Genomic DNA, 144,179 nt, shown 5'->3' with positions numbered 1-144,179 from the left:
GTGAAGCTTTCAGATGGCGCAGTTTTATACTGAACCAAAATAAGAGACACATTAACAAATGTAAAACTTGCTTAAATGTTTTATTGCCTTAAACATTTCCTTTTGTCATAAAAACGAAACAAAAAGAGTTTCACTCTCTCAACAGATTTTATCTTTTAATAAATATGATATACTTTCCAAAGGCTGTGATGCAAAATTCTCCAGCGATGCTATTTTAGGTAAAAAAATGGAGAAAATAAGAATAGAAAGTCGTCGATAAATGTTTCACAAAATCTATCTTTACTTGCATCAATAAGACTTGTATATGACTTCTTGAATCCAGATGGTGTTGTTTTCCAACTTTGATTTTGTCTGCCTTTAAAATATGTTTGTTTAGGAGGTGTTTCACTACTACAGTGCAAAAGACAAAAAGTGACATATCATTGTTTGTTTTGAATTTCGCGCAAAGATACACGAGGACTAACTGCGCTAGTCGTCCCTAATTTAGCAGTGTAAGACTAGAAGGAAGGCAGCTAGTCACCACCACCCACCGCCAACTCTTGGGCTACTCATTTACCAATGTATAGTGGGATTGACCGTCACATTATAACGCCCCCACAGCTGAAAGGGCGAGCATGTTTGGTGTTACGGAAATTCGAGCTCGCGACACTCAGATTACGAGTCGAGTGCTTTAACCACCTGGCCATGCCGGACCTAAAATAACGTTATTGAGGGTTCTGTCCATAGCGGGGAATCGAACCCCCAATATTAACGTTCTGAGTCCGTAAACTTACCGGTTATTCACTTAGAGACCATTCTTAATGTGAAATAAGTTAAAATTTTAAAAATTGGGAAATCAATCTAATACTGCATTCCAAAGATAATTATTGTTTGATGTTAATCGCCAGTGAAAATGTCTAATGATGCATTCAAAAGGTAATTGTTGCTTATTCGCCAGTGAAAATGTCTAATGATGCATTCAAAAGGTAATTGTTGCTTATTCGCCGGTGAAAATGTCTAATGATGCATTCAAAGGTAATTGTTGCTTATTCGCCGGTGAAAATGTCTAATGATGTATTCAAAACGGTAATTGTTGCTTATTCGCCAGTGAAAATGTCTAATGATGCATTCAAAAGGTAATTGTTGCTTATTCGCCAGTGAAAATACACACAAAATGATGGAATTTTAGTATTTTTTTTATCCTGCTTTTTTAAACAGTAGACACAGGATGAGTACAAGAAAAGTACCGATGGAATATTGCAGTGAAAACAGAATTGTGTGTATGTTGAAACAGACAGTAATTTTAATTACGTCTGTAAGAAAATCATTAAAATTGATTATCTTAAAAATTAATTGCTTTGGAAGAATTAAATTTCATCATAAGAACTTTAAGAATTTAAAAGTTTATTCAAGAAAACTTGTACATAATAACTGATGTTTTGAAAACTGTCACGTGCCACACAGACGTTATTTTATTGGTTTTCTCAGAAATATCAAAAATGATCTTACATGAGATTACGGCAGCGTCACCTATCGTGGGGAGTGTTTATTCGTCGTCAGAATATCTCCATATTTTATTTAAATCTCCTATCACTGAAGGAGAGAAAAAGAAAAAGCGATTTGGATATGTAATATAATATCATGCACATGCAGCTTTTCCTAAGTAACATATACGCTGATCAGTGTCTCTAGTTATTCTTCTACAAAGACAGGCAATTTTTAACGTAAATAGTTTTCAATGACACTTGTACGAAAATTCTGAAGAATGCAGAAAACGTATATGCTATTTTAACACGATAGATGGCAGCATTATAAGTTATACATTTCGACTGATCGATTTTTTGAAGTGAAAATAATACTATCTCTAAAATAAAATATACACTTGGGAATATATTTGTAAAAATTAAAAAGAAAATACACAAAACGGAAACAGATGGATGAAAGATTTATATTAAAAACTGTTTATGTTTATTTTTGTTTATTAAGTTTAAATCTGAAAGATTTTAAATGGCTGGACATCGTAGCAGCAAATAGAGCACAAACAAGTATTAAACACATACTTATGACCCTTTTCACAAGGAATGCTTCCTTTATGCAAAGTGCTTGTGTTTTTCTTATAGCAAAGCCAGATCCAGTTACCTGCTATGTTCACCAAGGGGAATCAAATCCCTGATTTTAGTGTCGTAAATCAGAAGACTTACAGCTGTAACACCAGGAGACTATGCCAAATAAGTTTGTGTCTAAAGAAATACCTAAAGGTTCTAAGTTAACCATCTATTCTATGGTGTTATACAAAACGATGCTTTTATTTTAATAAATATTCGTGTTTCAATATTTTTTTTACATTTTATATTCCCTTTTTATTCTTCTGAAGAAAGTTTTCATAATTTTGTATCAAGACTTATCATTAAACCTCCGTGTTTTTCTAACATTATGAATCATTTACATTATAAATTATTTAATAGTACAAGTGTGGAATTGCTGAAAGAAAAACAATTTTGCACGTCGTCATCTCAGAAGCAATGACAATAAAAATATATATTTTTTAATTTTCGTTTCGAAGAACACAATCGATCGATTTAAGTAGTGACATCGTTATAAAAATTAATTGGACTTAAAAACGAACTCTCTTAAATTTGTGTTAATATAATATCTTTAAGAGAACAATGCATAAAGGCATTAATAAATATTTATATATTGTTTTTGGATATTCACACAAAACTACTTAAGGATTACACAGGCTGCAGCGGTCTTATTGTCTTAAAATGTTTACATGTTCTACGGTAATTTCTGTACACTGAATCCGAAAATGATATCCATTTTTCTCCATAACATACAGAGTTTCCACAAAATGTCCTCTGTAGTTTTACATAGGTGAATCATTTTCATTGAAATCTGGTCACATTTTGTTATGTTTAAAATGTTGATAACCACTGACTATAGATTTCTCTAGACCATTCGCAACGTGAAAATATTATCAATCACTCCAGGACCCAGGACACCGCTAGTATATAAATAGCTGACAGGTCGCATGATGTGTCATTTTTGGATAGTATTTGTTCGTGCGTGCACTTTGACATTTTTTCTTTTAGTATTATTCATTCGTCGCTATGGCAACAAGAGATTGTGTTAATGACACAGTTATATTATGCAATATTTGTGGTAAATTTATTCTAAAGAAACAAAAGCAAAACATTACAGAATTAATCAAAAAAGTGTATTACGCGTATTTTGGAATAAAACTTAGGGACCAAGACAAATCAATGGCTCTGCACAAAGTCTGCACCATTTGTGTCGAAGAGTTGAGACAATAGACTAAAGATAACAAAAAGTATTTGCCTTTTGGAATTCCAGAGTAGCGTATCGCTAGGGACGAACATAGAAAAACATTGAACGTGAAAGTTTGGTTGACACAAAGTCCTATTACTTCCATCTCACATAAAATTAGGCTTCATTAAACAGTTTGTAAAGTCATCAGACAAAGATAGCGACTGCTTCAAGTTTTTATGTGGACAATTTCAAGCTCTATCAAAAGTAAAACTTAAAGAAAGAAATTTTGTTGGGCCTCAGATTAGGAAACTGACTTCGGACGAACAGTTCAAAAAGACAGTAAGGAAATTTGAAAAAAAAAAAGCATGGATTGTTTCAGGGAAGTTCCTTACACTCACATATTTACCAATTCTCTGAAAATTTTTGTGCCCTCAGCAAAATCAAGGGGGAAAGGTTTCATCAACACATCAGGGAAGGTACAACACCAGTAGAATGGCTGATTTCTGTTGGTCATTGAAACGAGATGCTTCAGACTCAACACACAAAGGAAAGGCTACAACATGTAGTTTTGATGGTCATTGAAACGAGATGTTCCAGACTCAACACATAAAGGAAAGGCTACAACATGTAGTTTTAAGACAAACAGAAGTAGATTTCATACACAAACAAAACCAGCATACACATTCGTTTGACATCAGTGTTCTTCACTTTTCTTTTTTTGTTTGTATTTTTGTTAAAAAATATAAAAATAATAAATGTTCATTACGGTAAACGAAATAATAATTTTATCTAAGCAAGTTTTTCTTCCCCATTTATAAAAAAAAAAAAATGTTTACATTCTACCATAACACAAAAAATATTATTTTCGAAATCTGCACAGCTGAATTATGAACAATCCGTTATTAAAACCCGAAACAACTTTTATGAAGTTTAAATTTACAGGTCTGTGTTTCACATAAAATCTTTCACTACTGTAAGATGACAGTCATGTGACAAAAGCCCTCCACCACTATAAGGATGACACATCTCCATTTGCAATAACTTCTATGAACTTACACTCTTAGTAACTTCATTTTTTGAAAAAGCAAGGAAAACGTAAACAAAAAAGAACTAGAAGGGGACAGGACTGTTGAAGAGGTATCTGTTCGAAATACGTTTTTAAGTAAGGAAAATCTTACCTTCCAAGACGGTAACTCGCCCCCTCACACATTTTAGCTAGAACCTCACATTGAAGTTGGGAGGGAGGGGCAAAGCAAATGTTACTTACATGAGCTCCATTCATGAAATTCCCAAAGTGTGACACCTGATGACACAGCAAACTCGTGAGAAACCTATTCCACATGGAATATACTTTTTGCCTGTAAAGGAAGAGAGCAAGAGATAAATTCAGCCCCATGTGGAATGGGAACATGACCAGTTGAGTACATTGAAAAATAGTCACATAGCCACTATGTGTACTGACAAGCTATTAATAAACAGTCAAGTAAAAGACAGAGAGGTGGTTCACAGTATCGCAGTCAAGAGGGAAGAGTGATGGAAGGACCAACGACAAAACCTGGCACAATCATCGATAGTAGAATGGCATAAAGAAAGTGACAAAAATGTCACTTAATCAGAAAATACATCCTGAATGGTGACAAATCTCGCAACATTTTGTATGGGGAAAATGGAGAGGAAATATTCTTTGATGCAAAAGGAATGCATGAGAAGAAAGGAATGGTGACCAAATGTCAAGATAACCAAGATTGAACTGGTCAAAACTGTGGCGAGAACTACGGTTCAAGTGGGACAGTAGTGTATTAAGTCAAGGTCACAAGGTAGAAAACAAATAAAAGTATGGGCATATAGAAACAAGCGAGACAAGGCCTGACCGAGAAAAAGCGAGACAAGGCCTGATGAAGAACAAGTGAGACAAAGCCTGACTGAGAAAATTGGCAGCCTGAGCTAAAGGGTGAGAAAGAGGTAACAACAAGAGAAGAAGCCCAGAGTATCAAATGTAACAAAGAGTGGTATGTTCAATCCAGAGGAAACTTCCAAAACATGGGGTTGTAGATAACACTCCAGAGGTAGAATGCAGACTGGCCAAAAAAAAAAGCAATTAGTAACCAAGTATTAAGCCCCCAGCAAATGACAGGTAAGAAAATTAGCCTGATATGAATGGGCCAAACAGAAGAACAAACAGATTAATTTGAAGCAAATACTTATCCAGCATACAAACATCATAAAGTCCTGCCCTTAGCAGAAATGCATCTCAATTACAGAAAGATGCATCTATGATGAGAGGGATTTGTTTTGAGCAGTAGTATGGAATACAGGTAGTAGTACAACCACAATTTATTCACCATGACAGTCCCTCAAGGAGAGGCTCACAAAAGATGGCAGTGGACCCCAAGAAAGAAAACTGTAAATGCACAACATCCAAAAGAGGAAATACACTTGTGTGTGCTCTAATGGAGTGAAAAATGTAAAGTGAGGTGGCAAGATCTGCCAACGTGTGCAGATAAAAGGGAAAAGAGAAGACAACAGATGCCTGAAAATATTAAACAAGAAATACATATGAGAAGCAACTTACATCCTAGGATAAGAACCCCCCCCTCAACTGAGTAGCAACATGAAGTGAAAGGATTCAGTCAAGAACATTCAATAATGGGCAAACAGAAAACTTAGTTTATATAAATGAACTTCAGTCCTGGGCTGTGAATATGGCAGACAAAGGCCCTAGCAATACCAAAAAATACAAAAGGAGCCAATCCTATTCAAAAGGAAAAGTGAGAAAATGATGGTGAAATATAGAAAACAAATGAAGAGTGAGTCAAGAGTAATGCATAGGAAAATGTTTGGTACATCAACACCATGGCCAACCAAAGACTGAGAGAAAAGGGCTATAAACAAGATCAGAAGGACGAGAAAGGAAACAAAGAGAATAGAAGAGAAGCAAAGAAATATATCAAGGGGAACAAAATGAAAAATAATTGATGGCAAAAACTGACTGACTGCAGGAGAAGAGATGGGTACCCACAGAAGCATGAGAGTGTGAAAGGCACTGACAAGAAGAATTACAAACTAGACATCTGCAGGTAGGAAACAGAGGAAGGCTTGAAATCCAGAGTAAAAAAGTAAGGAATAGACAAGTCAATACAAAGAGTAAGAGTATTGGATAAGGTCAAAATAGGAATAAAAACATGTGGATCTAATGAGAACAGGAGCTATATGACAACAGTACAGGATACTTAGGAGAAAGGAACACCACAGAAGACATCCATGCAGAGATAGGGAGGTAGACAAAAGACGAGTACAAGAAGAAGTAAGAGGTACATAAAAAAATGCATCAAGTCCCAACAGCAAAGTAACAGAAGAAATGAAACAGACCAAATAAAGGATGGAATTCACATCTTTAGAAGCCCATAAACATAAAGAAATGTCAAATAAAACTTGAAGGGTGAAACATGGGGTTACAGAGAAAAAGACAAATATAGGAAAATAAAAAAGAAATGTAGAAGTTAAGGGATCCAATCCCAAGCTGGCCAAACAGATAACACTGAAAGAGAATTTGTAAAGGAAGAAAGTCTACAAATCATGAAAGAAGAAGTTAAAAACATAAAGGAAATGATGCACCTGAAAATGATGAAGGAACTATTAAGGGAGGAAAACAGTATAAATACTAAAACATAAATAAATATCACAGGCATAAGATAACCTGAGTATCAAATCTAGAAATAGAATGAAAAGCTATAGAATTTTCACAAATATTAAGGTACTACCCAAAGCTAATCAGACAAAGGTCATAGTTCATTCAATAAATCACCCCTGACTGCGAAGAAAGAAATAAGGCGAAAGGAAGTAGTAGGCTCATTAAACGTGGTAATCCACAACATGTTAAACAATAACTCAGCAGCCCTGACAGTTTGCATGTGTCTAAAAGCCATATTAAAAATAAGGCCTAAGTGAAAATATCACCACCCACTTTGGACCAAGTAGAATATGACAATTATTTGTAAATTCATGACAAATAAAGTTTTTAAAACAAATGCCAAAGAAAATAAAAATGAGAGTTTCATTACTGATGTAAACCTCGATAAACCAAACTCAGGAGAGATATTTAAACATTTCTTTTCAACACAAGCCACGGAAAAGAATGAAGTTTCCAAAAGTCCAAGCATACAAGGTAAATTATTGTGCATGGTGATGTGTTGCCCTCCTGTTGGTGGAGAGCTTTGTTATTAAATCATGTGAATTAGGTGAGAATTACCTTAAGGCTAGTTGCATGCTATTTTCTTTGGCAGATGCACAAAGAAGATATCTAAACTGCACAACAGGTGAGTTATCATTGTGGAAGTTCCATTAGGTTGTAGACCCTTTATCTGGGTTCCAAATACAAACAATCATTTTATCAGTCCAATTCTAGAGTACTGCAAACAGTAAAAAGCAGGAAAATCTTTATTTGGGCTCCAAATACAAACAGTTATTTCATTAGTTAAATTCTAGACTACTAGAAGTAAAAGCTGGGTACTGTCTACTGGGACTCAAAGTAAAACTATTTAATTAGTTCAATTCTAGATGAGTGCAAATAGTCAGAAGCTAGAAATCCTTTATTTAGGCTTAATGTACAAATAGATACTTAACTAATTCAAGGACACTTTCCTTTACACTCCTTCAAACAAGAACTCAAATAATTTCTGTATAAACATCTTAAAATAGTACCAGCCTTTAACTTAGACATACTTATCAGGCCACAATAAAGAAAAAACATATACTTTGTCAGAATTTACATAATAATTAACAACACTAGACCTGCGAAGTAAGAACAGAGGGTGATGTGAGGTCTGGCACAACCAATATTTCTTGAGGTGCCAATATGTGTTTTGACCTCCAAGAATTTCAAAACATATTTAATTTAAGAGAGAGACAGAAAAAGGCTGATCATATGGCACCTTTGGAGTAACATAAAAACTATAATTTCAGTGCCACATCTGACCAGTGTTGACCCACTCAATATAAAACATTTTCCTATTCCACTGCAAACGCTATATGAATCTGCAATAAATCCAGTAAACAAAACTGTATGAAACCCTTGAATAAACTATAGATCCAGTAAATGTAATAAAACTATGTTGCATTAGTTTATGAAGACAAAGACTGAATCAGTCTCACTTGTTGATCAGGCTCGTAAAATAAATCAGAAACACATTTAACTACTGTGATAATACAAAAATAAATAAATGCAGTTACAACTTCATAAGAATCTAAATATGCAAAGAAGTCAAATCTCAGTACAGGAAAAAGGTGTATGGTTAAAGGTTTGGCTAAATCATTCCTTTCAATCTTTACAAGGATACCATGATACAATGCTTTCGTATGTAAATTACAATTCTAACAGTTAGTGAAAGTTGGTTCAGTTTACTATGCGAGCAATTGTTTTCAGATGATTTATCATTATAAGCAATACTGACCACAAGAAATTCTGTGGTTACTAAACACACTTCCTGAACAACCTGAAATAGTAACATGGAATTGTGTGTTGAATTTTAAAGTCTGTACTTACACTGATTTTTCAAAATTAATGATAATTATGAAGATTCATCACATATTCACTAGAATTTTCTGTTCTAAGGAATACAAAAAAAGACAATGAAATTCAGTCTTTAAAAAAAACAACAACTTGTATTAATTTAGAAATGTGATCTCAATATGCAATTTATTAAGCGTATCATAAGAATTATTATGCCATTGAAACCTTCATGTATTACGTATTATTCTATCAAAGACACTAAAATTACAAAACAGAAATAGCAAAGAATATATTAATAGCCTGGCTTACAGAAACAGGTTACTCAAAAGCACACCTGCAACTCGGTGAAAAAAATGTTTATTCAAACTGAGATTATTTTGTATCTTAAAGAATATACTAAACCAGAGGAGTTTTATTATAGAAAAACATTTCCACTAATGAGACAAAAAGAAAAGAGTAGACTGCAGGTTAGAAAGATGGAAGAACTGAGAGCTTACCTCATACCAAAACTAAGTACATATTTGTGTAGTTCCCTCAGTTGTTAGTTAAGCAGGTATTCTAATACAGCAACAATTCTCAGGTTAATCATACTGCAAGAAAACACTATTTAAATGTCAACCAAATAAAGAATGCTGTCATCAGAAGGTTTACATAACTTATATTCAGTACAAGAAGAATGTTTAGTAAGGCTTAACATGTTAAGTTCACGACACATGAATTCTTTTTAAACATAGTTTTACAAGTACAACATTATCTTTTGAAGAAAAAAGGTATCTTCAGTGAAAGAAACATATAAATACAGTGAAGTTTAAGAAAGGAAAAGCATGTTTCTTGCACAACAGTATGAGACATTGTTTGTTGTTAAGCCTAAATCTATAAAATGGATGATCCATGCCCTACCCACTATGGTTATCAAAAGCTGATTTTTAACATTATAAATATTCAGGCTTACTACTGGAAAGGCTGCAATAATGGATTATTTAAGAAATACATAACTGCCTGTCAGCCTTGTACATTCATCCTTCTTAAATATGTTTCTCTGGACTGTCCTCAACCTTTTACAACAAAAAAAAATTACAACATCTAAGGTATGTTCAATAGTTTACTTTTCAGAAACACAGAGGCAGTGACTATAAATATCAACTTGGAATATTAATGGTAATAAGCATTTGGATACAAAATTACACCCTACTTCCACAGATAATACAATCAGTGTGTCGTGTGTTCAATAAATCAGCACAAAAGCAAAAGTCCTTCAAAACAATGATATGCCATGAAGTAATATGTCAAGTAGAAAATAGCACTCACCAGAAAATATGAAATCAATGCTTTTTAAGAGGACAGTAAGTGTGCTAGCCAGTATAAAAATGTTAGCACGTCTCCCATGAAACCTTAACAAAACACTTTTGCAAATGCAAGAACAATCTACAAGTCAATTTAATTTAGAAAGAAACAACATCAACGAAATGTTTACACACAATAAGTGAAACGTATAATAAAAATAATTTATGTCAAACACTTCCATCAATGTTCTTAAACACATCAGTTAGGCTACAAAGAAGTTCAAAATATGCTCAACAGATGAATTTATACAGAGAACTGAGTAGGTTTATTACAGGGACTTTAAATATGCTACATAATAAATCACGTGTCAATCACAGCCAATATAAGATCATATCGAAACAACATGTATCATGACGACATTTTGACATTACTTTTCAATTTGTAGGTAGTGCGACACCACTGAAAAATGATTGCATTTAGAAAGGGTATGTAATGGAGCTTTCAGACACACAGTATTCACGTGCTGAGATCAAACATGCTATATCGACGATCCAGAATCTCCAAAACAAAGGATATCTTGTACTTAATGACAATGGAAAACAAAGAAATACGACTCAAATTGAAACATCACGTCCACCATGAAAGACACAGGCTACAAACTGTACTACATTAAAGTTAGGCAAAGTGCCCCATATCATAACAGGAGAAAATTGCCAAATACAAAGACAAGTGACAAAAGTTTATCTATGGGCCCCACATGAAAGTAACATAACCAAAAGGTATCTCTATCGTGAGAAGTAACAGAAGTTAACAGTTAACCGTGGGTGCCAGAAGTTCTGCAGCTAGACACGTTGGGTGCCAGAAGTTCTGCAGCTAGACACGTTGGGTGCCAGAAGTTCTGCAGCTAGACACGTTGGGTGCCAGAAGTTCTGCAGCTAGACACGTTGGGTGCCAGAAGTTCTGCAGCTAGACACGTTGGGTGCCAGAAGTTCTGCAGCTAGACACGTTGGGTGCCAGAAGTTCTGCAGCTAGACACGTTGGGTGCCAGAAGTTCTGCAGCTAGACACGTTGGGTGCCAGAAGTTCTGCAGCTAGACACGTTGGGTGCCAGAAGTTCTGCAGCTAGACACGTTGGGTGCCAGAAGTTCTGCAGCTAGACACGTTGGGTGCCAGAAGTTCTGCAGCTAAACACGTTGGGTGCTAGAAGTTCTGCAGCTAGACACCATGGGTGCTAGTTTTGTAGCTTGATGCCATGGGTACCAGTCATTCTGTATCTCAACATCAGGAGTGACAGAAGTTCTGTAGCTAGTCTTTTAGTTTAGTTTGCTAAGTTGTTTTCATGTTTTACTCATTAGGAAAAGTGCTAAGCTACTGAAAATTCATACACTTTAACAATAAACAAAACTAAAATCAATTACTCAGTGAACATTATCATGACATTAATTAACTTGTGTATCCTTGTAATATTAAACCTGTTTCTTAATATTTCACAACTTGTACAAAGCTATAAACTGGTATGAATACGGTTTTGTGTGCAATAGCCAAGGAATTACTAAAGATACCAAAAGACTCAACCAAAGCTGTATTTATTAATTATATCTAGTAATGCCCAATTGGAAATCTGTTCAAACAATTTTTATCATTCTCACCTTAAATACTAAACAATTATCAGTATAATATTTACTAGCATTATTATAGTAACAACAATTTCACTGGCACTGTTATTGCCATATCACTGTTATTTTAAATTTATGGAAGCTTTCACACAGCTCTCAGTTTCAAAACAGAGAATGGTTTATACTGATTGGATGCAAGGTCCACTGTATATTTTTATACATGGTTAGTTTAACATTAATAAATCATAATTAAAAAGAAGCAATCACAAAATCTCATAAGCCGTCAATCTACAATGAAAACATATGATCATTGAATATTTGCTTTATTTAAAATGACCAAAAAGAAAGAAAAATTGAAATAGACAAGAGCCACTTCTGCAAGGATACCATTCAAAGTAACAAATCACGAGTAAGTAATTTCCCATATTTTGATGTTACTGTCCTGTCCCGTTGACACCAAAGTGTTGTTGTCCAAGAAGGCAACCCTTGTTATTTGACTCTGCGGATGTGCTTCTGCCAAGAAAAAAAACAAAAAAAAAAACATTTGTACACCAGCGACAATCAAATAAAACAGGGAAAAGTTATTATGAAAGTGTAAGCAGAAACAAAGTTAACAAATATAAAAAAAAGATAAAAATTTTTATTGTAATATAGTAAGTGTTTACAGATAAGCACTGACATTCCAAAATATTTTACAAGGCACCATTCTATGTGTCTATGAAACACATACTAAATTAGAAAAGATTAATTTCTGTGCTGAATACTATAAATAGTACTGAGCAATAAAATACTTACATTTTCAGCACGATGAACAAAACAGGTAAGGTATATTTAAAAAAAGAAATTCCTTTCAGTGTCTAACAAAGGTGTTGCACCATTTATGCACAATGCACATGTGAACAGGGTTTCTTTTTCCCAATAAAAGTTTTAAGCTTTACTTCAGACAACAACAAATACAAAAACATAACAGGTTAAGAAATAAACAACTTTTTTTCATAATCTTGGTGTTTAGTTGAAGGGAAATTTATCCTCAAACCTCCCATCTGAGAACATAACTAGTAAACTTGCATGAGATAATCTATCTTCTGACAATTTCTTCCATTTACACACTTATAAAAATAAATACCTACAATAAGAAATAAACCTCTTATAAATAGTGATGAATCAGTCTTATGTACTGCAAATCTGCTCAAAATGTTATGTTCAACCCCATTACTAAAATAACACTGCTAAGTAGCTGACCCTCCCCCCCCCAAAAAAAAGCCAAAAAAGTTTTATAAAAAACTTTAGTTATTCCCTTTGGATAAATGTATATCACAGCATATTCTCTACAGTAATAATCAAATATTCAACTTATCAAAGAAGGTTTTTATTTTTAAAAGTTACGGGATTTTGTTCGTGGAACCTTTGGCAGACTTGATGAAACTGACAAGAATAACAACCTTAAAACATACTAGTAAAACATAACACCTGCTTTAGTCACATTAAGAAATGCTATTAAAAAAAACATTCCTAATAATACCACCATATATCAGGAAATGTCATTAAAAACAGTAAGAAATATCATTGTAAGTCCCATAGTTAACTGAAAACTTTACAGTGTACAGTTAAAGACAAAAGTATTAGCATACTGCTCCTATTATATCATAAAGTGAAGGTAACAGAATAAGGATAAGTATTGCATAAACTTAATCGCACTTAATAAAACAAAAATACAAAATATACACTTAAAAATTGTCTCTATCAATAAACAAAAATTTTATTTCATTTAAAGTGTACTGTACAAAATAAAAGTAATGGTACTCTTACTTCAGAAATTCATGTGCCCTCTTCTTTTATTACAACTTTCAGATCTAAACAACAATTCTCAATTGATGGGATAAACTGAGCTGAGAAAAATCTCAACTTTCTATCTTCCACAGATGTGAGACAGCATCATTACCTCTTTTCATACTACTGACTTTCTAATGCAGTATAATTACCATGAAGTCATCTTCAATCAATGAATAACTTTTGTTACATTTTACAATGATATTTGCAGTTTTTTAATTTAAAATGCCAATACCTTTGTCATTAACAAATATTTGAAGTTAGTTTTTAAAAAAGATTGTTTGGTTAAAATACCAGAAACTGTGTATTCACTTGTTGTGACATCAATTATGGGCTAATGTTCACTCACTACTTGTATTTCAGATGTTTTTCTTTTAAGTAATTTCGACTGAGTGTAAGGTACCAATATTTTTGTCTGCAACTACATTTCTATGTCACGTAGAGCAAACAGTTAACTCTCAGATTATATCTCCTTAACACTAAAGAAAACAAAACTATCAGTTGAAACAGTAATAACAATGAGAAACACTACTAACAAGTAGCAAGACAGAATTAACAACATAATAATAATAATAATACAAAATTAATAATAATAACAACAAACACCACCAATAATAATAAATCAATAAGAGAGAAAACATACAACTTTTTTTGTATTTCTGTTTTAACAGTCATATTACTTACTTTTAATGTTTATATGCTTGTTTGGTTGTTCAACACTCCAAATGATGATACCAGTATCAAGACTTCCAGTGGCTAAGTGTTGAGAGTCCGGAGTCCAGGATATGCAGTTGACTCGAGCAGTATGAAAACACCAATCCAAATTGTGGGCAAGCTGTGACACACAATTACATACAGCACTCATTAACAACTAAACATGGAAAATATAAAACACTACACACACACACACACACACACACACACACACACACACACTGTAAATGAATAAGAAAATCTTAAATAATTATCTTATATACAAAGCATATTGTTAAATATGAATGTAAGAAAACAGATTTCTGTTGTATCAAATATTTTGATAAGTTGTGTCTTATGTTTATGGAGTGTGGTCTATACATTTGTAGTTTATCTGACATTATATCACAGTAAGAATGGTTATAATTCTTCTAAAATTGTTAGTATTACTCTTTAACTAGGTCTATATTACAGGTTTCTTGATGTACGTGTTATGTGCTGGCACGCCATTGTGAACCAGGCCTTTCTGTCAACAACAGAGTTCAACATTTCCAACACAAATATTTCTCTCCTTGATATTGATACATTAGTAGACTTACTTGTAACTATAGTAAATTACATAAACATGAACAGTCCTTAAACTATCACTTCCCACTCGTTTCACCACGTAACCTAAGAATCCTATTCCACACAAAGAATACTTGATGCTAAAATACAATGTTTGAAAGTCTAAACTTTATAAAGTGCAGTGCCATTCAACATTACACACAAGAGTGGACAATGTCGAACACTATCTATACATTACTTCTGAGGAGATAAGAAATAGTGCACAAACAAACATGTTATTAGAAAAGTTGAAATTTTACTATTTTATCTTTGCGATAGATAAATATACACTGTTCACTCACTACCTTCTATAGAGGTCTAACCTTGACATTACCGAGATGTTTTCTTATTAATATCACAAAACTTCACAACACAATTTACACTCATGACCACTAGTTGTTATTAAACCCCCAAAATATACAAATGAACAAGTATCTGTGACAATAGTGGAGCAAAGAAAAGATTACACCCTTCTGACATATTCACGATTAGTTTACTGCAACTACAAATAAAATTTTAAAAAGCTCTTGTTACACTACAATAAGACAACAGCTCTCACAAAACTATTGCAACATCATACAAACACTGTAGGAATATGGAATATTCACTACTCATGCCCATACAACAATACCAGCAATACACAATACTCTGTCCCATTCACACAAAGAAAATACATATAAACATGTCAGAATCCATTATTTACTGCTGTAGATACAGCCAACTGTGTATGTAAAACTGAACAAATTGGCCATATGCTTTATCCTGTAAACATCCAAGACACCACTGATGTTTGCCAAGTTCTAAACTACATTATAATGTTTAAGTCAAACAGATGTTAAATGAAATATAAACTAGACAATCAATCAGTGTTTAGTCATCTCAACAAAACAGATAAAATAACAGGCTAAAATAAGTTATGTAACTGGAAGGTATAAAAAGTGCAAACTAGACTAGAACCTTTAAGTCAGACTGATAATAAAGGAATTATCAACTTAAATATAATTTAACAGTTACACTAGTCACACCAAAAATTTCACTTAGACTAGAAAAGTTAGGCTGGTAATAAGATAGACTACAACTTAATATAGTAGAAAAAATATTTAAAACATGAAACAAGTAACAATATTTCAACCACCATAGGTCATCATCAAGCAAGGAAATCAAAACATCATTTGATTTGTATATCAAGTAAAAGTCACCTAAATATCTAAAGACTACAATCTAGTAAACAAACATGTCACCCCAGAACTTTAAGCTAGATTATAACCTACTGATTGAACTAGTAACAAGAGGTGTGTGTACTGGACCATAATGTAGAGGTCAGAGTGATTTCAAACATATAGGAACTATTAACTGAGCAAGAATCTAATGGTTATACTGACTAGACTCAACACAGAAAGGTGAACCCTAATCTATTATACACTGATGTGTTCAGGATCAATTATATATATATAACCACTTTCTTTTTTGTTGCTTTTTACACATGGTAAACATTGTCTTTCAACTACAAGTTTAATTTTTTTTATGAATGATTCGCTTTCACAGCTCATGAAGTTATGCTCACCTCGTAAGTTAAGGCACGGTACAGAATGACCTTTCGGTTACCATCACACGCTGCCAGATAAGAACCATCTGGAGAGTAGGCCACATCTGTGATGGCTCCACGATGCTCATCGAGTGTGGTTTTATGACTCAGTGTGTATCCATTAAGCAGGTAAATATGGACTTTGTGATCCTGCATCAAAGGAGAAATAAATTATGCTGCTTGAAATCTCCTTCTCGATTGTTATTTAGAAATTATCACAAGGTGAAGAAACATTGTATAAATGGAATCTTTTCACAAGTCTCATGCATTTCTTAAAATTTCTTTTGAAGATAAATTATTAACAGTGATAACTAACAAAATCTAGTGAAGTAGAAACATCTTTATCATGTGAGGATATCTCCCTATTAGTATTTTACCAAGATATCCTTTTATAACAATATATTATTAATGTAAAGCTTAACAAATCAGACATTACAAGTACTGCACTCTGACACATGTAGTGTGTCTGTTTTAGGACCTAAACAGTTAAGACTATACTGTAAATTTGCAGTTATTAAATAATATTAAAACGTGTTTGAAAACAATCTTTAATTTTTATAATTTAAGCTGAATATTGTGACACTGGTAAGCACACAGACTACGAGAACTGTATGATTATATTGAGCATTGTAAAAGCTAGAAAAGTACAGAAACACAGCATGCTATCTTGCTGACTTCCACAACCACAGAAAGATACAAATTATTTTCAAAACATTCTCAGAGTGTTGCTTTTGAAAATTTCTTATAGAAGCCCCTAAGGATCTATCAGCTTCCACACTACTTCTAACAACAACATGAACGCTGCTCTCCTGTCAAGTGTGACAAGTTTTGTTTTAAGATTTTCATTTAATCAGTTAAATGTACATTTTTTCCACATTGTATGTATATTTCTAACTTGCACTACAAAATAATCAGTTAGCCATCTCATATACAAACTTATTTCTCAATGATTGTGTCTTGTTCTCACAGTGGTATATCAACCTTCCACAAAAATTACACCTTATACCATTGGTAAACAAACTCATCAAGAATTAAAATGAGTTTATCCATTTGCTTATTCTAGGTTCAACTCCTGTGAACCAAGTGCTATATAACTGTGTCTACTTCAAAAAACGTTTCACTTAAAAAAAGCTGTTAACAATATAAAATCAGTGAGGACACCAAACTGGTGATTGAGTAAACAACCTTAATCATTAAAATTTTAGTTTATTGTGTGTTGATTTGTTCCACTGATTTACAAGTTACCTTGTACTTGTTATTTACACAGTTAGGTTTCTTTTCATCAGAAGTTTCTAAGATAACAGATAGGAATATATCCCGTTTAACTAGAGGGCTCTGATAACAAAAGACATCCCTCTTGTTTTAATTGTTAGGGCAATTATTTGTAATATAACTTTTCAACTGTTTTTTTCAAACCTGGTCTATATTGTTGGGATTGTCCAATGAAGAAGAACTGAAATAGGTGTTGCAAAAAAAACTAATATAAAAGTTGAAAATGAAACAACATTTAAAACAATTACATCAACCAAAAGGTTGTAGGTAGCAGCATCAGTTGCAGATGGCTGCTGTTTAAGGGTTAAAGTCAAAAGCTCTTTTTGGACCATTGTTGGACATCAAAGATTGAGAAAAGACAAACTTGTTTCACAATTATTAAGGGGAAAAGCAAAACAGAAAAGAAACCAATACCAATTAAAAAACAGAATAAAAGTCATAGGAGAACACAGTACTTTATATCCTCCCACAGCCACATCAGTTTCCACAGGATGAACACTAACACAGCTTGGTTCATACTCCACTGGTAAACAGGACTTCTTCTGGCCATGGTCCATTATGGTGATCTGTAAAAAGAAAAATACTGTTGGGATAAACATGTTAAATATTTTTCAAACACACATCCTTTTTCTTAATAATCACTAAACCCACACTTGTTGCAAGTACAAAATATCCATAAAAATATACAGAGTTACAAGTTACATAAATATTTGTCATTATTTTCTTTTTGGTTACAAAATAAAATCGTCTTTAGCACGGGAGAAACATCACTTTAATACACTGTAGGTGACATAAAAATCAGTACTTTCTACGGTCTTCTCTGCTTATCCAATACAAAATAAAACAAGTTCCTACATAAACTACAAAAATTTTGAATGTTTTTCCAGATTTTATTCATTCAATTAACCGACTTTCCTGGTTTGTGAAAATAAACATTAATCTCATGGGTTTAGCCATGCATAATAACAAATAGCATTAGATACTTAATACTCTCCATCTGAAATAATGAATTTTGATAAGTGATTATTTTAATGGTTTAATCATACATTATTAGGTCAGTTGTGGTGCTTTACATGTAGAACATGTATAGTGAAGAGTTTTAATCTCAAATATTTAACAACACATGAAGAATCATAGCATAAAAATCAATTTTAATACTCTTCACTTGAGACATCATGTGGTGATGATACTGTTTGATGTCTGAGTTTATGACATTTGCATGCAGCAGTAAAGGAACTCAATGCTGTTAGCAGTAAAGTACTGACACTCCAAAAGTTACATGATATTAATCACATATATTAAACTTAGCGAATTTCACTATTATTGTTTTATGAGAAAAATAAATTTTTACCTGTTATAATCCTTGAAGCATAAGCTGAACACATTGAAACAATATGAAAATATTATTCTGTAATTGTGGTACAACATAACCCACAACCTTTGTGTTGTTACACACTTTGCTGTAACAAGCTAAGCCACTTTGGGCCATCTGCTGTGTCCACCATGGGGAACCATACCTTGGATTTTAATAGTGTAAATATGTAAACTTAGTGCTGTTCCATTGAAGGACCTTGAACAATTGACCCCATATGATGTTATAATAGAATGATGTCATTTTTTGTAAGACAAATGTGGGAAGAAACCCCACCACCATAGCACTGTGAGCAAAAGTGAAAAAAAAAAAAAAGGGGGAGACTAGTATTACAAATTTAGTAAGCTAGTCAGTGATCAGTACCTTTTAGTACCTTGAAATTTTGAGACAATCATGTGGCAGTAGTAATGCCATTAAATATTTTAAGGGATCCTGTTCAACATTGTAAATAAATCTACTTTTCAATAACAACTTCCCAGTAGAGTCACTGCATAAATAAAGGTTTTTAGAGGTTTCTCTTTTCTACAAAATATAAAAAGAATTAAAGTTTCAGAAACAAAAATCAGAAATGAATATTCATAAACAATGTGTACTAAAATAATATTAAATACATATGTGTACTTAACTAATATTGAACATATGTAAACAATGTTTACTTATTAATGAATATACACACAAAAAAAACAATGTGTAATTTACTAATACTGAACATATGTAAACAATGTATACTAACAAAACTTATAAACAATGTGTACTGACTAATAAAAACATAAACAATATGTACTAAAACTATTAATAATAATCAATAATGAACATATATAAAGAATGAATAAATTATATAAATTATTCTCTTGCATCATAAATACTTGAAAATTATTATATTTTCATGCCTCTGTATTAAGTGTTTTTTACTACAGGATCAAAAAGTTTGTGGCAATGTTTTGGTTTTAAATATATAGGCTTCTACCAAATTTGTGTTCTTTATACATTTCAAGATGTTATTTTGCAAGTAAAGGGTATAAGGGTCTCATTGAAAGGCTTGTGATAAGTTTCAACAATAATGTGTAAATTGCAAGTGTATATGAACAAATTTCTCTTTTTAATACCTACATATAAAACTGAGCATCCAACTAGTGCTTAGACATATCTTTCATTATTAAAATGCAACTTGATCTGAAATTTGTTTTTAGAAAACTCTACCCTACAATGACCTGCAAGAAAACCCTTAACAGATATACAGACAATCAGTGCAAAAGGTGTGCTCAATTTTTTGAGAAATAGCAAAAAATTTCCTTCAGAAACAAATGATTAAAAAACAATTTTTGAAAACTAAATAAATGATAAACATTGAAAATAGCACTACCCAAGACAAAAAACAATCACATTTAAAACTATACACAAAATATCATTAGTAATACACAATCACTTGATGTAAAAAGAATGGTTCCTTAGCCTTACCATTAACATGGTAGTACTTAACAGTAAGGATCATGAAGAAACAAAATGGTTCATTTAAAACTACCATAAAAACATCTGAATATTAACAATGACTACTGCACAGAACTGGCTGAGCAAAAGTTAAGCTTGTTGTACTTAAAAAGCCACCTAAATCACTATGTGTGTATTTATGAAGTGAAACACAATTTATTATTTCAATGTATATTCATCTAAGTAAGTAACTGACGTTTACAGACAAGCATACAGAAAAATTGATACTCAATTCTTTCAAAGGGTTCTTCCATCTGTGGTTACAACGACTTCTTTCTTGTACTGAATAGGATACTAATGTGTATATATGTGCATGCGTGTGAAATAGGTGATGTGTTACCTTTGCGTACATAATTAGATTTAAGGATTGGTTGGTAGAGATCCTGATGAGTAATAAAATTAAATTAGGTATCCAAGCATCTCACACTTGGGGTTGTTGGCACCTAAAAATATAACTAATAAAAACATGTATAATAACAAGTTTTTAAACTTTATAAAAACAAGTAAAGATTAAGAAGTTCATAACCTAGTTAACCACAGCAGTATAGCAAGTTTTGATGCTACAAAAAGCATAGAAACAAGAAAGACAAAACTACAAAAACTACATCATTTTCTTAGTACTAAGTTTTATTAAAAAGTGGGTCTAGTTTGTTAATTCCAGATGCCCTCAAACAATGTTTGCTGGTGTTTAGTAGTGTTAAGATGTTGTTTTTGTCATTTTTACCTCTGTGAATAATAGAGAAATAAACACAAACTGCACAGCTTGCATAATTCAAAACCTTTGAAGATGATAAAATATCACTGAAGCTTTCTTAATACACGCACCTAAACTTTTGTTCACTGTAAACTTTTCTTTTCTTTGTTGGAGTCATTGGATATGAAACAGAACCACATGAATGTTTAAATAAAAAACTCAATATCCAATCTATTCAGCTTGTTACTGGATGTTCAAATAAAAAAATTGATATCTAGTCTTTTTAATATTATTAAAGAATGTTTAAATCATGTTTTCCTCTGGAAAAATAATCACCATCTCAGGAAAAGGTCATCTCAGATTAGACTTGAAGAGTCAACTTAAAGACAATTCCAATTCAGAAATGGAAAAGGAGAATTTCAGTCCAAACCCAATGAAGAATTCCCCTTGTCTAAGGTCAAAGTCATTATTTAATTTCTGTTGTGCATATTGGTATATACAAGACACGGTAATACTAGAAATAGACAACCTTCTAACTTCCATACACCCCAACATCCAGTTCTCCCTGAATCATTCAGATAACAAGAGGGACATAAGATTTTCTTGACATTACATTAACAATTGATAAGGACATAATATACAATCTAGCTTGTTTTACAAGCTAGTAACAAAACCTGTCTTCTTTAACTTCAACACCATTCATCCCAAACCTTCCAAGTGCACAATTATTGGAAAATTAAACACAATGAACTAAACAATAATTTAGATAAGCAACCATTAGAACTGACCTTCAGAAAAACATACTTCCAACAAACAATAAACTAGCCCCAATAAACAGGACAGCTCACTCAGTTTAAGCAGAAAAAAATTGGCATGCTACTTCTTTCAGAAATTACAGTACCTCCCAAGACTTTGTCCAGAAGAATAATTCATTCCAGCAATAACCTAAAGGATGACATATCCCAGCTTTGGTTTTTATAAACACTCTTACCTAGACAATGCAGTAGCTTTTGGAAAAATATAATTGTAGTTACTGGCTGATATTAAACCAACACTTCTGTAATTATTCATTCTCAGTCAAAGAATAAGTTAACTCAGTCTCGTCTACTCTACAAATACAATGATCTAATTAAAATCAACTTACATCATTGTATTCTGCAACAATTAGAACATCACCATCAGTAGCAGCAATTCCTTTAGGCTGAGAATCAGTCTTTACTTCCAGTGTACTAAAATGTAAAAAAGTTAAATCTAATTCATCAAATGGAAAGGCTGTTCACTGTCTGCATCGTCTATAATTAATATCGAAAGATAAACTTTACTTTTCAGAAAAGCAACATACAAGTCACAACCAAATTGTGACTTCTGAATTATTTTAAAATAAAACATGTAAGTACATGCAAAATTTTAAAATTCCAACATAATAATAGCGAGAATAATTAGCTTTATGCACAAAAAAAAAACGTGGCAGTGTACGTGTCCTCTACTATGGACATAAACCTTCTCAGAGTTGTGAGTACACTATTAAGACATCAATTTCTTACAGTAGCATCAATGAGAATCCATAATGGTAAAATTGGTAGAAATATTTTTTTTTCATTATTATCTTGTAGGTAAAGGTAGGTTTTCCTCTAGCTTTATTGCTAGAATAATTTTAGATTTCCATGTACCTCCATTAAGAATAATACTCTTCACTCAAGCTAGCACACACAGAAACAGTGGCAATAAAACTGATACCAATTAAGTAACAACATGGTGATTATTTTATTGCTACACTTTAAACAGGATACACTCTTGTGATAATGATACTTACTTATATCGGTTCGTTATGGCGTCAATAGCACGAACTGTATCATCAAGTCCACAAGTGTAAGTAACATCAGTTCCTACTGTCATATCCTGAACCTGGTTAGCGTGCCCTGGACCTTCCACTCGATCGTGATCTCCAGTTGAAACATCCCAGAATGGTGCAATGTGAGTCAAAGAACCATCTCGTGAAACTTAACAACCATATACAAGCTCATGCAAAAAGTTAATTACAAACACCTGTAATTCAAAGTTTGTTTTCTTTTGTCACAACAACATAATAAACACACACTTCACTACACAGCAATTAAGCGTAATTTCCTTTAATTTATGCATAAACCATATAATAAGTTGCAAATTCATAAATAGAAAAAAACAACAGTAATATCTCTAACAGACATTCTTTCATATTTCTTTTTCGATGTTGTCTACGTTTGACATCTGCAAATTATGTTCCATTTGGTGGTTACACAGTCCACCAACTTCACAGTAAACTACAGCTGTTTTATTATGTACCGAAGAAACATTTATCACACATCAATTCTAACTTATTCAGAGGTAGTGTTTGACAAGAACAAAAATCTTTGCTACCAGCTTTCAATCTTTATCTGTTCTGTAAAGGTACACTTTAGTACTTCTGATAGCAGCTTGGTGTGTTTTTGAGCCTTAGTACTTCTAATAGCAGCTTGGCGTGTTTTTGAGCCATAGTACTTCTAATAGCAGCTTGGCGTGTTTTTGAGCCATAGTACTTCTAATAGCAGCTTGGCGTGTTTTTGAGCCTTAGTACTTCTAATAGCAGAAAGTTTCTGAAATTTATACGTTCTCTTTCATGTTAGTAAGATATTAATAAAAATGATCATATTATACATAGAAATCAGGATTCTTGGAAGTTCACATATCTTTAAATCCTGCTGCTATGGAAGATCTACAAAACAAATGAAATTCCAATAAAATACATAAAAGTTGTGACTGTCTTGTGTTTATTGCTCCTTCCACAAAAAGTATAAATAAAATAATCTAATTGACTAAAGCTTCAAATACTCAGAACTACTATATTACCAGTCACTTGGTTAAGCATAGAAAACTTAAAATACAAACTGCTCTTTTATATACATAACTTCATTTGATTCAGGTAATGGTATCAATACCATTATACATGTGAGAAAAATAATTAAATGTTCATCATTTATCTTGACTTTGAAAACTGAGATTATCTTTAATACCTCACTAGTATAATGGTCCTCTTCAAGCTACCACAGAAAATAATATATCCATGTCAATTTAATCCTTCAATTACAAACAGTCCTACCCTGTCAGATTTTTCCAAACTATTTATGCACCTAATTGCTTAAGGGTCTACATCTCTGCTTAATGTAGAGTTAATGACAACATTTGAATTTGCACCAAAAACGTGGACAAAATTACTATAAATACTGAAATTAAATGCTAATTACTGATGAGATATACTACGTATCTTACGAGGAAAATACGTCTCTTCAGACAAACTTTGTAATGAGATCTTTACAAAGTGTGTTCTTAACACGAAAAAGCAAACAAATATTCTACATGACAACAGTGGTGTAAAGTAAAAAATCAAAATGGTCATTTAGTGAATAATAAAACATATTGACACAAATTAATTAGAACATGTATGTAAATCATATTTAATTATTATGAATTTTTGTGGAAAACAGTAATCAATAATGACTATACCATTGCTCCATTTCAGTCTCCCAGATCATATCCAAAGAATTAAATGAAAGTATAACCTCCTTAGTATCCAAACTGTACACAAGAAATCACATGACAGCACCTCCACCACCCCCATTTCAATCTCCAAGGTAATACACAAGAAACAGTAGTACCACCACTCCATTTCAAGCTCCAAGGTAATACACAAGAAACAGTAGTACCACCACTCCATTTCAAGCTCCAAGGTAATACACAAGAAACAGTAGTACCACCACCTTATTTCAAGCTCCAAGGTAATACACAAGAAATAGTAGTACCACCACCTTATTTCAAGCTCCAAGGTAATACACAAGAAATAGTAGTACCACCACCACCCAATTTTAGTTTATAATATTATACACAAGAAAATAAACAAAAGTACCACCACCATTCCATTTATATCTCTAAGATCATAAACTAAAACTTAAATGATAGTACCACCACCCCATTTCAATTTCCAATCTTATACCCAAGAAACTAAATGACAGTACCATCATCATCCTATTTCAGTTTCCAAAATAATATACAAGAAAATTAAATAATAGTTCTATATCCACTAATATTAGGTTCCAAGATCATACAAGAAATTATACATACAAATGTAAATAAATAATAAGCTAATTTATATAATCCATATTAAGTTACTCTTAAAGGATATTAACACAGCCATCGTGACTGCCAGTGTACAACGTGCGTTTATCCAAAGAGAGCCCAATAGATGTGATAGACTTTTTATGACCCTAGAAAGAAAAACATCTTGTGTTTAATGATAATTCAGATATGTCAACTTAAAACACATTCTATATATAACTTCCAAAACACAAGTTAAGATACATTTTCTAAATATAACTTTAAAAGCACAACTTTAGATAGATATTCACTTCTCAAACATAACTTTAGATACATAATGTGAATGCCACATCAAAAACAGATTTTTGTTTTTCAATATTAATATATTGTGCTGACTGATGCTGTAATCTCATTTCTAAACAGCATGCACACACAAACCTTTTTTGCATAAACAAATCTTGTATTACTCTACAAAATTTACTTATGATTCAATACAATGCCTAGCAGCTTCATCAGGGACACCACCCAGCATCTCAGTTGAGTTTCCACATATAAATTATTTTTAATCTGTTTATTAACAAAACACATATTTTTACCACCGTAATTATTTGTGGAAACTTTTCACCTCTAAATTATTAAAATACACTTAATATTTTATACAATTTCATATTGTTAAAAGTCAGTATTTTATCTCTAAGACAACAATATAACTAAGTAGCACCATTGAGCTTAAAGCAATCTTAAAAAGAAAACAAAAACAAAAAAATCCCAAAATATAAGAATGATAATAAAAACCATTCTACCTAAATCCATTTTAGTAAACAAAAACTGAAGAGAGAGCCAAAATAAAAAAATCAAGAAAATCGTGCATATTTAAATGACCAACTTTATTACATCGCAAACCACGAATTTATTAAACAGCTAACATAAACTTCTATTGAAGTTAACTTTTGCTAAGCTGAATGGCTCAGTTTTAATTAGAAACACCACACAAGTTACAGATTCCACAATAGCTACTTCTTAACAATTCAGTAACAGCAAGTTATTTTCTGTTATATTCACTGACCTTGATAATACGAAGAGGCTTGCAAGGGTTGTTAATATCCAAGTAGTTGATAAAACCAGATAGAGACACAGATAAAAGGTAATTTCCTTGCCAAAGACAGCTGACTTGTTGATCCAATATATCCTTTCCAAAAGTAAATTCTCTATACAACAATAAAAATGTCATATCTTACACACTCCATCTCAGCAGTATCTACCACCCTAGCTGACCTACGTACAGTCGTTTTAACTGTTTTAATTAGTAAAACAGTTATTCCAAATAGTGAGGAATATTACTGATTTATTGGTACGTTCTAATGTTGCTTAGAAATGACACATATCCTGATCAATACTACATTAGCTTATCAGTATATTTAAAAACCCATATTTTTATTAAAATGACACCAAATACAGGCTTATTTTCTAAAAACATCTATGCAAAGTATGAATTTCCATGTTGGCTTGTTTTGTTGCTAAACAATAATTATGCATATGTTGGTGGGGGTTAGCAAAGTATGTTATCCAGAATTTTTTACACAAAAACATTAAACACACAAATTAGTTAAGATTCCTACCTACAATATATCATGAGACAGTCCTCATATATTACAATATACTTCAATACAAAAAACAATTTAATAATTTATAGATCTAGTTATTTCATTAAACAAGCAGAAAATGTTTAGATAATCATATTAAGATATTTTTGGTAGCTGATAAAAGTCATTGTTGAAGGGCAACAATTCTGTTTACTGAATAGCATATCCACTTCTCTTCTTAAAATCCAAGGTTTGAATCCAATAAACCATCTTTCTCAGAATTATACATCTTATTTCAGTGTTTTCAAATTAGTCAAAAAGTTTGGTTAATGAGAATTAAAAACAATAATTAACTAAAAAAACAAGACATTTATAAGCCAATAACTAGTGGTATTCAAATTAACTTAATAAAAATAAACATACTTCAAGAGTACAAGTATTAAAAACTTCTATCATCGTAAAGTGCATAAGGCATCTTACAATATGAAATAATTAAAACCTAATGATCATTCCTACATCCCACAGCCAGCGTGAATAATGCACTAATGAAACAATGGACATCGTTCCTACGTCACACATTATTAGATATGACTGATACACTCCAGAAACATGGGACATCGTTCCTAAATCCCACAGTCAGTGTGAATAGTGCACTAGTGAAACATCACACAGTCAGCGTGAATAATGTGCTAGTGAAACAATGGACATCGTTCCTGCATCACACAGTCAATGAATAATGCACAAGCTAAACAATGGACATCTTTCCTACATCACACAGTTGATGAATAATGTACTTATGAAATTAAAGACATTGTTCTTACATCTGGCAATATGCATAAATAATGTACTTACGAAACAAGAGACATTGTTCCTGCATCCCATAATCTACATGTTTTATCTCCAGATGCTGTCAGTAATCTTCTGTTATCAGGGCTCCAAGCCACCTATTTACAACACATTTTTTTAAATGCTTTAAAACAAAGTTTTATCCAAAGAAGAAACCTCTTTGGAGTACAGTTTCATGTATTTCATACATCTCTTAGCACCTGTTTATAACACACAATGAAAAACCAAAAATGTTAGGATATTGACTGACCTATACAGCTCTCATATTTTAACATTTTTGTACATACAGTAATAATTTGTCACAAGCTAAAACACAAGAAATTCATTTGAACTTGGAGATAGAAAAATTTTAAAAGTTTCTTTAACAATCACCTGCACAATAAAATGACTAGTAACAGTTATTATTGTTAACCAATGTAGTTAGTTCAAAAATGAAATGAACAAACAGAAACTTACACCATATATTCCTCCACTGTGGGCAGGATTACCAACCTCTCCAACTTGAGTGTATTCCTTTGCATTATATAAAAATAGCTACAAAAAAAACCAAAAACTGTGACAATCACATGAAATAAAAAATGTGAAATTCTTTATTTTGCAAACTACATTTTAAATCTTAAATTATAACAAGTATTCCACAATGGAAACGTACTCAGAGTCATTCAGGATTTATGTGAGGAGAATATATCCAAAAGAAAAAATAGATATTTCCCTATAACAGAGAGTTTCAAAAACCTTTACAGTGTCCATAATGATAACTAAATAATTTAGTTCACAACGTATCTCTCAAATTTTCTCCACTCATTTTCTTGCATGATCTTATAAGACTTTTCACGATGGCTACCAAATTCTCCTTCATAAAATAGGCCCTTTATCCACATGTTCTAAGATGATCTGTAAGATTCCAACTACCATCTTTCACACTAAGATGTACAGAGATATAAATCTCAGTTTACTTTCATTCTCAAACCATTAATTTATTAACGTACCCATGTACGGGGAATGTTAATATCCCTTAGATTAGAAAAAAGGCATAATTGTGGGGAAAACAAATTCTCTCTTGACACAAAATTAAAGACAAATGATACCTGTAACCTCAGCTTAGAAAATGACCAATAGATTTGTCCATTACAATACATCTATGTATATTATAATTATAAAATTGAGGGAAGTAAGGTCTAACAGCATTGTTCTTAAACAGATAAAGCACCAACATGACGTACAGGACTAGACTAGATAGACACCAGAGGTCAGTAAATGACATAGAAAAGATGGAAAATAATTGAAAGCAATCATACAGAAGAAAGGACTTTGAAAAAAGGTACTGACTGCACTTCACTCTGACATGGCTTTAAAAATCTGACAAAATGTGGATAAAACTGTGAAAGTCATATACGAGAGTAAATAATGAGGTAGAAGGAGCAAACAAAAGTTAGAGGATGCCTAAATAATTGGAACTAAGGATGAGTACAAGTAATGCTACAAACATAAAATATATGTTCCTTTTAGCAGTCATTCTTAGCTATAAGATGGTAAGTGTACATGGGTGAGTGTTAGTAGCAACACATGGCATCAGCACCAGGTCAACTGACACAAATAAACAAAAAATAAATAAAAACTGACCAGGTAATGATCATCTTGGTGAAATTCACCACATTAAAGACACTAAACCTATAATCCATGTATGAAAAGCACATTAGGAATTGAACACAGACAGAACTTTGGGTAACAACTCAAACAAAAATCAAATCAACAAGAACTCCACTGACATAAAATGAAGTTGTGATGAGTTACTTGAACAAATCCTTCCACATGATACAAGTTGGGGAAAAAGACCTAACCAATTAGACTTATTAAGTGACAGTACAATAATTTTAAGATTTAAAAATGAGGTATCACATTGATATAAAATGACATGTGATCTTAACAAGGTTCTTACTCTTTGCTTACTCCTGACCTCAAATGATGTTTAACCTGAAAAACACACAACCTTTAAGCACTACTCTCCACCTATTAATTTATATAATTTTGAGAAAGATCAAACAAACTGCTTAAAATGAGAAGCAGTTTAAATGTTTCCAGGATTTAATCTCCAGTGACACTAGAAATCAAACTGATTTCAGGCATGTCTATCCACTTACTGATTAGTCAAACTTTGATAAATATCAGATTTACACATAAGGAGAACAAATGATTTATAAGATTTCTAGCCTTTGCTTCCTCCTGTCCATAAATAACCTTTGACATAAAAACTGTATGCAATTTTCATGCATTTCTATCCATTTTTTAAACTTATCTAACTTTGAGAATGATCAGACAATATCCCTGGGAGGAGACATTTAACACTCCTATGAAAAGACGTTTCTAGTCCTGATTTCTCCAAGCCCGTTCCCCTGGCTGTGGTTTTGCTAGATAGTAGATAGGGACAGTAAGAATCTCGTTAATCCATTCATTAATGGATTTAAATGGCAATTTCATTTAAATACAAAATTATTAGCCTAATATTAATAACCTTTCAAGTTGCTCTGGGGCCTATTAAGCCCCACTTTTCGTAGGAGTGTTAAAAGACCTCATTCCTGTCAACAAAAGTCAACACCAGCATGTCTGACAGCTTGACCAAGACTGATGAAAATCAGTTACAGAGTCTCCAAAGAACAGCCCTTTGAAAATCTTGACAGAAAGACAGACACAATGCAATGACTTAAGGTTGACGTTCTACTTCCAAACATTACTACTAATAATAATTTCTTGCATATCTAATATAAACTACTGTTCATAAACAGTGCAGCACATGGTCATGACCTATAAATCACACGTCTTCACACAATGCATCGTGGAACTTGCTACACTGATAATTCGGTAATATTAAACATTGATAGCTAATGTAGCAGGCCTAAGCCTTTGGTGGGTTTGCACATAACATTTATTGAACCAGATTACTGACATATCCTATTTTCTTTCATTTTCTAAAAATTCAGTATGTAATCTACATGTTTACCAACGAAACTTCACTTTCACCAGCATATGTAAGTGCTGACTTTGACCGTCACATACTGCTGTCACTGTGAATATTTGTATAAGCTCTGCAGGTTTGTTGTTTGAATACCAATTTGAATTGCTTGCTACCACTAAGAGCCTCTAGTATGGTACGAGTCAACAAACTGTGCAAATGTTTCACAGCCTAAACAAAAAAAAACACTCCTTCCACTACATGCATTCTATGTGATGTATTAATTATTACAAGATTGTTTATGTAGGCTGTACCATCCAGTGTCTTTCCCTTTACTGTAGTATATGATACAAATTTAGATCACAAGGGCACAACAACCAAAGGGATACTGAAAGGTGACTATCATGCTCAAATATTTTGGTAATTTTTTGAGGGCTAACCAGCCATTTTGAAAAATACCATGGCAATTGCCACTGTGAATTTCCTGTCCAAAAAACAGTGTCTAATGAGCAGAATACAAGTTGCAGCCTCACTTTTAGCTTATTTAAAACCTTACCACAATATCTCTAAGTTATACATGGGTACAACAACATTGAAATACATGTGATACAATAAGTAAACATACATAATGTCACAAAAATATTAAACTATTTCTTCTCCATGACAATACATTTTATCAAACTTCATCTTGTTAATACAGATATTAAACTTCACACAAAACTGACCTTTTTCACCTTGCTTGTGATATTGCATTCTATCATAGAATAAAAAAAAACTATTCTCTAGTTTGTTTTTGTTGAATTCTGCAAAAGCCTGATCAAGGACTATCTGCCATAATTTGGACTTGTTTGTTTAGTTGTTCAAAGCTAAACAACAAGCTGCCTATGCTATGACTGCCACAGATATCAAAAAATAGTTTTTAACATACGTTTTCAGACTTACTGTTGAGCCTTTGGGGGTCTTTAATTCTGATGTGATAAACTAGAGAAAAAGCAACTAGTCAAAACTACTAACTATCAGTTCTCTTTACCAATAGGCAGCAAGACTGTCTGTCACATTATAATGATCCCATTGCTGAAAAAGCAATATGTTCAGTGTATGGGTTCAATCCTGTGACCCACATATTGGGAGTTGAGCACCCTAACCTCCAGGCTATACCAGTCTATGTTGTTTTAAAACTTTTACTACAATACTATACATAGATAAAAAAGTACTATGTGTTGTATATACACATAAGTACTTTGTAGGGTGTAGACAAATCTTTATCAAGTTTGTATGGAGCATCATTGGATCCATGAAGAGATAAATTCAAATTTTCAGTTTTGAATTTTACAGTTTTTATGTTCATTTTTGCACCTTTTACTACTACTATGCCTCCTGTTGATCAACCTTCATCAAATGTGACATGAATGTATGTTGGGTTCATACAAGAATACCTGTAAATTCACAGTTTACCATTTAGTGCTTTTCAATTTTTATAGATGTTTTTACATTTTTTACAATTAAACATAAAAGAAGCAACTTTTTACGTTCTAAAATAACCTATCATTTATCATGAATTTACATAATTTCCATCCCCAGGAGGGGTATTCCAGCTAGTAATAAATAAAATAAGATTTGAAAATATTATTTTGGAAACATTTTCAGTTGTTACTGAATCAATAAGGTATCATTACTCTATCCACATGCTATTTACTAATTTGCCTAACTTTTCCTTTGGTAAGTGCTTTTGCAAGGCAGCAATCACTAATTGCAAATTACAGAAAACTGTAACAAAACTATCAATATTTTACCATATTACACCATTAATTTGTCTGCAAGAATATCTTATCAGTTTCAAAAATATTTTAAAAGTAAAATGCATTTGGTGACATTATGCTTTAAAATTTAAAGCAATTCCACTCATATTATCCTCTGTTTTTTATAAGTTAGGGACAAACTTACCTTTCCATCAAACCCTGCAGTGGCAAACAGCTCTCCATTTGGAGAATACCTAACACTCTGAACGAACCGAGTGTGGTCCTACACATAAACAAACACAAATGAACATTTCAACTGTGAACTAGCATAAAATTAAAAGCACGATAACATGAATGATATTGTGTACTGTAATTATCTGTTACATGACAACTAGTGCTCAACAATAGAGAACAAACTCTTCCTCTGATATATAAATAATAACTGTAAACCAGATTAACAGCACTCAATTAACTGGCAGGAGGTTGGCACTACCCCTGAGCCATAGCTCTATGAAACAAAAGTTTATATTGCACGTCTGAAAGAATTATATGTAATTCTAAACCAAATATAATTTACAAGGATTATAAACATTAACATTGCACACAGTTCTTTGTTTTCAACATATACTGAGCTATATTAAAAAAAAAGATTTTAATTCTGATAAAGAAACAAAGTAATAACATTGTAAAAAGTAACATATCTATTGAAATTGTCTTTTTATAAAAAGCTGGACTAAAAATGTAATAAAAAACCACAAAATAAATTGCATATACATCCCTTTCCCACTCATCTACACAAGAAAAGTACTAGTTGATAGAAACATTGACATGTGTTGTCTATCTATAGTTTAAATTTTAAAAAAAAATTAATTTACACTACAAATAAATTTCAGTGTTAAAATGGTCACAGCATTTAATTTTAAATTGTTGAAGTTATCAACAAAATAAAAATGAACTAATTAGCAAAGACAAGGTAAGAACACAGCTCATTCATTGTCACACCCAAAAATACAGGACAATGTTTCAACAAAAAAGATTGAAGACTTAGGTCTTCATGCAAAGTATAAATGCTTATATCATACACTATAACAAAGATTCTGAAATACCTAGGCATACATTTTTTACGTCACCCTAGTAGTTACATGAGGTCCTATTTTGGCTCTATTGCTTTGTAATTTATAGCAAAATGTCAAAATGAGTACATTACCCTACATAATAACACAGTCTGCTACTGACTGTATATTCTATAGAATTATTTCATATCCACATACTTCTTTACCCCAACAGAAAAAAATTATTTAACAAAGGTTTTCACAAAAAAGTTCTTAAATAACATTTTTATATCAAAAGGTCTTAACAACTTTTCTCAGTATATTAATTATTCTCATAATGGATCTATGTCAGGTAGATTCATTTATAAAATACTTATATGTCAGTTGTTCAAAGCCTAAATAAAATAAGCACTGCTCTAAAATAGTTAAGACAACACTATTTTGTTTTGTTTTATCTAAATTTATAGAAGTACTCAACTATAACAAATGCTTCTGTTTTTTCAAACTCTTAAGTATCATATAGGTGATAGGACGTACACATAAGCAAACTTCATACTGCTAGTTTCCTTAGTGTAACTCAAGTAACTAATTTTCTTTCACCCCAGATTTTATGTGATTGAAACAAGTTTCCAGCTTCTGAGAACTGTCTATGGTTATAAATATTCACCTGTTTCTCATACAAGTAAGCTTTCCACAATTGTTTAAAAAAGATTTAAAGCCTACAAAATATAATATGCTTTGAACAATGCATTTCATTTTTTTTTGCTTTATGAACTTCAATGTTTTTTTTTTTAATAAGGTATGGAAGAAATGAGATAAGACTGTACTCAGTGTTATTTAAGCTTTCGATTTGTGATTTTATTGTTGACTCTGCGTTATTAATTAATTATTAAAACAATGAATATCTTCTACTTTATAGCAACAATGTTGTTATGAAGTTTTAATGCTGTTTTAAACAGACTAACCATGCTGTGTCCATCACATTAATCAATCCATAAATTTCAGAATTATAAGCTTAACACCAAACAACCAGGATACCATGAAGCTTACAGCTACTGAAATAACACAATGTGAGTAATGGAGGAAACTAAAATTGCTTTAGAATAAGTTGAGCTAAGAAAGAGTAAAACAACTATGAAAAGTTAATGATATTTAATATTAATGTTTAGTTTTTATCTGTGTTTTGCTTAAAACTAAGTTCATAGTTATAGCATCCACTCAAATGACAACTCTATGCTTACAGTAAGTGTGTGTTTAAATTTAAAAGGTGGACCCTCATAGATCTGCACTGAATTGTCTTCACTTCCTGTAATGATTCTAAATGGACGGCATGGACGAAAGTCACATGAATTTATCATTTTACTGTGTCCAGCAATTTCACCAACGGATGTCCCAGTTTCTGCCATGATCACATGGCCAAACCTAAAAGAAATGGTGAAAGATATCCACACTTAACAAGGTGTGATGATCAGGTAACTGTCTTGATAACAGGTGTTATTGACAAAAACTTATTGTACCATCAGATTACACACTGCTCTTTTTAATTAGTAAACAAGTTCACTACTTTCAGAATTGCCTATGATAACAAAATGGTTAATCATGAGTTAAATACAAAAACCAAAAATTAAAATTTAATTGAAAATTATTTAAAAGACCTATGTATTAAAGTATATGAAATTTTTTACGTGCGAGTCTTTAATGGCTAATCAGAAATACACCTTTCTTTGCCTTCTCCAACAACAATGATCCTTTGATTATCTGGTGACCATGCCAAGTCTTTGACCTCACCAACAAATGGTTGGAACTCATTTTTCAGGATATGTTCTTTCTGAGTAGTGTCCCAAATTCTAAGTTTGCCAGAAATATCTGTTCAAATAAATACAAGGAAAATGGTACTAATTAATGGCAGAATGTAATCATTAATTTATATTTATCACATATCAGAGATGCAAACATACAACCTTCATTTGATCAACCAGCTCATTCTGTATGGCCTGTGGCATGAAATTACAATATACAAAGTTGAAAGTTGTTTCTTTAATTTGATGGAATCATTTTTGTCTGTTACTAAATTTAAGAGTTTATGCACAGAAATGTTGTTAGTCTTTAGAGTTAGTAGAAAATGTAAAGTGCTCATAGGAACAAATATTATAGTTCCAAGAAGCTCCATCACATTCCAAATTTGCCCCAGTGAAAAACTGAGTAGTGCACCCCTGTTAAAACTCATACTGTATGATATAGCTCTTCCCTGCACCATGGCAATCCATCATTCTTCTGGTGCCAAACTACACAAAAAAACATACTTATAAATTAAGGAAAGGCTAAGAGCAGGTTCATTTAAAATGAAACAGTCTGGTTAATACATAATAGAAAACCAGAACCATGTTAATGAAAGAACAACATGCTTTAGTTTGTAAGAGACAAGAAGCAGGCCTATTTAAGACGAAACAAAGTGGTACATAACAGGAGACCCAGAAGCAGGCCCATAGAAAGAATACCATGATTTATAAGTAAGAGACCAGGAGCAGACCTATTTAAGATGAAACATATTGACATAGAACAAGAAACCAGAAGCAGGCCTGTTTAAGGTGAAACAAACTACTACATAAAAGAGACCAAAAGCAGGCCTATTCAAAATAAAACAAATTGGCACGCAATAGAAGTCCAGATGCAAGCCTATGAAAAAATATCACTTGAATTAAAAAAATCTATTTCATCATTTGAACAATCAAACAGTTAACTATCCTAGATCTGCCTCAGATATATGTCACATTTCATTTGTTGAAATTTAGCAAGGACTGAAATTATCAAATTGTGTTTCAAACCTGAAATAATTAACCATTCAGCAAGGTACCAACAGTTATGATAGGCCTATGGTACATTTCTTTTTATCAAACATATTTATGATAATAAATGTTACTATTATTATAATATTAGAGTAGTAACAGACAGCAAATATTGTTTTTTCTTACTGTTCAATGTATCAACAGAAAACAAGTTTTTTGCTTTAAAATATTAGACATGAAACAATCTATAATATAGGATTTATGCAACAAGATAAACAGGAACCAGCCAGATGATGGTATTTAACAGCTTGCTTACTATTAATTCAATATAATTATAAAACAAAAATAATCTGTGAAAGAAGTCAAACTGTGCTATTTCCATGTTAATACATTAAATTAGCATAATTCACTATCTGTCTGCAGGAACAATTTCCCTCCAATTTTCATATTTCACATGCTAAAATTTTCCTTTTTCAACAACTAAAATAACGGCTTCTTTCCTAAAACCTCTAGGTTCATCATTCTTAAGAATATCTTGGATCAATGCATGAAAACAAACAGTAGGTTCATTTAAGATGACACAGATTAACACATAAGACAACACATGGAACAGACCTGTGAAATTGTACCACAAGTCAGTACACAAGTGACCAAGAGTAGGTCCATTTAAGAGCATAACAGTTAATACACAACAAAAGACCTTAAACAGCTCCAGGAAGAAAACCATGAGCTTGTACATTGTTTACAGGAAATGTGGAATAGGTTCTTTCATAAAGCATCAATTTGTGACAAAAGATCACAAGTAGGTCAATGAAAGAAAACCATCAGTTAGTATATGATGAATATCAGAAACAGATCCATGAAAGATCACAAGCTGGTACATGACAGGAAACCTAGAATAGTTTGTGAAACAAAACTATGCAATAGCTTACAATAAAAGACTAGGAACAGGTCAAAGAAAGAAAACTCTGAGTCAACAAATAGTGAAGACCTGAAGCAAATCCATAAAAAATGATCAAAAGTTGGTAAGTGACAGATAGCCTGAAATAGGTTCATGAAATAAGATTTCAAAAGGGAAACAAGGAAGCCACAAATGAATAAGATGTACACATTCTCTCTTTTTAAAGCAACTTATAATTGATTGAGAATGACAATACTAACTGTCAATGGAAAGGAAGCAGAAAAAAAAAGCATTTCCTTACAACTTTATCTTTTCTAAAGAGAGCTGATTTACAGAGTATGAACATGCAAGCTGATATCAGTTGATTGATTTATTATTTAAAATTAAGCACAATGCTACACAATGGGCTACCTGTGCTCTGCTCACCACAGGTATTGAAACCTGGTTTCTAGCAGTGTGAGTCGGCACACATTCCGCTGCGCCAGTGGGGGGAGGGGTGTCTGATATCAGTAAACAAGAAGCAAAACCACTGCAAAAAAATTAACTAAAAATAAGACCTGTTATTTGCCACAGTAAGTTTTTCTAACCATTTAAATATGGAAAGTCATATTTTACCAGATTCATTAATTCTTTGTGAGTGAACACTTTAAACATGAGAAATTCTAAATCTCTCAACCTCTTTTTATTCCACTAACAGGATATTTAACCCATTTGCTGCCACATGACACACTTGGGGGAGCACTTATTATAAATGGCTTCAATTAGCTAATGAAACATAGTATAGTTATCCATATAAATATTAGACACCTGGGTTAAGAAAAAGAAACATGTGGTTGGCACTAGGGTAAGAATTGTTAATACTACTGGTGGAAGTGAACACTTTTTTTTTTGTTAGACCATTAGGACATAATTTTACTCTCAAAATGCTTTGGTCTTAAACAAAAGCAAAAAAATGACTTCTTCTTTGAAGGGTTGCTAACCCCTGTCTTAATGGCACATAAATATGAGTGAGTTTAATGTGTAAACTACCCTTAAGTCCTGATGACACATTAATCCCATTGCCTCATGACACGAGTGGGTTTAATAGGTATTGTGACTTAGGCTAATAAAATAAGAAAACTATCTATGTATAGAATGTTTAACTGCTTAAGTTTGTTAACATGTACCTACAAGTTCATTCACACAAATCATAAGTGTGGAAAGAAGGTGCTTCACTTGCAGTTCAAACACACAAGTTTTAAGTATAATTCACTTTGTAAAAATAACTAAATAAATCTTATTTTAAGGCTATCACCACATAATATGACCCAACTTTCAAGTTTATTTTTGAGCTCTACTTTTCAGGCAAGGGTAATTTTTAACTTGCATACAAAGTATTCTACAGGCTAGGTATATCTGTGTGTGTGTACATTTAAAAAGAAAACAAGGTATAGCTGATACTATCAGATGCTGTTGTTTCTTAATGCACAAGTGCAAAAAGGGCTATATTACACTCTACCCAACATGAGGAATCAGACCCGAGATCTTAGGGTTATAAGTCTGTAAACATATCTCTGACTCACTGGGAGACTACCATGAAGTGTCTTCAAAGAGAATTTCAACAGAAAATTCACTTATTGTCACAAGATCTTTTTAAAGTGAGTGATAAAACCCTGAGTAGTGAAACTTACTCTTTTAAAGCTTTTTTTTTTTTTTTAATGGCACTAGACACACACAGCTATATAGAAATGACATTTTTGGGTATAAGATTTTATAGTATATAAAAATAAGCTAAGCAAATTAGTTGATAAATGTTCTATTTGTAAGTAGATTCTAGAATGTTTATACCCTATATATTCTTACCAGCAGAAGCTATATAAAAACCACTTGGAGAATATTTGGCCACAGTGGTTTGAGTAGAATGTTCAGTGTAGATATCAGCAATAGCTGGATTCTGCAAAGGAAAAAAATAAAAGTTTCATACATATATTCATACTACAATAAGTAAATTACCTACATTAAACCTGGTTTTTCCTAAGTATATTTTATGATATATCTTTCAGTTTGTGCTTTACTACATCACATCAAGCAAATTACCTTTATGAAAGAGAAAAATTGAGGGGAGTAGTCTATATTTTGGGTTCAAAATAGGTCTGTATTCTTATCTGATCAAACAGCAGTGTCAGTTAGAATATGTCGAATATCTCTTAATTATTATTTTTTTTACTATTTCTAATTCTATTTGCAATGTTTATTATTCTATTATAATGATTACTCAACATTGTACTGTTGTTACTTTTATTAACTTTTACTGTAAACATTATTTCACAATGTTATTTTCTCACAAACTTAAGACTAACCTATATCTACTAAGCTGAATGAGCCATGAGTAACTGTTACTACAGTTTGTTAGTTCTAACTTAGACACCAGCCTAATCATGTGGTAATTTTACCATAGTACTGGCACAGTATTTTTCACAATATTTCATCTACTTTTATATATCATGTGAGATATTATGGAGTTGATGAATGAAAATACTATAAAAGGCAAGAGTATCTAACTGACAGAACAATACATTATAATCACCATAAGTAATACAGTTTGAACAAGATATTTAATTAACATTGCTCATTACTAGATACATACCTTAATTCTAATCTATATAGGTAGTTTTTTTTTTACCAGGATTTAATATTAATCATAAGTTACAAAAAGATAATTGTACAAAATTCAGTTTAATATTTTCCAAAGGATAATGACAAATAGGTAAAGTTGTAAGAAGCCCACTACACAGTCATTGAACAATATTGTTTAAACAGAGTTAAACTGAAAAATTACTTCCACATTACAATTAATTCATCATACATTTTTTCTCAGTGAAACTATAAATGATGAAAATTACCAAATTTCTTTTGACCAATAAACCACCAAAATGTTTTCTGAAATTAAAAACAAAATTTAGTAAACAAATGAGAGAAATAAAACACAATCTATTACTCTATAAAAACATGATTGGATTTATTTAAACAAATGTTTCACCATTAAAACTTCATCATGGTAAACAAGACACTTGCAAACTGATTTAGCCTTATAAAAATATTTTAAAAAATTAAATTGGTTTTATTTAAGCCAATCATTCACTACTAGGACTTAATTGGGGTAAGCAAAACACTTGCTTACTGATTTAGACTTAAACAGCTGATTTAAAAAAATATGTATCCACACAGTAAGAAGAGATATTATACTACTGAGGTAACTGGTATTAAAACTTTAACTATGGTTGGATTTTTCAATAAAACAAAAATAATTTAAAATTAATGTTTCAAAAAACTATAATAAACCTACAAAAATAAAATAATGAATCATTAGTTTCTGATACTTTTTTAATGAAAAAGTGCCAAAAACCTGATAACTAGAAACTTCTTTCTGAAGTTACAACATTTATTTGATAAAGCCATTTTGAATTAGTTTCATGTTTGTTTTTTTTATTTTAAATCTTTCCTTAGCAATTACTGAAAAGTCTACAAGTGTTGTCCTTTAAGTCTGAAAATTACACAGTAGTTAGACTTCTACTGTCTTTTTACAACAGTACATTTGCAATTTCTAGAAAGGTTGGTAGAAAATCAAACCTTTTCCTCACATAAGATCATTGAAAACAGAATGTGTCAAAGTGACAATAACAATTGCAGTTCTATCACATCACCTCACAGTTCTACAGGTACCCACAAATATATTACATCAAAAATCATAATATGCACTACCTCAATATTCCTAATGATGATGCTGTTTCCATTGGCATAGAGGATATTTTTGCCCTTGGGGTCGCCACCCAAAACCATGGGCATACCCCTCTGAGTGCGAGGTAAAGTGGCAAATATGTTTCCTAAAAAACAAATGATCATGTTCAAATATATATATAGTTTTACCAAAACTAAGCAACGAAAGTAAAAGACAAGATGTCAGTGAATAGTGTTTATTTCCATCAATTAAAAAATATTTCTTTTCATCGAAACAAAAATATTAAATTTCTTCACTACAAACAGAAAATCAACACAATGACAACTTAGATAACAACATCTCATATCTTAATTCACACAAAATGAATTAGATCTAAGTATGTCAGAAACAGCTCTCTACTTCAATCAATACAGTAGGTTTAGTGTAAAGGTAGTTTGGTTTAGTTCTGGTTTCAAATGTCCAATCTAAAGAGTGATTTAATTTTCTATTGAACAAAATATGTTGAAGTCTGTATTATTAGCTGTTTCATTACATATTCTGTCACAAAGGTACATTTTAAACCAATTTCCTTCACTCAGTTTAAAATATTCTTTAAATTCTACCAACAAGTGACACATTATGGAACAAGGAGAAACCATTATCAGTATCATGGTACTGGAAACTTTTTCACATTTCTATTTCAACTTCAGTAGCTTATTTCACTATACTATCAAAAATAATTTGATGTTGGCGTTGGTTCACAGGTCTTTAAAATATAAGCACTGACCTAGTGTTCAGTTTAATACTTTGTAACATCAATATCTTCCTTAAGAAGAAGCATTACTCTGAAAAAACTAGTTAGCAAGATCATGAAGAATTACTTGTTGAAGATAAACTCCTTAGCACAGTTATTCGATATATCTAAACATCCTTTAGTTATCACATTACTCTTTGAGTCCTCACACTTTTAAAATAAAAAACACATTTTTGATATTTTAAAAACATTATACCCACAAATATCACAGAAGGTGATATTTAAGTCTCAAGTACACAAAAGGATTTCTTCAAGGTAAAAGATAAAATTTAAAAGTTATGGGGATCATGCATCATTTACAAATTCATATGTAGTTGTTGTAAGCAATTCTATATAAGTTCCACAAGATGTCACGTAGTGGCACAAATTAAAGAATCTCTTAAACTGAATGAAAAAAAAATCAGTCCAGCATTTATCCAAATTACAACGTGTGCAACAGGACAGCTAATGATGTAAACTAAATGTAATTATTGTCAATTGGCATACTCTTTCAGCAATCACAGTTTATAAGCTATTTAAATTACAAATAACTGCACAAAGTCTACAACAGTGATATGCTTTGCTACCTATTTTTTAAAGTTTATGTAAAAGTGAAATAATTTACAATGGTAAACAAATGATACTGACATAAACAATACATAAAAAATTCAGTTCTTTATTAAATGCTTTAATAATTTTAGAATTTATCATCAAATCTTCCTTGAATAAGGCTTCAATTCACATTAATCTTATAAACACAAGCCACACAGAGCTTTCAAAATACAGATTCCAGATGATTGAAAGTTGGCTAATATTACATCTCTTTTTAAAGGAGGTGATAAAAATTAAACAGGGAATTATAAGCCTAGTTGTCTCACATCAATGGTGGGGAAAACTTATTGAAAGTCTGATAAAACCTGCTTTAAAAGTTCATTTAACAAAATTTCAAATTTTGCTGAATATTCCATGAGGTCTCACAAGTAGAAAATCTTTTCAAACTAATCTTCTTGGAATCTTTGAAGAGGTTACCATTATGTAGATTTGATGTATATCAATCAAAAACAATTTTACGAAGTCCTATACAAAAAAAAACTTGTTAAAAAATATTTCTATTGGTTTGAGAGATAAGCAAGCTTATTGGATCAAAAGTGGTTGGAATAAGAAAGCAAAAGATTTTAATAAATAAGGTTCGGTTAAATACAATTAATGTCACAACTGAAGTACCTCAGTACTCAAAGAGCCTCTGCCCTTTTTGATTTACATCAATGATATGGATGAAGGAATGGTCAATAAACTGCTTAAATTTGCTGAAAATATTAAGGTCAGGTGTTGTTGGCTATAATGAGGATATTGATGCTTTACAAAAGGGTTCATATCATTTAATGAGTTGAGCAAATAAATGGCAGATGAGCTTTAATTACAATAAAGAACACCTTGTGGTTTTTTAGTTGACAAGTCTCTTAAATCATTGCTGTTGTTGTTAATGGCAAGGTAAATAAAATTTGGATTACATTTAGAGAAATATTGAATATAATTCTAATGAGGTTATACTTTTATTGTGAAAGGTCACTTGTTAGGCCACATTTTGAGGATTATGCCCAGCCTTGGGCTCCTCACCTTAACAAACAAATACTGAATTGTTATAAATAATTCAAAGTAGAAGTATATATTAGAGGGAAAGGGTATAATATAAGGACAAGTTCATATATCAAAAATTTTCTCTTGGAAGGAAAAAGAAATAGAGAAGACTTGAATAAAGTTTAAGATTATTTAGGGAACTAATACATGCTCAATACTATGAGTGGTAAAACAAGGAGGCACAAATAAAAATTGGCAGAGTAGGAGTCATATTTGCCTAAGACAACTTTATCTTTTTAACTTTGTGGTTGCCCTTTGAAATAGATTGCTTTCAAATGTGATAAATGAAGTAAATTGAAGGGTGTTTAACAGAAAGCTTGACAAATATTTAAATGATGAAGGCTGGCTTTGAAAATGTTTATTATTTAAGGTCATTTTAGTGAATGTGACAGACTATATAAGGTACATAATCCCTTATTGTCCTTGAATGTTATCTTACACTAATACTCTACCTACACAGAAACTAACATTCAAGTCAAGAAAACAACTCCAATCCTGATCATCAAAACATGAATTCCCATTTTTGATAAACAGTTCCAATACATAACAGTAAAGGTGAGCCCCGTAATAAGAAATGTGATAACAGACTAAACTATTGAATCCATTGTGAGAGGTAAAGCTGATGGCATTCGACTTCTCTGCACGGAGACACAGAGGATAAATTACAAGGTGAAGTCACCAACAGAACTAAAGTAATTGGTACATGACTGGAAATAATGAATGACTTATATATCCAAGTTCAAAAGTTAATATAAATAAAGATACTGATTAGAAAGATACACAAGTTTAGATTCCAGTCAGTTAAGCTTGATTTTCAAGGATTTACCAGTATGGGTAAAAATATAATAATAAAGAATTTACAGATGAAAAGTGTTAAACTTTTGATATTATGCTCCTATCCATGAGTATCATGATGGAAAAGTAAAACATGCAAGCACTGACCCCTGAAACCCTCCAACAAGGGTCAAGTTTCACTAGATGCCACTATTAACAGCTTGCATTCTTTCATGCAACCACTTTACAATCTAATTGACTAGTATTTCACCATCTCTAAGCAAGATTATTATTATTGGTGTATATTCTGTGTGGTTCCTTATCAAAACTTGAAAATGTTTATTAATTAAGGTCATTTTAGTGAATGTGACAGACTATATAAGGTACATAATCCCTTATTGTCCTTGAATGTTATCTTACACTAATACTCTTACACTAATTTTTATATTTTATAAAGACTACTACCAACAGAAATTCAGCATGAATACATTATCATCAAAACAAGAATTAATAAATAAATCATACAGATGTGTGTTATTTGTATATACTAGAGAAATACTATGGTTATTTGTTTTTTTATAAAATAACAAGCATACAATAGTTTAATGAGGATCGTATCACTTGCAGACAGTATGAAGTTTGGCATAGATATAAATATACACATTAAGCTATATTCAATGTTTTAATTCAGAATTAAGCTAAAAAGTGCATCACATTAGGATAATGAAAATACCATATTTAGAATATTCTAGAGGACATCACAAAAACCTAATAAATATAGGTAGTATTAAAAACATAAGAATTCTTGAAGCATTCAGTCAGTTTTTGTTAGCATTGAATCAGTCAGAGTCAAGCAAAATATTTGGATCAATGTTCAGTCATTTTATCTGTAGGCCATAAAACTCTGCCTGAAAATTCATTTTTACATTAGTTATACTATTAGAAAGGGGCTTCCATTTAAAATGCAATTTGTAAAAAAAAAAAAAAAAAAGGTCTACTAATTACAACTACACACAAGTTAAGGCAGCTTGAATAAACATTAAAGAAATAAAGTAATTTATTATCCTTACATAAACTGGACATGGCCTTGTATTTATCTAATAATTTAAAGAACCAACCCAGTAAAAGAAAAATGTTACATTAATAACATGTAAATTTTGGTTCAGCACACAAAAAAGTGTATACAAATTATAATATGGTTAATGGGCAGTATAATTTGAACTTTTTATTTTGTTTTATCACCTATGAACAAAATTTGTACTCAGTGTTTAAAGTTTTACTTTTAAGTCTAAGAGTAACTAGTTAAAAATTAACTATTATGAGCAAAGACCAGTGAGCATCACGTAGGCCTATAGCTGGTTTATTATTTATTAGGCCTGCGTGTAATTACTGAAACATAGACTGATAATTTCGCAAATGATCGTTTCTACCTCAAAACACATTTTAATTTTTTATTTTTAGTAAAGTGTATTTTGTCACATGAAAAATACACAATATTTTATTGTCAAACATCCAACGTCAAATCTCCATATCTAGCAGGTTAAAAATGCATTTCAAGTTGAAATTTAAATGCAATTGCAACTTCAACTTAATGATTAACATTCTTTAAAATTAACTGTTAGTGTTAAGATAAGAATGAAATTACAATGTACAGATAGTAAGTTACAACTCATGTTTTAAAGTGGGTGTTAACACTATTTGTAGTTTTCCGCTACCAGTATAATGTTACTATTACCAGTCGAAACACTACAGTAATGATAAATAACATAAATATGGCTGAAACGGGAAAGTAAACAAAACTATATTTACTTAATGTATATAGAAATATGCATATATAGTTGTAATTTATATTACTCACGGTTTTTAAATGACATATTCTAATTCTGACGCACACCTAGCGGTCGAAACTGGAAGAACGCGGGTGCAAGACGGAAAAGGCTTTATAAATAGTGCTGCTACCTACTTAGCTGAAATTTAACCCTCTTTTTCGTCATCTTTTTATTTTTCGTTTATTTTTATTGTAAAGTTTTTCGTGCTATTTTCTTACTTTTTATTAACTAAGTTTGCAAACGATAGCTTCAATGCAAATTAAGAATTTAAAACAACTTTTATCTGAATACAGTAAACCAGAATTTTACAATTCTGCTAATTATCGTGTATATCAACGATTTTTATATTTTTTCTAAACCATTTATATGTGTTACTAACCTTCTTAAAAGTCGTTTTAAGCCTTGTCATAGCGTTGGTTATGCAACAGACAGTTTACTTAGTGTTCTAGTATGGATGTAGACAACAGCAATCATTTGTCATTATTAAACAAAGAAGAGAGAAAAATTAAATGCTGTATTTAGAAAAAAATGAAGCTATGTTTTGAATAAGTTAAAACTGTCTGAATCATTACGTAGTGAACTGGAAAGTAACACAGGCGAAAGAATAATATAGTCAATAGTGGCATAGAGTTAGCTATGTCAAAAAAGAATAGCAGAATGACAGTAAGACGTCAACATTGCATTTTGGAATATTTCCAAAACAGAGATTTTAATGGAATTTCACAGCTTATGCGATAGTCATACAATAGCATCACACAGCGGGGGAAACTAATTATAATATAACTTCACCATGGGATAATATACACTACTCTCGGTTTAGACTTGTCTATCACTAATATATTATACTTAGGCAATACCTAGGACTAATCTCGCAATGGGCTTAAGCAGGATTTAGGATTCTAAACTAGAACTCCAGTAAAATTTTAGAACCCTATACTGTATTAAAAATAATAAAATATGCAAACTACAGTAAACTGATTACGTTACATTAAAACGATTTTTAAAGTCATTTGACAACCACAGCCGATATAAAGAGTGATAGAAAAGATTGTATCAGAAGTACATTTTGACTTTTTTTAAAACTTCATACGTAGTGTGATGCTACCCAAAATCAATCGCTTTAAGGAAGAGTATGTAACAGACCTTTCCGAACAAAAATATCCTTACACTAAGATTATAAAGACTGTTTCGAGGGGATTTAGAATCTCTAAGACAGGGTTATCCCTTGTACATGATGTATAACAGAATAATATTGGTGACTTCGAGTGCTAAAAGAGAGGGTTGCAACTAGTAGTGCTCTAGCACTAGGAAAAAAGTGCAGTGTTTTGTAACAGGCGAAAATCCACGATCACAAAGATCAATAGCAAAAGCTGTTCACGTGCTAGAAACAACATTATACAACATAATCCAAAAGGTTTTCACTCTAGAAAAAATGGCACAAGTCACGTGTACACCAGTTGCTTCATCAACATATCAGTTTAACTGTTCCATACATCGAGAAACTTGACAGAAAACGGGTATTAATGCTTATGAAGACATATGCCAGTTTAGTCTCTAGATACAATGCCTATAGATTTATTTGTGATTAGATTGTTGAAACGGACATCGGAAAACCGCCATCCTCGTATATTAAATAGATTATGAAGAACCACATGTAAGATGGGTATATTTTGAATATGATAATCATGTAACAAAACCTTCTGCAGAAAAACTACGATGTAGGATTATTGTCAAGATTTACGGTCGTCAGATAGAAGTATGACCGGATGTAGCGGTATGGATTGTAACGACGCCGCAAGACATCAAAAACAGTTTTCATATGACGTACTCAAACCATGTGTAAAATAAAATGACAACTGTTTACCACAGTTCCTAAATTAACAGTCATAAATTTAACGGTTCGAATATAGTTTCTAATATTTATATTAATATTTACCACTCGTTTTCAGAACAACTTATAAAAATCAAATCAGAGTGATCTAAGCCGCTATACATTTTGATGTAGATCTTTTGTTTTTGTTTGTTTGTTTGTTTTTGAATTTCGCACAAAGCTACTCGAGGGCTATTTGTGCTAGCCGTCCCTAATTTTGCAGTGTAAGACTAGAGGGAAGGCAGCTAGTCATCACCACCCACCGCCAACTCTTGGGCTACTCTTTTACCAACGAATAGTGGGATTGATAGTCACATTATAACGCCCCCACGGCTGAAAGGGCGAGCATGTTTGGCGCGACGGGGATGCGAACCCGCGACCCTCAAATTACGAGTCGCACGCCTTAACGCGCTTGGCCATGCCGGGCCGATGTAGATCTAAACAAGTGCTCGGGTTTCACCAATCAAGCTACATGGTCTCTGATTTATTACGATATAAGAAAACTCAACCAAAGCACCTAGTGCAATAACTCATAAAATGAAAAATTAAATAAAAGTTTAAAATACAAAATAACAATTTGATTTGGTCAAGAGTCAAAATTAAAGACTACACGTTTCGGTAGCTTTGCGCGAAATTCAAAAACAAACAAACAAATATCCTTAACAACGGAACTGCATCACCACTCATCGCCCCTTCTTGAGCTACTCTTTTACCAACGAATAGTGGAAATGACAGTGACATTATAACGTCCCACCGGCTGAAAGAGCGAGCATGTTTGGTGCGACGGAGAGTAGAGCCCGTAACGCTCAGATTAGGAGTCAAGCAACCAACCCACTTGGCCATGCCGGGCCTTATGACTTGTTAATTGGTAAGCTTTAGTTAAAGAATGTGAATCAAAAGAATATTCGACGAAATTAAAAAATATAACATTTTAACAAATTTTAGCAAAATAATATTACTTTTTTTTCTGTAGGCTTTAAAGGATGCATAGAATTTATGACATAATATTTCTAGAACAGAAATCAAATATATGAAGTCAGTTAATTTTTTTTTTACATTATTATGATATGTAAAAAAAAAAGTATTCACGAAATTTCTGAAAACTTAAAAGGGTCAGAAAAATTATTGATATCTAATTGACTGGGTGAATAAAAGTAACTTAATTATATTGAAAACTGGGCCTAAGTTGTGTTCGTATAAATTAATTACAGTTGAGTATATTTTTATAGCAACTTTTAAACGTCTTGTTTTTCATTAGTTCATACAATTTCGGTGAATAAATTGTGTAATCTGTTCAGATATTTAACTTCCTGCCATAAAACTGCGTTCATAATTTCACTAAGAAAGTATGCCAAAAGAAAAAGAAAAAAAAAAACACTCAGAGTTGGTATGCAGTACACATCAAATTGCCTCCCGATCTAGGGGTTGCTGTCCTCGTTCTTCGGAGAGGCCATTTATATATACGACAGCCAAATGTGGCGGTTACGGATGTGTTAAATGTCAAAACCAAACTAAAAATATATCTGATTACTATGTGACAATAAAATACTTGTAAAAAGTAAATTTAAAAGAGTTTAGGGGTAAGACAAAACACTATTTACTGAAGAAACTGATCGATTGTTTTGGTTTGTTTTGAATTTCACGCAAAACTACACGAGAGCTATCTGAAATAGTCGACCCTTATTTAATAGTGTAAAACTAGAGGAAAAACATCTAGTCACCGTTACCCACCGCCAACTCTTGGACTACTCTTCTACCAACGAATCGTGGGATTGACAGTAAAATTATAACGTTAACATTGCTGAAAGGGCGAGCATAATTTGGTGATAATTACGGGAAATCGAACCTGTGACCCTCAGATTACGAGTTGAGTGCCCTAACCACCTGTCCATACCGGGCCTACCTGCAGATCACGTGTTCAAATCCCGTGTCCCCCGTGGCAGATCTTCGGATATATAGTGATAAAATCAGGGGATCGATTCCCTTTGGTGGACATAATAGATAGCCCGATGTTGTCTTGCTATAAAAAAATATACACAAACTCACACTCGTTACTGAAAATACTGGACCTTACAGCCGTAGGGCATTATAAAGTGATGGTCAATCGCACTATTTGTTGTTATAAATAAGTGTAGTCAAGAGTTGGCGGTGAGTGGTGTTGACTAGTTGCTTTCCATCTACTCTACTATTAGGATTAGCTAGCGTAGATATCTCTAGAGTAGCTTTGTGTGAAATTAAAAAAAAAAAAAAGCACCCACATATAAACTTCATCAAAACATACAAACGTCCAATAATTATATATACGTATGTCCGACATGGATAGATGTAATACAAAACCACAACAGCCTGGCATGGCCAGGCGGTTCAGGAGCTTGACTCATAATCCAAGGGTTGTGGATTCGAATCCCCGACACACTAAACATGCTCGCCGTGGAGGCATTAAATGTTACGATCAATCACACTATTCGTTTGGTAAAATTAGGGACGGCTAGCACAGATAGCCCTCGTGTAGTTTTGCGCGAAATTCAAAAACAAACAAAACCACAACAGTTAACTACAAACAGTACAAAATTCATTAATATTTACAGCGTACAAAGTATCCAGGTCCACTTCATCAAACTTTATGCACAATTACGCAAATATAAAAACTGTCTCCAATGGACTTCGACATAATTCGCAAAATTATTTCGTGGAAATTGGCACAGAAATGGCCTACTGTGTGACTGAAGATAGTCCCATGTACCTCTCACTGGCCTCCCCCCCCCAAGTAGCACAGTTGTATATGTCTACGGATTTATAACGCTAGCAATCGGGTTTCGATACCAGCAGTGAGCAGAGCACAGATAACCCCTTCTGTAGCTTTGTGCTTAACTTTAAACAAACAAATCTCTCACCAATATGTATATTAAAATATAAGGTCACGTAAGAAATTCACATTAGTTTTAAGCTGATACAACCGCTCTGATAGGATATTGGTTTATATTATTTGCAGTTAAGTTCAAAGCTTCACATGTCTCTCTGTGCGCTGCCCACTACGAGTATCGAAAACCCGGTTTCTAGCAGTGTAAGTCTGCAGACGTATCTCTGTGCCACTTGGGAACGTTTGGTTATATGCCTTCAATGAGTGTTAAAACCAATGTAATGTGATATATATGTGCAAAACTGTTCGCCATTGCTGTACTTTGCAACATCGAATAAGGGGTAAATGTATTTATTCATAAAAGGTTTAAGTGTAAATACCTAATGGACATTGACCTGAAAGGGGTAAAGGAAATTCTGATCTTCAAATTAATATTCTTCTGAAGCAGCTACCATTTGCGAGAGTGGAAGGAAAGGTCACGTGCAACTGACCCTCCTAGGTCTTTTTGTTTGTTTGTTTGCTAAATTTCGCGCAAAGTTACACGTTGACTACCTGCGTTAGCCGTCTCTAATTTAGCAGTATGAGACTAGAGGGAAGACGGCTAGTCATCACCACCCACTGTCTATTTTATGGCTTACATTGACGTTATATGACGTAACATTATAACGCCCCCACGGATGAAAGGGCAAGCATATTTTGGTGTTACAGGAATTCGAATCCGTGACCCTCAGATTACAAGTCGAGTTCCTTAATCATTTGGCCGAGCCGGACCTACTTAGATCTATAAGACCTAAACACCAATGGTGAGATATGTGAAATTCGTATATGTATGAAATATATAAAGTACAATTAATGTAAGTTTTTATAATTTCTTCTGTTGATGTCTGTTTGTACAAATGTGTATTAACGCACGTCCGCGCATATGAAATAAACTTATAAACCCAAGTAAGTTACGTCATTGTGAAGAAATTTAAAAAAATGTTTAATGAGTAGAGGTTGAGACAAGAGATATCAATGTGACGAGAAACCCACTTAAAATAAAAATATATTACAATATTACTAGTATTGGTATTAAAACTTTAATTACAATAAATTTCTATCTTTTGAATTTAATGCTAATAACCTCAGACAGAAGTGGAAAGAACACACGACCAGGTGGTTAAGGCGCTCGACTCGTAATCCGAAGGTCGATCGTTCGAATCCCCGTCCCACCAAACATACTCGCCCTTTCAGCCATGGGAACGTTATAATGTTACAATAAATCCCACTATTCATTGGTAAAAGAGTAGCCCAAGATTTGGCGGTGGTTGGTGATGACTAGCTGCCTTCCTTCTTGTCTTACAGTGCTAAATTAGAGACTGTTAGCGCAAATGGCCCTCGAGTAACTTGAGCGAAATTCAAAGCAAACCAAACCAAATAATGAATAAAATGTATGATAAAACTGATATGCGTAACAGTATTATAACAGTTGTCTCGTTGAAAGAAAGGTTTTAGTTGTAAGAGTTTGTTTGTTTTGGAATTTCGCACAAAGCTACTCGAGGGCTATCTGTGCTAGCCGTCCCTAATTTAGCAGTGTAAGACTAGAGGGAAGGCAGCTAGTCACCACCACCCACCGCCAACTCTTGGGCTACTCTTTTTACCAACGAAAAGTGGGATTGACCGTCACATTATAACGCCCCCACGGCTGGGAGGGCGAGCATGTTTGGCGCGACTCGGGCGCGAACCCGCGACCCTCAGATTACGAAGCGCACGCCTTAACGCGCTAGGCCATGCCAGGCCCTGTAAGAGTGAAAAAGCTGTCTGTACACTATCCATCTAAAACAACACTACGGTTAGTAAGACCTTGTAACAATGACATGCCCTCTCGCAGAAACACAGCCTTTGTAAAACCCACATATAGGTGAAACCTATAGAGTTAGTGCCAACATGTGTAAAATAAAATATTTTGTCAAGAACGTACTATGTGTTATATACAATTTAATCCAAAAAAGCCGAACCAGTGAAAGATGCTAAATTGTTGTAGATATTTGAACATTTTAGTACAAACATCTGTTCTAGACAAATAGGGTAAAATTTTAATCGATCAATCAATGATAATATAAACCATATTAACATTGTCCTCAGTAGTACTATCTACCTATAGTAACACTATTTGCCTACAGAACCTTGGTAACATCACTCATTTTTTTTAATACAAATAAATTCATAAATGAATTGTTATGTAAAAAACACTTTTATTGTTATGTTAAACCAATAAAATATAGAAAGAATATATTTATGTATTTAATATATATAATTGAACCTAGACATTGATGACGTAATTTATTTTTGTTTGTTTTGAATTTCGCGCAAAGCTACATGATGGATAACTGCGCTAGCCGTCCTTAATTTAGCAGTGTAATATTAGAAAGAAGGCAACTAATTATCACAGCCAACCATCAACTCTTGGGCTACTCTTTTACCAACGAATATTTTCGATGTATCTCAAAACGACTAGTATGGGTATTAACACTTTTACTAATAAAGCAAAGGAAAAACTTTTGACCTTCCTAGGTCATCTTCAGATAATCTCTTTGCTAACCTGAAAATAATCTAGGAAGGTCGAAACATTGTTCTATGCTTTATTAGTAAAAGTGTTAATATCCATACCAGCCGTTCTGAGATACGTTTTTATTTCAAGTGGGTTTCTCTTCAGCACGAATAATGGGATTGATCGTCACATTCTAATGTCCCCACGGCCTAAAGGGCAAGAATGTTTGGCGTGACGGGGATTCGAACCCGCAAACCTCATATTATGATTCCAACGCCCTATCCGCCCGGCAATGCCGGGCCTGATGATGTAATCACAAATTGAAACAACTTAGAAAGAGCTCATCATCCTATTCAACTATCTGCCTATACAAACACTAATCTTAATAAAAACTATCTGCCTTTGTAAAACATACATGATGTATGAGAGGAAACTACAAAGTTGATAAGATTAGAACAGAAAAGTGTAAACACAATATTATGCAAATTAGATTAAAGTATTGCTTTTAAGATTTTGATTGCTACTATAAAGTTAATGTTATATTTACCTATCTACGCACTCATCATAACAACACACACTCTTGTGTTACCTCGTGCCCATAGCAACGTGCTCTCGCAACAATAATTCTACCAGCAGACAACTTTTTTTGTTATGTGTCTTGGCAGCAAAACAACTTCCACCTGTAATGTCTACCTTGCAACATGCTTCTAGCAACGGACCCTGTGATCCACTTTGTGGAACATCCTCGTCTCACCAAGCATGGTCGCCCTGTCAGGCATGAAAGCATTGTAACGTAAAGGTCAATCCCACTATTTGTCGGTAGAAAGTAGTCCAAGAGTTGGCGATGGGTAATCATGACTAACTGCCTTCCTTATAGTCGTTGACTGCTAAATTAGGGACGGCTAGCGTAGTTTTGTGTGAAATTCAGTCCAAAATCAATAAACTTGGTGGAACTATGACGTCATCATCTCTACCACCTTACTTAATCTGAAGCATCCAATCAGCACGAAGTGTCTGAAGTGTGGTAGTAAATACTGACAAAGGTGAACAATCGTTAAAATCCGTATTGGTAAAATAATCAAATGCAAACAGTCTTAGAAGAAAATTCTGTCGTATATATATATATATTGTTGAAAGGGTGTTATTTTGTTGAGTAGCTCTTTTAGATTGATTGGTAAAAACGAAGAAAGCCTAGTTCACTTAATGATAACAAATTAGCTTGTCTTTTCTTAACCTATAGGCTATTAGTACTCTGAGTCTGGCATGGCTTGGTGATTAAAATACTCGACTTACAGTTCGATTTCAGTCACTGAACATGGCGTTATAAAGTAACGGTCAAAACTACTTTCTGTTGACAAAAATGCATCCTAAGATTTCGCAGTTAATGTTATTGACTAGCTACCTTTTTTGTAATTTATCACTCCTGAATTAAGAACGGCTGAAGGAGATAGCCCTCGAGTAGCTATGCTCGAAATTCAAAACCAAACAAACACTTCTGCACAATTGTACTTCTTGGTTCTCAAAGAACGTTTTCACTTTGAAATTTAGAGACTTACGCACTAACAATATTAAGACTAACAAATAAATATACTTGAAATGTTTTAAGGCTAATCGTTTCAGTAACTGAATATGTATGATAATTAACACTGATCCAAATATTTGCCTTAATGACTGGCACTCAACCAAATAAAAAACTGATTTACTGTTTGGCTAGTTTTCGTATTTATAATAGAGTCTTGTTTCTAGACACTCTATAAGTGGTTGATCAGTTGTTAGTGCCTGTCTCGCATATCAAGCATATGTATTGAGGTAGAAGTGGTGTGAACCTCTTTTTTTTTTTTTAAAGAGACTATTCGGATGGTTTTACTTACATGTTGCTAAGAGAATTAAGGCATTTCACTCATTATCTGAGGGTTGCGGGCTCAAATCCCCGTCGCACCAAACATGCTCACCCTTTCAGCCGTGGGGGCGTTATAATGTGATGGTAAATCCCACTATTCGTTGGTAAAAGAGTAACTCAAGAGTCTTACATTGCTAAATTAGGAACGGCTAGCGCAGATAGCCCTCGTGTAACTTTGCACGAAATTAAGAAATAAGCAAAAACAGACAAACTTACATGTCATTATGGAAAATTTGAATGGAAGTGAGGATTAAATAAGCAATATTAGTTCTTACTTGAATATAGCGTTGATGGTGGTTTCGTGAAGCTGCTTTTTATGTTATTCGGTAGCCTTTTAATCAACCTTGAATTAGTGTGTACATTTTTTGTTGTTGTTTTTCTTTTGCTGATTCTTTGAGTTGGAAATTATTTCCATTTAATGTGCTACTTGGACTATTGTATAACGTATGTAACCTATGGATTATAAGATTCTGCAATTGGACCCTATGTTTGACTCGAGAGTGCAGTATAATGTAGTTTTTTCTTTCCTTATAATGTGAGAAATTATTATCAAATGCTTCTACAGTATTAGGGTCGAAATAATCACATCATAAATTAAGAGACTGAGCAGCTTAGTAAATGGCCCGGCATGGTCAGGTGGGCTAAGGCGTTCGACTCCCCGTCGCGCCAAACATGCTCGCCCTTCCAAATGTGGTAGCGTTATAATGTGACGGTCAATATCACTATTCATTGGAAAAAGAGTAGCCTAAGAGTTGGCGGTGGGTGGTGATGACTAGCTGACTTCCCTCTAGTCTTATGCTGCTAAAATAGGGACGGCGAGCGCAGATAGCCCTCATGTAGCTTTGCGCGAAATTCAAAAACAAACGAACAAGCTTGGTAAATTATAATCATCAAACCTTGGTGTGAATAAATATTCTGTTTATTTACTTTCTTTTGTTTGTTTGTATTTGTTTTGCTGTGTTCGATTTATTTTACACATAAAGTTTTTGAAATATGTATTTCGCCTGTGTTTGTTAAAATTTACTCAAAACTACTCGAGAGCTATTTGTGTTACACGTCCCTGATTTGGAAGTAATATATTAGAAAAAATGCAGCTAGCCAACACCACTTATCACCATATTTTGATATACCTTTTGTTACGAATAATGGGATTGAGCGAACATTATATTGCCCTCTTCTTCCTTCCACAAAATTATGTATCAAAGAATGAAATGTGTATCTCAAAACGACTGGTATGGGTGTTATAACTTTTATTTAAAATATCTTGAGATACATTTTTATTTCAAGTGGGTTTCTCGTCATCACGAGAGAATAAAATAATTTGAAAACTTCAATAGCAAACATATTGCTACTAATTTATATAAATTTTCCATGAAATATAAGAATATATCATAGTTTATATGTGATCGTATATTATTCATTAACTTTCAAAATAGAGAAATCACGTTTGTTTTTTCTTACTAATCTTAAAGTGTCAATATTTGGAGCTAGATGTCGTTAAGATTGCTACTTAACTTTTGGAAATCGTATGTTACTACTATGTTCGCCATTTTATATTTCAAAGTAGATAAAGCACACAAAAATTAGGTAAGCAACGATATTTTTCAAAATACGATTAAATACTGTATGAAAATGAAATGTTATAAATTGTAAAGTAAATTATACTTTATGAAAGAGTTAAACTACACAGACGTAACTTATAGTATCTTAAATTATGCTATACCCTAGGTTTATGCTGTTACATTAGATTAGTTTGGTACTAATATCGTGATAGTATCAATGATACTCATTATGTCGATAACTGTCAGTATGTGAGTGTGTATCACTATCAGTGAGATAGTAACTTAATTACGTCAACGATGCTGTTTCACACCCATTATTGAAATTTTAATGTTATTATTGCTTTCACAGGTTGACATTAAAGGGCAAGGGACGATATAACCCGTGTTGGTTGTCCTATACACAAAATTACACTTAAAAAATAAAATTTAAAGCCCACTTTTGTAAGCTATAATTTAAATATTTCTTAAATTAACTACAGCTACCATACCTGAAGGTAACCTTTTTATATAGTCTACACTTTCTGTTCAAAAATGAGTGTTAGCTGGAGACTACTCCTACTAATGAGTATCTCCGTACCAAAATTTATATTTGTGTCCTCCGGCCTTACCATTCTCACAGTAAGTGTGAAGAAAATGATGCATCAATGCTATAATTTCTCTTAACAATCTTAAACACCTCAGATCTCTTCTTTTTTCAATTTCCATGACAAACATTAAGAAATCTTAACATTTTTGTATGACAATCTTTCCATCTTAGCTGTTACGTTAATAACCCTCTTCTGAATTCTTTCCAAAAAAGGCTATTTATGCTTATAATTCAAATTATGATGCACAAATGCATTACTTTGCATTTATTATAACTAGAAGCCATCTTCCATTTATTTCCCAAATAATCTAAATCATTTTATAATGCAGAAGTATCCTCCATGTATAACAACCTTCTGTTCTCTTCTATCTAGCCAGTTTTCTTTTCAGTGAGTCAACTGATTCCCCACAGTTACAAATTTAACTTTTTGTAACAATCCATTTATATGGTACTTAGTTCAAAATATTAGACAAGATTTTCTCCTAGTGAAAAATAACTAATATCCATATTATAAGACTTTCTAAAACTTTTCCTACCACTGACATAAGACTAATAGACTATAATTAACCATCTTCACATAGGTCAAAGGCCATATTATCTCATTTGTTTATTTCCATTCAAAATTTTATTCAAGTACTCTTATTAATTCATCCCAGTAAGTTTGGTATCAAACTTTAGAGTATAATTGAAATTTTAGTATTATACTTTCTTTAATTTCTGAACTTAAAAGTAAATATTTAAAAAACAAACATTTAACATTGATTTTTGTTGTGTGTCACATGGTATGTTGAATGGAGCACTGTTTCAAATTATATGTTTGTTATGTCAAAGTACAAAGTTTATAGTTTTACATGAATTAGGGACTCAAATTACTAATACTGACAAGCTAGAGTATAAAGTAAGAACCTCGTGCCTTCTATCTGTTGAGATATCACTGATGTACTGAATAAAATACACTAGCCACACTAATCTCTTTCTGTTTTTAGAAATGCTCCCTTAGATACACTTATTTCTATCTGTGATGTGAATAACCAGTTGGAAACTCAATGTCCCCAGAGTGGTATTCTCAGATATTTTCAAGTGTTATGATGTCATATTATTCTTTTAGTACAAATCTTCAAACTCTCAAGTATTTGCTCTGCTCAAAATTTTATATTTTTAGACCCAAATACAATTTTAGTACTAACTAAATGAACTATAGATATAGTGATTTATGATTTCTTGGTTATTTAAAATGTATACGTAAAACAAAATTATATATACAAAATTTTATCAGGCTTAGCATCTCTGACAAGCAGCAAACAAGTACAGAGGTCATAACTAGAAGAGATAATTGTTTGCCTTGCTTCATTATTTACTGTTCTATGTTTTAAGAAAAATAAATTTAAGAACTTATAAGAACACAGCCAAGATGGGTCACTTTGTAAAGACTGAACATCAGTTTTATATTATTGGATATGGTACCATGAGTGAACATGTACCACATCATTGTAACATCTGTATTGTTAATCAGACATGGCTTAAAGGTCAATATAATAAATAAATATGTATACGAATGCATAATATTATGAAATTTTAAGCTATTTAGTTCAAACACTATATTTTCGTGTTTTGACATGTAGTCATTCTAGAACAAAAAAGGCATACTTTTTTCATGGGGGTTACAAGATTGATAAAATTTATTGACCCCATACAGAGATCCATTAATGAAAAGAGTAGATAAAATACAAATTTTTCTTAAAATGTTTTATAACTATTTGGGCATTGTAATAATATTTCATTTAGAAGTTAAGTTTTCTGATACATAAAAGTATTTTTAATCTTAAAATGAAAATACTTCATGTTGGACAGACAACACCCAAAAAGAAAAATATTCCTTAACAAACGATGAGACTTGATTAAAAAAAAATCATATTTTGAGTATGAAGGAGTTGTAATGTTTATTGATAACCTGTCAGATTTTATGAACATGTATTAACTAATTAATAGTTATAGCTTTAAAACTATAACAACCATAAAATATATGAGGTTATTCCTAGGAACCGAGTTTGTGTTAATAGTTAATTAATGGATAATGTTTATTACCTCCTTTGAAAAGAGGAATAATAATGACAAACTTCCAGTCTTCTGGCACTTGACCACTATTCAGGAACTTAAAAAATAGTAGCAAGTTGCTCACATGTTGAACCTTTAATCTTTCAAAACCTTTGGGTAAATATTACATTGGTCAGAAGTTTTATTGTTCTTTTCACTTACCCCCCTTTTTTTTTTTTTCCAACAAGCTGATAATTAATGTAGTTATCTTGTTCAATCATGTTTCCACCTATCAACTGTTTAGGATGAAGAATATTGATTAAGTCTTTATTTGTAAAAACTGAAGAAAAGATAGAATGTAATAATCTAGCCATTTTATAATTATCAGATATTAGCCATCCTGTATCATCACTTAAAGGCACTACTCTCATCCTAATGTTTTGCTTACCCTTAATGTATTTAAAGAAGTCACAGCTATTAATTTATACATTTTACACTGAATACTGGACTTGTACAGTTTCTGTATGGGTGTAGTTCATTAACTGTTATATTAATCACAGTTTTATAACAGTGTAAGAACTTTTATATATCAGTATATTTTGTGAAATTTAAAACTTTTTAAATTTTTTGTTTTGGAGTGCATCTCATCAAATATTTAACTGAGAAGCAGCATGATTCATTTTTTAAAGGATTTGAATTGGATTATGTATAGAAAATACTTAAACTTAAGTTAGAAGTAATTTTCAGTTTGTAAGCAAACTTGTGAAAGGTATGGTGTATATTTTTGGTAATATAAATGACATATTTTACAAATTTCTTTAAGGATATTTTAGATTGTATTGATACAATGTTGAAACTTATTACTATTCATATCTACTAAGTGTTAAGAACTATAAAACAAAAAGTTTATATTTTGCCTTTGTGAAATAAATTGTTTTTAAATGTAGGTTATTTTAAATATTTAGTGAACTATAAGGTTTTTAAGTGACAGAAAACCACAAAAGATTGAGTAGTAGGTTTTATGCTAAACTTTGTTTTTCAGAAGTTTTGAAATAACTTGTGGTGTGAAGTGTACATATGCATTTGCACATTAACGTGCTAGTTTGTGCTTCAGAAAAAGTTCACATAGTTATAATTCAATGATTTACTTTGCTTTTCTAGACATCCTTTATCAAGATTAGATAACAATGACTAACGATGGGTTCTTAGGGGGGGTTTCACTAAAGTGGGACCCTAAAAATTTAGAAATATGTACCCGTTCAGTTGAAAAAACTTTGGAGCCTCTTGTAGTCCAGGTAAGTGCTATGTTTACAGACTGTGTGACTAATGAAATACAAATTTTATCATATTTTACAAAAGTTTGTGAAAAGAGGAATATTAAAGTACTTCTGTAAATACAAGAAAGTTCTAAATCAGTAAGATGTGGACAATAAAGGAAGGTCATTTTAATTCTTCAAGGCTGTCTCTGGACACTTATGCTCGAGAAAAGTGACAACATCAATCCACTGTTTATTTTTCAGGAAATGTTACTGAATTCTTAGCCAGTTTGAAGAATTGACTTCTACCACTATTTGCTTGTTAATCAACTTTCAAAAACCAGTTGTTTTGTTAAAAGTTAAAGCTGTTTTAACTTGAGCTTACCCTGGCTTTTTCAAATATTAAGTTTTGTCTTCTTGTTATGTCTTCAGAATATAGCATGAAGAAATCAGTTGTTTATTCTGTCCACCCTGTGGATGACCTTGTAAACTTTAATAACTTCTCTTAATCTTCTTTTACAAGAGAAAATAAAATATATTAACCTGTCACAGAGTCTAACATTTTATTTCTCAGAACCATCGTGGTAATTCTTCTTTTAACTCTTTCCATGTTTGATATTATTTTGAACAGATTTAATGAAAGCAAACCAATGTGACCAACTTATGACAGCAGTGTTGTTTTTTAAGTTTCAGTTTCTTGCTTAAAATAAATCAAGGTCTGGACAAACTCATTTCACCTGGCAGCATCATAAAACAAACATGCAAATAGGTGTAAAAACTTTAACTGTTAACATTGGTGCTGCTTACTCGAGAAAGAGATTACAGCTTTGTTTTTGTTTTTAGTGTGGTGTAATATAAAGTGTACTGTGCATGTATGTACTAAAACATTGTGTATTGTACTTTTCTTTGTTTCCACTTATTTATATTTAAGCATCCATCTTAGTTCATTTTTATCTGGAACATGTTACAACAATCCATAGTTAGTCTGCCCATTGATTGTCCATAAGTTTTGGGAGCCATCTGTACCTGGGGCTGAACTTAGAATATATTAGTAAAGTAGACACTCGCATACACAAAGGACTGCATAAGGAGGGAACTTGAAAACATAGTTTTAAACCATGTATAGTTGTATCTTAGAACATTTTAAAAAATCTGATACTGAATTTGAAAACATTTTAAATAAGCTTTTGACATATGAGTATTTTTTTCCTTGAGATAAACCGCAGTGCTGAAAATTTGCACATTTTTGGGTTTTGGTAACTGTTGAACATCCAACACTTGACATTATTTTGTTGTGGCTGCTAAGTACTTGTTTTTCTTATTGTTGTAAATATGTCCTATTAAGAACCACCTCTAGCATTTACTATGTAAATTCAGTATAGTAAGCTTTTTGTTGATGTCCAATAAAATTCAGCTGGTATAATTTTCAGTTCAGCAGTAACTCTAAACAACATGTAATCACTCTAACCCATAAATCAGTTTATAGTGAGAATGATATCTCACAATTTGTATTTATTTTATTATCAGAATATATTTTTCCGTATGAACTGGCAAACATACTTGAAAATGATATATGTGTCAGTGAATACTTTGTATTTGGTATACTAAATTTCTATATATAGTACATTTTTTATATGATACAAACTTATTAAATAGGGAAACAGAAATTTAAAGTTTATCATTTTTTATTTTTAATTGAAACAGAACTCCAAGTGATTCATAAATATTTTAAGGTTATCAGCCTTTTATTTCAACTATTTTGTCCATAATTTGTGCATATTAGGTTACAACATTAGTCAATACTAAAGGACCCTCCAAAAAGAAGAAAGGGCGTTCTAAACGGGCTCATGTTCTTGTAGCTGCAGTAGAGAAAGCAACTGAAAATTTCATCCAGCAAGGACAGGATATTGCTACTGAAAATCCTGACATCCAACATGAAATGATGTCAGCTGTTGAAGAAGTACAGAAAACAGGTAATAATCAGTATTTACAGTTACAAGTTGTAACATGAACTACAGATTTCTGGGCAACCAATTACTGATAGATGGGTCAGGTTTCAACAGCATATCTTGGATGTTATCAGGATTTTGAAACTGTTGGAAAGTTTGTTAACGAATAAACACCATCACTTGTTTCAATTAGATTTTGTAATTCTCTATAGGTTAATCCTGCAAAATGAAAAATAACTCTATTACAACTGCTCATGTAATTAAAAAAATTTGCAGGAAGATATAATGTTATGAATGTATTTCTAGAAGTATTTACAAATTTTGTGTTTTTTGTACATAAATTTTTAATGCTTTTAAGTGATCAGAAGTATTCCTGGATCATTAACTTTTTTTTTCTGTTAATTTAATATTATTAGCATAAATAATAGCTATGTTAATTTTAGCCCAAACATGGTTAACAAACTTGAAGTGAGACAGAACCACCAATGTTTTGTAAAATGAATTTTGGCTTTCAAAATGATTATGAAAAATTAATCCAAATTCAGTGATTCAGGAAGTTCATTTTGACTCGTATATGTGTGTGTGTGTGTGTGTGTGTGTATATATATAAATAAACAAGTTTCTGTATTTTATTTTGTGTTTCAAAACATCAATGTTCAGTATTAGTTACTATATTAGCCACTTGTTTTATTTCTATTTGGTATCCAGTCGCATAAAAATGCAACTTCAGGTGTGAGTTACAAGGACTTAATCCATTTACTGTTTTGAAAGTAATAAAAGTAACACACAAAATATTGGGTTGAGGAATAATTCGTGAGCGTTTTTTCAAGTTAAAAAAATATATTCATAAATGAAACGCTTTTGCAAAATATTTCATGTCATTTGGGAGATAATTTTTTGCTCTAATAGATGGTGTGTTTGATTTTCATATGTCTTTAATTTTTGCTTTCATTTTCAGCTCATTAAATGGAATGTCAAGTGGACAAAATAGAGCATTTTCGACACCATCTGCTTTTCGCATTTAATTTCTTGCAATTTCATTTAAAACAATGCATACTATATACCTAGGTATTACATGAAATAAAGTATCATAATAAATGTTTTGGGTGTAATGTGTTCATGCATTGAAGTATTGTATAGTCTTGCATGTAATGCTAGAATGAAATTATTTAAAAATGCTCACGAATTATTCCTCAACCTAAATACTTTACAGCCTAGAATGGTGAACAAAACTAAAAACTGTGTATGCATATCCACATGTAAATGGCTAGCAACTGAACCAGTTGTTATCAAACTATCATTATCTGTAGTGCTTCTCATGGCATGCTGTTGGTATTCAGTTCTGAATCAGCTGAATGACACCACATCTTTCCTGGGTATTGTATAGGTAGCCTAATTAGTTACCTAGAAATTACATGAAATAACTAAAGAACATGTGAATATTCTGTAAAACAAACCTGTAAGAACCTTAAAAAATGCTTTTATTTCCTAGAAATAGCCATGAAAAACTAAAAGGTAAAATATATTTGTAAGAAAGTTGTGGTAATTAATATGTATTACTTAGAAATTGTTTGAAGTAACTAAAATTTACTTGTGGACACTTTGTTGAAAAAAAGTGTAAAACCTCTATTAAACAAAACAATGTTCATACATCAGACTGTATTATTATTGTACATTTTGCTGGAAAGACAATTTAAATTAACCTAACACCAAATGCGGGTACCTCACACACACCTGAAACAAGTGTAGAAAGTAACTTTCAGGTATACATATACTTTACTATATACAGTTTTTCTAACTACCCATTAAGATAAAATTGGTGCATATGTTATGATTGTGTATGGAAATACTACCATTAGCAATGGAAAACAGAGTTGATAATTGTACTACTTCTATTATGTAGGAGAAGTTATGAGCAGATCTGCAAAAGATTTTGCAGAAGACCCGTATTCCTCTGTAAAAAGAGGTAACATGGTCCGAGCTGCAAGGAGCCTCCTTTCAGCTGTCACCCGACTTCTGGTTTTAGCTGATATGGTGGATGTTCACAGGCTTTTAAAATCTTTACAAACAGTAAGTAGATGTACAGCAACTTGTGCAGTGTACAACTTTGAATGTCATTATATTTTTATTGTTGTTGGTGTTAAAGTAAATCAGGATTTAGTAACAAAGCAGTGTTGAGAGGCATGTTTTGCTGACCTAGAAACACACAGTAATTCAGCAGTATTTTATGATTTGGCTATTATACACAATATAATTATTTTATGAGTAATACAAACTAATGGTTTTGGTGTTTGAAAGATGTAACTTGCATAGTCAGAGAGCAGAACTTATATTTTTTTCTTTATTACAGAGATGAATGATAAAAACTCGTAATTGCATAATTTTAATTGTTACATGTATGAATAATTAAACTAGTTTATTATCATGGTGTACAAATAAACTTGGAATCAAAATGTAGTTAATAAATTAAATTTTAATATTAAACATGTTTACATTCTTAGTTTTATTAAAAAATGTAAAGTCTCACCTAGTATGATAATTGTGATACTTACTTTCTGAATCTTTCATTTTCTCTAATTTATTTACCACATTTCCAAGAAGTGCAAACTTTAAGGTAAATTATTCATTATAATGTAGCTATTACTTAGGCAAACCATAATTGTTATAGCCTTCAATCTTGTCTGTTTACATAGGCATAGTCTAGAAAATCGGGTTCTTTTGCCACACCCACCTTCGTTTCTGAATTACTGATAGTTCTCTAACATTTATTACTGTATTAGTTTGTAGCCAATATTTCTATTGGCCAGAAGTTTGACCTCTCAAGTGATGTTTTATATTACACTGTTTTAAGTACAGAAAATTCTCTATAATGCTTGCAGTTTAATATTTACTCTTATGAAAAACACACCAACCAGCTTAGGTAAACTTTGTAATGGCTCTTATTGTGTAGTTAGAAAGTTGTAGGACATTTTTACGTATTATTATTGTATTCTCAGGTGCATTATTTAATTAAATAATAATATGTAGTAATACCATTGGTATAAAAAAAAAGTAGGTTTAAGTTTTCTTAACAGTTAACAGAACAGAAAGAAGACCCAGGTAACTATAGTATATATATTTTATTATGAAAGTAAGTAAAATGTTAAAATTAGAAATTTGTTACATAAAGTTAGTGTTAGATAAATGTGACTGTTTATTTTAAGTTTAATATGTGAGTGTTATTTAAGTGAGTATTGTTACATCTTAGCATCTTACAGTTTGTAGAAAGTTGTAAGCTGCAGTTGGGCAATGTGTGTTTGTATACATATGTAGAGGCATACATCAAGATATCTAGCAAGAGGATCATACTTCTATGTAAAAACAAACATTTAATTAACAAAAATGTTTTTTATGAGTGATGCATAAACATCATTGTTCTACTGTTAATTGTTTGACCAAACGTTTTTAGAAGTTTTTGGGGTGTTGGTTAATTTTGTTCTATTATGTACGAACATACAAACATAACATACTTGAAACAAAATATATTGGAACCTTATATAGTAACCATCCCAACAGAAAAAAACTACTCTTGAACTTGAAGAAAAACAAATTTAACAAACTATCCAGCAAACAAAGGTAGTACCATTGTAATGATTGAAAAAGATCTAAATCATAGTTATAACTGAACACTAGATGTAGATGATGTTCTAAGACAGAGAAACAACCACTTCTTGAAACAACTAATGGTACCACAAAGCACCCCTCTACACTCCTGTGATGTACCTAAAATTCATAATCAAGTTTACTATGTGTTTCATCTGCAGTTTCACCATGTCACTCTTTAGGTAGATATCTTGATTATTAGGTAAAACATCTTGACACCTTAAGAACTTGATTTACTTTGTAGAGATGATTAAAGAACCATGGTAATGTAATCTAACAAAATAAATGATCAGTTTTGATGTGTTCAACCTATTCACTAATATATACTCCTAAAACACAAAACATGCTCTACTAACTGCTTAGAAAAGACCTATAAAGAGATGCACCCAGTAATAGAGCTGACACCAGGAAAACCTTGTTGAAACATAAATGTATAAAACTATTGAAAACAAGAAGGCCTGACCTATCACCAGTACTCAGTGACCTCTATATGGAATATTATGAAGAGAACACCTTCAGAGTAGCCACTCTTGAGTCACAGAATTTGATTCAGGTATAAATGATAGGTTACAGAAAAGATTCAAGAATTCATGAATCCCCTGAATGTACAACAACCAGCTATGTGATTTGCTGTGGAAATAAAAGTCAAAAGATCTAGCTGATACACCACAGGAACTTACATGACAGTACAGGTATTGGAAAGTACAAATAAAGCAGTCCCAGCTGTATTATAAAAATGTATTATACACTTTAATTTGATTCCAGAATGAACAAGATTTGTGACACAGAGGATGTTAAAAAGAAGATAAAAAAAACCAAAATTGATCACTCAACCATCCGTGATGATTTTAATCTATAACCCAACATAAAGTAATAAGGAAAATTAAGTCAGTATACAACTTTACTAGCTTTAAGTGATAAATTACATACCCAATTTTACCAATGGTGCCTGCCAGTTCTGGTGAAAGTCTTAAAAAAAAATCTCAGTCTGTAATGGGCTTTCTCTTTGAAGCTTTTTGAATACACTTTAAAAGTTTTACAGATTACTTTAAGGAGACTGCACTCCTTTGCCCTTTTTTCTTCTGAAAATTTAGAAGACACATAAATTTGCTAAAAGTAAGAAAAGTGTATCTAAGACTTTTCAGTAATTTTCACTTTCCAAGAAAACTGAGTATAAAATGTTTGTTTGTCAATTGATAGTTCGTGTTTGTGTTTATGTGCATAAAAAGACAAAGAGAAATAGTTCAAAATTTATTCTCTTAAGTTCCTCTATTTGGTGGAACAAACAAGTGTGAGAGAGAGAAAGAATAAATATCTTGTATCTTGTGTGCCAAATATCTTTTACAAATGTAATCTATCATGAATTTAAGTCTCATTTCAAATGAAAAAATTGTAAAACTGTATATATATAATGTTACACATTTGTCTTGTAATACTTGTTTGTTTTTTGTGTTCTTATTGATGTTTCAAATATTTTCACAGTTTATTACATAAGTTTTTATACTTTTATCTATTCAGGTGGAAAGTGACCTCGACAAAGTCAAGAATGCATCGAGCCAGTCAGAACTGATGGAATTATTCCAGAGATTTGGGAAAAACACAAATGACCTAATTCAACAAGCTGCCAAACGACAAGCAGTAAGTTATAGCTGTCTCTATTGAGTATCAGTAGACATATGTAGAGATCTTTATTAACAGTGGCAGCTGTTGGCACACAAAATTGCCATGTGTTTGAATAATAATGTTAGACTGTGTTGTATAAAATTTTTTGCAAGAAATTTCAAGAATCATCTTGGATAATGTGTGTGATAATTTATCCATCCTGAAACACAGGTAAAGAGTTTTGATGTGGCTACCTCATTCACAATGTATTATATTTAATCCTAAATACAGTAGTAACTTGAAATCTGTTTAGTAATCTATTTCCTCTTACATTAGAGCTTGTCTTTCAACACAAGTTATTTCAACACTAACTTTTCTGTTTTATGGTGCGTGTTTTTACCAGGAACTTAAGAACCCCCAACTACAGGACGATCTTGCTGCAGCTCGAGCTGTGCTGAAGAAAAACAGTATGATGCTGCTAACTGCATCTAAGGTAAATTGTTTGTTTTTATGGGCACTATTATAATTAGGGTAATTTAATCTTAAGGTATATTGTTTGTTGTTATTTTAATCCATCTATGTTCATTAGTGTAAATAAAGTGGTTTTAGTAGTAATTTGTGGTTTGTTGACCTACTGGCTACCCAAACCTCCAAAAGGAGGGTAGTCAAAGAATTCTAATAGTTTTTTTCCTTTTATGAAAATGTTTTAGTGTTAAATTATATATTTTTTTTATAGTTACAGAAATGTTCTTCTATCATAGACAACAGTTAGAGTATAATAATAGTATACTACCTGGATGTCTTTTTTATTATTATTATTATTGAAGTTATTATGTTTATCATATGCAGACAACACACACAAACACAATAATTTATTTATTTGAAAAATTATATTTTAAGTATAAATTGTCTTTGAAGAACGTAACAGTGACCTAATTTTGAAAGGTGTCCAAAGTCACTTGTTATGTCTTGAGTCACTGTAAAATATTGTTGGTTTTGTAATCTTTGTTATGACTTATAGCTGGAATTAGTGACTAGTGTAATCAGCAAAACAACATATGAAAAGAAATGTATTAGTGTATAGTAATATAACATGATTTATTCTGTAAGTTGAAATTAGATACATTTTAGAAAATTTGTATTTACATATTATGCAGTTTAATTGGTTAAATATTTCAACTGTTAGGAGAAAAACTCATAGTTTATAAATGGAATACTTTTGGTTTATAGGATGTAACACTGTGTACACAGGTGGAAGACAAAGTGTATACACCATGATCTTTTGGGCCTGGCATGACCAGGTGGTTAAGGCACTTGACCTGTAATCTGAGGGTCGTGGATTCAAATCCCCATTGCACCAAACATGCTCACCCTTTCAGCCATGGGGGCATTATAATGTGGCAGGCATTCCACTATTCCTTGGTAAGAGAGTAGTGCAAGAGTTAACACTGACTAGCTGCCTTCCCTCTAGTCTTACACTGCTGAATTAGGGACGGCTATCCCAAATAGCCCTCGTGTAGTTTTGCGCAAAATTCACAAACCATGACCTTTTACAGAATATTATTTAATAGGATATTATGCATTTGATGTCAAGAGTTACTTTTGCACTACATTGCTGATTTAGCAATAATACATGGTAGATGAAAGAGAATACCAGATACTGAAAAAACTGTATATATATATTACTGAGATTCTAGAGGTTATACAAACTGTAGAATAGACAAAAGTATTTTTATCTTTCATAGGGAAATCATCTTGAACTTTAGCTTGTCCAAGTCCTGCAGATGTCATCAATTCTTAGGCATATCTTTAATTCAAATACTGATTGTTTTTTGTACAACAGTTGTATATTTTACTGAAAGCTCGACACTTTTCACTTAGGTACAATTAGTAAATTATAGTCAATGCTCTTTCTCCAATAAGAAATCAGTCTTATGGACCACCTTCATACACTAAGTAAACTAGAACTGGTTACATTTTTCAAAATTAATGTGTATTACATTTTTAATCTCAAATTTTATCAGCTTTGCCATGTTGACAGTTGAGATAATGTGAAATTGTACTTCAGGTTAGTATGTTTGTATACTAACAGGTTTATGTGAGACATCCAGAGCTCTCTGCTGCCAGAGAGAATCGAGATTTTATACACAAGCAGGTTTGTGAAGCTGTCAATACAATTAGTGATGTTGCCCAAGGAAAATCTACCTATAATACACTTAATGAACCTCCATACAAAGGTGCTGGAGAGCTTGCAGCTGCTCTGGATGATTTTGATGTAAGTAAATTGTAACATGATTTGTTTATGATTTGTTAAACCATTTGTTTATGCTTGAGTTTAGTTTTTGGTGTGATTTAGATGTTAGAACAGTGCCCTTTTTGTAACGTCATATTTTTTAGTCTAAGATTTATATGATATTGTAATTTTTATTTTTGAAGCTAAAATGTTTAATAATGATGTTGTAGAAGATGTTTAGAGATTTGATACAAAGTAATAAGCCAAAACTAATACAGAGAAAGCAACATAAGAACAGGCTGAAAACTGAAAGAAGCAACAGTAAATAAGATATTTAACTTTCTAGAAGTGTTTGTATATGCATTTGAAAAAATATTGTGAGGTAAGAAATGTAAATTCTATTTTAATTTTTATATTACACTGTAGAATTGAAATACTCAGCTCTCAAAAGGTTCTTTGATTTAGTATATGTTGAACTGGCATATCATAAATATGTTTTGATTTGCTATTTTGGTTGTTATTAATTAATAACCTTATAATATTTTTCTTTATGTCATGCAAAAATTTGCATTTTTACTTTTGCCATTATGAAAGATAAATGGAGGTGTTCTGCTAGATGTAACAATAATATTTTCCTAATTTTTCTTTGTTTTTTTCTTCTTAATGTTACAGTATTAAAATGCAAGTACTTTATTCTTCAGGAACGTGTTATATTAGACCCCTTGACGTATAGTGAGATTCGAACACGCCCAGCGTTGGAGGAACACCTGGAGAGTATTATCAGTGGGGCTGCTCTTATGGCTGATTCGTCGTGCACCCGTGATGATCGTCGTGAGAGAATTGTTGCAGAATGTAATGCTGTACGACAAGCGTTACAAGACCTACTCTCAGAATACATAGCTAACGTAAGATTAGGCAGTTCTGGTATATTTAAATCACTTGTGACTTGGTTTTATAGTGATGGCTCTTTGTTATTTTCTTAACCTTGTAACAGTCAGAAACTTTCACATGTGAAGTGCAAACCTGCTCGTCATATTTGAAATTTAAGTAGAAAAGAATATTTCTGGATTTTTTCAACATTTTTTAAACTTGGATGCTGGATTATGTATTGTGTTGTGTTTCATTATAGCAAAGCCACATAGGGCTATCTGCTGAGCCCACCGAATGTATTTAACACAGCCTTGTATTATTGGTTAAAAACAAACCAAGAAGGTATACATGCTATAACTCTAAAGGCATGGAATGTATCTCTACAAGAGTTGGCAAGCTTTTAGCAAATGTTATAAGACTTGTTTCACAAAAAATTGCCTTTTTTAATTAGGTATTTTTTTTACTAAAGATTTGTCTGTGAACATAATGCAGTTCATGTTCACTAGTCCAAGTTAATTTTCATGTTAAAGTCAAAGGCACTTATATTCCTCTTACAGTTTTCAAATTACATTTACCTAACCCCTAAAACCTCCTAAAGAAATACCTATCTTTTTTCATTTCAACAAAACTGTAATTTATCTTAACTTTTCTCACCCCTTACTGTACCCCAAGAGTTGGCAGTGGGTAATGATGACTAGCTGCCTTCTCTCTACTCTTACACTGCTAAATTAGGGATTGCTGATGCAAATAGCCCTTTTGTAGCTCTGTTTGAAATTCAAAACAAACTAAATAAGCACCCTTCATTGTCATCCTTTTATGAGGTGCAAAAGAAAAAAATAGAAATGCATATATTTCAACAGTGTGCCTCACATTAAATCTAAATTCTGTTTGTGGTGGGGCAGTTGGAAAACCTGTACATTCCCCTTCATAAAATAGCCTTAGGACACACTTAATCTGCTGAAATGGTGTAGCACATCTCTTGTAAGTTTCTTAAATCTCTTCCTATGCCACCATTATCTCTCCAGTCAGCATCATGTTTTCCCTCTCACTTTGTGTACATAATAGGAGATAAAGTTGTATCTACTCAGTATGTGAAGGACATATCACTTGCACCCTCTCTATACCACAATGCACTATTGCCTACCACCTTCCACCTCACTTAAATATTATTTCTGCATATGCAAAATTCCCCTGTTCTCTAAACAGCTTTGGCCATCACCTCATCGTGTACCTTTTGTTTCATACCCTAACAAACACTATAGTGAATCATACTTACCACAGAGTAGAAGGACACCACCCTCATTCTTTTATAACTTAAATAAGTCAACAGACAGGGGTAACATGTAATATTTACTTCTAAACAAAATCTTCCTTTTGGTTTGCAACATAGGTTTGTTCTACCAGGTATCCTCTTCCTGAAAATTCTTATCTTACTACTGTGTCTTTTTCTACTATGGGACTGACTGGGATTCTCAACTTTGCTTACTATTCAGAGCAGTGGACAGTAGGCTTGGAGATATACTCCCATAGCATGTGGTATGAACAATTATTAATGAAGGCTAGCTTTGAAAGTAGTTACAGCCAACAATAAATAACATTGAATAGAACATTGTATAAACTGTTTACATAAATATAGAGGAAACAAAGTAGCTAGGTTCATAATGTGTTTCTCGAGTTGGGTGCATGGAGTTTCTTTAAGGTTGAACAAAGGATTCTAATGGGAAGTTTAGAACACTTTGAAAAAAACATATACTAAGCAAGTCTTTATAGTTTCTGTAGATGTTTTTTGTTGTTGAATATTTCTCATTTCAGTTGTGTCCAAAAGCTATGGACATTTTCTTCTTTGACAATATGCCAGGTAATCTTAGTATATTAGATGATGAAAAATAGTCAAACAATGAACGTGAATAAAAATCTTTTATGTTTTCTAAAAGTAAGCAGAGGTAAGGTGATGCTATTTTGGAAGGTAAAATTCTTGGTTGAAAACAAATATTTCTCTGTTTTTGACATGGCTTTTGTGACTTAGAGTTGACAGTGGTGACTACTGCAATTGCCAAAATCAAATTTAAAAAACAAATATTTAATATCAATCAAATTAAAACAGATTGGATGTATAAAATGAAACTTAAAATAAATTCTAAGATAAAGGAAGTGGTCTTAATAGTTTTTCAGAATAATGTATCACAACAAAATTGTTTTAAATTTCCCAACATAATAAATGAAAAAAAATGCTAAACCACATAATATTAACTCTTTATTATTTGTGCTTTATTTTGGTAAAAATTTTAATTCCCATACCAGCTGTTTTGAGATATATTTTACTTCAAATGGGTTTCTCGTCATCACGAAATACTAAGGTACTTGGTTAACTATTTGCACAGTGAGAAGTAAAACATTGGGGAATATCTCTGATACCCCTGCAGTGTTGCAAGGATTAAAATGAAATATTTAAAAACGTTTTTAGCACAGAAGTATCATAGTCTGAATATTATCTTTCAAATTATTATTCTCATTAAATTTCATATATTGTTTATTGAATGTTAAATATGGAACTTCATTATATTTCGTAAATGAAAATTTGATGCCATTTTATTGGTGTGTGTGTGTGTGTGTGTGTGTGTGTGTAGGTAGAAAGTAATGTTGGTTTTAGATGTCTAGGTGGTAACGCTTTCTTTTAACAATAAAACTTTTGTTAAATGATGCATGATCAGAAGTTAAGTTCACAGTATTGTGTAAAATCAGACTTTAGGAGTAAATATAACTGATATAGGTAAACTTCCAAATTCCTTTACAGAACAAGTCAGAAAAGAGTAGCTGGCTGAGCATAATGAGTATTTTGATGTTTTAAAGGAAATGGGTAATCTGGAAGATTTATATAAAATCATAAAAGTAAAGTATGAAATAATACTGTACGAGCACAGACCCACAAAACATTTGCAGTCATATTAGTATCTTTATTACAACTGTACTTTAAATACAGGATTTCTAGAATAATACAAAAAAAAATAATCATAGACACTAAAATCTATAAGTCCACATGTCTTAAACCTAACAGTAGTTAAGCCTTTTTTAAGCACAGCCAATATTTGATAAAAAGATGAATTAACACTAGCTTGTGTGTGTTCTTTGTTTTACTTTAGTTTGGGCTAAACTTTATATTACTTAATATTATCAATAAATAAAGTTGCACTGCTATTCCAGAACCTAATGCTAGACCTTTCTAAAAATTTTGATAAGCTTTTAATATATTATTGAACAAATATCTATTAAAGTATGTTTACATATGTTGAAATGAAATCGATGCACATGCATTTAGATAATAAGGTACATGCACATTTTTAGTACAGATAAAGACTGAGATTATTATAATAAATAATTTCTCAGTCATGTAAATGACATAGAATTACAATTTTCATTTCTTGTTTTCTGCTGTTGCTGTATATAGGTTGGAAAAAAGGAACCCTCAGAAGATCTAGGCAAAGCTTTGGAGTATGTGAATAGAAAGACCAGGGATCTTCGTCGACAGCTACGTAAGGCTGTGGTCGACCACGTGTCTGACTCTTTCCTAGAAACAAATGTTCCCCTACTTGTGTTGATTGAGGCAGCAAAAGTAGGCAACGAACGTGAAGTGGTAGAGTACTCACAGGTGTTTACTGAACATGCTAATAAACTGGTGGAGGTGAGTCTCATAGTTTCCTGTTTATTAATTTTGAAACTTTGATTTTTTTGTGTTTCTACATAAAAATGTTCAGGAGAAATTGTGTATCTATAAAAATGTGTGATATTTTCTAATATGATTTTGTATTTAAAGAAATGTAGAGTTTCTCATCTAAAGCCAAGTATTAAAAAAAAGTATTTGATTCATTTGTCTGTACAGTGAATTTCTCAAAAACCAAGGATCTATTTTGTTTTGTTTTTTTAACGTGGAGAATGGAAGTATAATTCACTTGTAATTACGTATTGTACAGAATGATAAAGCTTATAGTTTTGGTTTCTGTTTGTTTTTTTTCCAAAAAAGGTGGCCAAACTGGCTTGTTCTATGTCTAGTAATGAAGATGGTGTCAAGATGGTCTGGTATGCTGCATCTCAGATACAGAGTTTATGTTCTCAGGTATTTATTTTAAAGACTGTTTAATGTTTCTTTTGAATTAATATTAGAAGAGTTAAATCTTACCTTGCATATGAACACTCCAGTATGCCACATAAAGTACAGTTGGTGAATCTATAAGCATCTAGGTGAAAATTTTCCTTCCTCTGTACTGGCAGAAATAGTGAAAGCTATTTCACTAACTAGTATAATGATAAATGAAAATAATCTTTATAAAAGGTTGTTGAAACAGTTCTTAAGCCTATTTTTCTTAAAATACAGAAGAGTAAATAATGAATTAAAGCAGAAAGTTGTCTCATCTAGTTATGACCTTTGTACTCATTTGCTGCTTGCCATAGGTTGCTAAGTGTGATAAAATTTTCCATGTGGAGGATGTGAAATGAAATAATTTTTATATATACATAGTTGCATAACCAAAAAAAAATCATAAATTACTATATCAATACCACAGAATTCCACTATGATTTATCAAGCTTAGTAAGTGAAATGTATTTCAGTCTAAAAAAATATGAAATCTGAGCAAACTAAAGTCATAAGCTGCCTCTTTGAAACCTTGGTTCAAACGAATGAGGTAATATCCTAGCACTTTAAAATGGCTGAGAAAGCCACTAGAAGAACATTCTGAAATTTTGTTTGGTCATTCACAGGTCATATATTGAAGTAAGTGTATATAAGGTACTGTTTCCAAAAATAGAAACAGGTGAGTGAGGCCACTGTTTTGATTCAGTACATAAGCAATACCTCAGCGTATAGGAAAGATATGATATTTTATATTTTAGCTTGTCAGTGTCAGTAATACAAGATCCTAATTTGTATGAAACAAAAGACTGTATTTTTACATTTCACTTTTTTTGTAATTGTTATATTTAAAATAAGGAAATTGAATAATGTATAAAACTAAAGTTTGAATTATACAGTTTGATACCAAACTTATTGATATAAGTAAAATTTTGAAAGCAAGTCAGCGAATGCAATGACATGGCTTTTGACTCCTGATCTGTCTTAAAATGGTTAAATAATAACTAATTCCACACTTAACCACACACCCAATGAGGAAAAAACAGTTTTTTTTTCAGTTGAACTTCCTCCCTGTTTCCTCTCCAATACAGCAAAAGTAAGCTAAAGTAGTTTTCTTTGATAATGAATTTTACTCTTGTATTCAAAGACTGAAATTAATTATAGCCTGCTACTGAATCATTGTAAATCATTGGAAGTGGTAAAGTTTGATAAAACAACTATAAAAATGTGTTGGAAATTTTTGGAGCTCATATCATTTTCATTGTTGTAAATCTTTAAAAACAGTTCTCCCTCTATTTATTTTTCCTTTTTTTTAATGCACACATGCTGCTGTTTTATATCACATTATTGTTGTTGTTTTTATATGCCTTCTTCCTATAGGTAATCAATGCAGCTCAAATTCTAGCTGCCCGTCCACGTCCCAAGGTTGCTCAAGAAAACATGGATGTCTTTAAGGATACTTGGGAAAATCACGTTCGCATCTTGACAGAAGCCGTTGATGATATTACTACCATTGATGACTTCCTGGCTGTCTCAGGTATGAAAGGATGAGAATCAAAATGGTAATTCAATACAGTGATTAAATATTTAGGTGTCTGAAAAGCATGAAACTGATGTTTATATGGGCTATATTAAGTCATATGTTCATTATATGGCTCTGAGTTTATACTTCCAGTGTCAAAAAGTCTTAATCTTTTGTCCTGATGAATATTTAAAGTGATATTGTCACATCAACCCTAAGCTTTGTTGTTTCACTTGAAATAGGTTTCCTGGTGGGGCAACAGAAAGTTTATGGATTTATAAAGTTAAAATGCAATGCTCAGTTCTTCATGATAGAAGCAGTAGATAGCTCGATGTGGCTTTACTCGTAAACAACAGTATCATCAACAAAAACACTTGAAATAAAGTATAGGGAACGTATCTTTTAGTGCACTTAAATGTGTGTTTCTTGGTGCCTCATACCTTTCATTTCGGTGATATTCGAAATTTTCTTGTGTTCTATTTAAGGTGCCAAACATGGCTTTTACATTTTGAATTTTAAATAAATTTAGTTTGATTTAGTTTATTCTGTCTGTGGTTGTGTTGTTCATGTGCCATAGGATTATATGTGTTATTCACTAAATGCTTTATGAAACATATAATACACAATATTTTATACATCGGGAAACAGTAGTGTTCTTTTTTTTCTTCTTGTCCAATCTGAAAAAAACTTCTCAAAATGATACATAATTTTAAAAAGGTTACTTCTACAGCCTCATGTAAGTATTAAATTAAAATCTGGGGGAATAGTGCTGTATGTGTAAGTAACAATGAAAACTAAAAAAAAACATTAGTTGTTTCTGTTGAAGTGTGAACGTTCGTAATTAATATTTTTGTGAGCTAAACCTTGAAATGTTTTCTTTCTTTTTACCAACAACCCAGATAATCACATATTGGAAGATGTCAACAAATGTGTTTTAGCCTTACAAGAAGGAGATCCTGACACTTTAGATCGCACGGCTGGTGCTATTAGAGGACGATCGGCTCGTGTCTGTAATGTTGTAACTGCAGAAATGGATAATTATGAGCCTGGAATTTACACTGAACGTGTTTTGGAAGCTGTGGCTGTGTTAAAAGACCAGGGTAATTAATTTTTAAAGAGTTTTCAGCTGTCATCACTTAATAAGGAGGGAAAAAGAGCATAGAAATTAAATATTCAAACATTTTTAAGTACAGATCTTAAAGTGGGATAAAAACTATTCCATTATTATATTTTCTGATAAAAATTTTGTTCACATGTTGTTTCTTTGAGAAAAAGAAAATGATACTCTTGACTTATTGCCTTTCAGTGGTTTAGTAGTAAGTCTTGAGAGCAAATAACATTTGAAAGCAGATTTCAATAACCCACAGTGGGCAGAACAGAAATATCGTGTTCTGTAACCTTGCTCTTAACAACAAAGAAACAGTCAATTCACCTTAATCAGTCTTTATTAAAGTTTGTGTTAGTCGCAGAATATTTTTTTTAATTTGAAATTCTAGAACACAAATCTTTTTGAAAGATAAAACTATCATTTTACATGTGGTAATAGAAAAAAAAAATGTGCATATTAAGTGATATGTTAATTAAACTTTACTAAACAGTTTATGGTAATTTACCTTGACATAAAAAAATTAGCATTTTCTGTTTTGGAGTTTGAACTCAAATAACTATATCAACAGTAGATGCATTGTGCTTAAATTGTTTAATTAAATATTTTTCCTAGTTATGCCTAACTTTGCTCAGAGAGTTGAGATAGCAGTTGAAGCACTCAGTTCAAGTTCACAAAAGGATGTAGATGAAAATGAATTTATTGATGCGTCACGTCTCGTATATGATGGAGTGAGAGAAATAAGAAGAGCTGTGTTGATGAACAGGGTAAGAACAATTCCATCAGTGGCTCCAATAGAGTAAGATAAAAGAACAAAAGGTTTGTTGGTTAATAGGACATGATTGTGTAAGAAAAGATAACAACAGCCATGATGATTAATGTATGTCTGTTTTTTTACTTAAAATCATGGCTAATGTAACAAAATTCTTGAAGAACTTAAGAAACTTAAGATTTAAAGTGATGCAATGTCATTGGTGCAGTTTTATCTGAATGACCACAATTTTGTAAATTATTGTTACAGACTGCAGAGGAGTTGGACTCTGAGACAGAAATAGAGTATGATGAAAATACATATGACACTAGGAGCAAATGTAAGTATATCTTTGTAGTCTGAATGTAACACCATGTATGTGGGGGTAAATAAAAGGGAATCAGAATGTTTATCTGACTGTATATATCAACTTGTGTACATGTAGCAGGTGCATCTCATGTTTGTGATTCTGTTTTAAAAAAACTAATATACCTTCAGTACGTAATGTCTGAAAGCAGTGGACATTTTCACAGTGATTGTACACTATAATATTTGTTACTGTATTTGAATTGTACTAATATATTGCAGACATTGTAGAGTCAAACTTAGAAGCATATATTTTTATTAAAAAGTACATGTGTTAATACCTCTGCAACGATTTAAATGGAGCTTTAGTATGTAAATTTATATGATCTTTTTTTACTTCACAAACCAGAGAAACTGTTAGAATTTATAGTGCAATTGAATGAATGTGAATATAATATGTTCTGTTTACTTTCTTCCATATTTAGCAAGTGCCCATACTGACTTTGATGAGTATCCAGAAATCAGTGGCATTAGCAACACCAGAGTAAGCATTTTTTTTGTTATATTGTCATTGTTACAACCATGTTAAAGGTATTATACTAATAGTCACATGGATTATTTAACATTCACAGGATTAGCATTGTGTTATATTAAAATGTTATTGCTACCAATATGCTAAAAATAAGTAATAGAAATCAGGTCACTGTTAGTAGAAGTGTATTTATGTTAATGTTCTTCAAAGTGACTGGTGGAATTTAGTAGCACTGTTGTCATTAGAGTTAATGAAGTGTAGACCTGTGAATTGTGAATAATCATTTTCATAAACAAGGTACTATATGATGGGTTTACAAGAAACTGATTGCTACAAAGTATAGTGCACATCAGTGTCTGTGTAACCAAGATAACACATGATGACTGTAATAAAAACACTGCTACAAAGCATAGTGCCTAGTAAGTCTACAGATTTACAATGCTTAAATCAGGGGTTTAACTCCCTTTGATGGACTCAGCAGATAACCCGATGTGGCTTTGTTATAAGAAAAACACACATACACATGCTACAAAGCATAACACACAGTAATGTCTGTGTACTCTTATAAAGGTTCATGAACCTCCGCGATATATTGATTGATTCTGTCCACCAACTTGACAGTTTGCCACATCTGTGGATGACAAGAACAAAACCTGTCGCAAAGAGTAATATATATATTCAGTAACTGTTTTATTTTCTAAATGCTGTATGGTTAATCTATCCTTATGTGGTTCAGGAGTACATTTATGGACTTTTTTTTTCCAATTTCTACGACATATTATATCCAATCCTCTGTATTTTTTTACCAGCTGACTTTCTGTCAGTAATATCCAATTCTCATCCTTGTTAAAAGTGAATTGCACAATTCATAACCAGTAAGAACAAACTGAACCACCATAAAAATACAAGAAATTGCTAAAATTTATACACCCTTGTGCAAACTAATTGAAACAAATGGTCATTTTACAATATTTTCAGCATGGCCGTCGGTGTAGACTCCCTGGACCTGCTGATTTTCTTTAATAGTTATTTTTTCACACAGGCAGCATCATTAGCTGTGTTTTGCAGTACGGTCGATCTATTTTTGGGGTATATGATGAAATTTTGAGGAATATTACATCATTCAAAATTGTATTAGAAGAGCAAGGAGACAAGTCAAAAAACTTTTACCAACTCAGTGAAGAAAAAAACGGTATCAATTGGGTCTGAAATACAAGAACTGGATGCAAGAACAATGGAGGAAGGTGTTATTCAGTGACGAGACTCATTTCTTTGTACAGGGTCAAAGAAGTCTGCATGTTTGCAGATCTCCAGGTGAGAAACTTCGAGAATCTTACATCAATCAGTTTGTAAAACATCCCTTGAAGAAGATGTTTTGGGGCTTTTTCAGCTACTATGGCATCAGAGGCTTACATATCATAGAAGGTATGATGTGAGGACCACAGCACATCAAAGTTTTGCAGAGAAAAGTTGTTCCAGAATTGAAAAAGAGATTTCTAGATGGATCTGGCATTTTTCAGCAAGATCTGGCTCCATGCCACACATCGAAACTTGTGAAGAATTTTATGACTACAATGAGAATAAAGGTGCTGAACTGGCCTGGAAACTCTCTGGATGTAAATCCTATTGAAAATCTTTGGGTGATTTGTAAAGAAAAACTTCGGGAAAAAGACTGTACTACAAAAATAAGCTAATTGAGGCCATAATTGAGGTGTGGTACTGCAATCCAAAAATTAGTAAAGATTGCAGTCAACTCATGGACTTGATGCCAAAGTGGATTAATGATCTTCTGAAAAATAAAGGTGGTCATATCATGTATTAATTTGTGAGTAATTTTTGGATTCTCAGAAATAAAATGCAAAAAATTGAAAAAAATTAATTTTCCATCTTGTTTCAATTAATTTGCACAAGGGTATAGTTAAATTCCCCATGGTGGACAAGTATAGATAGCCTGTTGTTTAGTTTAGATCAGGACTTAAACAGTCTTAAATTTTGCTTCACTTTCTTTGATGCATGGCCCATAGTTTTAAATTGGCTGGAACTGTATGTGAATTTTGTTCTTTTAATGTTTCCATTATCATTACATGTGTATGTTTTAAAAATAACATAACTTAGTCATTCTTCCATTATTAACAATAGCAAAATTAGTATTGCATTTTGATGTCAACTATTTTGTAATAAACAGTTTTTAAATTGATTGGCAGAAATGTTTACTAAACATGTATTGACATAAAATCTAAATTTTTGTTGTTTTTTGTGAAAAACCTTAGTTTTAAGAGCAGTAACTGTTTTTGCACAAGAAATATACACCTGATATTAAAATTGTTTTGAGTGTATTCTCAATATAAAAATAAAAGTTTTTTTTTAAGGTTTTAAGAAATTAATAAAAATATAACATGTTTATGGTAAACTTTTATATTTTGTTGTTCAGGATGCATATCGTTTTGTGTCTGAGGAAGAGAAGCAGAAAATAGCTGCTCAGGTTGAAACATTCCGTACAGAGAAAAGCAAGTTTGATCGAGAGGTAGCAAAGTGGGATGATACTGGGAACGATGTCATTGTTCTAGCCAAAGAGATGTGTGTGATTATGATGGAGATGACTGACTTCACAAGGTAAGAAATACAGAAACTGTGTTATGGCAACAAAACAACAGTAAGGAATAGATGAACTGTATTACAGAAACAAAACAGCAGTAAGGAGTACAGACACTATATTACAGCAACAAAACAACAGTAAGAAGTACAGAAACTGTATTACAGAAACAAAACAGCAGTAAGGAGTACAGACACTATATTACAGCAACAAAACAGCTGTAAGGAATACAGAAACTGTATTACAGCAACAAAACAACAGTAAGGAATACAGAAACTGTATTACAGCAACAAAACAACAGTAAGGAGTACAGAAACTGTATTACAGCAACAAAACAACAGTAAGGAGTACAGAAACTGTATTACAGCAACAAAACAACAGTAAGGAATACAGAAACTGTATTACAGCAACAAAACAGCTGTAAGGAATACAGAAACTGTATTACAGCAACAAAACAGCAGTAAGGAATACAGAAACTGTATTACAGCAACAAAACAGCTGTAAGGAATACAGAAACTGTATTACAGCAACAAAACAGCTGTAAGGAATACAGAAACTGTATTACAGCAACAAAAAAGCAGTAAGGAATACAGAAACTGTATTACAGCAACAAAAAAGCTGTAAGGAATACAGAAACTGTATTACAGCAACAAAAAAGCTGTAAGGAATACAGAAACTGTATTACAGCAACAAAACAGCTGTAAGGAATACAGAAACTGTATTACAGCAACAAAACAGCTGTAAGGAATACAGAAACTGCATTACAGAAACAAAACAATAGTAAGGAGTACAGAAACTGTATTACAGATACAAAACATGAGTAACCTGACGATGACCAAAGAAGGTCTAAACGTTGTTCATTCCTCCACATAGAGCTTTCTCTACCCATACCTGCCATTTTTACATATATGATAGAGTTGTTAAGTTTCAAAACGTTCAAAAGCTATATAGCAAATTGACTTAGCTTTTAGCTGTAGAAAGATACGTAAACTTCTTGGATGTATGTTGGTGTAGTTTTGTCACCAGGTGACAGTTAAATATTAAATACTTGTTAGTCTCCACTAGCGAGTTTCATCAGTTACACCTGATGGAGAAAAAAGAATATTTTTATGTTGTATTGTGGATGAAAGTGTTGTGATTGTTATGGTTTTATACAACAGGGGCAAAGGGCCACTGAAAACTACCATGGATGTTATAAATGCAGCTAAAAGAATCTCAGAATTTGGAACGAAAATGGACAAACTTGCTAAGACAATAGCAGACCAGGTGGGGAGCATTATCCAAATGTGTTGTACAAAGATGAGGTTGGTGATGTTAGAATTTGATTTTTATACTCATTTTGGTTGCAGGAGGAAGATTGCAGGAAACGTATAGTAAAAACCTTTGTTATAATATTATTAGTAAATGAAAAAATAGTAAACATTGATGATATAACTTAAATACAATTGTTTATTTGTTAGATCTTGCAAAAAGCAAGATTAGGGATACCTTTGCTAGCTATTCCTCATTTTGAAGTGACAGATTATGGGGAAAGCAGCAAGTCAACATCACATAACACTAACTTTCTGATGTACACTTGTCATATCAGATAGTTAAATTTGACCATTACTCTTATAACACATTCATTGTCCTGTAATATGAAGCATGATATTTTGTAGTTGCATTAATGGAACATGGACATGAAACCTTTTTCACTGTGCTGTGCTCGGCCAGGTTTATATGCCTCAAAATGAAAATTAGTGAAGCTTGGTGTCTTAAAAGCCAGTTGTCTTAGCTGTAGAGTCCCACCAATTTTCATATTTACAAAACTGAATAGGTGAAAACTGAGATAAACAGCTTAATTGAGTAGAGCCTTCTTGTCAGCATTCCTTTATGATAAACACAGTCACAAATACAAATCTTTCTTAATTTAGTTTCTGCTTCTAAAATAATAAATTCTATCAAATGGTTAATGCATTTCCAAATTATTGACTGGAGTTTAGTGAATTTCTATTCATTTGTGTTTAAGCATGTGACTAGAAGCTGCTTCAGATTCTTGTTGCTGTTGTAAAATAAACGATTATTATGTTTAACTAATTCTACTTCATATTCAGTACTGACACGTAGCTTTTCATGTGCAATTATTTGTTTGTATTTTAGTGTCCTGAGTCCAACACGAAGAAGGATCTGTTGGCCTATCTTCAACGGATTGCTCTGTATTGCCATCAACTGAATATCACAAGTAAGGTGAAAGCTGATGTACAGAATATATCTGGAAACCTTATTGTGTCTGGGGTATGTAACTGTGTTCTGTGTTTGTGCTAAAGTAAGCCAGGTATAGATAAAAGACATTTCAGTTTTTCTTGACAATTTGTTCTGTCAATGTAAATCTTCGTATGAAGATTCTAATATTGCAAACTTAGTTACATACTTTTATCCTAGAAAACTTCTTACTGTATTGCAGTTTTATTGAGTAAAAGTTTTGAATTATACTTGACAATTTATAATTCAAAATTATTTTTCAAGTGTGATGGTAATGGATACAGTTTAAATTATGGACTATTCTCCAGAATTTTCTATCTTATTAAAGTTAAAATTCTTTAATTCTGTGTGCATCTAAAGTTATAAGATAATAGTTTGCTCTTTAGCACAAAGTAAATTTTTGAAGTTATGTTGGTTTAACCATATTACATGCACTTCAAGAATAATTGAGCTTGTTTTACTTAAAAATAAGTTTGCTTATAAAATAAACTTGTGAAGTTTAACAGAAAAGTTTTATTTTAACCATAGTCCAAGTAATACAAGAAAAAGATTGGTAGTTTGAGTAGAAGACATGCAGATTTTTAATAATTGTTTGGTAGAATCTTTATCATATGTATTTAAAATGTATTATTTTAATTACAATAAAATAGACAGCATGGTTCAATAACTGGCTGAAAATTTTAACTTCAGTTTTTATTGTTCTAGCTTAACAATAGATCAGTGTTTAATATTCTAGCTTGACAGTGTAACATCAGTTTTTCATATTCTAGCTTGACTGTGTAATTATCAGTTTTTAATATTCTAGCATGAATGTGTAACACCAGTTTTTTAATATTCTAGCATGACTGTGTAACACCAGTTTTTAATATTCTAGCTTTACAGTACATTATCAGTTTTTAATATTCTAGCTTGACAGTACATTATCAGTTTTTTAATATTCTAGCATGACTGTGTAACATCAGTTTTTTACTATTCTAGCATGACTGTGTAACATCAGTTTTTTACTATTCTAGCATGACTGTGTAACACCAGTTTTTTAATATTCTAGCATGACTGTGTAACATCAGTTTTTTAATATTCTAGAATGACTGTGTAACACCAGTTTTTTAATATTCTAGCTTGACCATGTAACATCAGTTTTTAATATTCTAGCATGACTGTGTAACACCAGTTTTTTAATATTCTAGCTTGACCATGTGACATCAGTTTCTAATAATCTAGCTTGACCATGTGACATCAGTTTCTAATAATCTAGCTTGACCATGTGACATCAGTTTCTAATAATCTAGCTCGACAGTGTAACATCAGTTTTTTTAATATTCTAGCTCGACAGTGTAACATCAGTTTTTTAATATTCTAGCATGACTGTGTAACACCAGTTTTTTAATATTTTAGCTTGACAGTGTAACACCAGTTTTTTAATATTCTAGCTTGACAGTACATCATGTTTTAATAATCTAATTTAAAAATACAATATTGGCTTTTAATATTCAAGTTTGGCAGTGTAACATCAGTTTTTAATATTCAAGTTTGGCAGTGTAACATCAGTTTCTGATAAGCTAGCTTGACAGTGTAACATCAGTTTCTGATAATCTAGCTTGACAGTGTAACATCAGTTTCTGATAATCTAGCTTGACAGTGTAACATCAGTTTTTAATAATCTAGCTTGACAGTGTGACATCAGTTTTTAATAATCTAGCTTGACAGTGTGACATCAGTTTTTAATAATCTAGCTTGACAGTGTGACATCAGTTTTTAATAATCTAGCTTGACAGTGTGACATCAGTTTTTAATAATCTAGCTTGACAGTGTGTATCAGTTTTTAATAATCTAGCTCGACAGTGTACATCAGTTTTTAATAATCTAGCTCGACAGTATGTATCAGTTTTTAATAATCTAGCTCGACAGTGTATGTCAGTTTTTAATAATCTAGCTCGACAATGTAACATCAATTTTTAATTTTCTAGCTTGACAGTGCAACATCACTAATTCAAGCTGCAAAGAATCTCATGAATGCTGTAGTACTTACAGTGAAGGCTTCTTATGTTGCATCAACTAAGGTATGTCTGTATGTAAACAGTGTTTCACAGGAAGTACTCTAGTGAACAAAACATTGCTTAAAGCTAAAAAAGTCCATTTATTAGTTACTTTATGACTTTATGTGATGTAAAACATTTTATATTTCTATTATAAATTTTTATAGTAGAATAATTCTGAAATAATGATCTATCTAGAGCACTTATTTGAAAAACAACATCTTGAAAAATGCTATCCAAAATTCATAAAGCATTCACAAAGAGTTAATCTATAACAACTCTTAGTACAAGTTAATGGCACAGTAATTTCTTTTTAAGAGTATAATTTACAGGCTAAGTTTGTAGCAGGATGTGGTGGTGTGAATAGTTGATTTCCTTTTGTTTGCCTTCATTTTATAATTCTTATCTCTATGCTGATGATAATATCTAATTAAAATTTCCTTTACATTGGATTAATATTTTTGACCTGAAATGTACTAATAACAAAAGTAATAATACACTTGTTTCTCATAATCACCTCTAAGCATTCTATTTGTTGGATACTATGTTTAGAAAATGTTGACGTAGCCAGTCTTATTCTTGATCTAAGGATATAAATTGTTAAAAGATCAATAATGAAATTTGAATAATTTTTCCAAAGATTATAAAGGAGTAAATATATTTGTTTTAGTGTAAAATTGTTATAAGTAGTATTAGAATTTGTATTTCATAAACACCTTTTTAAAAATTCTTTCAGTATTCTTATATTAATTAATCAAACTATATTGGGTTATACATTTTTATGAGAATGGGGTGGGGACCAGCCTTCAAATGTTTCATTGTTTAACCATAGTTTTGAAACATTTCCTTTGAGATGTTGAATACAATGACATTCTAATATTTTCTTTTTTTCCCACCCCTTCAGTATCCCCGAAGTGGAAGAGTCAGTGTAAGTGCTATTTGTTTTTATCAAATTATAAAGTTTTTGTAAAAATAATTTTGTTGTATTTGTTTGCTGTTAATTAACACTGAGATCATTATTTATAATGCTTACAAAACTTTTATATTTTTTTTTACATCAGAATTTGGGAAGTAATCTGGTTGTAATATGTAACGTTTTGCAAACTGTAGACAATTGGTTTACTCATTATGAGCTAGTCATCTTCTATTGGATGAGTTGTTAATACTTAAAACTTACTTCATCATGGAAAATAATTTCATAGAAGAGTTTATCCCTATGTTATGAATCTGCTAAATATCTTTTTTCAGAAATATTATAGAATCAAACTAGGGACAACTTTGAGTGACTGTTTAAAAATTAATGGATCCATATTTAATTAGATGTAACTCTCCTGTAAGTTAGCTTACTAAAATGTGGATAGGACATTGTGATCATTGTAAAAATGTGTTTTCATTAAAACAAAGATAAAACAAGGTTATTCTGTGTGACTAAGACTGGACTAGTGTTGAATAGACTCTTATGAGTAATTGTTTCATACTATAATTGAATTTTCCATTTCATTACCACAGATTTCACAGATGTAATTAAAATTTCTAACTGATAATTTAAGTTTGTTTATAATTTGGGGAATAACGTTTTACTTACTAGGAAATTGTGTAGTGGTCTTTTGTTTTGAAAAAAGTGTATTTTGTAATTCAAACTTGAATTACTTAAAGCCGTTAGCAATTAGCTGAAATTGATTCTGAATTATTGTTTTTTCCCTTTAATCTTTGTAAAATGGTACAAACAACAAGATTGACGTGCTAAAAGTTACTTATTTTTATTGCAAAATTATTTTTAAAATGCATTAAACAGTGTAAAATAATTTTTTAACAATGAAATCGGTTTTTAGAGGATATTTTAGGACTTTATGGTACTAAGTCAGGAACTGAAATGTTTTTTCTACTAACTTTTGTGATACCAAATATTTGAGATGTTGTATCTATTGAACAAGGTTGTGAAGGGTCAAGAGCACCCCAACAGTTCCTGCTCATGTGATGGGTACTTTTCAGATTTTTTTACCTAAAACTTTCTCAATCTTTTGTAGTCTACTTGACCTTTGCAGTGATGAAAACTAGTTTAGGAACAAATCTGTTAATCTCGGTGATTCATTATATTCTGTCTAAAAGAGTTACAAGTGTGATTGGAATGTACGTTGGTAGATATCTTTGTTAGGAGCTGTTGTTGTACAGTGCTGCCACTTATCAGTAAACTTGGTACTATTCACTGATTATTGATTATAGAAGCTTTATTTATAGGTTTATCTTGGGACTATTAAAAAGCTAGCAAGATATGTAAAGTGTTGTTTCCAAAGATAGTTGAGGCCTCTGATCAAAATATCCTTTAATTATCAAAGCATGGTTGAAAAGTTATCATGTTTGTTGAAATTATTATTGTAAACTTGGGGAGTGAGTGTATAAGAAGTCCTGATTTATCTATTTCAGTCTCCTATTGTTGTGTGGAAGATGAAAGCTCCTGAGAAAAAGCCACTCGTTCGACGAGAGAAACCAGAAGAGGTTCGGGCAAAGGTGCGGAAAGGGTCCCAGAAGAAGAATATTGCTCCTATTAAAGCCTTGAGTGAATTTCATAGTACAGCTGATTCTGTGTGAAGCTAAAATTGCATTTCTGAAGATAAAAAACAACAAGTTTGAATTTTAGCAACAACTGAAAAGGTTGTGAGGTTTCTTTAATGGAACATAAAGTGTGGATGTTGACTCAGTTTTTGTAAAGTATTTTATGGTATGGAAAGAGAAGAAAAAAAGTTTTTTAGTTTTCATAAGATGATAATTTCATTTATATTTGTTGTTACTCAAGTAAGTATGGATGACTTTATTCATTTGTAGTTTCAAAATACATTTCAACTTGTAGTTGGTAAGATGCTTTTATTAATCAATACTTTGTAACTTTATTTTTAATAGTATCTTTTTTGTATATTTTAGTATATATTTTATACATGTATTACATAGTTGCATTTAAAGTTTCAATTGATTCTTAAGGTCTACGTGAAATAGAAAGGCCACCCCTTAAAGTATATATTGGAGATTGCAGTCTTAGTACGTTTTTTTTAGAATTGAAATGTTGGTGAACTAGGTATGCCAAGAATAACAAAGTTAACTGACTTGGACTATGTGAGTGCCTGATTCTAAGTAGCTGGATAACAAGATATGCAAAAAGAAAGAAAATGTAGAACACAAAGGTACCTTAAGCTTTTGAAAAGTAATTGTGAACTCTCAGTATGTTGACATTATTTTCATGTTATTGTGAAACACTGTATCCTGATGATACACTGTATTTGATGATAGGACCTATGAGTTTGTACTTCATAACTTCTCAATATCAGCAAGTTGTACATGTTAGACAGCAACTGTTTACAAAAGGTGTAACATGGTAAAATTAATGTTTTTTATTTTAAGTATGTTTTTCATCAACAAATTATCAATAATCTTCAAACCTGAATGATTTAAAGTTTTCAATTCTCAAACTATCAGCAAATTTCATGAAGAGGTTTTTCTTTTGTTGTGAGCCTCTTGAATTTTTTTCTTTTTAAGCCAAGAAATGGATTGTATTTTATAATTTATTATGCAGAAGTTGCTCTGGTTTGTAAAGTCCAAAGATAATCTTCAGAGGATTTCATTTGTGATTTTTGTGGCAAAGATTATTAATAAACTAAAATAAAAAGTATAATTCATGCAAAGTTTCAGAGTTTTCAAATAAGTATTGTATATAAAAGGTAACATTATTGATTATAGATGTTTTATTGTGTGACTTTTCTAAGCATAGTTTTTTCTACTTAAGTCTAGTTTCAAAAAGAAAAGTATTTAGTCATTCCATAAGATTGAAGAGGTATATTATGTGTATTACACTATTCACATTATAAAGGTTACTGTACATGACTATAGGCAGGTACTAGTGAAATTTCTGTGCTCTATCACTGCTTTCAGATTGTGGATTAAAAACATTAATTTTAGTTGCAGGTTACCAAGTTGCACATATTTAGTTATGTTTTAATTTGTAGTTAAAACCAGACTTACTGATGGAAGCAGTTTGTAATTGTAGTTTTTGAAGAAGCATTGTTTAGAAAACTAGCAGTTTGTGCAAAGTTTTTAGTAATTGCTGTTTTCTACATATTTTTTATTTTATAAGTAATGAGGCAGGTTCCTCTTTTTTTGCTTTTCCAGTGGTCACGTGTTTAGAGATGTAGTATGTATGTGGATAACGTTTGTGTGTGAAAAAGTAAAGTGATATATTGTCTTCCCGCTGTGTACGAGCGTGGATAACGTTTGTGTGTGAAAAAGTGAAGTGATATATTGTCTTCCCGCTTTGTACGAGCTTCTTAGTTTGTCCATACAACTTATAGAGTGGGGAGTTTCATATGTCTGTTGTTCCATCTATACCTACTCTGTGTGCTGTGAACATAAGATATGGTGAAAGTATACTTAAGAAGACCAGCAATTTTTTTTTGTGCTGTAAAAATATATTACATTATAAATTGTTGTGGAACTTGTATTAATTAGGTGTTTTCTTTTAATACATCAGGGTCCACTTCTAGCTGCAGTTTGATCTAAAATGCATTTATGTTCCTAGAATATCTTGTTAAGTACATCATTTTTTATGTTACTGATGTTTCAGACTTCTTTGTCAACTTTGGAGGATTTACAAAACTGTTTTCGTTTAAAATTAGTGTTACTCTTGTTATTTTTGAAACTGAACTTAATTAATGTAGAATTCTTGATTTGGAGAAAAACTTACCATCATATTTTCAATTTTTTTGAAAGTTTAACCTGATATCTGTTGGACTTTAGTTTTGTATATGCTACTTCAAAAATTGAGAATTTTTTATTTAGAATGGGTAAAATATTTTAGTGTGTAGAAAATTTGGCAAGCAAGCAGTTTTTTTTGTAGATTTATTACACATAGCTGCTTTAATCTAATTCATGGAAAAAGATTACTACAATCAACAGAAGTTGTTTAAAAAAACATAAATGAAAATTTAAAACTTTGTTTTTCCTGCTAAACAAAAAACAAACATTCTGAGTTAACATATAGATCTGAAATACTAATTAACTTATCAGATTGGCAGATGATTTATATTTCCAGGTAATTATGTACATCTGATCAAAATGTGTTATTATGAAAGAAACACATTGTGTTTACCTTGTTGATAAGAACTTAGGAGTTCTTATTTACATAACAGGCCTTAGAATGCTGGTCTTATGTTAGTCAATAGTATGTGTATCAACTCTTTCAAACACTAGAAGAAAATACTCCTACATTTGTACCTTGGGGTTTTTTTCCCAGTACAGGAATTGTTGTCATTTCATTTGTTTCTGTTTAGATAATTTCACTGTTGAAATCAAAATGAACATAAATATTGTACTTGTTTTAAAAGAAAGGTTTTTGAAGATTCAAAAATCCCTGCCTTTAGACCAATGTCATAGTAAATAATGTTAAGTAACTAACATACAGGTTTAAGTGCCATTAACTACCAAATACAATGGTGAACCAAATCCTGTATTTGATTAACATAACTGTATAAACCTCTGGGATAAAAATGAAGTATTGTTAATATAAGTACAATAACATAAGAAGTGAGATGCAGGTTAAACTTTGTGTTTTAACATACCACAGCCAAGTTACTATGTAAAAACAGTGTTTAAGGGAACTAATTAGTGATTTTCATAAGTAATTATTTTCAAAGTGGACATTTTTAATGCTAAAAAATTTCATAATTTTTTTTTCTCATAACTTTAATTCTGTAGAGATACACACACATACAGCTGTCCCTTTTTTAAATGTTCAAACTTTATGGGTTTTAAATTATTCAGATATTAGGGTTTACCAACAATAATCTTAAGTTGTGAGAACAAGATATTTTTTCTTAAGGCATTATGAATAAAGTTATACACAAAGGTATAACCTTCTGCTAGTTCCAAACTGTATTTGACTGCAAGAGTTGAGTCTTAAGTTGTAAAAAAAATATTCCTTGTCAAAAATGATGATTTTAACATTCTAAAACTTTGTTAACAAAAAGGAGAAGAAGAAAAACCATCTCCCAGTGATTCTTAATATTCAGAAATTTTTTGAGATTAGAGGTTAATATCATTTATCTGCTACAGAAATTACTTAACTGGGAAAAAAATACTTTTAATTAGTTTATTATTATTACAGCTGTTACTGCTCATATAACAATTATATTTTCACAGTGTAAAGCTTCATAAAATATCTTAAGCAAACAAAGTTTGGGATTTAATAATCTTTGAAAATAAATAATTTTGTCAAATAAATATTCAGTTAAACATAAGAAAGCTATTACCAAGTGATGTTTTATTTAATGTATTCTGCTTGTTTCTTTTTTAAGAGTTTGTCAGGGAACGTATTGTATTATTAAAAAATTAGTTTTTTGTATAAAAGTAGGTTTAAAAGTACATCTTATTACTGATTGTTTCTTACATTGGATGGTTCAGTGAACTTTATTTATTGTGGCAGGCTTTCTGTTTTTGACAAATTTTAGCTCAGAATTTTTTTTGTTTCTACTGTATGTGGTAAGCAAATTGAACTAATCAGGATGTTGTGACTGTTAAAGTAAGACTTGAACTTATGAAGTGTATCTAGTCACAGCAGTGAAAATAAAACTGATACAATTTTTAACTACAGTAATTTCAGGTATCACTGGTAAGGTTTTTGTAAAAGTTTTGGATGCAGCTGACATGTGCATGTAAATGTGGTTATTATTGTGTGTTTTCAACATTACCATATAAAATCTTGTCTATTTTTATAAAATCATTTATGGTTCACTTTCTCATTGGTCATCTTGCTGTAAGTGCCTCATATTAATGGCTTTTATTCCAAGTATGTATTTTAAGTTCAATAGCACAATCACAATAAATGTAACAACCCAGTGTTCTCTGTGTGTATTGTTCAAAGATAACCAACACAAGTGATCTGTGAACAGTTTACTCAAGCATGTTCAATTGGGAAGTTAGCTCGTGCAGTTAACTCCTATCCTGTTAGTGGTTACATTTCTACATACAGCTTCTATCTTTTATCAGATTAATGTTTCTTCACTTATCAGTAAAGGCTGACCTGTTGTGTGAATCCTTGTAATATCACTTGATACAAAATAAAAGTTGTCATGCTTTTTAGTTTTAGTATGTTCCACTTCATTTCAGTGTAAAACAAACAAATCTAACCAAATGTAAGGAGATTTAATGGTATAAGACCAATTTTCATTCGCTAATGCAGCGAAGTACCATTGCTCATGTACGCTGCGGCCTGGCATGGCCAAGCGCGTAAGGCGTGCGACTCGTAATCCGAGGGTCGCGGGTTCGCGCCCGCGTCGCGCTAAATATGCTCGTCCTCTCAGCCGTGGGGGTGTATAATGTGACGGTCAATCCCACTATTCGTTGGTAAAAGAGTAGCCCAAGAGTTGGCGGTGGGTGGTGATGACTAGCTGCCTTCCCTCTAGTCTTACACTGCTAAATTAGGGACGGCTAGCACAGATAGCCCTTGAGTAGCTTTGTGCGAAATTCCAAAACAAACAATGTACGCTGCAGCACCATCGTAAATTAAAAATTCCAAAACAAACAATGTACGCTGCAGCACCATCGTAAATTAAAAAATACTGCAGCGCAATATTTGGGGATACATGTATGTAAGTCCACATCTTTGAAGTTTCAAAATTATAAAAAAAAAAGACTTGGAAATAATCCATATTGGAAAGTCCAAAATATGCCTCTGGTTACACACACATTTTTAGTTTTGGGTGTGTGATAAAAGTTAGACAACCATCTTGTTTAGTTAATTAAGAGTAGATAACAGATGCTACTCACTAGTCAGTATTTCTGAGTTGGGTGTGAACATACGTAAACCATGAAGTATCTGTTATGTGTACCATTCGGGTTTAAAATGCTGTTCTTTGTTTATTTTTTCTCAAACTAGAAAATTAATGGTGTTTTAAATTAAAATAGGTGCAACATGAATAAAATTAATTAATATTGTGTCTAGAACTCCCACATGTTTTATGGCAACGAATTATACTGAATATATTTTAATTTTTAAAAAGTATAAAGGGATAAATGAATAATGCTTAACATGACAGTATCTCCACTATTCTATGTATGAAAGTTTACACTAAATAAATATTAATTTTCAAAATAATGGACGAGTGGGTGTGGAAAAAGGTGTTAAATATGAACGTTTACCACAAGATATAGTTGAGTTTCAGTTAAAACATCCCCGTCACACCAAACATGGGGACGTTATAATGTATAGTCAATCCCACTATTCGTTGGTAAAAGAGTAGCCCAAGAATTTAGCGGTGGGTGGTGATGACTAGCTGTTTCACTCTAGTCTGACACCGCTAAATTAGAGACGGCTAGCGTAGATAGCCCTCGTGTAGCTTTGCACGAAATTCCAACCAAACATGCTCACCCTTTCAACCGTGAGTGCGTTGTAATGTAAAAGTCAATCTCACTGTTGGTAAAGGAGTAGTCAAAGAGTTGGTGGTGGGTGGTGATGACTAGTCGCCTTCCCTCTAATCTCACACTGCAAAATTAGGGACGTCTAGCGCAGATAGCCATCGTGTAGCTTTGCGCGAAAATTCAAAGTAAACCAAACCCAACAATCAATAAAAACGCTTTATAGGGTATTTATTTTCTAGGTATGACGGAAAAGCCCGAGCGATGATTTGATTGATAATATACTGTATTTGTTAAATCTGGGTTTATCACGAATGATATATCCTAATGCATTTTTTTCTTATTAATTTCGCATTATCACAAGTTTTAATATTTAATGCAAACGAAATATTTTGGTAAAAATGTATTACTGTTCCAGAATGCATAATTAATAATAATAAATTCACATGAAAATATTTCAGATATAATAATTATTGATATCAACGAGAGTGTTTCATTAATGATATAAATAATAAATAAACAATTTAATACCATAACAATCAATGTTAATTATTTGTCAGTATAATTAATTAAATACAAACTAGTAAATGCTAGGTAAGTATAATTAGAATTTAATAATTTTAAAGTCACGAGCACAGGCTCTTTCACGATCCCCTCTGTCTTATAGTCTGTGCTTATCTGTGTGTCAGGCAGTGAAACCCCAAAATCATTTAAAAGCTGCGAGGGATAGTTTCAAAATACATTCCATAATACCTCAGTTGAAAAACACCTTTCCCGGCCTTGCGTCATGGCTTTACGTACAAATTTTAATTACTAATTTAACCTATATAAAAACAAGTGTGTGTCACGTCACGCTTGATTTTTCGAAATAGGAAAAGTCAAACTACATTTATCCAAATAAAATAGTTCGATTATTGTACATTATAAATTATAAATTTAGAGTCGGTGCGTTTGTATGTCATGAAACCTTATAAGTGTAGTGAGTTTTAGTATAGTTAAAGTAAAGACACAGTGCGGGATCACACAGCCTAGAGCCAAGTGGATAAAATTTATCATGAAAGAGAAAATATTGTTTCTGGATTAAGCTGTTATCTGTTGTATCACCAACGTTTTAAATAAAAACAAACCTCAGTAATCAACGGAAACTCTAACAAATATGTTTCTAGTTTTGTTGTCTAAACGTTTCATTTTATACTTTCACTACATAGACTAACAAAAATATGAAGTTATATATTTGTTGCTAGGCAACATGACATAAAAGCCATTTTTGAAAAGTAGTGTCACTAAAACTCACTGGCTTTTCTATTTATTAGAAGTTGCTAATCTAATTTTGTTTACCAATAGTCATTCTGTGAGTACGCCACGAATTCATTTCGTGAATGATCTTAATTGTTATTGGTACACAAAGAAATTTACCAACGTCTGACTGCTGCGAGTTCACTTTTTTACCTCTTTGTTGGTCAAGCGTAATTTCGCAAAATGTATTTATTTCAGTGGGCTATAAAATGTGAGATTAGAGGTGAGGGTGGTAGTACTTTCCCCGTCATACTATAAATGCTAATGTTACTCAACGGTAAAATGTTTCGTATCTCACCGTTAATGAAGTATCAAGTTTTCTCTAAGTTAATGATTTTTCCTCCTGCTCTATTCAAAAAGGCCCGACATGGCCAGGTAGTCAAGGCACTTAACTCATAATCTGAGGTTCACGGGTTTGAATCCCCGTCCTACTAAACATGCTCGCCCTTTCAGCCGTGGGGCGTTATAATGTAACGGTCAATCCCACTATTCGTTGGTAAAAGAGTAGCCCAAGCGTTGGCGGATGGTGGTGATGACAAGCTGCCTTCCCTCTGGTCTTACATAATAAGGACGGCTAGCGCAGATAGCCCTCGAGTAGCTTTGCGTGAAATTTAAAACAAACCAAACTATTCAAAGTGAATTACTAAAATAATAATAATATATATATATATATAAAATGAAACTCAGTGCCAGCTTCCAAAAACAGTCAAACGAACAAACAAAAAGGCGCAGTACTTATGAATTACTTTGGATTACAAATAAAGAACTAATAATACTGCTGATTTCAGAAGAGTTTCACCTCTGATATTACTTGTTTTTTTCAAGATCAAAGCTACACAGTGAGCTGTCTGCACTCTATCCATGGAGGAGGGAAGAGAAATCGAACCATGAATTTTAGTGTTTTAATTCCTTACACTTACTGGTGGCCATTATAAGGACATTACTATTGCCACAATGCTAATCCTAGCTTACCGATTTTGAAACTGAATATAAAAGAAATTGCTTGTACTTTAACTTATTTCATTTCAACACTTTAATTAAAAGTAAGTTAATCATATGTATAGTGCTTGCTTGACATTTCAAGAAATACAAGCACATATTAAAGATATACTTTCAAAATTAATTATTTTGTATTAAATACTGGTAATTGCACAAATATCCTATGAGAATATTTATTACATTATGCAGAATTCAATTAAGGTAGTAATTTACATTACTCAAAAACATTTATTTTCCTTTTAGTTCAAGAAAAGGGTGTTTTTTTCTAAAACTTTACCCTTTATGCACTATTTTCATATCTGTTAATTAAATCATAGGTGTAAATGAAGCCTTAAATTTTTGCTGTGTGTCGAGCTCAAAAGTGCCTTGAGACTATATCTTCCCCACTTTTGTTAACGAGATGACAGTGACAGATACATTCCAAGTGCTTTGACTCTCTTCCAAGAAGTACATAATGTTGGATTCTCTTAGTCTTGAGATAAAAAGGCTTCTTTCTGATTTTAATTTGTCTTTCATGAGTAAATTTCCCTTTTAAACTTTTCTTTTCACTGTTATCCTTTGGTCTTCTGATTTTCTGTTTCCTTCTTGTTTTTTTTCTTTTTTTGTCCTGTCCTTCTTTTAACTATTCCACCATTGCTAACAACTGTTAGGTTTCACTTTGTAATAGGGTTGTCATATTGAAATTTAGTCAAAAATCTGTTTTAAGATTTAAAAATAATGCAATTTTGACACCAGTGAAACTCGTCCTGTTATTAAGTGAGTTGTATCACTGGTGAAAAATTATATGAAGTACAGTTCACGTGACAATAACAAATTAGTTTATTTATTTTTATTTTTCTACGACGTTTTAGAACCATGTTCATTTGTTAGTCGTAGTCTTAACTGTGCTGAAAACGTTTAAACATTAAATCCATAATTAAGTGAGGACCTAACCTTAAATACATTTAAGTATGTCAGATGTTGATGGTTGAGTTTACCAATTGTCAATTTTAAAGGGTTTTTTTCTTGTACTTTGTTGTTGTGATAATTCTTATGCAGTAGATGTCTGTGCCTTGTTGGTGATAAATTCAAAGATGGCCAGGTGGTTAAGGCACTCGACTCGTCATCCGAGGGTCGCGGGTTTGAATCCCCGTCCTACCAAACATGCTCGCACTTTCAGCCGTGGGGGCGATATAATGTGACGGTCAATCCCACTATTCGTTGGTAAAAGAGTAGACCAAGAGTTGGTAGTGGGTGGTGATGACTAGATGCTTTCCCTCTAGTCTTACACTGCTAAATTAAGGATGGCTTGCGCAGATAGCCTTGTGTAGCTTTGTGCGAGATTCAAAAACAAAACAAATTCAAAGATAAATGAACATAACACGCTCCACTTGTATTTAAAATAAATTAATAATATAGATATTTGAACTAGTTAAAAATATGTACAGAAATTCTTTCCACGATAGCAGTGGTGCTTAGCCTGGGTTCAATCGAACCCCAGGGGTTCAGTGAGTCAGTCTCAGGGGTTCGGCAGAGGTCGACTCACACACAGTGTGTGTGTTCATTCCGTTAACCCCACTCGTATGGTTCATGACGTTATGTTCCACTTGGCCATCATTGGCTGCGACTGATCATGTCACATCACTTGGCCTTAATATCTGTACTGCAGGGAACTTCGTGCACTTAGCAGTCGACTTGTGACTGTAGTAATCGCGCATCATTTGTGATTTTTTCCTAATCTTTCAATCCCTTTATACTAACTATGTCGACCAAAAACAGAAAGTGGTCGGACGAATACGAAAACATTCGCTTTGGCATGGTTGATATAAGCGTTTGCAGAAGGCTGGTTGGAATATTGTTCTAAGTGGTGAAGATGGCTTCATGAAAATCGTGCACTGTTTGGAATTGACGTCCATTTCTATAGACTTTCCTTGCCATCCACCGCCAAAATTTTCAATGGGGTTCAGTTCGAGCGAATACGCTGGATGGTCCAAAAGACCAACGTTATTCGCCATAAAAAATTCTTTTGTCTTGTGGGCATTGTGGTTGCAGCATTGCCCTGCTGAAAGATCCAGTCATTTCCACACAAGCGATGGTCTTTAGTCAATAAGGATACTCTCTTCAACATGCCAATGTAGCCAACTGCTCTTTGATGCCCCTGTATAACTTGAGAAGCTCCATTGTTCCATGGAAGGAGAAAGCACCCTAGATCATGATGGAACCTCCTCCACTGTGTCGTGTAGAAAATGTCTCCGGTGGGATATCCTTATCGTGCCAGTAACGTTGGAAGCCATCTAGACCATCCAGATTAATTTTTCTCATCAAAGAACAAAACCTTCTTTCACTTTTCTACATCCCATGTCTGGTGCTTCTCAGCAAAGTTTAACCGAGCTGTTTCGTGGTGTGGAAGGAGGCGTGATTTTTGAAGACGTTTACGGCTTTTAAAGCCTTTCTCTCGTAGATGCCGTCTTATTGTTCTTGAGCTGCATTCTGCGTCCGTAATGGCCTTAATATGGTTCGACAATCGACTGGTGTCTTGCCTGACAACCCGTCGAATCCTTCTGCTCAACGCCGGCAAAATTTTCTTGGGCCGACCACTTGAAATTCTCGTTCCGTATCCCTCAGGGTCTTTTAAGAAATTTGCAACAGCAGTTTCATTACGCACAATCTCACCAGCGATGGCACGTTGAGAGAGACCTTGCTTTTGCAGCTCGACAATTCTGCCACGTTCAAACTCTGTCAATTTTTTCGCCTTTGCCATGTTTTTACCCAATGTAACACAATAGATGTCAGTGGGAGATGTTGACAACGCTAATGCTTGAACACAAATGACTAAATTTCGTTACGTGTTTACCGATTAAAGCTTCGTTTCAGTATGGTCTTAAACTTTTGACCAGATAGTATTTAAGCTAATTTCACAGTGTTCACATTTTCCCTATTATACGCTGAAAAAGTTTATTATTTTTATTTTCCCTTTTCTTATTTTCATTTTTCGAAGTTCTACTCAAATAAGTGGTTGAGTTTAACAACGCAAAATGCATATTTTTTCTTTATGTTTATTGGCCTTAAGATTTTGGCCAGCAGTGTATGAACATAACTTACAGCGATATGTTTGGGGATGTATATCATAACAGGAAATTATTTTATATTATGTGTGTATGTGTTTTTTTACTATTTTAAGACAAAATTAACCAAATAATTTGATATTAGACTGATTTTTTATCCTTAAGTTTGAAAATTGAATCAAATGAAGAAAATCCAATTTGTAGAAACTTTTAATGTGTTAAGATGTATCATAATTCAGCTGAAAACCAAATTTAGTTTTCAAATGTCTGAGCAAAAAGGAGTTTTATAGGACATCACACTGTGTAATATAACACACAAATATTAACACTATAATGTACTACAATAACACTGAATTCGTTATTATAATCAGTATGTGAGGATGTACATCCTCAAATTTCTTTAACTTCACTATCAGTAACAAAACAATGCCTGGATGGCTTGAGTGACTTATTTACCACTAATTCAAGTATGAAACAGATGCAAATGTTTGGCAAATTTTATAATTTAAATCCTAATTTATTATATTCTCGAAAAAAAAAGTGCAACTTCATAAATATTTAACTACTTAAAATATATTAATGACATATTTGAACTGGTTGAAATTTTACAGGATAACAAACAGAGTATAATATAAAATGATTCAAAAGACAATTGAGAGAGAAGTTTCTTTCCTCCACATACATGCGGAAGACCGAGACACTTTGATCCAATTAAAACGTGTTGTCATACATTATTTATTTAAACCACAAAACTACTGCACTAGAAATTTAGTGGTCAAATTTCAATGTAATCTAGTAATGTTTTGGTATAAAATTAGGGAAAGAAGAGACAGGCATCTGAGTTGATTGGACACTGTACTATTCTGATGAAATACTGATCCTATCAGATATTGATCTTGCCATGAATTGTGTAATTATGTAGTATTTCGATCAATGGATTATTTCATAATATTATACAAGCGTGATACTGTTTGCACGTGCCTCACACGTAATATATATTGCGTCATCTAGCCAACTGGTGCTTTCCAGCATAATAGATTTTCCTTTTGTGCTTACAGACTGTTGTGTGTTTATTTACTACTAATTTAAATAAACATCCGTCCACCCATTGTGTTATTACTGCTAGCTAAAGATCGTTAAAATAGCGACAATAACAAAAACAGCAAACGAAATCTAAACGACAGTCAGTGGCGAATCGAGTGAGTAAACCACTGCTGTTCTCTGCCACGTGCCGAGTTCCCTTAAAGGGCCAGCAGTTGACGATCATTCATGTGAAATTGTATTTCCCTGTATTCATCTTTAATAAGTTTTCAACAACAAAACAAAATAAATGAAGAAATAATTATACTGTAATAAAGTGATAGTCCACGCATGAGACACATTTTCAACATTTATAATCACATCTACTATCCGATCCAAAGATGTACAATTTCCGATCGCATATCAGGATCCGGATATCAGAACAAAACTATTACACATTCCAAGATTAAATATGGCTGATGGATATGCCAGACACTGGCTTTGATCTATCCTACAAGTTTACTCAGTTGAAATTGCATGATCATAAATATTAATTTATTTCAATATTAAAAACAAATATCATTTATCGTAAAGGGAATTAATTTAATGTAAAGTTATAATAAAATAAATTTAGTGTTTTAATTTATGGCATAAAGGATACGTAATTGTTTAAATCATTTTTCTGCCGTTCACATGACGTTTTTCTTAATCTCGTTTACAGCTTCTTGCTTTCGAGTTTTTGAACTCACTACCCTGAGAAAGGTTATTCTTCACACCATACGCGCGTTTGTTATGCTATCTATTTGCAGAAATGTGTAGTTCTTTTCAAACCCTGGTATATGAAAAGAAAGAGGCGACGCAAGACATTTTTCGATTCTCTTCAGAATCACTTCTTGTCTGGTGACGTTTGACGTCAGTGGTTTCCGCGTATATCATCGATGACTGAGGTAGTTTTATGGGATAGCCTAAATATTTCGAGATTCCATTTTCATGTTGTGTCGTGACTTTATTGTGTGGATTAAAGTGCAAAACTGACTTTTCGAAACATGGAAACTAGTACAATATTAGACGAAAAATCAGTGGTTGGTCAGGTATGTTCTCTATATTGTTTAAAATAATTAATTTAGGAATTTTTAAGGTAGGCTAAAGTTAAGCCTTAACAACTTAAAAAGTTTAGCATTAAATGATTAATATAGTTTTGATTCAACTTGGCTCTCAGGGAATTGCATTATTACACTAACATTAGTAACAGTATTATTATTGTTGCAAGTATTGAATTAACTTGTGGAAACGAAGGTTTACAATAATACACAGTTTAGAATCGGAGAAAGAAATAATGTAATGTTAATAAAAGTTACTCGCAGACTCAAGTAATTGTGATTTATACTTGTAATTGAAAGTACTATAGTATTAATAATAAAGTAGAACTAATAGTACTAATATTTATTTTGTATGTTCCTGGAACATAGATATTAACAAGCTAGTAGTCACGATAGTATTTAATGAAAGTCAAATTAAACCACAGTAATACAAAACAAATCTTAACTAGCCAGTGAATGTTAGGCCTAGCAGTATGCTGTTTGTGTACATCGGTATGAATTCAATTTCATGTAACTTAAGCACATTACAAGAAAAGCAGAATTAATAAAAAGCAATTGAGGTCAATAATTTTAATACAACGAATAAAAAATCCCTCTGGCGAACACACACACACACACAATATTTGAAATGTGGCTTAGAACATCAACATAATTATCACATTTTACTTTAATGTCAATCAGAATTTATTATAAATTCAATTTTAGCTGCACATAGCTAGCTATCAGACAAACTATTAATAATGCATTAGTTGGAAAAATGTGAAAGTTTGATGAAAGGTTCCTAGCAGCTATTCAACAAATCTAACTCATTTGAATAGCAGTAAAAAAAAAAAAAAAGGAAGTAGATCAAATTACCAGCTGGTATTGATTTTGGTACATGACTGAATGTACGCCTACATTAGTGCATAAAGTACAATATCAAAATTTCCCCATGATATAGTATATAAGCTATATATATATACTGTTTTTCCATTTTTGTATCTGACAATAACCACCATTTAAGTGGTTTGTCAGTAGTCACCAAATCTTGAATGACATTTAGAAAAGTATTCATGTGTTCATGCAACAAAACTATTTATAAACCACAGTAACCTGTTTTATCTATTTAAAAAACTTATAATAACAAGCATGTGAATAGAGAACTAATGTAATAACCTCTTTAGACATAATTTGGAACAGTTAATACCGTTGCAAAAACGGCTCGTTTGGGTTGAGAAAATATTTTTCATAGAAGAGCGAACAATGTTTCGACCTTCTTCAGTCATCATCAGGTTCACAAAGAAAGAGGTAACTAACCGGAAGCTGACCACATGTTTGAAACGTGTTGTGTAACTGAGTCTTGGAATGTAGAGGGCGGTGTTAGATGTTTGAATATATCGTCAGGTTCACAAAGAAAGAGGTAACTGACCGGAAGCTGACCACATGTTTGAAAGGGGTTGTGTAACTGAGTGTCGGAATGTAGAGGGCGGTGTTAGATGTTTGAATATATCGTCAGGTTCACAAAGAAAGAGGTAACTGACTGGAAGCTGACCACATGTTTGAAAGGGGTTGTGTAACTGAGTGTCGGAATGTAGAGGGCGGTGTTAGATGTTTGAATATAACATCTAACAAACATCTAACACCGCCCTCTACATTCCGACACTCAGTTACACAACCCCTTTCAAACATGTGGTCAGCTTCCAGTCAGTTACCTCTTTCTTTGTGAACATGACGATGACCGAAGAAGGTTGAAATGTTGTTTGCTCTTCTAGTTAATACCATTCATTTTTATGAACTTAAATGGAACTTTTTAACATATACATGAATAGTGTAATATTAATATAAATACTACTTGCTTATCACAGTACATAGTTATTTCTTAGCTGTGATATATTAAAAACATTTTGTGCACTAGATTAAAGGTAATTTTCTTCATTACTCATTAAAAAGATGAACAGCTGTTATTTTCATGGATGTGGTTGATATAAACTTATAAAGTTGCTAATTAGTAACTTTATTCTAGTTTCACTTGTAATTACGAAACTTGAAGTGTTTATTTTTGTGGATTGTTTCTGTGAATTCAAAACTATTGTGAATAATGATTTAAAATTTATTGGTCATAGTAACTTAGAAGTGATACGAAAGTAGAGTTAGTGAAACAGTTATAATTTCAAAAGTCTCCTCTTGCTAGCTTATATTTGTGTAAGTTTTATTTTTTTTAAAATCAGAATATAATTCGTTTTAACTGGACATTTCTCTGTGAGTTTTGAAAGATAAATGTTAGTATAATTAATCATAGCCTTGTATTTTAAATATTAAGGTTTTTTAAAAAATTTTCTCGCATCAGGTACCAATGACAGTCCTATATGAAAATTCCATGCGTGAGGAACCTTCCCCAGAATACCTACAAGAAAAAGAAATGTGTTGTAGATATTTTGAAAAGTGGAATGAAAATAATCAAGTGGAATTTGTTGAACTATTACTCTCAAAAATGTCACATTATCAGCACAGTCATGTTAGCTGTTATCTTCGGCCCATGTTGCAGAGGGACTTTATCTCACTCTTACCAAGTAAGTATGCATAAGAAACTATTCTTTAAATAAGAACAGAAGAAGAAAAATTTCTTGGAAGGTTACCTATTTTTTTTGTAATATTGTTTTTCTTACACAAAATGTAAGCTTTTTCAAATTTTTATACCATTAGTGTATAATTTTATTGTTAATAGTACAGTTTTTTATTTTTTTGGTATATTCTGATTTATGCTCTAAAACTGCCAAGATTATTTTTTGATAGTTGAGGCCTTTTTGCTAAAGTTAACTCTTATCCAACAAATATTTGGTAACATCAGTGAATTTAGAAACATTATTTAAGGCACTGATATAAATAATGAACAGTAAAGGGTGTAAAAAAGAACCTAGTTTCTTGATGGAAATAATCCACTAATTTGAGCTTCTAATTCTCAGTACAATTTCTGGTAAGGCTTTTCAAAAGTTTTCAAGGGTGGTGATTTGTTATGTCAAGAACACTTTTTTTTTTTAAAGCCATGCTCAGAATTGTAAGTTGAGTGTAAACATTCCAATTACTTAATTTTAATGTACTTTTAAAACTCTTTAAACCCATAATTCTCTGTATGTTCTGTCAGAATTATTTTTATGATTTCTTAATAATTATCACCATATCTTATAAAACTTCAGTTGTTTTTTTTTATTTTTGTTTTTCCCTTCAGCATCAGGGGTACCCACAGAAAACATTGTTGGGTAAATAGCCCCAAACCTCTTCCCATTGAATATTTGGTGTCACTTTCTGATGGATAAATCATGATTTTTCACTGAATGGTAGCAGTGTTTGCTTGGGTTTAGTTGTTAATAGTCCTTAAAAATACATTATTACAGTAAAATATTGTTGTCAGTTATTGTTGGGATTAATAATAAGCTTTCATAGTTGGAGTTGTTACTGTTTCTTAAACTGCTCTTTTACTCTGGATTTCTCTGTACACTGTTTGAGAGTCAGGTTCTTCCTACTTTAATTTCTGGATTTTGAACTCTGAGAAGTGCGGTGATTTTGTGTCTCAGTGGACAGGTCTTTTTATTTTTCAGATGGTTCTGTATATGTACTTCATCATGAAAATGTTTTGTAATAAGAGCAGTGTGGTAATTACAATTCTAGTATGTGTTGGCTTTCAGCTAATGAGTGCAGAACATTTAATACAACTTTAAAGGGGCAAAAAGGAGCATAGTAACCCCCCAGCTTCCAACTATAACTACCTCTTACTGTCTAAACTGGAGATGATTCCAATGCCACCAAAATTGGAATTTCTCATCCTTCCCTCTATTGTTTTCACTGTTAAACACAAAGTTGATAGATCTATATTATTATTACTGTTAATAATCTGAAACCCCTAAATCCTCTCTGACACTTCTCCTCTCCAGAGGAAACAAGTTTAGATATTTTAGTCTCTCCTCACAGGACAAGCCCACCATTTAGGTACCATCCTGATTGGTCTTCTGTGGACATTGTCCAATAATTCAGTGTCCTTGTCGAGCCCCAAACTGTACACAGTACTGTACATGAGACTTTACAAGTGATTTTGTAAAGTGAAACAATAATATCCCTTGTCATGTATATTCAGTATTTCTGTAGATGTTATGCAGTATCCCATGAACCCTATTGCTAGCTACTGTACACTGTTTGAATGACTTAGTTAATTTTTCAGTTACAACACCAAGATCTTTTTCTTCAACCATATTTAATGTGTTTCCATTTAAATTGTAATAGTGATTTGAATTGTGAAAAACCTACATGCATCACCTTACATCTCGGATGGTTAAACATCATTTGCCACATATTGGCCTAACAGATCAAGTAATCTAAATCACCCTGTAAATCTGCAGCGTCTTTGATACAGTTAGCCACTCCCAAAAATCTTAATGTCATATGCAAACTTCAAAATTTTGTTAGTCATTCTAGAGTTAATATAAATTGCAAACAGCAGAGGACCCAGTACAGAGCCCTGAGGCATCCTGCTTGTAACTGTAACCCAGTTAATCTAAATTTATTATTACCACTGTTTTTTACTCTTTATCTAACTTTCTATCCAGTTTAATAACATTTCTCCAACATGTAAAGATATTTGTTACAAGTCTTTCCAGAGACGCCTTATCAAACGCTTTGTGAAAATTGAGGTAAAACCAAATCCACAATACATTCTTCATCAACTGTTGTAGTAATATTTTTAAAAAAATGTCAAAATATTTGTTAAACAAGACTTTCCCATAGTGACACCATGCTGGATTTTTGCTATATCATGGCAATGTAAGTGATTAAAGATGCATTATAGTGTCACTTCCAACTACTGATGTAAGAATAACTGGCTTTTAATTACCTGAACAATATTTATCACCTCCTTTAAATATTGGACTTACATTAGCCAACTTCCAATCTTATACTTTTCCACTACTGAATAACTTATGGAAAGTATTTGCTAGCAGTTCACAAATATATAATCTTTAAAACTATAGGATAAATATTGTCTGGATCAGGGTGTTTATTAACTTTTAGGTTTCCCAGCTTTTCTCTTAATGTTTCAGAACATAAAATATCTTTTACATCAATATTTTATCCACACATAAGTGCTGTGATTGAGGCATGATACTAGTACCTTCCTTCACAAAAACTAAGAGAACATGTAATTTAATAAGTTTACCATCACACAACATTCCAAGATCAGCTCCTCTATCATTTTTAAGAGACCCAATCCTAATTTTTAATTTTAACAATTTTTTTTTATCCATCATATACCTAAAGGATTCCTTATTGCTTCATTTAACTGTCTCATCCAACCCTCTTTCATATATAGCTTTTGTTCTTTTAACTTCCAGTTTATCTTGATTTTGTATAGTCCTTCAAGTCTTTAATATTACCACTAAGTTTACATTTAACCCTATTATGACTTTAAACATTTACTAAACTGTAGTGGCTTATTCTGCTCCATTACTCTGTTTCCTCATAGGGAATATATATGTTCTGTATGCATATAAATTTTTCCCTAATAGCTTCCTAAGTTTGTTCATGATCTCCTTCCAACCCTTTATTCCAAACTACAGAAGTTAGATAATGTATCGTTCCATCAGAATTGACTTTCCTGAAATTTAGAACCAATTCTACATGTAGTTAAAAACCAAATGTAATAGAGCAATGGTTACTTAAACTCTCACCAAACATACCTCTATCGTATTTACATCGGAAAATAATATCAAGTCTAATATAGCTTCCTTTGTAGGTTTCATTACTCTAAACAATTTCTAAAAATACCTATCCCCTTTACTGTCAGACTTGGTTTTCTCAATCAATATCCCTGAAATTAAAATCTCCTGTAATAGCATCTCTTTCAGCTACCTGGCCCGGCATGGTCAAGCGCGTAAGGCGCGCGACTCGTAATCTGAGGGTCGCGGGTTCACGCCCGCGTCGCGTTAAACATGCTCGCCCTCCCAGCCGTGGGGGCATTATAATGTGACGGTCAATCCCACTATTCGTTGGTAAAAGAGTAGCCCAAGAGTTGGCGGTGGGTGGTGATGACTAGCTGCCTTCCCTCTAGTCTTACACTGCTAAATTAGGGACGGCTAGCACAGATAACCCTCGAGTAGCTTTGTGCGAAATTCAAACAAACAAACAAACTTTCAGCTACCATTCTGATCTCGTTGTAGAGTTGTTTTTTTTATTATTTCTACATTATGACCTGGTTGTCTATAACAAATTCCAGTTAAAAATTGATGCATGATTTTGACTTGAAATACTAGGGGTAATGCCTGAATTTCTTCAACACATCAAGTATGGCCAAAAATACAGAGAACAGTAGTATGAAAATCAAACAATATATTTGTTGTGTTTAACAGTGGAAGGAAGAAGGTATTTAACTTGGCTGTTTAATCCCACCTGGATTGAGCAGGTTTCAAGTTTTTTTAGATGTTCCTGATTCTAAGTTTTGTTTGCTGAAGTTACATTTATTTTAAAAGCTATGAACATTTTGCTGGTATTAAAATATATCAGGTACACCTAATTTGGTTTAGGTAGTAATGTAGTTGATAGCAAAATATTAGTGACTCAAACATGTTTTTTTATTGCATACTATTGTTAAATTATTTATATTTAAGTAATGTAGGTAAGTACAATAACTAACTTATAATGTATTGAAAATAGACTATATTAGGTATAAATTTATTTTACCAAGAATATTGTTAGTAACAAATTATTTCCTAAAGATATATAAAGTGAATAAACCTAGGCCTAATTTCACATTGCTTGTAAGTTTGCATCAGGATCTAAAAATGGCTTATGTTTTACATTCTGTGAAAAACCATTATCTCATACAAAGATTATAAGAATTCTGCCAGTAAATGCTTGTGAGCATGTATTTACAAAATTGTTCAAATGTAGAAATGTGCTCATCTTGTTTAGGCTGAGACCATAATTCAAAAGGGAACTAATGAATAGTTGATAAAAATTATTATTTGAAAGTTTGAGTTTAGAACTCAGGTTAAAGAATTTGATGTGGTTGTTGGAATGCTTGATGAGAACATAAAACGTACATCAAAATGATGTATGTCTTGTCATTTAGAGTGGGCATTTTATTATCTTGCTGAAACTAAACCATGTAGAGGTGTTTGACCCATCTGTGTTGGTTAATATAAGCATGTTTGTTTTATTATGCTCACATGCTGTGTTTAAGCTTAGTATTAGCTTTTAGGACACATTCATGTATCATTTAAGTTTCAACTTTTTTTGTAAATTATAGCTGATAAAATTCATGTAAAACTTGTGAAATAATATTTCTGGCAAAATAAAATGACTTTTGTAGAATGGCCAGAGATAAAGTTGAACCTGTTAGAATATTAGACCTCAGAATCCCAAAACTGACTGAACTAAGTGGCAGTAAATAATATTAAAGATAGTAATACCAAAAGGAGTATTATTTGTATGAGAATGGGTGAGCATCACTCATGTCAAACCTAAATTACTCCAACACATTTGTTTGGAAACAAAAAACTGAATATTTTAGAGTACTTTATGAATTGTGTCAGTTATGAATAAAGTTATAAGTGAACTGTTGTTTGAATGTTGTGTAGAGTGTAGTACAGTGTGAAAAAACGTTTTGTTTCATGTACTAACAGGTATTTCAGGTCTTAGCTCTGTCATAGTAGTATGGATTGTTATAAGAATGTATTCTAGGAATTTGCAGTTGTGAAGTTCATAGAAACCTTTCTTAAGCATGTATCAAACTGGAGTCAAATTAGTAGGGCTACAATACTGTTGACACTCCCCCTCCCCCCTTATTTTTCTTAAATTTGATAAATTCCTGGTTGTTATCAACTTCAACATTACCAAGAGCTTCGAAAATGCTGAAAATAAATTTCATCAGACTTGAAGCTTTCAAGGACTTTTCAGAGCTTTTCTGAATAATTTTCTTTTTTTTCCTATCTTTAATAGCTTTAAGAAAAACTTTCCCACCTTTCAGATGATTGACACAGGATTTCTTTTTTTATGAGTAAAGTAACTGATTATTTTACATTTTTTTCTTTCTTTGATTTTAAATTACTAGTATTATTTTAGCTATTTTTTATCATATCCTTAATTGTGTTAGAAATACCTTTTGACTCTGATCTAGGATCTTTATTGTATGAATTCACTTATAACTTCTTATAAATTAAAATTGAAGAAAGGTCCTGAGTGATTTGGTGTTATTTCTCTGCTTTTTGATTAGTTAGGAGACAGCTCAAATCCATTTTGACTCTCAAAAATAAGTATTATAATGATGTGAATGTTTTGGTACCATAACTAAAGTAACAACAAAACAAGTGGTTGCATGTGTGAATCTGTTGTTAACCCAATTTTGCTACTGTTGTGTTAAATCTGTGTAATGCAACATTTAAGGGTAACTGGCTTATTGGTTCATCAAGGCTATCACACCTACCAAACGTAGCTGAAAAAAACCAACTGAAAGCTAGTATTTAAATATTTATCAAGCTTTTTCTTAAATTCCAATAAGTTTATTGTAGTGTTTGAAGAGTAAAATTAAAGAATAACCCTATGATTCATTTGTCATGCTTCTAATTTTACACTTTTTTATTTTTTAGTAAATTTGAGTATATGTTTTACCTGCGTATTACTCTACTATATTATAAAGCTAGCAGCATCAGCTCTTAAGGAGTAATGTAATATTTATCAGGAGAAAAAACAAACAAATTTGATAAAGTTTAAAACTTTCATATTTAGTATATTTAAACAGTTTAACTTACTAGTTAAAGAAATGAGATGTGCATAGTAAAGCTTTTTTATGGCTTTTAATCACAACTTCTGCAACTTTTGAAAGTGTAATACCATACAGGGACCTTTCTGTACATCAATTCAAGTTTGATTTTAGTTTTGCTGCAAAAATTTATTTGAACAGTGTAGTGAATTATATGCATTGTAGGAAGCTAATAGTCAATGTTTACACACATTATTTTGAAACAAGCTGTGTAAACAGAGTAGATGCTAAATGAAAAAGATGGTATATGATTTTAGTTGAACTTTGAGAAAGCTTTTATTTTCAGAATAGCCTTCCAAGATAAACTTTGAACACTGAAAATGTATATTAATATCCAATTAGTTTAAGTCTTTGCTAACCTTTAAACATATCTAAACTTGTACATTTAAGTTATTAACATTACTTTTGTTGTTTTTTTAATATAAATATATAACTTCAGTAAGCTTTAACTTGTGTTTCTATAACTGTTATTTTTATGTAGTGTATGGTGTATAAAATGTAAAGATTTTCAATATTTCTATTATTCAGTATAATTCTTCCAGATTTAGTGTTTTAATATTAGCATTCTAATTTCTGTTTGCTAATCGACTGTCTGTGTTTGTAACCCATGTTATATGGCAATTTTCATACACATGCTTATAGGGCCAATTTTAAGACTCTCTTAAGGACTTTACAGTTTGTTTTTTTTATAGATGTTTTATGTCAATTAATTAAATCTTAAGGGTAGTAGACAAATAATTTTTGAGTGATATTTAGGTAGTTTAAATAATTTAAATTGGTGTACAGTTTTCATAATACCTTGCAGTGTGGTTTTGGAAAGAATAATTATTCATGATAATATTTTTTGCTCAATAATGTGCAGTATTAAAAATGTGCTGAACAAACTTCTGTTAGATATCACATAATTCATTGGCATAATCTTATAAAAGAAAAAAAAACAAAACTACCTGACTTTAGCCCCAATACCACAGTATGTGTGTATAAATTCATATATGCTTGCCACACAATTACTAATAAGCATATTAAATTATCAGACATAGTGAGTTAAGTACACACTTTATATCTTATAACTAGTTACCTTAAATCCAATTTTAATTTGCTGTAATACCTGATTTTAAGATCTTTTGATGATAACATGTACAGGAAGGACCAAGATGAAAAAATAAGTTATTTGAATAGCCACGTAAAACTGATGTGTCAGTGTTGGATACCACATTACAAAAAAGAAAAAAAGCAGTTTTGACCTCTTAAAACCTGTTTGCTTTAATAATGGGTCATGAACACAGAATTCCATAAGTCTGAAGACTTGATTATAAGCCAGTTTTCTGTTTGTGTGACCTTTCTTGAAATCTAGTTTCTATAAAGCCAAGTTTTAGTAGTTATTGATTAAAATGAGTTTCAAAACATTTTTTTTAGTTTACATAGTTTGACCTTAAATTGTAAGTAGTCTTGTTTTTAGTTAGAGAAATATAAGATTGAGTACAGTCAGAAGAAAAACCTATTTAAAATATTTTTTTAAATTTTAACTGCTTAAACTAAAAATTAATTCCCAGTATTTTCTATTTAGAAAAGCAAATGATTTCCTGATTAATGATAACATTGAAGGAGAATGAACCCTTAGTTTCCATGTAGCTACTGAATCAGACCATATCACAACTACATGTGCTTAACATGGCTTTTAATAGGTATGGTTTTTAAAGCATCAGGGCTGGACACTGAACTTTACATAACCAGTCAGCTGATGAAAACATGTGTCTAAACTTCCTCTGGGTGTATGACCTCTAGACAAAACATCAGTCATGAAGTTGGGGGAGGCTTTGAGTTATGTCTTCTTCCAGCTTATTTTTGAAAAAAAAAATGTCCTTTGTATTCAAGTACCTCCTTCAGGCAAAAATGTGAGCATGCATGTGTGTGACAAGTGATTCACCTGACCTGAGATATAGTAATGGTTTGTACTGTTCTACATGCTCGGGTATCAAGCCTCTGTACATTACGAGATGTGTTTGACCTTGATTCTTTGGGAATTTCATCTGGCTAAACCCTGAATTGAATATTTTCAGCCTTTGACTATTGTGTATAATGTGTATAAAGATTTTTTAACAATTTAGTGTGTGAATACATTTTTGACAAAAAAAAAGATTTAGGTGTAATTGAGTGTATAAAACTATCCCAAAAAAAACTGAACAAGTCTTGAATAACTTTTGTATATTTCTTTTGCAGGAAATATTATGCAATGGTGTTTTGATGTGGTGTTTACAGTAAAACAAAATTCACTTGTGCTTTCAATATAACATTTGCATTTGCCCTATTAATGAATTACAGAGTAACCTTGTATAATACTGTCCCTTTTTATTTGTAGTAACTGCAGTGTGAGACAAAAATAATGTGCCATAAGTCTTTAGAAATACCATTTATCTTAAACTGTGGTACATTGAAAATTAATTATTGGAAATTAAAATAATTATGAAAGGGTATGCTAATCACTACCAGGAGAAGAGAGATTAATCATAAGTGTATATTAATGTTATATTTAATACTGAATAAAACCTTTATGGAAATTAACTATTGTCTTCCACTGTGGATTTGATTTTTTTAAGTCTCTACTGGTCATTAAAATTTAGTTTTGTTTTAATTTCTGTATGTTATTTTTTTCAAACATGATTACTTGTAAAACTTTGTTTTCTTTATGGTGCTTCTAACACATTAATTATTTATTAATTAATATATGCTCTTTTTGTCTTGCACTCTGGACAACAAATGAGTATTACTTGGATTTCTTTCAAAGCTTTTGTGAACTTTTTTTTCTCTCTTGGGAAGTGATTTGTACAAACACTCTAAGTTATTATGTTCCACTTTTCTTGTGGATACTTTGAGTTTAATAATTTATAATTTAACATATGCTTAACTGTTGCTGTTCTTTATCAGAACTGTTTTGTGTGTCTAGGTGTAATGTCACAATTGCTAGATTCTTTTGATAGTTAAGGTCTTAAAGAAAAATTCTTGTGTTGAATACAGGCTACCAACTAATTCTACATGCTCATAATCTGTTCATTTCTTCTTTTTTTTCTACATTAATAAATACAGAGTGGACTTAAGCATTTTCAGCTGCTTGGAATTGCATTCTGTTTTAATCACTGAATTGTATGTGTATGTTCTCTGCATTCAAATAGATGCTTGTTTTTATAATGTTTGAAACTGAAGTAATTGTTGATGCAATGTTCTGAGTGGAAGGAAAGAAGTGTTTATATGTCACCAGTACTGTATCAGCTCTATCCATTACCAACAAAGATTTCCACTCGAGCATAGGTCTCTTCAGGCCAGCTGGGTGACAATAAAAATAGTTGTAGTTGTGATGTTATTTTTATTAAATTGCCTTACAACAACTGTTATAGTATGGACTGGATTAAGTTGGTAAAGTGCAGTTTTTTAAATTTTTTCTCAATGCTACAGCACACAAGAATTAGCATAAGGATTACTCAGTGCTCGTGTAGTTATTTCATCACTATTATAAGTACACTATGTACTCTTGGATGTAATTTCTGTTTAGATTTGTGGGTGTAACTGAATGGCTTATAGGCAACTTTACCAAGATAAAGAATGAATGATATACAAGCTGTTCTAGTTCAAGTAAATGAAATGGAAAATAGTTATTATTTTTACATATTGTTGTATACCACATGATTAATTTTGTATTTGTGGTAATCATATTTTTTATCTCTAATAACTGAGTGATCTCTTTTTTTTTTTTTTTTGTCTGTATAGTAAAGGAACTGAAATATTCACATCTGACCACAATGAGTTAGGTAGTTGTATTGGTACAAAACTGTAAACTTGATTCCCATAACTTACATTAATCTATACCTTATATTAATCTCTCTAGTCAGTGTTATGATGTTTATTTTCACATTAACCTATACCTTATATTAATCTCTCTAGTCAGTGTTATGATGTTTATTTTCATCAACAAAAGTTTAGTACTTTTATTAAAATAAAGTAGTCATGAAATTTTGCAGGGAGAATTTCACAGAATGTTGTAGTCTTATTTATAGCTTACTACAGGTTTTATTGTGTTGCAAATATGATATTTTATAATGTATAATAGTTTTAAAAAAATTTTAAGGGTAGCCCGATACATTTTCAAAGTACAAAACATGAAAATGGAGAGTTGTTGAGAGTTAATGAACGTGATGATTAATTTGTTAACAAAATTCCATAATTGTTTAGACCTGTGGGATTGTGAATTATATCATTTTATATTGTCATAAGTAACAAGCTGTTTTCAGTTTCGTATTAAAAAAGACTTGTGTTCTTACATGCATACATCCATAGAAATAACAATTTTACTATTGTAACATTGCTACTGTAGCCTTTTGAAACCAAACCATTTGTTTCACTGCAGAAAAAGGACTGGATCACGTAGCTGAAACTGTTTTATCTTATTTGGATGCCGAATCTCTCTGTTCAGCTGAACTAGTCTGCAAGGAGTGGTCCAGGGTGATTTCTGAAGGAATGCTGTGGAAAAAACTTATAGAAAGGAAAGTTCGAACAGATCCACTGTGGAAAGGGCTTGCTGAAAGAAGAGGATGGTACTGTATTATTATTATTATTATGATTTTAATATTCATGTACATTTGAAAAGATGTGGAACTTTAATGTTAATAAATTTATGATTGATGTTTATTGAATAACTGAGAATGTTGAACAGGTTTTAGTATATTTTTGGTCATTTTTCATTGGTTAAGAGTGAAAGTCTGTAAACTTGTCAAATTCTTCAGTAGCTTTTATGTTTAACATGACTCAATAATTGGTATAGTTCATAATTGTTACAAGTACTGTGTACTGTTTCATGTTGTTGCCTCTTGCAGTGCTGTATTAATGTAAGAGATTTTCTTTTTGATATTTTTATCCAAGTTTCATAACAATTTTTTGTTTGTTTGTTTCAAGTTTTTATTTCTGATAAAATATTTACAATGTACTTGACCTGCAAAGTATCATTGTGTAACTGGATCCACTAGTCTGTTATAAAATTCAATTCCAAACTTAATGTAAGTATAGTAATAAGAACATTGAGTGTATATCTGAGAATAATGGATTTGTCTAGAAAGTTAACTTGTTTTATTGGCTAGGATCAAGTACCTATTTAAACCCCCACCAGGAGAGCAACACCCAGATCACATGTTTTATAGGAGATTGTATCCAAGATTTATTCAAGATATCGAGGTAATGTCAACTGTTAATATAGTATAAAACTATTGTATTTAAGTTCATGGAATTAATTTGTCCATGATTTAAAGCCACACAAAGCAATGTAATTGATATTTACATATTGGGAAGACTAAAACAGATTTCCTCTTGAAGTTTTTGGTCTAGAAAACAAAAATTCATCCAAGCCATATGTAATGAATGCTAAAAATATACCTTCTTTGGAAAGCTTGGTAAAATTGTGTGAACTTGAAAAATTAATTGGTGAGTTTAAATTTTCTTAAGTATATTTCTGTTAATGGTTATTATGAAAGCATAAACCTGTTTTGTTATGCTTGATGTCTCCATATCCAGCTGCCTTTTGTACTTCTATGGTGTTAATTAGTAAAGCATTATTTGGAGGTAGAAATATAGCACACAGTTAATTTCAGTGTCTTTAGTGTCTTGCTAATGTTGTTGTTTTAGAGCATTGAAAACAACTGGCGATGTGGTCGACACAACTTGCAAAGGATAAATTGTCGTAGCGAAAATAGCAAAGGAGTGTACTGTTTACAGTATGATGACCAGAAGATTGTTAGTGGACTTCGAGATAATACAATCAAAATCTGGGATCGTACCTCACTCCATTGTCTTAAAGTGAGAGTTGTTTTGTTTCTTTTTAACAGCTGAATTCTTTAGCATTTTTTTCCATTATTTTTTTTAATTACCTTTGTTTTGAATGTTAAATAATACAGAATCTTGAGGGGAATAAAACATAGTTGTTTCAATAAGGTTTCTATCAAAGTTAAATTTTCTGTTATATAGGTTTTTAATACATTTTTAAACTTAAAAAAAATTGCAGTTTTGCTATTTTTTCTATTTATAGTGTATTTAAGTGAATTATCATATGTAATGATTATTTTATGTACTAATTTTGTATAGGTTCTGACAGGCCACACAGGATCAGTCTTGTGTCTTCAATATGATGACAAAGTTATAATTAGCGGGTCAAGTGATGCCACTGTTAGGTAGATGAAATTAACACTGACTTATTGTTTCCATGTTGCTTAATTTTAATATATGCATCTTCAAAGGTTAACCATAACTTTAAGTGTATTTGTAATATTCAGAAATACTATCAGTTAATCATCTGTGATGTACAGTATTTAGTAATTTTTATAGATCAAAGTTAACAGAAATGGAAGGTAAGTGGTTTGATATCATGGGTGTTTGCAGGGAGGGGCTCTACCCCTCCCTGGAAATTGAGAAACATAATCCCTTTCTTTATTCATTTAGTATGTGTAAATGAAATTTTTATTCACTTCACAGTTTCCTACTCCTTCCCCACTCCCCCTGGAATAATTTCTGTAGATAGCCATGTTTGCTGCTTCATTTTTATTTCTGTAAAACTAACTGGAGAGTTGGATATTCAATAATTTAAAAAATGTACATTTGTGATACAAATCTAGCTGCTTTTAACATTTTATACATTGATGGTGAAAGTTGATGTGACAAACACTCTGTGATACAAATCTTGCTTTCATTAACATCTTGGTCTTGTCAGCTAAGTTTGTACCAAAATATTTATTACCTTTTGTTATTTCATCCACTTTAATATGAAAATTATGGATTTTTCATATTGTAGCTAGAATGTATAAAGTATTTGTGTTGAATTTGACATTGTAATATATCTAGAAGTAATTCAAATGTAATTCCTTGAAAAAATACAACAAAAACTATATACCCATGGTTTTAATATATTTTCAGGGTTTGGGATTTGAAAACAGCTGAGATGGTTAATACATTGATCCACCATTGTGAAGCTGTTCTGCATTTAAGGTTCAACAATGGTATGATGGTTACCTGTTCTAAGGTTAGTGGTTCCTTTGGAATTAAGAGTAAAGCCTTAGGACTGTTTTAAACAATTGTTTATCTCAGCTGATTATTAACATTTTCTGACAGTTGTCATGGTTAGTAGCCTACATAATCATCTGAGGATAATTGTTAATGAGTAACTTTATTTAATAATTGCTAACAAGTTTTATGCTGTTTCAGCTGCTAATTGGCTGCTATTTTTATGGATGTCCTGAGAAGGAATATTTTTGTGTTGATGGTTGTCAGGTTTTGATCCTATGTCTCATTGGTTGAAGTTTAGTGCATTATGCACTTAACTGTGGTCCACCACCAAATACATTACTAATTAATGTTTAGTTATTAACAAATGCTTCAAATTAATAATTTGACTTTGGTAATTGTGCTTACTATGATAATTAATTGCCACAATCTTACCTTAACAATTTTGTTGTGATATTTGTTGCATACTTACAAGGCTTGTCAGATCTCTTTCACTGGCTTTGGGATACCATAGAACATCAAATGTATTGTTAATGTTGTAAGATTTTGTTTTGGAGTTGAATGTTTTACTGTCTAAAGATGATAAAAACATTCAAAGTAGAATGTCTACAACATCAGTTTCTCATTTTACGTTTTATTTTTTTCAACAAATGTTATAAGAATGTGATTTTATTCCTAATATACTTGTAAAAAGTGAACAGAAGATTTAAAGAGCACAGCTCAATCAAGAACCATACCATATAAGGACTGCAGTGGCTAATTATTTCTGTCTCGTCACACCTTAAATTATCTGTGCAGTACAGTATATTCATTGTTTAATTTTAATATATGCATCTTCAAAGGTTAACCATAACTTTAAGTGTATTTGTAATATTCAGAAATACTATCAGTTAATCATCTGTGATGTACAGTATTTAGTAATTTTTATAGATCAAAGTTAACAGAAATGGAAGGTAAGTGGTTTGATATCAAGAACCATACCATATAAGGACTGCAGTGGCTGATTATTTCTGTCTCGTCTCACCTTAGATTATCTGTGCAGTACAGTATATTCATTGTTTAATTTTGACTTCCAGGATCGGTCCATTGCTGTTTGGGACATGGTTTCTCCTACAGAAATCAACCTCAGGAGGGTGTTAGTTGGACATCGTGCAGCTGTAAATGTTGTAGATTTTGATGAAAAATACATTGTATCAGCTTCAGGGGACCGAACTATTAAAGTCTGGAACACATCCTCGTGTGAATTTGTTCGAACTTTGAACGGTCACAAACGAGGCATTGCTTGTCTTCAGTACAGAGATCGTCTGGTTGTCAGCGGCAGTTCGGATAACACCATCAGGTAATCATTAATATTTTTTTTGTGTTATTGTTAATAAAATAAGTTTTTTTATTTCAGTTATTTAATTGTGAAGGCTAAAAGAGACTAGATTGTAAGGCTCCTAAAGTCAGGTAATATTTGATTATTCTAAACTACATTTGAGGGTGTTTTTTTCCTTTGTAAGAGTAAAGTGTGAAATATTAGTGGTTACCAGTTGAATATTTGAATTGTTACTTGTTTGTGACAGACTTTGGGATATTGAATGTGGAGCTTGTTTGAGAATCCTCGAGGGTCATGAAGAATTAGTGCGATGTATCCGGTTTGACAACAGAAGAATTGTTAGTGGTGCTTATGATGGGTAAGTTGAAATGCAGACTTGCAGTGTGAAACAAGAATTGTTAGTGGTGCTTATGATGGGTAAGTTGAAATGCAGACTTGCAGTGTGAAACAAGAATTGTTAGTGGTGCTTATGATGGGTAAGTTGAAATGCAGACTTGCAGTGTGAAACAAGAATTGTTAGTGGTGCTTATGATGGGTAAGTTGAAATGCAGACTTGCAGTGTGAAACAAGAATTGTTAATGTTTTATGATGAATAGTAATGCTATGAATAATCTTATATTGTAAATGTTATTTTTGTGTGTGTGAAGATAACTGTAGTAGTTTACACATTAACATGCAAGTCTTATGTTGCTAAGATACTATGAACAGTTATTTATAAGACTTTAATATAATAGCTTTTTTTAAAATACTTTTAAGGTACAAGTAACTGTTGGTTAATGACACTTTAATATAACAGTTTTTGAAGTGTTAATGTGTAAGGTACCAATAGCAAGTAGTTAAATATCTTCTAGTAGAAATGAGAGTGCTTCAATTATAGTTCACATCATCAGTAAAAGTGGCATGTTGTGGTAGTGTGCATTTTTTAAATGTAAGACTGTTGAAAGAATTGACTTGCTGTAGTCAAGAGTGGAGATAAACATTATAATCATGTTGTTTTGAATGACATAAATGGTTATTCTATTAACAATAAATTAAGATTAAGTTGATGATGAATGTTTAATTTATAACCTGGTGTGAGATATGTGATTTTAGGTTTGTGATTGTCCTGTTATTTTTTATTCATCACAATTGTTTGGCTACATAAAAATATCGTAAGTCAATTTTTCCTATTCAGTTTTTATGCAACTAAAGTGTGTATAATTTCATTGTTGAGGTTTTCATTCATTTAATTTGTTGAAACCACAAATGAATGTTTTATGTGGTTCCTTCTTGCTCTTTCTTAAGAAAAGTACAACTTTGTTCAATCAGTTGGATTTTTTTAAAACAAATACTGTAATGTTTCCATGAAGAAAATGAACTGTGCATTTAGTGAAACCTTAAAGTAAATCTTTTTTTGTTCTTTATATTGCTTGGATCATTACAGTATGTTTACATTATCTTAACAGGACTTTCATGTTCATTAAAGCTCTTTAAAATGCAAACATACATACACAGTTTTAGCTACATTCCGTAGCTATGGCACACACTGAGGTAATGGTATATGTAAAATGTTTTAACCATTTTGTTCCACTTGGATATAGACTACAACACGTGCACCATCCCTAGTCACCACAGGTGTTAGGATTTAATAGTTCTCATTCTAGTAGCTGAGGTTTACTTGTAAAGGTAAAACATTAAATCTTATGTCATTTTATGTTAAATCTTTTGTTCTTGAAGAAGACACTTTCTCTGAACCAGGTTTATTAGTTAGAAATGTTATAGGTGTTGATGCATTGCCTGTATACATTGACTCAATAGATAATGTAGAATAATACTTAAGGTTTTATTTAATTTTAACTTAGAAAAATCAAAGTTTGGGACTTGGCAGCTGCTCTTGATCCAAGATCACCAGCAGGAACTCTCTGCCTTAGGACACTAGTGGTAAGAATTCTTTTTTTCCTTCTCTTATTCATATATGTGAAGGATGTATCATAAGAAGTGAGATTTCTTTTCCAGTCCATTGAATATGAATAAATTGTAGCTGATGATTGTGTTAACAGAATGTCGGTTCATACAACATGATATTGCTAAGCCCCATATGGATATTATTAGATCATGGCTGACAACAGTGTTAACGAAAGACATTCATTCATACAATATAATAATCGTAAGTCCCATATGAATGTGAGTAAACCGTGGGTGATAGTTTTATTAAAAAAATGATATTCATACAACACTGCAGTCGTGGTCACATGTGGATATATGTAAATTATGGCTAACAAGTGTGTTTAATAGTAACATCTGCTCATATGACACGATAATGCTAACCCTCATACTATGAATTATGCAGTTGAGACATTCCATTGAAAACTCCTATCGCACACCCTGTCCTAATATTCTGTTGCTTCTATGTGAAGGAGAATCTGTACATACAACCAATGTCTGGTACACTGATTTAACCTAATATTTATAACGTTAGAAAAACACGTAGGTTCAAGAAGTCTCTAGAAATGAAATAGGGTAATAAGGTTTTTATTTCATTTCTGTAATAACGTGATAGAAAGACTTTGGTCTTCCCTATAATTTATGGTGCATGATTTAGATAGTCTCGCATCTTTTCACACAAAGCTATCTTATCTTCTGCCTTCTTAACATTGCTACAAAGGTTTTTGCGATCAGTACACCAGTCTATATATCGTATCAATTTCACACCAATTCTGACATGTACATGTCTTGTGACAACAACCTAATAACAGTACTGCACCATCTATACTTGTGCAGCTAGCTCACTCTACACACAGACACGTTTTTTTCTTTGCAATTTCAAAATTTGTTTTTCCAAAAATTTTAGAGTTTGCAGTTATTTGTTTTAACAGTTTTTTTCATTTATTTCTTGTTATCGAATTATAAGAGACCTTGGTATGAATTTGTGACTAGTGTACCAACTATGGAAATTCCCATTACATAAAAAAATACCACTGGTGCAACTTCCAAGAAATTATGTTCAACTTCAGCTGCAGAGGAGATACAGACCTTATTTCACAGGGAGCTAGAGTTACTGTATGGCTGGGAATTTCTTTTCAATGTGAAAATATTTCTGAGGAAGAAAACAATTTGGACTTCTGTTTCAGGCACTTTCTTATTTTGGTCTGTCACATTCTATGTCTCTTTAGGGATTGTCACCTTTCACCAGTTTCTATGCCATCACATCATTCACTATGATGTAAAATTATTGTTCTTTCTTCCTGTTCCTGTTGCCTCCAGTTCTTCCACGGGACCTGTAATAGGTTTTTTAATAGCTGTACTTTACACCATGTTGATATACCTGTGGTAGGCATTGCTCAGGTACTTTTTGTGTGGCTTTCCCCTTATTAACACATGGGAAAATTCACATTATTCGTGCTTGCACTCAGGTAAGTTAGATAATAATGTGTATGTTGTCACCTAAGTTACAGTAGGTGAATTATAAGTTAGATGTTGATAATTACTTTATTTTTTAGGTAAATGTAATTGTTTTACACGTTCAATAATATTACATACTTTGAAAGCTTAGTAGTTTGTTATTAACCCTTTCCCTGTTGTTGGAATGTATATTTCTCAATGCTTTTTTTTTCCTACTCTTTCACTTTCATGTGATTTGTTTAGTGGAATCTTGGTGTGGTGCCTTTCCTGTCTTCCTTTTTAACCTTTGTCTTCATGTTCCATCTACCAGCTCTCATTTAAGACCTTTTTCTTTGTTCTCCTTGCTTGTGGGTGTTGTTTATTAGATGTTTCTGTCAATAATGTTATCCACTTCTTTTACCATTCCTCTTACGTCATACTATATCCTCACTGGTCCTTTCTTCTTTAGGCCTGTGAAGGCTGTTAGGGTTTCACATCTGTTTAATTATCTTGTATCCCACCAGTATTCCCATTGCAATTCTCAATGAATTCTTTATTGTCTTTGCTCCTTACAGTGTTATGTGAAATGTCCTGACTTCTTTCATGGTTCAAGTTCCAGAGTTTTTTTTCTTGGGACCTTTTAGTTTCTTATGATCTAATACTCTTACTGGTAGTTTTCCAGCTTATCAGGTTAGCAAAATTGGACTTAATCCATGGAAGGCCACTGATTCCGTAGTGTTTCTTCTCGTTAAATTTGTCCATGGTTACTTTTTTTCACTGTTCTTTAAAAGATTCTTCAGGCTGGAATGTGGATTACTCGTAGTTTCTTCATTGCTCAGTATCTGCACTGTTTTCTTCTGGTCGATATAATCTCCCTCCCATGTTGATTCGACACGCATCTGTTTGCCTTTGGTTGGGGTTAGTCTTATCACTTCATTTCATTTATAATGATAACAGGAGCACACTCTCTGGTAGATGTTGCCATTAAATACACATTATTTACTTATTACATTATAATGCTTGCTGTAGAGATTGGTTGTTTCTGCAAGACCAATAGTGGCATACCCAGTGGTGTGTGTCACTCATTGGTGGAACGTAACTTGTGGACTTCATGAGTAAAGCAGAAAAGAAGTTCTGCTCTTTGATTGAATAAATCAGTGTCTCTGCTTTTCAGAAGAGGGAATTGCAGAGACCCATTGCACTTTCTTTGGTGTGAAACTGTATTCACTTCCCTTTCTTCCAGTGAATCACAGAAGTTCTACTACTTTGTAGCTCCCAGTTTTTGAAGTGGTAGATGATGGAGGCTTCCTCCTGAGTGAGTTTCAAATTTCTTTTTATTGTATCTGTTTGTGATTATACACTCATTGAGAAGAGGGGGGCCAAAACTGGTTTCCTTTTTTCCATTTTCTGTAGATGCTTTTCCCAGGTGAGCAAATGTTGGTTGTAGCAGGTCCAACCAATGCAAGATCCTCCCTGTAACACTGCGTTTGGGAGGACACCACCCTATTTCTATGTTTCTGTGCAGTGGAGGCCTCTCTTCTCCTTAATTCTGGTTGCAGGAGGTTCTTTCCCTGCTCCTGCAGTTGAGTTTGGGAGACTTCATGTGCTTTGTAATACTGGCAACAGGAGACTTTTTATGGTTGAGCAAATGTTCTATATCTTTAATTCCAGATACAGGATGTCTCTTCCCTGTATTTACAGTTGAATGACTTGTGATTTTTGCTCGTAATACCGGTTACAGATATTATTTTCTTCTTACGGTTCAGTCGAGGCAATGTCATAATCCCAAAAGACATGGTTTGATTTGTTGTACTCCTTGCTTCTACAATTGTTTTAAAGTTTGTCTGGCTTCAGTTGAAATGTCATTTCATCTTCATAATTCTAGTTACCTGACACTGTTGTTTACTTCTGGTTAGGGTTGATGGGTATATATTGTATGGTCCATATGCCATAATGTTGATGTTAAATTTTTTTAATCCTTAATTTCCTACTGCCAAGGACAAGTTATGGAACCTTGTCTGTCTGTCCAGTTCCGGTTGTGAATGAATGTAGCTCATTCTGTTTATATTTTCTACAGATCAAATATCTTGGAACAAATTACACTTGTGCATGTCCTTCTTTTTCTGCCCCAAGACATTAATTTTGTACTTCCAGAATGAAGATCATATATATTCCAGAAGTAGTACAGTACTTCACAAGTGTGCTTCATTTTCATCTCAGAGCACGTTCATTCATTTTGGGTGGGTGGTCGCTTTAAACTAGGTTTCAGTTTTGTGCATATAAGCTGGCCCTTCCACCTTTGTGGAATTATAGCTTTATGTGAGAGGAGGTAAGAGTGCATTGGCATTAACATTTTTCTTACACTGAAAATGTATTTGATGGGCATTTACTTCCTCTCCATTCCCTATCCTTTTTCCAGAATAATGCTGTATTCCTCTTTTGGAACCTGCCAAGTATTAAAAGTGAAGATTATATGTGAATAACAGAGGGAACTAGCCATACCAATATTGGTGATGCAGTACTGTAGTTATAATGATATATGTTCAGAAATGATACAGAATTGATGGGACAAATACTGTTTGTGACAATTGTGTTAGCAATGCTTATAGGGCAGAAGAAAATCAAGATAGCTTTGTCTAAAAAGAGTTGAGCCAGTAATACATTTTTCATCTAAGAAAAAATGTTAACTTTACGTCTTACATTTTTTCAGTCTTCCATTGAACTCAGCTTCTTTTATAAAGTAATGTTTGTTTTTGGCATTACTCTTATACTGTTATGGGAGTAGGCAGATATGGCTGATATGGTAAAAGAAGTATATTCACACTTAATGGGGTCTGCAAGTTATGTTGCCTGGTGCCCACATCCTCAATTTTCATTGGTTTACATTTGTTAGTTGTGATACAATATGGCTTGTGTTTAAGTTAATATTATGTTTGAACACTTGATCAGTTCAGGAAAGTAAAACTAGTTGTTGGTAAATCTATTAACAAATAAATATATTTTATAACATATACTTGCTACAACGTGACTTTAACTGAATTGTACTTTACTTTGTAAAATAATGGACTTTTTTTAAATTAAAAGCTAAATTTGGTTAAGTTATTGAAGGAAAGTGTTTCAAAAATTACAAATTAAAAAATTCTTAAAAAGTGAATAATTTTTCAGAGGAGTTTTATGCCATGGGAGAAGTCAAGTCATGTTACAGTAACACCATGGGAAAAGTTGTTTAAATTAAGTTATTGGAAAGTAATAAAACTTAGTTGTTTATAAAATAAAACACTAACAGAAGATGAATTTTTTTTACCTACTTTGGTTTTGAAAAGTTTTAAAGAATAAAACAAATTTAGACATAAAAATAGAAAATCTAAACTTTTTTACTTTTTCTGGTTTTTATTAATACTTTCTGTTTTCATTTCAAGGAGCATACAGGTCGTGTCTTCAGACTTCAGTTTGACGAGTTTCAAATTGTTAGTAGTTCTCATGATGACACAATCCTTATCTGGGATTTTTTAAATGCTAAACCTCCAGAAACTCCCTCACTGAAATCACCATCCCGCACCTACACGTATGTATCAAACTGACAAGCTGGCTGGTCAATTAGCTATAAAACAATCTCAGAAAACTTTATTCCATTTGTTCTTGTGTGTGCAGCGTAAATTTTATTATTATTTTTTTTTTTTAGTTGACACCACCACTAAGCACCTAGGAATGTTGTGATGTCACAACATTCGACACTCCTAACATCATCATAGAAATTTCGCTGTGAAACGACAGGCCAGCAATGTATTTAATGAGATATCTAGGGTATTATATGCTGGTCAGTGTATATGAACTTATGGCTGAGAGTGAGACTTCCCAAATGCTGAATATAGGTCTAAAACAGTAATACAGTGATTGGTCAGTTTTATTATCTTGTGCTGTAGCTGTACTGTGTGGCTAAAGTAATTATTTTCCACATAATGTGAGACAGTTACGAAGATTAGTAAACTAGCACAAATGGAAGACACATTGTGGACTTCAGAATCCAAACTCAGTGTCCTGCAGTCCTGATTATAGTCAATAAACAACTGAGTTAGAAATGTGGGGGGAAAAATTGCATAATTAGTGCAATATAACTTGATTTGGAAATGGCTAGGAGTAAACTAAAATGTGAGTTGTTGAAGATGTATTACTTTTTAAAAAAATTCTGGATATCAAAGATAAAATATAACTGCTTTGAACATCGAGAAGTGGAATTTGTTATTATATTAAAAAGTAAAAGGGTATCTTAAGGTTATAAGCTCAAACTCCAGATACTAAGCAGAAAAAAATGTATTGAGTACTTTAGAAAAAATTTGTTTTGTCAGAATAAAAAAATAAACTTATGGCCATGGTAAAAGCGTTAGGCTTCTTGATAAAATGTGACACTTTGGTTTATGAAGTTTTTGATTTCAGGAAAGAATTTATTAATTACTGAAGACACTCAAAAGCCTGGTGTTTATTCAGAAAAACATGATTATTTCTGTAAGCTTCATTAAAAATTTTAAATTATAAGTTTGATACATAAATATCTAGCTATATGAACTAAAGTGTTATAACTCCCAGTTTTGTAATTGAAGTATGAAGCTACTATTTTAGCCTTTCTTCAATAAGCTTGCAGTAATTAATTCTTTAGATCATTCTACATATTCTGGAAGTGTGATTTAAAATAAAAAAATGCTGGGAAAAAAACCCATCAACAACCACTTTGCTGTTAGTGAAATTACATCAAGTTTAACTTCCTTCATTTTCACTGAATGAATGTTTTAATATAGTGGTATTATTTTTATTCCTATTAAATTAAAACTGTGCATGGCTGTTTTATATTGCTTTATTTCCTGTCAACCCATGTCTGTACTGTAACTGTTAAGTTTCTTGTGTTTCATAATAACTGTCAGCATTAGTACTGAATGTATTGTGTTTAACGATAAACGTTTTGTTTAATAATGTATTTTTGTGCCCTATTCTGAATGACAAAACTAAAAATAATGAAAAACTAAATAAAAATTTAGTCTACATTAATGTTTATATTATATAGATGAATGGGAAATATGGGGGAAAAAAAAAGATTTTAGCAAAGGATTTTAAATTTGTTAGTTTTAATCTATGCTTTCAAAAGCATTTCAAATGTTCTATAATAAGAATTTGTAGAAGCAGTTTCAATCAACTGATGTGTATGGTATAGTGAAATATATATCAGTATCAAAGCAACAAATGTATTATTTTACCCACTGTGATATAGTTCCTGCTTCAAAAAAAAAATCAAAACATGGTTTTAAATTCTGTTAGTACTGCCATTTCACAAAGGTTTCTCTGCAACAAAAGATAGCATTAGTCATTTTTGTAATTATTAAGTCCCACATCTTTGTTTCTGTCACTGTAAGTACTGGCTTTGAGGTTTAGCAAAACTAGTGAGTATGAACTGAAAACAGCTTATGTAAAAATATAAAAGTCCAGTATTTCATTTGACTTCTGAACTGTTCTTGAAATGTTATGAGATGATGTTGGGCTGTAAACAATGTTACTGTTACAAAAAATGAATTAACATTAGACATCTTTATGATGAACCCTGATATATACTTCTATATTGAAAACTAATTTGCAAAGCAGGAATAGTTTTCTAGTTTTAACTCTTACCTTAATTTTAAACATATTTGTCATGTGAATATAAACAAAATGAACTTAATAAACTGTACACTGAATAGTCTTTGTGCAAATGACTTTTCATGTCCAGAGATAAAACTTTTATTAAACCTGAAAATGAGTTGAGCGTCTTTTACTGGAGCTGTGAAGCTTTAAACTTTTGATCAAACTGCTAATCCTTACATATGAAAATACTTTTTATTTATTTAAATTAAACTAGACTCTACATTTTTCAGGATGTTTATATCAAAACTGTTGAAAAAAGTTTAAAAAATGCCATAAATATGATTTTCTCCATTCTAAAAACTTGTTTTATTGTGATGTATATACTTTACCTCAGGCCTTAATCAGACAAAAGCGGTTTTGAGTCTAGTTAAACACTAGAATACATGAGTATGTTGTTCATTTAATTAAAAGTGATTCACTTGCATTAGTTGTAGTTTTAAGGCTTAAAGATAACACAATGTTCTTCAGGATGGAAATATTTGTATTTTTTATGTACATGTATAATAATTTTCTCTTTCTAAAATAGGGATTATTAAACCTAACAAGAAGTTTTTAAAAAATCTAAATGAGAAGATGCAGTAAGAGAAGAAAATGTTTTATCATGATCAGAATAAGATAAAAAACAGTTTAGCAAAATATTAAAATATAAATTTTTGAATACTTCATTCATCTTGTGTAAATTGTCCAATAAGAAGTTGGAAGAATGCTTTTTTGAAAATTTATAGAACAGCTAGTTCTTGTGATTGATGTTTCTATAATGTATTGTACCAAAGTATTTAGTTGGATCAGAGGTTTGTTGTAGATTTCTCTCCAGGAATGTTGTATAATGATGATTTAAAGACTATTTTTAAACCATTGATATCTTAAATGAATAAGTATCCTTGTGGAGAAAAAGTATGGATTAAGGGTAGGAGAATGTACTAAAACTATTCAGTCTCTCATGCATACACACACAATACAGTATTCCAGTATATTAAGTTCCAGGTATTTCATGTTTTTAACTTTATACTGAAAGTGTTGTGTTTCAGGAATTAGTTTTCATCTGATCAAAGTTTTGCATTAATTAGAATCTGATTATGATGATCTTGAAGAACTTACAGGCTAATAAGATACTTTTAAGTTTTTTCTGGTCTAAACTAATTAAATTCAAATCATCTCTCATTTTGTGCAAGTGCTCCATTAGCTATAAAAATGTAGAAATTTCTCTTGTCACTGTTAATATACATTTCTAAATGTGGTTCATAGGCTGTCAAAATATTCACCCTTCTTAATATGCAACTCTATTTCAGACTGTTTTTTAGATTTTCTTTGTAAATGTTTGGGCATATTTATTCCCCATTGATTATAACAGCTTTATTTAAACAGAAAATGATTTATGTCTTTGTTGAAAAGTGAGTTATTTGACATGTTCAATGTAAATGTAAATTTACATAACTTTAAAGGGTCTCTCTGGTACAGATGAAACCTAAATTTTATTACATTTGGGTTTGTGTAATACAAAAATCTTCTTGCTTGTTCTTCAGTTTTGATCTGCATTAATCAGTTTGGATTATTTTTTGCACCTAGTGCACTTCATTTTCTTGAAGTGCTTTAGTAGAACAGTAATTGTACGTATAGTTGCAGTATGGTTAAACATTGTATATATATTTTCCTAAATTTAAAGAATTGAATGAGTAATACATTGTGAAATGAATGCCAGATTTTTATGATACTGGGTTCAGTTACTTGGATATTTAAGTAGACAAAAGTCAGAATCCTAAGATGGAATTAATGTTATAAGTTTATAAAAATAAAATAAAGATATTTGATATATGTGGATGTCGACAGTTAGTAAACTACTGTTCAGGACATTAGAATGGAATTCTGTGTTGTGGTCTGAAAATATTGTGATGGCTAGAACGTGTCAGAGGAACTTCAACTGACTCTGATATGTTTTGTTCTGTGACTAGGAAATGCTGAAATTTCAACAATTTCTTAATATTTTTGTTTAATGTAGTCTTTCCTAGTTAAAGGAAGCTAAAGGAAATCTTAGGTTTTTGAAACAACTAAATTTGAAAATAAAATCAATCAGTAATAACTCTGAGATGCTTTATGAAACTACGATGATTACATGTTGTAAACTGTCTTGTGAAATTAATATTTGTAACACTGGAATGAGGAGTTTGTGTTTGAAAGATATTCAAAAACAAAAATATCCATGTCTTTCTGATACTTCAGGTGGTCATCTCTAAAATAAAGGATTATTGAAGTTTGTTTTTTATCAGTAATTTCAAACAGTTCCTATGATGATAAACTTATAAAGTTGCATTATCTGGAAGGATTTATTAGTTTTAGTTTAGTTTTATATCTGTTCCCTTGAAATATTTTAAATATAAAACTTAAATCGTAACCCAGTAAAATTACCAAAATTACATAGCTCGTCATTCCTGTTTTCCAAGGTACCTCAAATCTCTGTTTTAATGTTAAAAATGAATTGAAATTGTTATGGGAAAAATTAAAAAGATAATTTAATACTAGGGTGGTGTTTTGTATCATTACTGTCTTGCAAGTCAACCTAAACTGTCGTGTAACAAACCTGTGGAAACTAAGGCTCTTAATTTGTTTTTAGAACAATAGCAATCAGTGTCATTTTAACACGTGCCTGTTTATTTTAAAACAGCAAAATATGGATGAAATCTAAACTTTCTTGTTAAGAAATGACAAAGGATGAAAAGCTGTTAACATAATAGATTATGGGCTGTATTTGTGAAAAAATAAATATAACAAAAAGTAAAGGGGTGATATTTAAATATAATTATAAAGTAAAGGGGTGATATTTAAATATAATTATAGCTTTGTGAATGTAAGCACACAAACGTACATTTGACTTTGACATGAAATATAGTTTAAAAATGAAATTATTAACAACGTATTCCTGCTGTTGTTTGTTTGTGTTTTTATTTACTAAAGTTCTGCCTCTGTCAGTGTTTTTTTTCTTTTGTCCCTGCAGTTTTTAGTGTGACAAGTTTTTGCATTCCAACTTTTAATTTTTACATCAGAAGTTTATGGTGGGTTAAAAAAGCACTTTGACAAGATGATGGTAGCGTTTTTGTTCAGTTTTTCATGGTTCTTTTACAAAATAGTAATGTTTTCATATGCTAATTCTTGCTTGTGTGTAAAATATCCAGGGCAAGCACAATGTGAAATGCATGAATGTACTTGTAAAATAGAACATAATATATATGTATGTATAAAGGTAACAAAAATTTTGTCTGGCTTTTCGTTCTTATGTTTCAGAGATCCCATGTGCACTGGCTGTGATAAATGCAGGTGAAGAAAAAACACTTTATTCAGGTTGAAGCATAGTGCAAAGTAATATAATTTGAGAATTAGCTTTAATTGCTAAATGACAAGATGTAGATTAGTTGCTAGGTGACTGAGAATTTGAAGATATACTGCTGTTAAGTGTCAAGAACGTGACTTCAAAGATCATATTATAGACCAGCTAATTTTGTGATTTAGAGGGACAATGACCAAATCACACTTTAAAGGTTATAAAGTCACGAAAGGAAAGACTTGTCTCAAAAGTGGTAAATAGTTTAGTGGTTCAAGGTATGATTCTATGGAAAAACATAGTTTTGAGAAAGCAAAAAAAAAAAAAGATACATTGAAATAGTTGGACCAAAAAGTTAGATTTGGAAGAGTTAATGAATTCCAGATAGAAGGGTTAGGAGGGGTCCCCTGTCCATGCCAGTTATGGAGTTTGGGGCAGAGTCCCAGTTGTTGATAAATTGTGTGGGATTCGCAAACCCAGGAGTGAGAATTGACGGATGTGTAAAGGTTAGAAATCGAATTTATGAGTTGATTAGTAACGAATAATTTCATTACAAGTAGTTATGTTGTATTAATCAAGAATGATTATGGAAGGGAAACATACCATTAAGAGTGCAAAGTTACATTACAGATATATGGTGGTATTACTCTAAATGCTGTAAAGTGTATGTCTACAGTGATTTCATTTAATTTCTTACCACGAAAGAAAACATGCACAATAACCTTTCAAAAATGATTGGGTGCAGGGTAAAGAGAACAAAGGGAGCAGAAGCTATGTGAAACATTACGGTTAAGACTTTTTAAGCTAAGCAGTTCGCTTTGAATAACATTTTTATTATCTTAAGTTAAACATCGTAAATTACAAAGCACGTAAAATAAAATCAAAATTTCAACATGTACATAATACATTTATTGTCAAAATAGCAACATATAACCCCTTGGATACAAATTGACAAAAGACCATGTACTAAATAACAGGAAAGTGTCCAGGTTTACAATATAATGACGATTCAACGACAGTGTAGCAGTTTTAAAAAATTTACTTCGAACTCTAAATATTGTGAAGAGACTTGAAAGCTGCTAAAACGTACAGACACTTGACTACTGATGATTGAAAAAGTGTTACGGATGGATGACACCAAATATGAAATATTTGATTTGAAGCGTAGATTGTACGTCCGTCCCAAGAAAGTTGAAAAATACCACAATGTAAAGCATGGGGGAGGCAATGTGATGGTTTGGGTTGTTTTTATGTTGAGACCACAGGAGTTATTTGCAAAAGAGATGGAATAATGGATCAGCGCAAGCACCACCAGTGAAAGTATACCCACTAGTTTGCGTATTATTGTTAAATGATTCTGCTACCAAGAAGATAATGATCCAAAACGCTCAACCAACCTATGCAGGAATTACTTATCTAAGAAGCTACTGGGGTCATTCAAATGGTGTAATGACCCCCAAAGAGCTCAGATCTTAACCTATTTATGCAGATCTGGAATTTGCTAGATCAAAAACTTGACGAATCAAAAGTTACTTCCAAAGAAACTTTATGGGAGTGTATTTGAGATATTTGTAAAAATCCCAAAGGTCACTTGGATTAAATGTTTCAACAATGTATGAAAGACAGTCCGTAGTTACTAAAACAAAAGGGGAGCACTTTAAGTATTTGCTCAATTCGAACATTTCCACTGAATTTCTGTTGTATTAAGTATGAAGATTAATAGAATTGTAATGTTTCACCTGTGATTTACTTTCCGTTATTCTCTGAATAATGACTTTGTTTTCACAATTTTGCACAGTACTATACGTAATGTAATATTAACAATAAAAACCTAAGCAGTCCAGAATATCGTGTGTGGTAGATAATCCTGCTGCTACTATATTATATTCTTAAATTCATGTTAATGTTTTTCCATGTTTTTTTTTTACTGTAAGCATGTTTTTTTATTTTTATAAACGTTTCCTTGCGTGACAAAGGTAATTTTACAAACAACGCTAAAATTCAGGTTTTGATTCCATGCGATGAACACAAGATGGACCAATATAGCTCTGCTCACAAACAGTTTATAGCCTTTGAGTTGTTTACAAAAAAAAATTGCTTTTTCAAATATTTAAATCTGTTATTTTTTAATTTTGATTTGAAATTTTGATAACAATGCTAGTGGCTCCGTGTCCACACTGATCAACCGTTTGAACCTTTACACTGGACAGGGCTGATTTATCATTTCTTCAGTTGCTGAGATCTGTTGTAAAGTTATAGTCTGTATCTAGAACCAGATTCAGACCTTTAGAAGCCCTTGTGCAAATGCATGGGTTTTATTCCCTCTAAATCTGACTCTGTATCAATGTGAAAATGTTTACGTATGCTTCATGAAATTGTAATAATAGATTATAGTTTTTAAACGTTCCTATTTCGAACTAGTTTGGTATGGCAAAATATCCCAAACCATTTACTATTCCCACTCCATTTATTCTGTTCTCTAGTATGGCCTTGGCTGTAATGTTGCGCTAAACTTGCATTTTGAACCACTGCCACAAATAGAGAGTTGGTCCTGAATAGTTTCACTGGTAAATATTCCGTTCCTGTAAATAAGTCAGTGTGTATCAATTTGCCTCTGTTAGTATATCACAGGGGTAGATGCAATAAATTAAGGCCTTAAAGACAGTAACGTTAATTATCTTTGGCTAAACTAAAATCTTGAGTACACAACTTTCGATTTTAAGTTTGGAAATTTCATTTAGATTTGGTACGATATGGTTATTGTCAAATCAACCAAATTCAGCATTTCCAAATTTTACGGAATTTCCCATAGAAACAAACCAAACTCGGAAATAATACGCACGTTCGGTACACTGACGTCAGCCAACACGGAAGCGTGGTAATCTAACAAATGATGCAAGGTATGACAAGCACTTCTACATCCTGTTTAAGATGAGAACGTAATGTTCTTAATCACCCCATAAGTACATGAGAAACCAGTGGTGTTTTCTATGAAAGAGAAAAATATATATGTTCGGAAACCTGAATCAAATATTATGGAAACTTGAGCATTGTCAACGAGTAAGATTTGTGAAACCGCTACTAAAAACACAACCAGGTTTGTGTTAATACGTTTGTTTGTTTTTGAATTTCGCACAAAGCTACTCGATGGCTACCTATGCTAGCCGTCCCTAATTTAACAGTGTAAGACTAGAGGGAAGACATATAGTCATCACCACCCACCGCCAACTCTTGGGCTACTCTTTTACCAACGAATAGTGGGATTGACCGTAATTTTATAACGCTCCCACATCTGAAAGGGCGAGCATGTTTGTTAATACGTAAACTGTTGCTTTATACAGAATCACGTTTACTTCGGTGATTTTCACTGCTCGAGATTCTTTATAACGTGAGGGGCGTAAACAAGAAGAGAGACACCTGTATAAAAAAAAATTAACTGTAATAACTATAATGTCAGGTATAGGTAGTATTGTAGAGGCTTGCAATGTTAATGAAGTTGTGTTTCACAGATGTATCTAATTTTAAATATGACGTATTAAAAGGTTGCATGTTCGGCGATTGCACTAGAGTCATCACATTACAGCTAGCAGTAATAATAACTATAGTATACCCTAAGCTAGTGACAACAATAGTAATGTGCCTAAACTTGTAACAATAATAATGTTGTATACTTGAGCAAGTAACAATAATAATGTGGTATGCATAAGCTTGTAACAGAAACAATAATAATCATTATATCTAAACTGGCAGCAGAAATTTTTACAGCATAGTTGATAATAAATATAAGGCATTAAATGTAGATATAATGATTCTTGAAGATCCGATATAGTACAATCGGGGACAAGTTCGGTCACGTTTCCAAGTGCAACATTCTTTCTCTGGCAACTTCGAAAACTGGAACCTTTTGGCCACACACATGTCTATATATATGCGAGTTATTGATAAGTGTAAAATCTATATACTACGCCTTCACTGTAGCTAGTAAAGAACTTCGAACCAGTTTTCCTATGGAATGCTATGTGTAAAATTTAAACGGTTGGTGGTGTGTACGCGTTTCCGTATTGTACTGGTGATTCGGAAGTGCACGAGTCAAGTTAGAAGGGGGCAAGGTTTATTTAAATCTTATGCATTTTCATACTTTTCCTGGACGAAATTTTGGTGTTCGTTTTTCATACGTCACTTCGATATATTATTTCAGCGTCATTCTCATTGGACAGCTGATTTTCCTTGAATATATGTTTTGAAACGGTCTCGGAAAACAAGCAGAACTGTGACCTTGTGAAAGTAGCTGTACAGAAATGTGGACTTAAAAAAAAACTAGCGTGACTAGCACAGGACGAAGAGAAGAGACACTGTCTTCATGTTTTAGTTGATCCTCAACGTATTGATAAAGTATGTGAAATAGTCTGGTAAGGATCATACTAGTATGCTGCTGCATAATTCTATTAAACTTGTATTTGTGTTTGGTATATACACACTCGTCGGACTAGACTGTGTTACTACTAGACAAAAGGTGCTGCTGGTGTCGTTTGATGGATTTCGCTACGACTATCTTGGAAAGTACGCCACACCCAATTTTGATTTCGTGGCCAATACTGGAGTTCGTGCCCAGTTTGGCGTTCGCACTGCATTTGTTACCAAGACTTTTCCCGATCATTATACAATAGCAACAGGTGAGTTTAGTATAAACGTATCTCACAACATTTGGTATGGGTATGAACACTTTTACTGAAAAGGGGAGAATGACGTTTCGACCTTCCTAGTTCATCTTATTTCAAGCGGGTTCCTCGTCATCAAGAATTAATTCAGTATAGTTTACTTTCTATGCACTAGAAGCAGCAGCAATTATCATTGGCGGAGCATGAGTAACAGCTCCTTTCCTCGGAAAATGCTTAAGAATCGAGTGCAGTTACATAAATACGTACGTATTCGGATTTCGTTGAAATAATTCATATATATATATATTGTGTTTCCTTCCGTTTTTAATAACAAGAAGGCATGATTTATCTTGTGTTTCATTTCGGCTCTTTGAGTATTAGAAGAAAATTCCTTCAACTCCACGCCGTTTAAGTCGCGTATAGATACCATTCACACCGAAACAGTCTGGATGAACCTAAACATTGAAATATTTTCAAGATTTAGCATTCATTACGTTAGAAAAACGCGTAGGTTCAAGAAGTCTTGATAGAAATGAATAAAAACCATATAACACGAGCATTTTCAAAATGTGGTCATTTCTTTTTCTGAAGAAGAAAGGTCCACCTTTTGAAAGTGTTAAAGGTTTAGCAAACACGTAAAGTTTATATCACTAAGATTGATTTTTTTCTTCATTTGTATCTTTGCAGTTCAGTTGGATAGCTAGGTTTCCACTCAATGGTAGTGGTGTTATGTAGGTGCTGAAATAACCAAGCCTTCTCTTTATCTTTTTTTTTCTTTCTCTTCTAAGTTCTGTTTTTGATATAACGTGTTTATTTAGTGAAATTTACTAAGGCCTAATGAAATTTGAAGTTGAGCACTCTTCGCTTAAGACTGTGGTCATGCTGATTCTATTTGTTATAAAAACAACAACAACACTAAAACAAAACCAATGTATGGGGTTTTTAATATGTTACAAATTTCACCCGAAACGTACTTTTTGTTGTTAAACTACCTATTTATGAACAGCATGAACTTTGCATGAGGTAGGTGGGGCTTTTAGCTAAAATGATTTTATTTACCTATTAAAGAAAGACTAATTTGTAAACGGTAATACGTTTATACTGTCTTATTTCTGCTATTCTAATTGTGTGGATTTCTTAAAAGGGACAAAGGGAAAGTTTTACAGTATACGGGAGTAACATAAGAAAAGAAAGGCAAATTACTTCTTCATTTCTCCTGAAAAAAGAATCACATTAACACCCAAGATGAAAACAAGGGTTAAAAACTGTTATATGATGATGAAGCACCTACATTAAAACAGCAGTAGCTTCGCAATACTTCAGTAATTTTTAAAATCATAACAGCTTCACTTGTATCTAAAAGTGTGGTAAAATGGTTATATAAATGATTGGTTTTACATCGATGGAGAGAACTCTGGAGTGCACTAATCCTCAAGTTTACATAAAGGTTATATGTTACAAGGATTTTTCTATAATGTTTATACATGCTTGGCCTTGTTTTAGTGTCATGCCGTTGTGAAACTACAACAACAATTGAAAGAAACTCTCTCGTACCTTTACAGCTTTGGTACAAGTTGTCTTTGTATGGCTGTTCTTTTGCAAGGTGAAATTCTAATAGCTGAGGACAAATATTATGGAAGCAAAAATTGAATAAAGGAAAACATTACCCTTCCTTCTTTTGTTATTAAATCCCTGATGATATCATTAACTGCTAATTACATACTATTTTTCTGTTGATTGTAATAATTTGCTCACTTAACTGAGTAAATTCTCGTATCTTCAAATTCAAAACCAATAGTCTACTCATAGTATTAAAAATGGCAGTTTAATCCTAACTAAACTGAAGCATAAAAACATACACAAATTACATTTTTAGTTTATCTCTTTATCCCACATAGGCCGTACGTAGTCTAGGCTTAATTAAGTAGACTTATGGATTTCAGTGTCTCGAATTATAATTATTTTGTATGTTTTTCGAAATCCTGTACTTAAAGAAGTGCTATTACAATAAAGATAACTGATCGATAAACGCGACAAATCAATTCATACTAAACTGAGACAATAAATCGCAAAACAGTAAGAAGATTATGAATATTAGATAATAATATGTATTTATATATAAACTGGTAACTGGATGATGCAAGTCGTGTTAATGGCAGCGTGATGTGACATCTAATGTGATAATTAGAATGGACTGGTACTTTTTTATTTGTTTAATGAGAGATTGGTGTATATTTGTTTTTTAATTGTCTAAGCCTTTAATCTACAAGGAGTTGTAAAAAATAGCGTCAGGTGCACTATGTCTTTCTATAATCTTGTAAATACATAATGAAATTTCTTCTGAATTGTTTACACCAAGCATGTGGAATGAAGCCCCTTGCTAAAAGAGCACTAAGACTTCGGATTTACAACCCTAAAATCAGGGGTTCAATTACACTCGGTGGACACAGCAGGTAGCCCGATGTGTCTCAGCTGTACGAAACACAGACACACGCATGGGGAATGAACAAAACAATAGGGGCGCACTAGTCGTAAATCAACAGAAACAAAAATCTAACGACCAATAAATAATGTTTAACAACTTCATACAATACCAATACTGTATTTACATATAAAATATAAAGTAAAGTATTCGTTTTGTTCTGTAATGATAGTAATAATACAAATGTTTCGTATAACCATCGACTTACACATTATACAGATACACTATACTAAGAGCTTAATGTTTAAAATTTGCTGCAGAACTGTTGTAGTCTCCTTTCATCTTGGATAGTAAAAGTAGCCACAAATACGTAGAAAATAAAGATATGATGTCAGCAAAATACTGGAAATAGCGGTGGGATTACATACGATCCCAGTTTCATTCAAGATGTAATGATCCAAGGCTGTTGCAGTATACAGCTTATGTATTAAAACTGTGTACCTTAATATCCCAACACTAGATTGGTTGTTTCTGTGTGTGACACAATAACTTAACATTTCAACAGCAGGTGGGCTGTTTTTTACGGCATAATTTACAATAACAACACAAGGTGGACTGTTTTGCGTTTGTTTGTGTATTTCGCGCACAGCTACAATACGGCTATCGGCGCTAACCGTCTCTAAATTAGCAATGTAAGACAAGAGGAAAAGCAACTAGTCATCATCACCCACCGCCAAATTTTGCGCTACTCTTTCACCAACGAATAGTGGGCCTGATCGTCACATTATAACGCCCCCATAGGCTTAAAAGGCGACCAGGTTTGATGCGACGAGGATTCGAACTCGCGACCCTCAGATTACGAGCACCCTGGCCAACTTGGCCGTGCCGGGCCCTGTTTTTGTGTACAATAAAATAACTTAATAACCTACGACCATATTGGCTATTTTTAAGTATGACATAATAACTTAATATCCCAACACAAGATTGGTTGTTTTTTGTATCACATAATAACTTAAGATATGTTTAAAATGGTTTAACAAGATCTACTCTATTTTTTATTTCTCAACAAAGTTTGGTAAGATGGCATTTGTATCTTTTAATAAAACAAAACAAACAAATCGGAATTGATAAAACGTGTTTTTAAATCCTATGTAACAAGCCCATTGAATGTAGTTAGTCACATATCAGAAAACGGGCGCCCTTTCTTCTTATCTGTGGGTTATCGATCCGCTTACCAGCTTACAACGTTAAAATCTGGCGCTGTTAACAGATAATCCATTATAGTAGCGTTACAACTATGAAACATAACATGTCAACAACATATGGTTTTCTTTCACGATTCTGTACAAAATGAGGTTTGTACTGATGTATAATAAATCATCAAGCTGTTTCTGTTTAGAACAGCACACGGAAACAGCGAATAAGTGATAAAATTCTTTTGTCTTGTAAGGTCTGTACGAAGAGAGCCACGGAATAGTCAGTAACTCGATGTATGATCCGCTGTTCAACGAAACTTTCAACATTAGAAATACTGAAAGTAAATGGTGGGATGACGGAGAACCAATATGGACAACAGCAAAATTACAAGGAGTGAAAGTCGGGACGTATTTCTGGCCTGGATCTAACGTTCAATTGAAAAACATATTACCTGACTTGTCCTTAGTTTACAATAAATCGATTTCTTTCAAAATGCGAGTAGACACAGCTATTGACTGGTTACTCAAGGAAAACGCTGAACTTGTGCTATTATATTTCCACGAGCCGGATTCTGCGGGACATCAGTACGGAGTTTTCAGTTCCGGTGTGGAAGAAGCGGTAAAAGCTGTAGATGATACCCTTGGTTATATTTTGGAAAAATTGAAAAGTTCTAACTTGTTAGAAGAAATAAACCTCATTCTTGTAAGTGACCACGGAATGACGAACATAACTCTTGATTCCAACCACATAATTGTCTTGAACGATTATATAAGTTTAGAGGATGACATACAAATAATACCAGATTTTGGAGCTGTAGCTGCAATTATGCCTATAAAAGGAAGAGAGGCCAGCGTATATGAGAGGTTGAAGAATGCTCACCCAAACATGACGGTGTACAGAAAACAAGATATACCAGACAGGTTTCATTATAAGAACCACAGACGAATAATGCCCATCATAGCTGTAGCTGACGAAGGATATTTCATAGTTACGGTGAGGCGAAATTTCCATTTCAAATTGCTCTAAACTTTTATTTAAGAAAGTGTAAAATTGACACATCAGCATGTTGAAAATTATATTTGTTTTCACACATATCTTTTAAATATTGATGTCAGTGTAAGCAATAATAGTTAAATTTATTATTACACAAGAATGATAAAGATATAATGGCGAAACGTTGGCTGAATAAAATATTTCATTATTGTTAGGAGAGTAACTTTTTTCTTTGAATGTTATCTGTATTATTTACACTTAAAGAAGCTATAAGTTATTTTTCTCTACACACATCTGTTTTATCCATTTCAGAGAACTCCTACACCGGAGGATTTCGCTAAAAGTAAAATAGGACAACACGGATATGACAATCGTTTACGATCTATGAGACCTCTTTTTCTAGCAAGAGGACCAAGTTTCAAGAAAAACTTCATTATTAATTCAATTTTCGAAACCGTCAATATTTATCCCATGCTGTGCCATGTACTGGACATTCGCCCTGCATCGAACAACGGAAGTTTGGAGAATGTACAAAATGTCTTTTATAACAATGCGCCAGCCTCATTTCGACTTTATCAACTACAGTACTTTTGTATTACGTTGTATCTTGTTTTTCACAATTTTGTTAATTTCACACCATAATACCAAATTTTTCACTTGTTGCAATTTATTGGAATCTTTAGTTTAATAATTTACTAGAGAAGAAATTGTTTGTTGATTATTTGCTTCTGTAATTTAGTTCAATTAATTACTTTTCATAATTATCTGTTGGAAAAAACTATTCGTTAGTTTGTATTTCAGATTTTTGGGTACACGAAAACTTATTAATTTTTATGATCCCTTAAAGACGGGTTCGATTCTCCCCGGTATACAGAGCAGCTTATTCAGTGTAATATTGCTATTAGAAGACATGCACTGTCCTAGAGAGTAACCTATTCGTTAAGATTTTTTATTGCATTTGACTTAAATGTTGGGTATAATCATTTTTATTTGTTTCAATTTTAACGAGAACGTAAAAGACCTCTGCGATAGTGCATCACTAAGAATGTTAAAAGTTCAATGTTTTCACATAAAAATTGTAACCTAAAACCAAACAAAATTAACAAAAAATCAAATATATTCATTAAATATATTTAAAGAGATTTTTTAGGGCTAATAACCGATTATGCTTCCTTATTCAACTCCAAAAAAATTGGAAGGATTAAGTGCAAACTAAATTTTCAGACGATTTCTAAAGTAAATTGTAATCAGCTTGCATATTAAGTAGACAAATTGTACTACGAAAAAAGATGAATTTAAAATCCACGTTAATCCTTATTTTAATAATTGTCAACAAAAAGATTAGCCTTTTTAAAGTGAGCGAAGAGAAAAAAAGTCACTCTCCCGGACAGACATAAAAACATTACAGTAATTTCATTTATTCTCACCAATACTATAAATACTTCCTAGTTTTCTCCCTAATACTACGCTCTACATGGCCAGCCGGTTGAGGCGCTCGATTTGTAACATAAGGCCCGTGGGTTCAAATTCACGTAGCACCCAACATGCTCGCCCTTTCAGCCGTGGGAGGGTTATACTATGAAAGAGAGTAGCTCAAAAGTTAGCGGTGGGTGGTGATGAATATTTGCCTTTATCTGGTCTAACACTGCTAAAGTAGGGACGGCTAGCACAGATGGCTTTCGTCTAGCTTTGCGCGAAATCCAAACCAACCACTAGAACTACAAATATTTTCTGACCTTCTCAACAATATTGAACACACTTCTGAATTTTGTACCCCTTTAAACTACTATGCCCAACACGTCTTTCCAAAACCAGAGAATTGACGCACTTGAATACCGAATGATTAAAATCTTTCTTCCTACTTTATTAAAAAGTAAACAATGTTTTAGTCACTACCTGAAGGCAGAAAGAAATGTAATTGCTCTTTTGGCCTAGAAAGGTGAACATTTCTTATTTCACCAGAATATTTGAAGGTGTTTACCTTAAACTGGAATTCAATTAATACAAACTTTCTACGTCACAAATATTCTGTTCATAAGTTAAAATAAATAATTTTTTATTATTAATGTTAGTTTGCACCTTGAGCGAAACGTATATTCTGAAAACCTAACTTTAAAAAAAAATTGTGGACGTAAGACACTGACAAGCTCTTGTCTGGAAAGAATTTGCTGAAAACGTTTACAATGAATAACAAGTTGAGATGAGGATTGGAAATTCCTTAGTTAGAACCCTTCTCAACTATAAGTACGATCAAGGAAGTCTTTTGTTTCTCCAACCTGGCCCGGCATGGCCAAGCGTGTTAAGGCGTGCGACTCGTAATCTGAGGGTCGCGGGTTCGCATTCCCGTCGCGCCAAACATGCTCGCCCTTTCAGCTGTGGGGGCGTTATAATGTGACGGTCAATCCCACTATCCGTTGGTAAAAGAGTAGCCCAAGAGTTGGCGGTGGGTGGTGATAACTAGCTGCCTTCCCTCTAGTCTTACACTGCTAAATTAGGGACGGCTAGCACAGATAGCCCTCGAGTAGCTTTGTGCGAAATTCAAAAGCAAACAAACAAATTATCCAACCTTTCCGTGTGTATACCGACATTGTTATAACGTATGTTTACGTTTTTAGGCTTAGTTTTAGCGCTTTTCTCGATTTATTGTTTCCTGCTCTTAGTAATGATTTCGAATACTTAAACTAATAATATATGCTTTAAAACAAAGAGTATATTACCATGAAAGTTCAGTACCAAAACAAGTTATATAACTAAGTTCAATTTTATAAGAAATTCCTCGGAATTTCGAGAACGACTTGCCATTCGAATCCTTCGATTTGAGTTTCGCTATTTATAGTGGGCCATCATTTGAAACGCTAGAGTGCAAACTTTCAAGAAAATAAGAATAGTAAAATATAACTAATTGGCTTTCAATGGAAAATTATATTATTTATTTTTGTCCTTGTTTATTGGCTAACAACAGAGAAAGAAACAGACTAAATTTACTTTGAAAACTTCGTCTCTATTATGTCTGTAATTTATAATCTACGACCAAATAACTGCATATTCTGTGGATGATGAACTGTCATGGACGTTATCGTTGTCATTAAAAAAATTGGGTTGTTTCTGAAAATACCTTCAAATGTATTTTCATTATTTTGTTTCATATCACTTACTATACAGTTAGTAATATTTAAGGAACAGAGACGTGACAAACACTTTATTACAGAAAATATTATGGAAAATGAATCTAATACAAGTTATATTTCCAGGTTTATAGCGTTACCAGCCTGATGAATAAATTTATAACTCGCGCGATAAGAAATAGTAAACGTGGCTTCAGCTTTTGATCTGTAATATTTGTCGTACTATTATAATATTGAAAGTTATTTTCGTAATTATCGGAGAATGGGGACAATGATGACAGAAGAAATTTGGTTTCAGTACCATTTTAAGAGCAAGAACGATATATGTTAACTGAGTATCAACGGGGAGTTGATACCTTATAACACTAAAATTCGGAGTTCAGTATCTGTGGTGGGAGTAGAATTATTGCCGTATTTCATAATTTTTATGTTCAGTGAACATAATCAATTTCAAA

At 32.2% G+C, this 144,179-nt stretch overlaps 4 protein-coding genes across 9 annotated transcripts; 3 read left to right on the top strand and 1 right to left on the bottom strand.

Moving 5' to 3' along the window:
- Nucleotides 1-11,608: 11,608 nt before the first annotated feature.
- Nucleotides 11,609-46,026, bottom strand: flr (actin-interacting protein 1 flr). Its single transcript, XM_076516171.1, has 16 exons — nucleotides 45,922-46,026; nucleotides 40,903-41,024; nucleotides 39,004-39,094; nucleotides 35,193-35,340; nucleotides 34,716-34,896; nucleotides 32,628-32,705; nucleotides 28,190-28,267; nucleotides 27,740-27,831; nucleotides 26,371-26,512; nucleotides 25,393-25,474; nucleotides 23,011-23,164; nucleotides 22,342-22,426; nucleotides 18,099-18,209; nucleotides 16,351-16,521; nucleotides 14,172-14,322; nucleotides 11,609-12,170 (listed from the first exon to the last, which is right to left on the bottom strand). The coding sequence occupies exons 1-16, from the start codon at nucleotides 45,935-45,937 to the stop codon at nucleotides 12,061-12,063; spliced, it is 1,812 nt and encodes a 603-aa protein (XP_076372286.1). The 5' UTR covers nucleotides 45,938-46,026; the 3' UTR covers nucleotides 11,609-12,060.
- Nucleotides 46,027-56,501: 10,475 nt separating this feature from the next.
- On the top strand, nucleotides 56,502-92,879 carry LOC143257472 (catenin alpha-like). 2 transcript variants are annotated; one of them, XM_076516170.1, is made up of 21 exons: nucleotides 56,502-56,639; nucleotides 60,396-60,529; nucleotides 62,274-62,463; nucleotides 64,343-64,509; nucleotides 67,600-67,719; nucleotides 68,087-68,176; nucleotides 69,776-69,958; nucleotides 70,618-70,821; nucleotides 74,232-74,465; nucleotides 74,805-74,897; nucleotides 76,293-76,449; nucleotides 77,334-77,534; nucleotides 78,155-78,306; nucleotides 78,561-78,630; nucleotides 79,082-79,140; nucleotides 81,560-81,741; nucleotides 82,882-82,987; nucleotides 83,861-83,995; nucleotides 85,930-86,022; nucleotides 86,903-86,926; nucleotides 88,423-92,879. In XM_076516170.1, the coding sequence occupies exons 2-21, from the start codon at nucleotides 60,422-60,424 to the stop codon at nucleotides 88,585-88,587; spliced, it is 2,733 nt and encodes a 910-aa protein (XP_076372285.1). In that variant the 5' UTR covers nucleotides 56,502-56,639; nucleotides 60,396-60,421; the 3' UTR covers nucleotides 88,588-92,879. The 2 variants fall into 2 exon arrangements, 1 of the variants encoding a protein (XP_076372285.1); XR_013031872.1 differs by lacking the exons at nucleotides 86,903-86,926; nucleotides 88,423-92,879 and having other exon boundaries at nucleotides 82,882-83,025; nucleotides 85,930-86,043.
- Nucleotides 92,880-101,505: 8,626 nt separating this feature from the next.
- On the top strand, nucleotides 101,506-134,109 carry LOC143257469 (beta-TrCP-like). 4 transcript variants are annotated; one of them, XM_076516163.1, is made up of 12 exons: nucleotides 101,506-101,845; nucleotides 104,181-104,403; nucleotides 115,036-115,222; nucleotides 115,763-115,856; nucleotides 116,304-116,474; nucleotides 116,760-116,845; nucleotides 117,585-117,690; nucleotides 118,748-119,010; nucleotides 119,237-119,347; nucleotides 120,831-120,909; nucleotides 125,769-125,914; nucleotides 131,293-134,109. In XM_076516163.1, the coding sequence occupies exons 1-12, from the start codon at nucleotides 101,801-101,803 to the stop codon at nucleotides 131,327-131,329; spliced, it is 1,548 nt and encodes a 515-aa protein (XP_076372278.1). In that variant the 5' UTR covers nucleotides 101,506-101,800; the 3' UTR covers nucleotides 131,330-134,109. The 4 variants fall into 4 exon arrangements, with proteins under 4 accessions (XP_076372278.1, XP_076372280.1, XP_076372281.1 ...); XM_076516165.1 differs by lacking the exon at nucleotides 131,293-134,109 and adding an exon at nucleotides 126,032-131,266 and having other exon boundaries at nucleotides 101,507-101,845; XM_076516166.1 differs by lacking the exons at nucleotides 125,769-125,914; nucleotides 131,293-134,109 and adding an exon at nucleotides 126,032-131,266 and having other exon boundaries at nucleotides 101,507-101,845.
- A 129-nt stretch (nucleotides 134,110-134,238) lies between these two features.
- On the top strand, nucleotides 134,239-143,711 carry LOC143257471 (ectonucleotide pyrophosphatase/phosphodiesterase family member 5-like). Of its 2 annotated transcripts, none has more exons than XM_076516168.1 (3): nucleotides 134,239-134,426; nucleotides 139,860-140,599; nucleotides 140,912-143,711. In XM_076516168.1, the coding sequence occupies exons 1-3, from the start codon at nucleotides 134,339-134,341 to the stop codon at nucleotides 141,239-141,241; spliced, it is 1,158 nt and encodes a 385-aa protein (XP_076372283.1). In that variant the 5' UTR covers nucleotides 134,239-134,338; the 3' UTR covers nucleotides 141,242-143,711. The 2 variants fall into 2 exon arrangements, with proteins under 2 accessions (XP_076372283.1, XP_076372282.1); XM_076516167.1 differs by lacking the exon at nucleotides 134,239-134,426 and adding an exon at nucleotides 134,514-136,002.
- Nucleotides 143,712-144,179: the final 468 nt, after the last annotated feature.

The sequence above is a fragment of the Tachypleus tridentatus genome, chromosome 7, assembly GCF_004210375.1.
Source record: "Tachypleus tridentatus isolate NWPU-2018 chromosome 7, ASM421037v1, whole genome shotgun sequence".
Lineage (NCBI taxonomy): Eukaryota > Metazoa > Arthropoda > Merostomata > Xiphosura > Limulidae > Tachypleus > Tachypleus tridentatus.
This window is presented reverse-complemented; position numbering and strand designations above follow the sequence as displayed.

Excerpts from the sequence above, each read along its gene's own strand:
- LOC143257471 (XM_076516167.1), top strand. The coding sequence starts at position 135,756 with ATGCTGCTGCATAATTCTATTAAACTTGTATTTGTGTTTGGTATATAC. Across the intron at positions 136,003-139,859 it reads TCATTATACAATAGCAACAG|GTCTGTACGAAGAGAGCCAC; the intron begins GTGAGTTTAGTA and ends TTGTCTTGTAAG. Across the intron at positions 140,600-140,911 it reads AAGGATATTTCATAGTTACG|AGAACTCCTACACCGGAGGA; the intron begins GTGAGGCGAAAT and ends TATCCATTTCAG.
- LOC143257469 (XM_076516163.1), top strand. The coding sequence starts at position 101,801 with ATGGAAACTAGTACAATATTAGACGAAAAATCAGTGGTTGGTCAG. Across the intron at positions 119,348-120,830 it reads GTTAGTGGTGCTTATGATGG|AAAAATCAAAGTTTGGGACT; the intron begins GTAAGTTGAAAT and ends ATTTTAACTTAG. Across the intron at positions 125,915-131,292 it reads TCACCATCCCGCACCTACAC|AGATCCCATGTGCACTGGCT; the intron begins GTATGTATCAAA and ends CTTATGTTTCAG.
- flr (XM_076516171.1), bottom strand. Across the intron at positions 39,095-40,902 it reads TCATCATTAGGAATATTGAG|AATCCAGCTATTGCTGATAT; the intron begins GTAGTGCATATT and ends TTTCCTTTGCAG. Across the intron at positions 12,171-14,171 it reads CAAGCATATAAACATTAAAA|AAGCACATCCGCAGAGTCAA; the intron begins GTAAGTAATATG and ends TTTTCTTGGCAG.
- LOC143257472 (XM_076516170.1), top strand. The coding sequence starts at position 60,422 with ATGACTAACGATGGGTTCTTAGGGGGGGTTTCACTAAAGTGGGACCCT. Across the intron at positions 67,720-68,086 it reads AAGCTGCCAAACGACAAGCA|GAACTTAAGAACCCCCAACT; the intron begins GTAAGTTATAGC and ends TGTTTTTACCAG. Across the intron at positions 79,141-81,559 it reads GTGGCATTAGCAACACCAGA|GATGCATATCGTTTTGTGTC; the intron begins GTAAGCATTTTT and ends TTTGTTGTTCAG.